Source organism: Aquarana catesbeiana, linkage group LG06 (assembly GCF_042186555.1).
Source record: "Aquarana catesbeiana isolate 2022-GZ linkage group LG06, ASM4218655v1, whole genome shotgun sequence".
Lineage (NCBI taxonomy): Eukaryota > Metazoa > Chordata > Amphibia > Anura > Ranidae > Aquarana > Aquarana catesbeiana.
This window is the reverse complement of record NC_133329.1, coordinates 51726176-51870354: the sequence shown is the minus strand read 5'-3', so window position 1 is coordinate 51870354 and position 144179 is coordinate 51726176. Positions and strand designations below refer to the sequence as shown.

Genomic DNA, 144179 nt, shown 5'->3' with positions numbered 1-144179 from the left:
GTGTAAAAATAAAAAAGGCAGAAGTGAACGCATATGTGAGTAGCGCCCGCATATGAAGACTGTGTTCAAACCACACATGTGAGGTATCGCCGCGATTTATAGAGCAAGAGCAATAATTCTAGTCCTAGACCTCCTCTGTAACTCAAAACTAGTAACCTGTAGAATTTTTTAAACATCGCCTATGGAGATTTTTAAGGGTAAAAGTTTGTCGCCATTCCACGAGCGGGCGCAATTTTGAAGTGTGACATGTTGGGTATCAATTTACTCAGCGTGACATTAGCTTTTACAATATAAAAAAAATTTGGGCTAACTTTACTGTTGTCTTGATTTTTAATTCAAAAAAGTGTTTTTTTTTTCAAAAAAAGTGCGCTTGTAAGATGGCTGCGCAAATACGGTGTGACAGAAAGTATTGCAATGACCACCATTTTATTCTCTAGGGTGTTAGAAAAAAATATATATATAATGTTTGGGGGTTCCAAGTCATTTTCTAGCAAAAAAATGTTGTAAAAAAACTTGTAAACACCAAATCTCAGAAAGAGGCTCGGGGCTGAAGTGGTTAAAAGAATCTATATATAATGTTTATGGGTTCTAAGTAATTTTCTAGCAAAAAACATGGATTAAAACAAAAAGTGCTAGAAAAAGCTGGCAAGTGTTTTCCTCCTAATAGAGGACTATGATGATTGTTGGGTACATGACTCTCTATGGCGGCTTTGTTGGTTCTTTCTGTTTGGTGTTTCAGGTGACAGGCTGCCTGCTGTTGCTAGGAAGATTTACCTCAGCTGCTGAGCACTGGATTGGTGATAAATCTTTTGGCGGGAAGCATCTAGCCAATGAGTGTAACCTTTTACTTATATCCTCTCCTGTCGCTGGGCGGAGTCAGCATTTACCTCAGGTCTGTCAGCTGGACTCCCCTGTGGATTCTCCTCGGCCTTCCTTCTTTGTGATCTCCTCCCAGCAAAGAATGGAGAATCTTCATCATGGACAATGTCAGAGGACTAATTCCCCCGGAGGAAGGATGGGCTCAGTCATTTTATTATTCATTTTATTTCCCCCCTCAGTCTTCACTGGTGACATCATTTATAATCTGTGGGTCTTGTGCCTGTATTTTGCCTCTCATTGGTGAAGTTCCGGGGATACCCGGTATATGGGTGGTATTAGATTACCGGAGGTCAGCCGGGGAACTTTTCCTTTACCTGAAGACAGACCAGGACCTGCGGAGCAGTATTAGGACCGTCATCTGTGTCCAGGGAGGACGGAGGCATTGTGGTGTGTGTGGTCAGGACGTCTATCGCTCATCGTCCTCCAGAGGACCGCCAGGAAGATGAAGAAGATGGTGAGGCTGGAGCAGAAGTTCTTCACCGCTGGGACCGGGGGGCCATGAAGAGCGGGCCGAAAAGGGAGGAGTTACTATGCAAGCATGCGCAGGCCATCAGACGTTCACATCTCCAGGGTTCCTCCCATTGTGACCAAGGTAAGGAGCGGGTCTGGAGCTGATACCATGACCCGCCAGCCTGACTTCTCCAACAAGACCCCCATCATCATCAATCATCATCATCCTCCTCCTCCTCCTCCTCCTCCTCCTCCTGGGGGTGAGTAGAGGCTCCGAGGGTCGGGAATGTACATAGACTTCACTGTGTCCTGTCTTCTGTAGTGTCTTCTTCAGTCTCTTCAGTGTCAGGACTAATTCACATTATATACACTGACAGACATTACACTGCATTGTACAATATCTATCACCACTAGGGTTGCCACCTGTCCAGGATTCACCCGGACAGTCTGGGTTTTGAATCATGTGTCCGGGTGTCAGACCATCTGAAACCCGGACACAATATTCAGACTGGAATGTGGCTCAGAACAGGGCCTGATAGGAGGGGGAGGGGCACTATGCACGCCGCATTACTATTCTCTTTGGAGCACCCAAAGGTGTCCCAGGTCTGTTACAATAATATAGTTTATGCTTAAAATTTTTTTTTTTTGCTGTGCGCCGCTAAAGTGTTCGTGTTTGGCTTGAAGAAAAAGTGGCGACCCCAATCACCGCCGGGACACACAGCAAACAATCGTATCCTATGTGTCCCATTCATACTGCAACGCAGCCTAGTGCTGTGCTACAATGCAGACAATGCTGAGTGTTATCACCGCACACTGTGCCCAATCACACCGCAACGTCAGGAAGTACAGCCCATTGCACTGCCCTACATTGCAGGGAATGAAGTGTATATTTTGTACACTTCACATAAAGTTTATTCAAAACAAAATAAAAAAGGAGCTGTGTGATGCGCTGAACCGAGCACCACGCTGCCCCCTACTGCAACCAGAAAAGCATTGCAGTGTGAATACAGCCTCAGTTTCTTCCCCTGCTACAGTGCCTTGAAAAAGTATTCACACCCCTTGAAATTTTCCACATTTTGTCATGTTACAACCAAAAGCGTAAATGTATTTTATTGGGATTTTATTTGATAGACCAACACAAAGTGGCACATAATTGTGAAGTGGAAGGAAAATGATAAATGGTTTTCAATATTTTTTTTTACAAATGTAGAACTAACTATCAGTGCTGGTTTAAAGCGGGCTGTTACCTTCACTCTCGATACCTCTGTTTCATCGGCATCGGGTCTAGGGTCCCGTTGAGTTTACCTCTGGACGATATAAGCACCAAACACTTTTTTTTTTTTTAAATAAGAGCGTGTTTATTGATTGTCAGAGAAAGAAAACAACAACAGTACATATACGGAATACATTTGTTCCAATGATACAAATAATCAAGTTACACTTGTACACACTGAGGAAGAAAAAAAAAAAGAAAAAAGATTTTGTTAGGTATGGTTTTCATTACATCAGAGGGTCATACTTGTGGTAATGTCCTTGGGTACATTGCGCTAAGTATCATTACATTCTCCCCTTATTTCCCCAGCCATATCTAAGTGTCTTAGTGGTATTTCAATTAACATTAAGGAATAAACAGCGCATTATAAGTATTGCTTGCATCAGGGAATCTCTCATTTATGTAGTTATTCAATACAGGTTTCACTGGAGTTGAGCCACCTATCCCAGATTCTGTTATACTTGGCCGGGCACCCTCTATGTCTATATAATACTTGCTTATACGGCAGTGTTTTGTTTACTTCAGCAATCCAGGCTCGAACTGTGGGAGGATTTACCCTCATCCAGTATCTGGCAATCACTTTCCTGGCACAGAACAAGGTTTCGTATAAGAAAGTTGCCAGATACTTTTCAGTATCAGCATCTGGCAATATACCTAGTAGGCATGTTTTGGGATCAAGTTGTAGGGGTGAGCCCATGTGGTCGTGTAAAAATTTGATAACCTGTGTCCAGTAGTGCTGAATGTTTGGACATTCCCATATTAAATGAACAAATGAACATGGGTTAGCTAAGCACCCTGGGCAGTTTGGGTCCTGGTCACGTGAGAATTTGACCAGCCGTGTGGGGGTAAGGTAGGCTTTGTGGATAATATATAATTGAGTCAAACGGTCTGATAGTGTCGGGGATGATTTCTTAACATTCTCCAATGCCTCCTCCCAGTCCGAGTCTTCTATTGGGCCTATGTCCTCTTCCCACCTATTTTTAGCTCTATCTATAATTCTGGCTACTGATCGCGCCCTTATGATGTTATAGAGGTTGGATATCAGTTTAGCTGGCTCTTCGCCTGTGATCACTTCAACTATTGGTAACGTTTGTGTGTTGGGGAATACATCTGTGAATTGGGCCCGTAGAGCATGTCTTAGTTGCATATAGTTAAACAGCATATGTGCGGGTAAATCAAATTCCTCTCTAAGTGCTTGGAAATGTCTCACCCCTAGAGGCGTAAGTACCTGAAATAGGTATGTGATTCCCTTAGTGGCCCACAGTGTAGCAGCTGGTATGTGCAATAGTTCTTGTAGTTGGCGTTAATGCCATAAGGGTGTATGCGAGTGGTAGAAATCAGCTCCAGTTAAATTAAGCGCAATCTCCCAAATTCTTTTATGTTGATGTAGCATGTGGTTCTGAGTCATTCCTCTACCCGTGCCTTCCTTGCCTCTAAATATTACTTGCAGAGGAGAATGTATATTCTTGTTTGGTTCTCTACATACTAAAGCTTGGTATGTATCTTTGTCAGTTTTATGTAGATGAAAAAGGTGTGAAATCTGTGCAGTGGTGGGGTTTTTTAGGGTATTCCAGGCTAGCTTGTGTCTGTTGGATCCCCATATGAAGGAGTTAACTATCTGGTCTAGGGCTTTGAAAATTTTTAGGGGGATAAGTACTGGGGAGTTCCACAGTATATAGTGAAATTTTGGGAGCAGAATCATTTTAAAAAGGTTGATTCTCCCCATCACTCCCAGTGGGAGTCTAGTCCAGGTTTGTGTACGGGATTTCAAGTATGTAAATAAGGGTTCTATATTGTTGACGATAAAATCCTTGGGATCTCTAGTAATTAATACACCTAAATATTTGAAAGATGCAACTCTTAGCAGTGGAAGGGAGGCTGATTGGCGCGTGGGTGGTGTTAGATCTAGGGGCATAATTTGCGACTTAGACCAGTTCATACTTAGTCCGGAGTGTTTCCCAAATTCCTCTATGGTCGTTAGGGCCACCTGGAGAGACGGGCCAGTATCTTCCAAGTATAAAAGCATATCGTCAGCGTATAGGCTCACCGTCTCTACCAGGTTGCCAACCCTGAGACCTTTAATGCCCGGGTGCATCCTGAGGGAAATGGCCAGGGGCTCGACTGCCAGGGCATACAAGAGTGGGGAAAGTGGGCAGGCCTGACGGGTACCCCGTTCCAGCGGGAAGGAATCTGATAGGGTTCCATTCACAAGAACACTAGCTTCTGGTGAGAAATATAATAGTTGTACCCACTTTATAAATCTGGGCCCGAATCCGAACCTCCTAAGGCACTCCCACAGATACTCCCACTCCACGGAGTCAAATGCCTTGGCGGCGTCCAGCGCCACCACTGCTCGGTCTCCTGTGTTCTCATGGGTCGCTTGGATATTCATGTAAAGACGTCGTAGATTCATGGCTGTGTTCTTTCCAGGCATGAATCCCGTTTGGTCAGGGTGGATAATGGAGAGAATAATTTGATTGAGTCGAATGGCCAAAACTTTTGCTAGAATTTTGATATCTGCTTGTAGCAGTGATATTGGGCGATATGATTCCGGATATTGGGGATTCTTACCTGGCTTTGGGATCACTATGATTACTGCCCGTCGGAGGGATTCAGGTAGGGAGCCAGATTCGAAGATATAATTGTATAATTTAAGCAGTTCAGGGATCAATACCTCGGAATATTCTGCATAAAAGTCTAGGGGTATGCCATCCTGGCCTGGGGCTTTCGCTGGGGCTAGGGATGAAATCGCAGCTGCGATCTCGTCTGCAGTAAGAGGGGCCTCCATGTCTGTCATCTGAGATTCTGAGATTTGGGGAAATGGTATATTGAGGAGAAATGTCTGTGTCTCTTGAGCAGTGACATTTACTTTAGAGGAGTAAAGGTCGGCATAATATGTGCGGAATGCTGTTGCTACCGATATAGGGTCTGTTAAGGGTACATTATGTGGGTCTGTCAAGGATACCACAACCGGTGGGTTAGTGTCTTGGTGGGCTAAATACGCCAGTAATTTACCCGCTCGTTCACCCATCTCGAATATCCATTGTTTTGAGAAGAAAAGTTTTTGTTTAGCTTTCTCAAAGTGTAATTGGTTTAGTGTACGGGTTTGCAGTTTAAGTACTGATACCGTGGCTGGATTGGGGTCTAGGTTAAATTCTTTAGTTGCTAGTTCTACTTTTTCAGAGGCAAGGTGTAGTGCAGCTTTAGAAGAGGCCTTTAATCTATTTATACGTGATGAAAGGATTGTACGGACATGTATTTTAAATGTCTCCCACACCATATTTGCCGGAGCGGTGTCCCTGTTACGGTTAAAAAAATATTGCCATTCCTCTTGGATATCCTCCTGGTCTTTTAAGGCAGAGAGCCAGAAGGGATGAAGGCGCCATGTATGGGATCCCGTGTTCGAGATTAGATGTAGGGTTGCCCAACAAGGAGCGTGATCTGAGAGGGATCTGGTGTGATACCCTGCGTCTGCTAACAGTGGGAGGAGTATTTCTGAGATTAGTATGAAATCTATGCGGGACATGGTGGAATGTGTTGCCGAAAAGCAAGAGAAGGTCTGGGTGTTTGGGTATTTAGATCTCCATGTGTCTACTAAGGAGAATTCAGACATCAATCGCCCAAATCTGGTACTGTCAGGGGTTTGGGCGCACTGAGGGGACTGTAGTCTATCTCTAGTAGGGTTTAGGACTGTGTTAAAATCCCCTAGCCAGATAGCCGGGATGGCAGGGTGTTGGGACATATATAGTAACCCTTCTGTGACTATAGCAGAGTTGTAAGGTGGGGGTATGTAAAAGGCAAGAATCAGATATTGTGAGCCACTAATAGTACAGTGTAGAAAGATGAACCTGCCCTGAGGATCCGTTCGCACTGAAATTATGCCAAATGGAGTAGTTTTAGCAATGAGTATAGAAACCCCTCGTGAGTAGGAAGAGTGTGTGGCGTGGTACGCCCACCCTATCCATGGGCGTTTCAGTGCAACCTGTAGCTGGCCTGTTATGTGCGTTTTGACTAGTACAATTATATCCGCACGATAGGACTTAAGGCAGCCAAAGATTGCCGTTCGCTTAATTTCATCCCGGATTCCCCGGACGTTCCATGTTAGGAATTTTACATTAATCATATGTGTCATATGGGTGTGTGTAGGGGTGCGGCTGGATAGGTGTTCCCAGGGCAGGCCCAGCCCCAACACGCACAATTTCCCATACAGTGATCCATCTTAGTGTCAAGTAATACCATACATATTCATTACAGGTGTATTCCATCATATCAGAACACATGCTCTTTAAACTTAAGTGAAACAATTCCCAATCCCCCCTCCCTGCTCTCAGCCACCCAAACTTGGCTGGAGCATCAAACCCGTAACCTGTGCTGCCACTAGTAGGTACCATGGCACTTGATAGTATACACTACCTATATTGACACCGGCTAAAGCTTATTTAACTGTGCCGGTGACAATATGTCACACTAGTGGTAGGGGCGAATAATTCGCTGGTTGGTAGTCCAGCAACGAGATTTTAGACAATGCGTCTGTGGAACACTTGGTAGTAATATATGTTCCATTCTTACGCCCAGTAGTGGTCTGTAGTAGTAAGTAACAGATTTTCCATAAAAAATATATTGTAAACCATAACTATTAATGCTGATCTGGTGACCCCGTGACCTCCTCCCTCATCCCTCTTGTTACAAACATGACTGTAACTATCTTTAGGAGTCTAAGGAACCAGGCAGAAAAGGTCCATAGGGAGAGAACAGTCTCTTCTCTCGATGGGGTAAAGTCATTGTAGGAGATACAGGGGTGTGTGTACCCCAGATCGGGGTGGATCAAAATCTTGCACTGAAGCTCAGGGGATGTGCCCCGATCAGAGACTACATGGGCAATTCACTGCAGCCTTATAGGTACTGGGCATATTGTGTGTTCTACTCCGAAGTGAACCCTATATGGGTTCTGTCACTGCAGTGTGTTTGTCAGATAATGTTTTGCAGCTCCTAATAGAGCCAGTGTCTCCGATCAGGGTACAGTATGTGTAGTAAATGTTTATGGATTGCATGGGGGTCTGGGGTCTCACCTAGTCCACTGCGTATGGAGGCATCATCTTTAGGCAGGTCTGTTTCTCTCTGCATCCCGTCGATCGATCCACTCTGAGGCAAGTGTTGGATCATCAAAGAAGTATGCTCGATCTTCCCCCACAACACGCAGGCGAGCAGGAAACAGCATGGCGTACTTGATGTGTTGCGCTCGGAGACGTCGCTTGACCTCTGTGAATCTGGAGCGTTGTTTCTGCACCTCCGCAGAAAAGTCGGGGAATGCCAAGACAAATCCTGACTGGAACGGAATGTTGCCCTTAATTCTAGCCATGCGGAGAACTGCATCGCGGTCTCTGAAGTTCAACATCTTCACGATAAAAGTGCATGGAGGAGCTCCTTCAGGTGGTCGGTGGGCAGGCATGCGGTGTGCGCGTTCCACCACGAACGTGGTGGAGAAGGCCTCTCTGCCATAGGTTGAGAAGAGGAGTTTTTCCAGAAAGGTAGCTGGGTCAGTACCTTCTGAACCTTCAGGCAGGCCAATAAAGCGCAGGTTGGATCTGCGAGCGCGGTTCTCCAGGTCGTCATGTTTCTGCGCCAACATCTGAACTTGTCGCTTCAGATCATCCTGGGAGTGCTGCAGGGGGTATAAGGTGTCCTCAGCCCGACTAATTCTGGCCTCCGTTTCAGTTACCCTTTCCCTGAGTTTAGTCATGTCCTGTCTTATCAGGGATATGTCTACCTTTACCTCCTCCAGCTTGGTAGTGAGGGTGGATTGGCATAGGGAGATCGCCTCTAGGACGCGCGCTGTATCAGCTCCCTCATGCTCCGTATGGGGAGCAGAGTGTGCTGTGGAGGAGGCGCCATCTTGCCCCTCGCCGTCCCGCTCCGTCCTCCGGTATCTGTCTAGGGATGATGAGGCTACAGTGCTCCGTTTCGGGGGAGACATGGCTCGGCGGGTGCAGCGGGTCCTTCTGGCACAGATGTGGGGCACAAAGTACTGTTTGGGGTCACAGGATGCTGGTTGCAGGATCTACCACGGATGGAGCGCTGGTTACACACGTCCTATCCCATTGCCGTCCAGGCCACGCCCAGCACCAAACACTTTAGTATGTTTTCCAATGCTTTAATGAACAAGTCATAAAGGAAGTAGCAGGAAATAGGCAGAAGGAAAAGTTGCAGGGAAGCTCAAATGCCTTTCGTTAGTATTCTTTAGAATATTCTTTGGAATTGAACACTTGTAGTTGAATGCGCTCCTCTTGTGGGATTCAATCTTTGCCCGCCTGGATAGGCCTCTCTCACTTGCCTAGCAGCCAGTACGCAGCATGAGCAAAAGTCTCTGCCACAGACTTGTTTGAAATAAAACCCGTACGATTCTCTGCCACAGGATGTATTGGTTTGCGATGAATGTCAGACACAGTACTTGAACCTTTAAGCCAACCCGTCAGCACTATGCAGTAAGATTACTTCAGGATGCGTCCTCCAACCGAGTCACCAGGCCCCTCTCCAGACCAGCACTCTGCATGGTCCTTCCATGATGGGTCCTCCCCTGGGATCTTCTCGGTTTTCCAGCTTCTTCACTCAGGATAGACAGCTCAGGACCATTCCTCTGCTGCTGTGGTAGGCCCCAGACAGGCTTCTGGGCCCACCCACACGCCGCAGCGACGTGGGCCTCCAGAACGGAGGACCACGAGGTGGTACTCTTAACGCATACCTGTCGGCCAGGAGGGCCAGCAGGTGGCTGAAAATGAACCCCTAAACGTGGCATCTGTCCCATAAATACCCTCTCCCAGAATGCAACTCGGAGGACCACCTCCACCGAGTTGTCTCCGGGACAGAGGAGCACTCATACTCTTCAACACGTTGCCTTTCCAACACCAGCCCATGGTGACAACGACCCCCACCGGCACAGTGTGGAACTACACGCAACTCAGCCAAGCTGGAACAGAGGCAAATCTAACTTCCTCTAACAAGTAACCCACAAGACTTACCTATCAGCGGTAGATTAAAAATCTACCAGCGCTACATACTCCCCCCACTACAATAGACGTTGTCCCCAACGTCTGTCAAAAAATAATAATAACTCCCAAGCCTAAAAGCAGGTATTTGAGCTTAAAACTTGGATTTAGGTAAAGAAGAAGGAAAGACAGTAGAAAGACATTATAAGATTAACATTTGTAAAACAATATGTTCACGTCCGCAAACAAAACCATCCTATGACTGTACATAACCCCACTATCTATCTAGCTGAAAAGCCTAACAGCTTGATAGGAGATCAAATGGTTCCTGAAAAGGAAAACATATTAAACACACATGCGACCTATACAATTTCAGGAGCAAAGTCTCATTTGAAAAAAATGAAACTCTCTTCCCATTATCTACACCAGAATAATCTTTAGGAGTCCATCCCTATATATACATTTTTTTTTTTAAATTAAAGAAATCCGGCTAGCAAAAAGAAATCCTTGGATTTGAAACACTGAGATGAGTATTCAGATCTTGACCACGAAGATCTCTATATACTGACTCTAACTAACTAACTACCCCAAAGTTCTTTTTGTCCATAATTACCAATAAAACCGGGGATCTGGCAATGTCAGTGTTTTTCCCAGTTTATCCACTGTAGTGATAAAATATACAACGTCATCTTGTTCGGGCCTGCAAATGACCACTCGGTCAGCATAGATGTGCCGACCGAAATTCCAGTGCATAAAACATCCACTGAGACGTTCATCCATTTTAACAGAACATCCAGTCTTTCGGAAAGGCTTAGGCACAGACAAATAGTCCCAAACAGCTTCACTGTACCAAAGCTCCTGTTTAGCTTCAATCACTTGCATTATGTCCTGAGGGACATAAGCGAACTCCAAACCACATTCCGTAGCTACACGCTTGTTCAACATTCTCTGCAAACGTGCAAGTTTCGGTAAGGATCTATTTTTTCCCATACCGGGAGGCACACATGAATTCAATGACTTGCTCACCATAGACTCAGCCGGTGTCTGAAGTGAACTAGCAACTTTTGACAATGTCTCATTTACAGTGCTGTGTGGCTCCACACAAGGTGACGTCTTCCCAGAACTCAGGGCTGTCCATTCAGGGAAAGTCATAGCAGAGGCGAAATCTTCGGCTTGGGCCCATAACAGCTCTTGTGACATCATCACCGGAGAGATCCGACATGGATTCTATCTCCGAATCTCCCAGCTCTTCTGCTGGCAGATATTTATTTACAGTCCCAGATACATTCCCCATTAATTGTCGTGGACAAGTTCCTGTTGTGGACTTTGTTGGATCCAGTTCGGGTAGTCTCTGGGGTAGGCCTCGGCCACAGCCGCGGGAAGCCGCGGGAAGCCTTCACATATCCCACGTTCCTCTGGACAGGTACAACAGGGATAGGTGTGGAGGACGTAGAAATTAAGGTAATGTCCGCAGATGAGACGGCAACAGCAGTGTCTCTCTCCGGAACATTCCCGGCAACAACAGGCAAAGTCACGGCCTGCCATTCTCTTTCCGCAGCAGTAGCAGCTTCTACTGTGGTGATACCTGTAGCCCAATCCATTCGATAAGCACGGGGCGACATTGTGGGTTGCTCCACCATAAACAGATATTCTCCACATTGCGGGCAGCGACCAAATGGATGGAGATGTACGGCCAGTCCTTCACATTTGTGGCAAATCATGCCCAGCCCTTCGATATCTCCGGCGGTATAGAGAACAAAACTCCCCTGTGGCTTCAGACGAATACCGGTATCTGTAAGCAGGGTTCCGGTCAGCACAGTACTCGACACGGTGCTCGCAGGGAACATTCTTGGTCCCATAATTGGCTGCATCGCTGAAAAAGACATGGCCACACTCTGATCTTCTCAGCACGATCACGAGGCCTCTCTTCTTCTCTGGTGCCAAACACATACACGCGTCCCACGCGGTATCAAGTAGGGTATGCTCCTCCCACTTGTTCTTCTGATTACGTAGTTCCCGGGCTTTTACTGGCGCCTGCCGCCTACGCAGTCAGAAATAAAGTCCTGCAACTTTTAACCTCTTCTTCTCCTGAGAAATTGACAAAGTCCAGCTCTCACCATAAACTCCCGGTGAAACACCTCTCCAGGTTGCAAGAACTGATGGCCAACAAATCCCGGACGACGCCCCCACATGTAGCACTAACTCACGGTGGAGCTGCTGGTTTAAAGCGGGCTGTTACCTTCACTCTCGATACCTCTGTTTCACCGGCACCGGGTCTAGGGTCCCGTTGAGTTTACCTCAGGACGATATAAGCACCAAACACTTGAGTATGTTTTCCAATGCTTTAATTAACAAGTAAAAAAGGAAGTAGCAGGAAAGAGGCAGAAGGATAAGTTGCAGGGAAGCTCAAATACCTTTCCTTAGTATTCTTTAGAACATGCTTTGGAATTGAACACTTGTAGTTGAATGCGCTCCCCTTGTGGGATTCAATCTTTGCCCGCCTGGATAGGCCTCTCTCACTTGCCTAGCAGCCAGTACGCAGCACGAACAAAAGTCTCTGCCACAGACTTGTTTGAAATAAAACCCGTACCATCCTCTGCCACAGGCCTACAATATAAAACGCCAAATTTCCATGCAAAATAATTGTACCGCTTTCAGCACCTAAAATCCGAAATAATCATACCGCCAGGGAGGTTAAGCCAACCTTGAGCACTATGCAGTAAGATTACTTCAGGATGCGTCCTCCAACCGGGTCACCAGGCCCCTCTCCAGACCAGCACTCTGCATGATCCTTCCATGATGGGTCCTCCCCTGGGATCCTCTCGGTTGTCCAGCTTCTTCACTCAGGATAGACAGCTCAGGACCGTTCCTCTGCTGCTGTGGTAGGCCCCAGACAGGCTTCTGGGCCCACCCACATGCCGCAGCGCCGTGGGCCTCCGGAACGGTGGACCACGAGGTGGTACTCTTAACGCATACCTGTCGGCCAGGAGGGCCAGCAGGTGGCTGAAAACGAACCCCTAAACATGGCGTCTGTCCCATAAATACCCTCTCCCAGAATGCAACTTGGAGGACCACCTCCACCGAGTTATCTCCGGGACAGAGGAGCACTCATACGCTTCAACGCGTTGCCTTTCCAACACCAGCCCATGGTGACAACGACATCCACCGGCATAGTGTGGAACTACACGCAACTCAGCCAAGCTGGAACAGAGGCAAATCTAACTTCCTCTAACAAGTAACCCACAAGATTTACCTATCAGCGGTAGATTAAAAATCTACCAGTGCTACACAAATAAATATGTGAAAAGTGTGACGTACATTTGTATTCAGCCCCCTTTACTCTGATACCCCTAACTAAAATCTAGTGGAACCAATTGTCTTCCGAAGTCACCACATTAGTAAATAGAGTCCACCTGTGTGTTATTTAATCTCAGTATACATGCAGCTGTTCTGTGAAGCCCTCAGAGGTTTGTTAGAGAACCTTAGTGAACAAACATCATGAAGGCCAAGGAACACACGTAAGTGTGAGGTCTGTGTGGCAGCTTTTATCCCCCCTCCTGGTCACTCTCAGGTCTCTCAGTACTTCCATTTATATTTTGCTTTTCACACTTCTGACCTGTAAAATGTCTTTATTGTGTTTTCATTTGCTGCAGGTATAGCAGGCACTTTGGTAGCATGGTTAGTGTTCCTGTCCGGTACACGGCATGTCATGTCAGGGATTCAAAGCTGTCATTGTCATTTACAGAAATGATTGTTAGGAGACCCTGTGTGGTCATTCTCCTCTTCCTTCATCTCAAATCTATTTTCTTGTTAAGCAGAGGGAGTGGTAAATCACAGTGCTGTAGAAATCTGCTCTGCAAAACACCGGGGTTAATTTACTAGACTGTGCCCTGGTAAGTGCTGTTGCTCCAGAGCTTAGTAAATGAGGTAAAGCTTCACTTTGCAAAGAGTACCCAATCACATGTAAGGAAATGAAACAAAACAACATTTTTGTTTGCACATGATTGGATGATGGAAGTCAGCAGAGCTTCCCCATCATTTACTAAGCTCTGGAGGAACTGCACTTTGCAAAGTGCACAGTACATTTGCCTTTAGCAAGGTTTGGTTCACACCTTTGTAGTTTGCTTTTGATCCGTTTCTGCAGTGCTTTTTTCAGTGCATTCGGTGTTTTTGCACATGTTTTTTTCTCACTTTTTTTGATGTGTTTTGCATTTTTTATGCTTTTGTTTTTTTTTTTTTGGCCAGTTTGTTGTTGGGCAGATTAAAAAATGCAAATTGCTTAAAAAAATGCATGGCATGCTTTTCTGCAGCTCCTCTATTAAAGTCTATTGAACCAAAAATGCACCAATTTGCATTTGACCCTAGGTTCACATCTATGCGGCTGTATTTAAGGCATTTTTCAGAGTTTTGCATTTTTAATGCACTTTTGCAGGCAGTTTTCATGCGTTTTGCATTTTTTATTTTTTTGCTCCTCTTTAACAAACTGTGAATAGCTGGTTGTTAAGGAGTGGCCCGGGAAGCCAGCAGATGGGTCCTTAACAACCAATGAGTCATCAGCTGTCAGGGGGATTCCCCCCCTGACAGCTGAATGTAAAAAAAAAAAAAGAATTGCAGGCAAAAATTGGGAAAAAACGGCGTGAGCCCCCCCCCATTCATACCAGGCTCATACCCCATTCATACCAGGCCCCCCCCATTCATAATGGCATGGGGTCCCCCCAAAATCCATACCAGACCCTTTCCAAACATGCAGATCAGGAAAGGAAGGGAACGAATGAGCGCCCCCCCCCCGAACCATGTCAGGCCACATATCCTCAACATGCTTTGGGGACAAGGGCATCTTCCCCACAACCTGGGCTGGTGATTGTGGGGATCTGCAGGCAGGGAGCTTATCGGAATCTGGAGACCCCTTTTAACAAGGGGGCCCCCAGATCCCCCCCTCCCCCTATGAGAAGGAGTATTGGGTACATAGTACCCCTCCCCATTCACCAAAAAAGTGTAAAAAGGGAATAAAGACACAATGCGAGTTTTTGAAAAGTCCTTTTTGAAAAAAATAAAAAACAATGTCCCCTGATGTAGATCCATCGTCATTCATGATGTCCACTGCACCGCTGACCCCCCCAAAAAAAAGCTCTGAAAGCTTCTGCTTTTTTCTTCTTTCGGGTCGGTAGTGGCAGCAGGTGGTCGTGATTTACAACCCTCTTGATTGATCTGTTATGAGGGACAAGCGCTTGCTCATTCCTCCCCCCTTTCCTGGGCTGCCAGGCTGCATGCTGGGATAAGGGTCTGGTATGTATTTTGGGGGGACCCCCAGGCCATTTTTTTATTTTGGCATGGGATTCCCCTTAAAATCCATACCAGACCTGAAGGGCCTGGAATAAAAAGGTTTTTCAGTTAGAAAATGGATATATCCATTAAATGTGACCAATGTTCCTAGTTTGAATGAAGCCATAAACGTTGCTTGCTTCTTGGACTAAAGGTTATATATATATATATATATATATATATATATATATATATATATATATATATATATATATATATATATATATATATATATATATACATATATATATATATATATATATATATATATATATATATATATATATATATATATATTAGGGGCGCACTGAATGGAAATTTTGGTACCGAAAATGAAGGATGCACTAGGCCGAAAACTGAAACCGATAACGCAAATGACAATTTTTAAAATATATTTATATTATTTTTACATATAAATGTATTATATTCAACTTTTTAATTAATATCATCAATTTAAATTTATATGAATTTATTGTTGGCCATTATTGGCACCTTTTAGTGCAAGAAATAGGCAGTCTGCAGTCTCTAACCATCTCTTGTATCATGTCTGCAATATCTTACTTAAACTTAAACACTTTTCTAATAGTATTAGCAAAATTTCCATTAGATGCACCTCTAGCAGATATGATACAGAAGATGGGCAGAGACTGCAGACATGATACAAGAGATCAATGCAGCCTCACCAGTGCCCGTCATATGCAGCCTGTCTGTGCCCAGATCAGATTGGCCATCTCCGTGTGTCACGGAGCAGGGTTTGAATTGCTCGGGCTGCAGTAACTTTGTCCCGCCTCCTGTGATCACGTCACACTGATTCAATGTCCCGCCATTGGATCAGTGTGCCGCCTATCACAGGAGGCGGGACGTTGTTACTACGGCCCGGACAATTCAGCTCCGTGACATGCGGAGACCGAGAGGAGAGGGAGGGAGTGGAGGACTGGGCGCGCCAGGGTGACACTCCCACAATAGGCGGCAGACCCGCCCCTCTCGGTATGGGCTGTTTTTTGCTATCGGCCAAAAGAAAAAACACAGTTTCATTTTCAGCAGCCGAAATTTCAGCACACCTCTAATATATATGGTATTTGGGATACTTGGTTCTGCTTAATATAATGATAATGTCATGTTTTAAAATATGAGATATTTTTATGTGTTCTCTCCTGAGCTTCTCATCTCTTTCTCCCTTTTCTCTGTGACCATATACTGTAATATACTGTATGCTTATATCTTTTTTTTAATGTTTGTAGATTAAAAAGGGAATTTATAATGTATATGTTGGATTAGATTTGATCTGGCTTTGTATACACATATGCATGATAAATTCTTATCACTCACTGTGATACCTATGAGCCAGCAGCCTATATTATATTCAATTATGAATTCACCCTTTGTGGTGAATCCATGTCTTCTGCAGTCACTTGAGAGGTATTGTGAGATCTTGGCATAACATGTATGCTTGTGCCTATGCCAGTGGCGGCTGGTGCTCAAAATTTTTGGGGGTGTGCAAACAAGTTCTGAAAAAACCCCCATCAATCGCAGCTACTGTGCCCATCAAACACAGCCACTGTGCCTATCAAATACAGCTACTGTGCCCATCTTATGCAGCCACTGTGCCCCATCAAATGCAGCCTCACTGTCCCATCAAATGCAACCTCACTGTCCCATGAAATGCAGCCCGTGCCCCATTAAATGTAGCATGTGTCCCATCAAACCCCCCTCCCCCCTTCTCCGCGGGAGGTCCGGACCGGCAACGCCTGTGCACCCCCTATGGACAGGCCCCACTGCTAGGGGGTGAGTTTCCTAGGCCCGTGTCCCCACCCTAACAAGTGACACTTGTTTAGACAACAACTCCTTGGATTTTGTGAGTAGGGTCATTGCCTAATGCCGCGTACACACGGTTGGACTTTTCGACCGGACTTGTCTGACGGACGCCGACGGACCAAATCCGGCGGACAATCCGATCGTGCGTGGGCTTCACCGGACCTTCAGCGGACTTTTCCAGTCGCAAATCTGATTGACTTTAGATTTGGAACATGCTTCAAATCTTTACGTCGTAACTCCACCAGACCCAGAAATCTGCTCGTCTGTATGCTAGTCCGACGGACAAAAACCGACGCTAGGGCAGCTATTGGCTACTGGCTATGAACTTCCTTATTTTAGTCTGGTCATACGCCATCACGTACGAATCCGTCGGACTTTGGTGTGATTGTGTGTAGGCAAGTCCGGTCGTTAGAAAGTCTGTTGAAAGTCCACCAAAAGTCCGTCGAAAGTCTGTCGGACGGGCTGCCGGACCTTTGTAGTTAAAAAGTCTGACCGTGTGTACGCGCCATAAGACTTCAGGTGTGCATGTGCTGTGGGAGATAAGGACAGAAGTTGCTGAAAGAACTGGAACTGCTCATATAGCACTCTCAGATTAGCTGGCTATCACCTCTACCTCCAACAAAGGCTGCTGCCACAATAGCAAACCCAAAGCATTGGTGATAGTCACTATAATAATACCCTCCAATATTGAGTATAGTGACCACAATAATAACCCCCAGCATTGCCGTCAGTGACTATAATATTAACACCCAGCATTGAGTCAGTGAATGCAATAATTGTCCCCTGTGTGTGACTGCAGCAATAGTCCTCAGCGTTGGTATCAGTGACCACAATATCAATGCCCAGCAATGGTGTCAGTGGATGAAATGATAACTTCCAGCATTAATGCCAATATTTGCAACAATAATCCCCATCATTGGTGTCAGTGGTCACAATAAAAACCTCCAGCAATGTTGTCAGTGGTCGCAATAATAACCTCCAGCACTGGTGTCATTGACTGCAATAATAACCTCCAGCACAGGTATTAGTATCTGCAATAACAACCCCCAGCATTGGTGTCAGTGACCGCAGTGACAAATGTGAATGGGCCCTTTAATAGAATAGATAATTGACCAGCTGATCAGAGAACAATGTAGCTTGCAGTTCACTAAACAGGGGCACAGTTAGAATCAATAAGGCAAAACAGAATGGCAAACATCATGCATACACTGTAGAATAAACGCAAAACAGGTTATGAAAGCCACAAACACATGAATGATGGAACGCATGTGCATCAGCAAGGTGAGTTCACAATCCACATCGCACTTGTGCAAGTAACAAGCACCGCCGCGCGTTGCGGTAACACACACGTTGCACAATGAAATGGTGTGAACCGAGCCAAAATATTTCTACTACTACTGTTGGGTTGACCAATCAGGCTGGACTCACCTCTTTGCATTTTTTGCTTGATGTGCTTTCTGTTAACAGCAAACTGCATCCCAATGCATGTGTGAAGATGCATATTAATGTCGATGTGTCATATCCCATGTAGATTCATCATGACGTGCGTCAACGCACGCTGACATGTGTTATGATATGACACCCAATACAATGTGCATTGCAACACGATGGCGGCTCATTGATGAGCTTACATTGATTTCAATGAAAAACCCATTAGGAGGAAAAAACACACAGACTTCCATCCAGCCTAATGCCTCGTACACACGATCAGATTCTCGGCAGGGAATTGTGTGATGACAGGCTGTTGGTGGAAAATCCGACCGTTAGTACGCTCCATCAGACAATTGTTGTCCAATTTTCGGCCAACAAATGTTGGATGGCAGGCTAGTAAATTTTCGGCGGACAACGTTCTGTCAGATTTTCGTATCGTCTGTACACAAATCCGTCACACAAAAGTCCAAAGTACAAACACACATGCTCGGAATCAATGCTCACCAAACACGACATTATCAGAAGGTGCCCAAAGGGTGGCGCTCAAGAGCTGAAATTCCACGTAGTACGTCACTACGTTCGTGTTTGTTGGCCGACATCTGTGTGCTGATAGTATGCAAGACAAGATCCAGGCACACGCCCTTCGGACAAAAGGCTGACGCTCTGTTGGCCAACAATCCGATCGTGTGTAGGAGGCTTATGGCTCCGTGCACACTACAAGCTAAAAAATGCAAGGAAAAAAAAAAGGATGAAAAACGCTTATAATAGCATTTTTGTGGCAGCCTTTAGCAGCAGTGAGGAGCTTTCAGATTTTTTTTCAGCTTACAAATTGCTCCCTAAAACGCCAAAAAAAAAGCCACTTGTGTCACTTCAGGTTTTGTATTCTTCGGTCTGTAGAACGCAGGGTGTCCTGGACAGGCAGATTTTTAAAGCTCCATTACATGTTTATTTAAGTGAAATTTTCACTGTTTATATCTAATACATTTATGGTTTAAGACTATGGAGGCTCGCCCTTGTCCATTCACATTAAATAGTCCCATTGTATGAGGAAAGAGGAAGAAGTTATAAAGGGAACCTGGAGAATCCGGCAACTTCTCCTCCAGCCTGGCTGCTGTGTGACCGGGAGCAGATCTGTGTAATCCCCACCCCTGCCCTCTCCTCCCTCCCGCAGTGCAGATCCAATCCAATCAGAGGGCAGAGGAAAGAGAGCCAATGGAAGCATCAGAAAGAACTTGCTGGGCAGAAGCTGTAGATAATGGCCGCTGTATTTTCACATAGATACATTACACCCCCAACATAGTACATGACTGTTACATAAAAAGGCTCGATATGCAGAGTTTGTCACACAAAGTTCTTGTTTTGTGTGACAAACCGCATCTCAAGCCTTTTTACGCAAACATTTTTTTTCATTTATTATTTATTCTAATGCAGGGAATGCATTAAGATAAAAAAAAAAAAAATGTTTGACTTTAGAACCACTTTAACCACTTGACTTCCGGAACATTTAACCCCCTTCATGGCCAGACCATTTTTTGCTATTTAGCACTGCGTTATTTTAACTGAAAATTGCGCGGTCGTGCGACGCTGTACCCAAATAAAAGTTATGTCCTTTTTTTTCTACCAATAGAGCTTTCTTTTAGTGGTATTTGATCACATCTGCCTTTTCTATTTTTTGCGCTATAAACAAAAAAATTACCGACAATTTTGAAAAAAAAATAATTTTTTTTTCTGCTATAAAACATACCCAATAAAAAAACTGAAAAAAAAATCTACTTTCTTCATCAGTTTAGACCAATATGTATTCTGCTACATATTTTTGGTAAAAAAAAATCCCAATAAGCGTATATTGATTGGTTTGCGCAAAAGTTATAGAGTTCTACAAACTATGGGATAGATTTATGGAATTTTTATTTATTTTCACTAGTAATGGCGGTGATTAGTGTATTATAGTGGGACTGCGACATTGCGGCAGACGAATCTGACACTTTTGACACTTTTTTGGGGACAAGTGACACTAATACAGTGATCGGTGCTAAAAATATGCACTATCACTGTACTTATGACGCTGGCTGGGAAGGGGTTAACATCAGGGGCGATCAAAGGGTTTAATGTGTGCCTACCCTGCGTTTTCTAACTGTGGGGGAGGTGCTTTTACTAGGGAAAGGCATGGATCCATGCCCCTGCTTTGCAGGAACACCGGATCCATGCCTTCCTCTCTGACAGAACGGTAATCTTCCTTGTTTACATAGACAGACTTCCGTTCTGCCTCTGTACAGAATGATCATCGAGTGCCGGCGGACATCGGGTCCGTGAGACCTGCTGATCAACTCCCGCTGTGTACAATCACAGTGGGAACAAGCTGCCGGCGGCACGCAGTCACGCCCGCTACCCGGAAGGGAAGAGTCACGTATATATAGTGTATGTGATCCTGCACAACGTAAAACTGCTATAGGGCAGTCAGCAACTGGTTAAGGGGGACATATACAGACACACTCAGCTGTCGGGGAAAACTGTTAAAAATGTGACCATGGATGAGTCATCTGTGGCATTTTCTGTGAATGGTGAACTTTTGATGGGGTGACATGTGAACAACACCAGGATGAGGCAACACAAAATTAGACAAGTATGTATGGGGGTGGTGAATATTGCTGGCAAAGTTACACGTGTGTAGAGTACAATATGACTATATAGGATTTATTTTGGGCCAACATTTTGTGCAGCACTTGCTAAAATGCATAAATATATATATATATATATATATATATATATATATATATATATATATATATATATATATACACACTGTATACACAAACACACAATCCATGCTGTATTTACATGAACATGTACAAATGCAGGAAGTCTAATTTGCATAGAAACAGGAAGTGACGTGTTCCCAAACCCTGCGAACACTAAAGCCGCGTACACACGAGCGGAATGTCCAACAGAAAAAGTCAGACGGAAGCTTTTCATTGTCTATTCCGATCGTGTGTGGGCCTCATCGGACCTTTCTTTTTTCGAAAATTCTGACGAACCTAGAAATGGAACATGTTCTAAATATTTCCGACGGAACCGATTCCTATCGGGAAAACCGCTCGTCTGTATGCTGTTCCGACGGACCAAAAAACTATGCATGTTCTGAAGCAAGTTTGGGACGGAAGCTATTGGCTATTGGCTATTGAACTTCCTTTTTCTAGTCCCATCGTACGTGTTGTATGTCACCGCGTTCTGGACGGTCGGACTTTGGTGTGACCGTGTGTATGCAAGACTGCTTGAGCAGAATTCCGTCGGAGTTCCATCTGAGAAACCCTTGGAGTTTATACCGATGGCAAAACCGGTCGTGTGTATGTGGCATAAGACATATCCCACACTTATCTTGCAAATGGCTTCTGGCTTTGGAAATGACACATTTCCGGCCCGGCAGACCGTTTGTGTTCCATTGCATAGAGATACGTGCGACTGCGGCTAAATCCACGGTCACAAACTTATTTTCGAAAGTTGTCAATATGCTTATTTCGCGAATTGACTTTTTCAAAAATGGTGTTTATGGGGTGGCAACTGGTGATTAGAGAAAATAAAGACTTAGTTTGACATCTTCAATAGTTTACCTAGGCCATAGAAGAAATCACTGGCACCTGAAATTCAAGTGAAGGTAAAAAAAACCTTCCGTAGTATGTGCTGGAACACCCACAGCACCCCCTAATACTTACCAGAGCCCCCTTTCAATCCAGCGATGTCCACAAGAGCCTTGCCTCTACGAGGACTCACACTCCTGATTGGCTATTGGCAGCAGCGGGAACCATTGGCTCCCGCTGCTGTCAATCACAGCCAGTGAGCCAATCAGGAGACGAAGGGTACGGGGCCGAACCGTGGTTCAGTGTGTGAATGGACACACAGAGCAGCGACTCAGGTCAGGTGGCCCCATAGCAAGCTGCATGCTGTGGGGGCACCTGTCAGGAGGGAGGATCCAGGAGTGCCAGCGTGGGACCCGAGAAGAGGAGGATCCAGGTCACTCTGTGCCAATCCACTGCACACAGCGGGTTAGTATAACATGTTTATTATTTTAATGAAAAACTAAATTAAAGCTTTACAATCGCTTTCAGTATTGGAGCTGTTAAAAGCTTGCTTTTTTAGTTTTGGATTTACACTTTCTTCTCTACTTTATTCAACCATCTCAATACAGGGCACTTTCACCCCCTTCCTGCCCAAGCCATTTTTCAGTTTTCAGCGCTGTCGCACTTTGAATGACAATTGCGCGGTCATGCAACACTGTACGCAAATGAAATTTTTATCATTTTTTCCCCACAAATAGAGCTTTCTTTTGGTGGTATTTGATCACATCTGCGGTTTTTATTTATTGTGCTATAAACAAAAGAAGAGGGACAAGTTTGAAAAAAAACACAATACTTTTTACTTTTTGCTATAATAAATATCCAATTTTTTTTTTTTTTTTAAACAAATTTTTTCCTCAGTTTAGGCTGATATGTATTTTTCTACATATTCTTGGTAAAAAAAATCGCAATAAGCGTATATTGATTGGTTTGCGCAAAAGTTATAGCGTCTACAAAATAGGGGATAGATTTAGAGCATTTTTATTTATTTATTTATTTATTTTACTAGTCATGGCGGCGATCTGCGATTTTTATTGTGACTGTGATATTGCGGCAGACATATCGTACACTTTTGACACATTTTTGGGACCATTCACATTTATACAGTGATCCGTGCTATAAAAATGCATTGATTACTGTGTAAATGTGACTGGTAGGGAAGGGGGGTGATCGAGGGGTTAATGTATGACCTAGGGAGGTGATTCTAACTGTGGGGGAGGGGACTGACTGGGGGAGGTGACCGATCGGTGTCCCTATGTACAAGGGACACACGATCGATCTCCTCTCCTCTGACAGGACTGCTCTGTTACCTGGCAATCGCGGGTGCCCGACGGACATCGCGGCCACCGGGCACGCGCATCGGGTCCCGAGCGACGCGGCCCTAGTGGCTCGGGAGGGCGATCACGTCATATGACGTCCGCCCAGAACAACAGCTGCCTCGTCCCGCAGTCATATGACAGTGGGCGGGCAGCTAGTGGTTAAAGAGAAACTGCAGGCTGCTCACATAATTTGTAATAAAAACATCTTTGCCATTCTGAAGCTTCCCTCCAACCACTTTGCATATTATTTTATATATACTGTGATTCTGTACTTGCCAAATATGCTGCAGAAATCTCCCTCCACTGAGTCTAGCTGCAACCATTTTAACTGTGGGCAGCTGAATCTGCTGCCTGTTCACTTCCTGGATTTACACAGACACACAGAGGCACACCTCCAGCTCTGCAGCTCTCATTGGCCCTCATGGCAAACGAGAGAGAGAGAGAGCGAGAGAGAGAGAGAGAACGCTGTGCATGATGTAATAAGCCTAGGCTAATGACCAGACAAGAAACAGGAAGTGGGCTGTATAAAGTATTTACTGGCAGAAAAAAAAAAGTCTTTCTATCCAAAGTTAAAGCAACAATGGAAAAAGCAGCGCTGTATCCTGACAACGCCCAAGCCTAGGGCAGAACTTTGCAGGGGGGCAGCATGGAAAGAGTCCCCGCCGGCTTGCTCTGTTAGTTTCTCGATGTAACCCCATATTTTATGTTTTACTTAAAAAGTCAGATTTTTAACATGTGTGAAAAATTTTAAAATTACCCTGGATGAGAAGTGTTTAAAAGATAAAAATAAAATAAAAATCATACTATAGTCTTTAAATGTCTTTTTTTTCCAATCATCTAATTAGCACTAAGGGGAAGGTTATACTTTTGTTAAAGTTTAGTGTTTTTCAGAATCCGAAAATGTTGGAAAGGGTCTATCATATCATTGGAAAACATAGAATGATAAAAGTCAGCACTCTCGGATTTTGACTCCTGCATGACCATCAACGCATCCGTCATGTGGCACACATTCTCTATATGCTGCTTCTTTATGGACATCTCATTATACATAATTTCCAGCTGTTGGACCTGGCTAGATATACATTGTAAGTCCAGTTTCAGAAGAGTGGAGCCACCATTGGGAGGACCATGCTGAAAAGCCCCGTTACGGTTACCAGTTAGATGGAGGTACAGCTGAGTCTCACAAAACTCTTCCAACTCCCTTCTGCAGTCCTTCAAATCCTGGACATTGGCATTGAGAACTCGCAAATGTAGGACTAGTTTTTCCTGAAATTTCCTCAGTTTTTCTTTCTTTTTCACAACAGCTTCCATTAACGGTTCCACATGATGGCCTCTGTGTTCTCCAATGATGCAGCAGGATGCACAGAGGCACTTGGAATCTTCATTGCAGTAATAGTCCAGAATTTTATGGTGGATGGAACATTTTCTGTTTTCCAAAGAAACCATAGGTTCCAATAAGACCAGTGCTCCGCAGTGCACATTCAAGTGGTCATTACATAAAAAAGATTCACATGTGAGGCAGGCTCCGACCGCAGGTACTGTGTTGTGGGTACAGTATGTACAGCCATGGCTAGTGGCTCCGCAGTCAGGTTGGCTTGACTGGTAGCACTCGACTATCTGAGAAAGAGTCAGACTCCTTTTTAGATCAGGTTTTTTCTTGAATCTCTGTCTACATTGAGGGCAGGAGGATTCTCCATCAAACTGCTCCTTCCAAGTTTTGGTGATGCAGCCCAGGCAGAAGCTGTGACCACATGCCAGTGTTACAGGATCGGCGAAGATGTCCATGCAAACTGAGCAGGTTACGGCAAGTTTCATGTACACCCTAGAAGTAAAGAAAAAAGTACAAATGAATTTAGAGTCTAACAAAACTAATCTTGTGTGGAGAAAAATAAACACAAGCATGTAATAGACTAATTATAATTCAAAGTGGACGTTCAGTAACTACAATTCTGCATAAGTATACTTCTGACATGTCATAATAGAGAGTATTTTTGTAAAGATCCACCTTTTAGCATTCAAAATCCATCCATGATTTCCAGTCTAGTGACTTTGCCTAGGCTGAAATGATAACCCTACTCAGGATGTGGGAACCATCTGCGGACTCAGTGCGGCCACCTGCTTGAGCAGTATCACCGCTCAGCTGCCACACATCAGCACCCTGCTACATGCAGACTCCCCTAAATAATCCCCACATTATCACACCCACTGCCCTCAGTTTCCTGTGCCGATGCCATCTCAGCCTCCCCAAGGTTCTCAAATGATCCAGGAAGTGCTGAAAGCCACCAGTACCGCAGACTGCTCAATTCTACTGAGGGACCCAGCGAGCCATGACCGACCGGCTACAGCAGTTTCAACTTCCTATGATGAGCCTTTTTAACTCAGTTACAAAAGGGACTTTAAGGGCAAACTTTTAGAAAAAATGCAAATATTTAGGAAAATAGAAAATGCATTGAGTAAAAAACCCTGTCATAAACAAACATGACAGTGATGCACAGAGTAATATACAATATTCATGTGTAGCATGTGAGTAAAAACAACGCTTCTCCTGTAGCCCGACACATTTCGGGATATTCAAGATAAATCCTTTCTTCAGGGACATGAAGGAGACAATAATTGGAGATGCTCTGAAACAGAAAAACAAAACAAAGTCTAGACTTACAGAAAAAGGACAATGTCGAACATGGAAAACATCATGGCTATAAGGAATGTGTTGTTTCATGAAATACAATATAAAACTTAGATGGTTAAAGATAGTACCAACTGAGTGTAGAGACACATATCCAGGCAGGGAAGATGGTTGCCCAAACAAAAAACATGAGTCCTTACGACCTGAGAGATCCCACAAAAGGGTCCCCACAAACAAAGTGAGTCCTCTTAACAAACAAGAGGTGTAAACTAATATGTAGTCACACTTGTTGAGAGGAATCAGTCCTACAGAACAAATAATAAAAGATGAATGAATATACTTTTCAAAGGAAAAAGGCAAAGCAAGAGCATTTAGCATAATACATACACTGAGAATTTTCTCTATTTAAAGTGGAGGGCCACCCTGGAAAAAAAAATTCCACCAAAAATCCTAAAATAAAATAAAAAAAACATTTGGAAAAAAAAAAAATGTTATACTTACCTGAACCCTTGTTGCTAGCCAGTCTTCCTAATCTGCCTGCCTCTTCTTATTCCGTGGTGTGTTCTTCTCCTCAGTGAGCGGCCCCATTGTCTTCTGGTCTACTGTGTGTGTTCCCAGAACACCATGGGGCCATTCACAGATCGCCGCGCCGCTTGCGCGTGCGCAGTAGGAAACTGGCAGTGAAGCCGCAAGGCTCCACTGCCTGTTTCCCTTACCTAGGATGGCAGTGCCGGGACCTGAGAGCTGAGGGACGGGTCAGCCTCGGGCGGCCGACATCGCGGGCACCCAGGACAGGTAAGTCTACTTATTTAAAGTCAGCAGCTACAGTGTTTACAGTGTTTAATTTTTTTTTTTAGCTGGCCGAAATCCCACTTTAAATAATGATTGAAATTACTAAAGAGACAGATTAGAATAAATCTCCTTGTTAATTATAACAAAAGAAGAATAGGGACAAGTTGTATAGTGATTATAGTTTTATAAATGTATAAATAGAGGACTGTACCTTAGTGGAGAAATGGCGGTGTTTGTCTCACACAAAATCCTGGTAGGTAGCAACCGCATGGAGCAGATATCCCATCCGGGATTATATAGGGACGCCGGCACATGCGCAGTTCGAAAAGCAAAAACGTACCGCGTCATCGCGGCAGTCACATGACGAGCGTGATGACGGCACGTCACGCACACTGCCGCGATCACATGACAAAAACAAAAGCAAAGTATCTGGATGTTAATGCGAGGAAGCTGGAATGGCCCTAATTAGATTGGGAAACAGAAATAATACAAGAAGGTTGACAGAGCAACCAAACCATCTATTCTCTCTTCTTTGGGAGCGTTTATCAAAAGACTCAGGGTCAAACTCCTCTTTAAATTCTTCTGTTTCTTCTTCCTTCTTCCTTCTTCCTCCCAGAGCAGGCATAGAAATCGGAAGCCTCAGAAAACCAAACGCTCACCATCGGGCGATGACTCTTCAACGCACAAGAAATCTTCTATTGATTATACTCAAACACAACAACAATCTATTCTCTCTTCTTTGGGAGCCGTAGGTAAAGGTAATTCAGGTGGTGTTAATTCTATTCGTTCTCTTGGGGCTTCAGGTGGCAGCTCTACTATGCCCACACTTTCAGGTGACACTACTTCAAAAACATGTGCAAATATTGATAACGATTTTTTATTACACGAGACGAAAGTCCTCACAACACATAGATACATCACTTCTTTCAACAGCTGATACTGTATCTTTCCAACTACACACTTACCCCCACTGAAGAAAGTTTATTGGTAAGGGGCCCTAACTTCTGCCCAGGTACCAACATAAATATTTTTGAGATAATTAAAGATCTAAATCTGTTTGCGAAAAAACTGCACTTTAAGAGTTTTTTTTTTATAATTGTAGTTTTTATTAAGAGTTTTTCAGAGGATATACAAATTGTACAAGTAACTGTATACAAGCAAGGTTTAAAAAGAAATTACAAACAACAAATGTCCATGTTTACAGAGCACAAAGGTATTCTGTAGATCATATCAAAAAGGCAAGAGCGACTCAAAGAATGTAACAATAGGTGTCTCGAGGTCAGGCGGAGGAACAAAGAAATTCTTTGAAAAGTATTTATCTATACACAAAGAATAGGCCAAGGATATTTTTCTTCATGATTTACTGGGTAGCGGAGGTGTATCAAATTTGGATCGATCCCAGAGTTTCCAGATTTTGTTAAACTGGGGGATACTATCATGCACAGAGGCTGTCAAATACTCCATCCCTCGAATCTCAGCCATTAATTGTAAAAACCTAGACCAAGGGGGAGGTGAGTTGGAAAGCCAATACAGTGGAATGGGCCTTTTGGCTGCTAAGAGGATGTATGCAATCAGCCTGTTACCTTTTTTGTAATACTAGGGAAGGGAGGTCCTAGAAAATAATTTAAGGGATCAAGGGGAAGGGACACCTCCACCACCTTTTGTATCAGCAACATTACCTCGCGCCAAAAAGGCTGTATCATGGAACATTGCCAAAAGATATGGAATACAGATCCAATTTCAGATCCACAGCGCCAGCAATTTGCCGAGGATGAGGGATCAAATTTGTGAATACCTTCGGGAGTTTTGTACCAAAACATGAGTACCTTAATGGACGTTTCCCTATGTACGACACATCTTGAGGACTTGAAAGTGGAAGACCAGATTCTATCCCACATTTGGGAACTAATAGGTCTGCCTATTGAATGAGACCATCTACTCATGTATCGATGAGTGTTCTCAGTGAGAGGTGTTGACTCATGGAGGATATGGTTTATAGAGGATATTGGATGTAATTGTTGGGGACCTTGTGCACATAGATAGTCAAAGGGGGTGGGTTTATCTAGGGTTAAGAGCGGAGACTGAGAATGGAAAAAATGTCTAATCTGTAGGTAAAAATGGAAAAGGCGTGCTGGGATACCAAATTTCTCACATGGAATATCGAAACTGTGTAACCAACGGGAGATTGGATGTACCAAGTTCCGTAGCTGGAACGAGGCCTCCATCCACGGGAGTACTCTACCCAGGGACAGACTATCGGAATGGAGGGATTAAAGAGCACATTCGTTAGGGGAGAGCAGGGTGAGATAAGTGGAAACATTTTTAGACATTTGCGCCAAATACTCAAAGTAAAGTTCATTGGAGCAGTACTTTGACGTCTATATATGGGATCCAGAGAGGGAGCAAGAAACCAAATCAGAGAGCAAGGATGTACCGGGTACAATACTCCCCTCTCTATAGTGGTCCAATGGTTATGGACATGAAGAGAGGACCATGATGCAATGACTCTCAAATGTGAAGCATAGTAATATTTAATAATATCCGGTGCTCCCAATCCCCTCCTAGACCCCTTTGTGAAAACCACCAAGCTTGCTATACGGTGTGCCCTATTATTCCAAATGAAGTTGAGAATGCTCCTCTGTAGCGCTTTAAGTTGGGGGGTTGGGATTGCAACAGCCAATGTCTCAAAATGATATAATAATCTGGGCAAAATAGACATTTTTAAAACGTTAATCCTGCCCAGTAATGATAAAGGGAGTTTTGCCCAGGTTTGTAGAGATTTGTTTATCTCAAGGATCAGAGAGGGGTAATTTGCAGAGTAAAGTGCAGAGTGGGATGGAGTAAGTAGAACCCCTAGGTATTTGAGGGAGTCAGTGCACCACCTATAAGGATATGCAGCTTTAAGTTGGGATAATAAAGGTGGGGATATGGATCGGAAGGGCCTCAGTTTTAGAGGTGTTTACCTTATAGCCTGAGATGTCACTAAATAGGGATAGCAATTTGTGTAGCGATGGAAGCGATAACAGTGGATTTGTGATAGTCAGTAGTATATCGTCAGCAAAAAGTGACAATTTGTATTCTCCCTGTCTCATCACTACCCCACAAATGTCAGGATGAATATGAACGAACTCGGCCGGGGGCTCTAGGCACAAAATAAAAAGTAGCGGCAACAAAGGGCATCCCTGCCGAGTTCCGTTTGTCATGGGGAAGCCAGGCGACAGGAGAGAAGACATCTGAACCTGAGCAGTGACTTTCGAATAAAGAGCCTCTAAGGCTTTTAGAAAAGGGCCTCTGAAACCATAAACCCATAAGGTGGCAAACATATAAGGCCAACTCATCCTGTCAAAGGCTTTTTGTCCATCAAGACTTAAAACAATAGCCTGTCGTGACGCCCTATCAAGGGGATCAATCAGGTCTATCGTGCGGCAGGTGTTGTCCCCAGCATGTCTGCCGGGGACAAAACCAACTTGATCCGTGTTAATTAATTTTGGGATAATTCTGGACAATCTAGATGCAAGGATTTTCGTAAAGATTTTATAGTCCGAATTTAAAAGGGCTATGGGCCTGTAATTGTCTGGAAATTAAGGATCCTTACCAGGTTTTGGGATAACAGTAATGTAAGAATGGGAAAATTGGGAATTAGGAGGTTTGCCTTTAAGTAAGGAATCATAAAGGGTCAGCATATGAGGTGACAGTATGTGTATAAAAGTCTTATAGTAAAAATATGATAACCCGTCTGGGCCTGCTGATTTGTTTAACGGGAGATCTTTGACTATACCGAGGAGTTCTTCCACTGTTATAGCTGTGTTTAAACTAGCCAGGTCAGGTGTAGACAGTTTTGGAAGCTTTAGGTCATAGAAGAACTCCTCAAATTTCTCTTGAGTAAAGTTAAAATTGTTTGCAGGGGTCAAACAGTTATACAGCTTATGATAAAATTTACCAAAAATTTTTGACATCTCTTCAGGACAATGGGTTCTGGATCCATCTGTTTGGAGAAGGAAGTCTGGGAAGGAGTTAAAAGGACGTGAGCATAGTTTATTGACTAGAATCTTATGAGGTTTATTAGAGAGCTCATAAAACTTTTGTTTTGACCAAAGAAGGGATTTAGCTGCCTTTTCTAGTTGTGTAGATTTAATTTGTTCTCTGAGGGTGGTGACCCTACGAAGCTTCAACACTGTGGGACTGCCCAGAAACTGCCGTTCAGCCTTCGCCAAGGCTGTAGTAAGGGTCTGCAAAAGACTGTTTCTGTCCTTTTTTAGACATGAACCTTCTGCTCTACATTCACCACAAAAGACAGCCTTGTGGGCCTCCCACAATATAGAAAACTCAGATACCAAGCCTATATTAAGTTGGACAAATTCTTTTAGACCCATTGCCAGCTTATTCCGTGAGACCTCAGATTGTAAGAGGTGTTCATTGAGGCGCCAATGGCATGATTTAGCGTGGGTCTGAGAAAGCATAAGGTCTAATGTGATGGGCGCATGGTCAGACCACGTGATAGGGGATATATCAGAGTCAATGACATAAGGAATGAGTGGAGCCGAAACGAAAAAGTGGTCTAGATGGGAATACATTTTATGGGCCATTGAGTAAAATGTTTATTGCTTAGCAGAGGGATGCTTGATCCTCCATGAGTCAAAGAGTTGATGGGACTTGATACATTTACGGAATGATCTAACTTGGGATGTAATCTTTGCCGAGGGGGCAGCATTAAACAAAGTTTGTCTGTCTCTAGTGGGGGACATGACCAAATTGAAATCCCCCCAACAATCATAAATGGTTGAGAACGGTACTGAGGGGCATCAAAAAGTTTATTAAGGAAATCAATCTGCCCAGTATTAGGGGCATATAGATTGAACAGGGTGAGGGATGCGTTCAGGTAGTCACAATCTAGAATGAGAAATCGTCCATGAGGGTCTACATGAGTGCTCTTCACCTTTATAGGACAAGATTTCCTGATCAGGATAGCTACTCCCGCCTTGCCAGTGGAGTCAGAGGCAAGAAAGGAGGTAGGGATTGACTTTGAGGCAAATTTTAGCGAGCCATCAATCTAAAAGTGTATCTCTTGAATCATTATCACATCCGCACCTGATGATCTGAACTCCTTCAGAGCTAACCAATGCTTCCAAATGTAGCCCAGGCCCTTCACATAAGACATGACCCTCAAAGCCATTTATGAAACACTTTAAAAAATGTATTTGTTAGTGTACCAACCCTAGGAGAAAACACTTTAAACAATACGTTTATACAAGTATGAGAATGAGTAAAAACACTTGTAGGTAAGATAACTGCTTGACACCCATGCATTAGCAAAAACAACAGGTGAGTAGGAAACAATTGTAAAGATATGAAAAAAAGAAAAACCTGCAACCTCATCTTACCAAGTTGGCTTTGAAGCATGGACATGGTGAAAGAAAAAAAAAACATAAGAACTTGAGCACATAGCTGCCCTTGAGACAGCATAAAAAAGAAAAAAGAAAAAAAAAGAAAATAAATGAAAAAACCTGTGTGCGAGAACCCAAGATATAGCCATGTCTTGGGGGGCCCAAAAATTTTCAGAGGCCAAGTAGGGACACATATGAGACTTCATCTGGGGTCCCCTACCGTCTCAGGGATGCCTCTGAACCGTAGGTTCTGTCTCCTCTCTCTATTCTGCAAATCCTCCTGCTGTAATTGCAGCTGAGAGACTGAATGTCTAAGTGTGTGATTTTCCTCCTCGATCACTTGTACATAGTTCACCATTTCATCCATCTTGTATTCAAGTGTATCCATGCGTTCCCCTATTTGATTTATCTCCTCTCTTAATTCTGTTGCCAGCTTACTCACCTCAGACGCAATTGTTTGAGTAATCTGCTGGAGAAGAATCTGCAGCTTAGCATCCAATTTAGCGTCTAAAATAGCTGGGGTGAGCACCTCTTGGGAGTGAGGAGAGGTGGTGGGAGTGACCGTGTGGTTGTCTGCCTCCTCCAACCCCAGAAGCGGGTCCATTGTGGTGAACGGGTCTATGGGCAAAATCGAGGCTGCGGATTGCGGCCTAGTAAGGAAGCGATCCATGTGTGATTCTCCACGAGCCCGAGCATGGGTTTATAGTGCTGCTGCGGCTGACCAATTTTTCCCATGAGATGCTCTGTCAGGGCGGCAGGTGTTCAGGCTTACCCCTGGCGCTAGATGTGGCTATTGAAGTTTCTCAGGGGTCTCGGAGATTCGGCGGAGTCCGGAGCTCACCTAAAGAGCGTCCACCATGTCGGAAGCCACGCATGGGCCCCCACACTTTAAGAGTTTATACTCTAAGGAAGCAGAACACATTAAACAAGATCCAAAAAAATCTGATGAGGCTCTCGATGACTTGCTAACTTTGTTGGAGGAACAAGACCCCAGTGATCTTATTGATACTATTGACATTGAAACCTTACTAAATGAGCATATTGATAAAACTACTTCGATACAGCAAATATCTAAATTTGAAAGGAAATCAGATAAATTTTCTTCCTTTTTAGGCAACCCTAATCTAGCAGCCTTTGTGGCATCCACCACAGCAGAAATACGTAAACTAAAGATACATTCCTCCATGAATAATCTTTCCAACAGTGAATGAAGCGCTCTACAGTCGCTAAAAAGTGAGCATTCATTGACTATTAAATCCTCTGATAAAGGGGGGAATGTTGTCATCATGACTAACGAACAATATAAATATCTTTTATGTGTAAAAAGATTATTTCCAACAAATCTTGGTATGAACCTGTTTCTAAAAGTACCATTGAGAAATTCAATGATATGTTTTATGGTGTCATAGATGGGGCTTTCTCTCAGGGGGCGATTGATAAGAACATATGGGAATATACAAGAACACGCTTCCCTCGCATTCCCACTTTTTATTGCCTTACTAAGGTACATAAGGGTTTGAAAAATCCCCCTGGTCACCCAATTATCTCAGGCAACGGCGCAATCACTGAAAACCGAAGTAAGTTTATTGATGACCACCTAAGACCATTTGTCACCAATCTTCCCTCCTATATCAAAGACACAATTCACCTTTTACACATTTTGGATGGACTATGTCTTCCACCTGGCTCCCTTCTAGTGGCAATAGATGTAGAAGCCTTGTATCGCTCCATCCCTCATAATCTTGGTCTCTCTGCTGTTAAATAGGGATGAGCTTCGACTCGAACATCGGCTGTTCGCCAGTTCGCCGAACAGTAAACAATTTGGGGTGTTCGCGGCAAATTCGAAAGCTGCGGAACACCCTTTAAAAGTCTATGGGAGAAATCAAAAGTGCTAATTTTAAAGGACATGTATCAATGCAAAAAAAAGTTTTAAAAACGGCTGTTTTTTCGTTAAAGTCTATGGGACTCGAACATGAATAATCAAAAGTGCTAACTTTAAAGGCTTATATGCAAGTTATTGTCATAAAAAAAGTGTTTGGGGACCTGGGTCCTGCCCCAGGGGACATGAATCAATGAAAAAAGAGTTTTAAAAACGGACGTTTTTTCGGGACCAGTGATTTTAATAATGCTTAAAGTGTAACAATAAAAGTGTAATATTCCTTTAAATTTCGTACCTGGGGGTGTCTATAGTATACCTGTAAAGGGGCGCATGTTTCCCGTGTTTAGAACAGTCTGACAGCAAAATGACAAAGGAAAAAAGTCATTTAAAATTACTCGCGACTATTAATGAATTGTCGGTCCGACAATACACATAAAAGTTAATTGATAAAAACGGCATGGGATTTCCCCACAGGGGAACCCTGAACCAAAATTTTTTAAAAAATGGCGTGGGGGTCCCCCTAAATGGCTGTCCCCATGATGTCAGTCGGTTACGTGACGGGTGACCCTGCCCCCCTCTGACCTCACGGGGAATGCCACAGGGAAGCAAGGGAATGTTAGAGGGGGTGGGGTCACGGGGTGGCCCCGCCCTCCATTATTTAAGAAGTGTCAGAAGACGAGAAGCATCACACAGCGGGAGCCTCCCATCATGGATGCGGAGTGGCCAAAGAACGAAGCGGGGAAGAAGACGCCGCAGAGGAAGATGCCGGACGAGAACACCGAAGCAAGAAGCAGAGGATCAGGGGAAGAACCAGAGGAAGAAGAAGATGGAGGAAGAAACCGAAGGAAGAAGGAAGAAGACCCGAAGAAGATGGAAAGAAGAAGCATTTAAATAAAGGAATTGTCAAAAACTGTTTCTTGTCATTTTTAACATTTTTGACACTTTTTTTGTGAAATGGTAGGGGTACTTTTGTACCCCATTACCACTTCACAGGGGGGGATCTGAGGTCCCCTTGTTAAAGGGGGCTTCCAGATTCCGATAAGTCCCCTGCCCGCAGACCCCCACAACCACCGGCCAAGGGTTGTGGGGATGAGGCCCTTGTCCTCATCAACATGGGAACAAGGTGCTTTGGGGGGGCCGCTACCCCAAAGCACCCTCCCAATGTTGAGGGCATGTGGCCTGGTACAGTTCAGAAGGGGGGGCTGCTCTCTCGTCCCCCCTCTTTTCCTGCAGCCTGCCAGGTTGCGTGCTCGGATAAGGGTCTGGTATGGATTTTGAGGGGGACCCCCACGCCATTTAAAAAAAAAAAAAATTTGCCGGGGTTCCACTTAATATCCATACCAGACCTGAAGGGCCATTTTTTAAAAAATTTTGGTTCGGGGTTCCCCTGTGGGGAAATCCCATGCTGTTTTTATCAATGAACTTTTATGTGTATTGTCGGACCGGCAATTCATTAATAGCCGCGAGTAGTTTTAAATGACTTTTTTTCCTTTGAAATTTAATTTTGCTGTCAGACTGTTCTAAACACGGGAAACATGCGCCCCTTTACAGGCATACTATAGACACCCCCCAGGTATGAAATTTAAAGGAATATTACACTTTCATTGTTTCACTTTAAGCATTAATAAAATCACTGCTCCCGAAAAAACTGACGTTTTTAAAACTTTTTTTGCATTGATACATGTCTCCTGGGGCAGGACCTGGGTCCCAAAAACCCTTTTTAGGACAATACCATGCATTAGCCTTTAAAATTAGCACTTTTAAATTCGAACGTCTTCAATGGGGTTCTAACGTTCGTGCAAAGTTTTGGTCCGTTCGCAAGTTCTGGTGCGAACCGAACCAGGGGGTGTTCGGCTCATCCCTACTGTTAAACATTTCATTTCTCAATCTCATAAAGATGATCGTAAATTGAATGCATTTTTGAAAGATGCATTAGAGTATATTTTAACACATAATGTTTTTTTCTTTTGATGGTTCCCACTACCTCCAGGTACAGGGTGTGGCGATGGGGACATGCTGTGCCCCATCGTACGTCAATCTATGCCTGGGGGAGTGGGAATGTTCGCTTTTACTCTGCGATGACCTGAGCCCTTTCACCAAACATGTGGTGTCATGGTTCAGATACATCGATGACATTTTGATGATAAGGGATGGTACACCTGAGACTTTGCACACCTTTGTTCGTATCATGAATGACAATACTTCCAACCTTCACTTTACCATGAATTTTAGTGATAGGTCCATCACTTTTCTTGATATCCCCATTTCCAAACTGCAGGACGGTTCTCTTTCCACCGGCTTGTATCGCATGCCGACCACTGGAAATACCATTCTGCATGCGTCAAGCTCACATCCGCAGCCATTGATAATGTCAATTCCCTATAGCCAGTATTTGCGGCTAAGAAGGAATTGTTACACTAATGAGGAATTCTGTCATGAGGCAAACTCACTTAGAAACAGACTGTTGGAGCGAGGTTACTCTCCAACATGTTTGAAAATGGCATTCTGCCGGGCTCTTGGCCACTCATGCCAGGATCTAAAAAAAGCGTAAAACAGCTACACCAATTATCCGCCTAATTACTACATATAACAAACAACACAAGGCAATAAGAAAAATAATTGAGAAACATTGGCATTTGTTACAGATTGACCCTTTTTTAAATTCACATATACCTAACAGTCCAGCCATTACATATAGATGAACCCGTTGTTTAAAAAGGCCAACTTGCCAAGAGTGAATATGTAGGTAATTTTAGGTCTGATCCTTGTAAAAGACTGGGCACCTTCACCTGTGGAGGTTGCTCATTCTGCAGATACATGAATACACAAACTAATATCCTTTTACCCAATGCAAAACCTTATAAACCAAAACATTTAGCAAATTGCAAAACTGCAGGGGTTATTTATTTAACATGCCAATGCCAAAGTTTTTATGTAGGGAAAACCAAACTCGAATTTTGGAGAAGGGCTGCTAGACATATAAACAGTATGTCTAGTGCCAACCCTGACCTCCCTTTGGGACGTCATGTTAGAGATTGCCATCAAGGCCAACCTCTCTGTATACCTTTTACTATCCTAGATCGGGTACACCCTGATAATAGAGGTGGTGATTGGAACAAGCTCCTACTCCAACGCAAAGTACGTTGGCTTGTTGAGCTAAATGCCACCCTTTCTGTGGGGTATAGCAGATGATTTGGGATCGGTCCCAGCTTTTTTGGTGCCTTCCCACTTCTTTATGTTTTTTACCCCCCCCCCCATTTTTTTATGCCGGTGAGCTTGTTTTGCATGACGCCTCCCCAGCCCCCCCGCCTGTTAGTCGGGTGTCCTGGGTTTGCACCGTGCAGACCTCGCTCTGATGTCCCCCCTGTTTGTCCTCTATGAATTTTCTATAATCCTTTGGCAATAGTCTCCGACATTTTCTTTCTCAAATAACATGAATATAAATAGGTATGGTTTGGTTGCTTTGTCAACCTGCTTGTATTATTCCTGTTTCCCAATCTAATTAGGGCTGTTCCGGCTTCCTCTCATTAACATCCAGATACTTTGTTTTTGTTTTTGTCATGTGTCACACTGCGATGACGCGGTACGTTTTTGCTTTTCGAACTGCGCATGCATCGGCGTCCCTATATTATCCCGGATGGCGCATCTGCTCCATGCGGTTGCTACCTACTGGGATTTTGTGTGAGACAAATGCCACCATTTCTCCACTAAGGTACAGTCCTATATTTATGAATTTATAAAACTATAATCACTATATAATTTGTCCCTAATCTTCTTTTGTTCTAATTAACAAGGAGATTTATTCTAATCTGTCTCTTTAGTAATTCCAATCATTATTTAAATAGAGGCAATGCTCGATGTATGTATTATGCTACATGCTCTTGCTTTGCCTTTTTCCTTTGGAAATTATAAAGTATATTCATTCATCTTTTATTATTTGTTCTGTAGGACTGATTCCCCTCAACAAGTGTGACTACATATTAGTTTACACGTCTTGTTTGCTAAGAGGACTGACTTTGTTTTCGGGGACCCTTGTGTGGGGTCTCTCAGGTCGTGAGGACTCATGTTTTTTGTTTGGGCAACCATCTTCTAGGGCTGGGGAAAAAATCGATTTAAATCTTGAATCGAGTTGAGAGGTCAAATTGATTCAAAATTTAAGCAAATCGATTTTTTTAGATTTTTTTTTTTCACCGTGCTGGTCCTGAGGCGCTGCGGGCATGAGTTTTTAGGCGAGGCCGTGGCTTCAGCCTAGTCCGCGGCTTCGGCCGGACGCCGCGGACTAGGCCGAAGCCACGGCCTCACCTAAAGGCTCCTGCCCGCAGCTCCTCAGGACCGGTGCGGTGTCCAAAAAAAAAAAAAAAACTCGATTTGAATCGTGAATCTATTTTTTTTTAAGAAAATCTACCAGCCCTACCATCTTCCCTGCCTGGATATGTGTCTCTACACTCAGTTGGTACCATCTTTAACCATCTAAGTTTTATATTGTATTTCGTGAAACAACACCGGTATGTACATTCCTTATAGCCATGATGTTTTCCATATTCGACATTGTCCTTTTTCTGTAAGTCTAGACCTTTTTTGTTTTTCTGTTTCAGAGCATCTCCAATTATTGTCTCCTTCATGACCCTGAAGAAGGGATTTATCTTGAATATCCTGAAACGCGTCGGGCTACAGGAGAAGTGCTGTGGTGTTTTTGCTCACATGCTACACATGAATATTGTATATTACTCTGTGCATCACTGTCATGTTTGTTTATGACAGGGTTTTTTACTCAATAAATTTTCTATTTTTCTAAATATTTGAATTTTTTCTACAAGTTCGCCCTAAAGTCCCTTTTTTACCGGGGGTACTTACCTTTATATATAATATAGTGGGACGGTGGCAACAACAAATGGAGTTTTGTCTCCACAATGGTTCTTCCCTAAGAATTTTTAACTCTGTTGATCCTGTAAGTTGCCAATTTGTTGTCTTTGAATAAACAACCCTAAACACTCCGAAGGCGCCGCTTTCTCTCCTTCCTTAGCCTACAGAGTACTTTCTAGCTCCACATCAGTGGCAGCCATGGAATCAAACATTTTTGTCCCATTGGACACCAAGACTTTATCTATGCGCCCCTAACACCATTTATACTGTGGACTATATATGTTTTTCTTCATGTGCGCCAGATTATCCTTCTCCTAGGTCAGATTTAAAGTGGTTGTAAACCTCAGTCATGAAATATGAACAAAGCGTGTCCCTCTATAGTGTGTACTTGTCTCTATCCAAAGCACCAGGTGTCATTTCTCTCTGCCATTTTGTTCCTATGCTATATGCATGAATCACTTCTGACAACTTTTCCTGACACCAAGAGAAAAAAGTTGACAGGGGAGGGAGCTCCAGCACACAGCATGTGATTGACAGCCTTAGCTCTGTTCCTGTTTTCTGTGTGAAGGTGTTTGTGTCCCTATACTCCAATCAGCTCTCAGGGCTCTCCTCACTGAGCTCTCCATTCCCTGTTTTCTGAACTCTCAGACAAGCTTTATAATTTCTTCACTTTGAACTGATGTAGAGAAGAGAAGACTGTAGAAAAACAGGTACAACTTATGTAGGAGGATTTTTTTCATCTCTGTGTGTCACCTATATGTAAGGGTTTTACAAACACTTTAACCACTTCAGCCATGGAAGGATTTGCCCTCTTCCTGACCAGGCCATTTTTTGCGATACGGCACTGCGTCGCTTTAACTGACAATTGCGCAGTCATGCAACATTTTACCCAAACAAAATTGATGTCCTTTTTTCCCTACAAATATAGCTTTCTTTTGGTGGTATTTGATCACCTCTGCGGTTTTTATTTTTTGTGATATAAACAAAAAAAGAGCAAAATTTTGAAAAAAAAACCCACAATATTTTGTGCTTTTTGCTATAATAATGATCCTAATTAAAAAACAAAAAAAATGTTTTCCTCAGTTTAGGCCGATATGTGTTCTTCTACATATTTTTGGTAAAAAATCGCAATAAGCATATATTGATTGGTTTCCGCAAAAGTTATAGCGTCTACAAAATAGGGCATAGATTTATGGCATTTTTTTTTTTTACTTGTAATGGCAGTAATCAGCTAAAAATAGCCACTGATTACTGTATAAATGTCATTGGCAGGGAAGGGGTTAACAATAGGGGGCAATCAAGAGGTTAACTGTGTTCCCTAGGTGTGTTCTAACTGTGGGGGGGATGTGGCTGACTAGGGGAGGAGACCGATCAGTGTTCCTACTTAGTAGGAGCACACGATCTGTCTCCTCTCCCCTGAAAGAACTGGGATTTGTGTGTTTACACACACAGATCCCGGTTTTCGCTCTGTCACGAGTGATCGCGGGTGCCCAGCGGTCATCGTGCCTGCCGGCCACGCACATCAGCTCTAGAAACACGCTGCGGGTGCACACGCCTGCTAAAGCATCTTAAAGAGCCAACGTACAGCTACGGCGGCTCGCGCAGGGGTACCAACCTGCTGCAGTATGACTGCGGTGGCTGGTCTGGAAGCAGTTAAGTATTGTTCCTGGCTGAGGTGACTTGAGTGTTCATTGACTGGAGAAATTTATTTTCTGAGTTCCTTACTGCCCTGGATACTGCAGAAAGAGATCAGGAAACCATGTGGCCTTTCTTGTTTTCGCTAACTTTTTCCAACGTATGTTCTTACCACTCTTTATCTTTGCCCTCTGCCTGAGAGCTGGATGTTGCCTTGGGAGTTTCAAAATATTCTAAAAGAAACAGATTATAAAAAATATGAATAAATGCAAAAATCGTGCTCACCTATCAAATGAAAGTGCAACTATAACAAACACCCAAAAATGGCTGCAGCAAATAAAGTTTTAAACTTTACAGAAGGAAAAGACTGTTACTTGTACCATGCACAAAATTATAAATGAAAATAATATGTGGCAATGTGTTAATTTTATGAGTATAAACAAAAAATAATGTTTTGAAAATCATATATGAATCAAATACATAACGTGCCAATGTATATAACATATCTTCAAAGTAAATAATAACGTTTCGAAATAAATTCTGTTATTGTGTCCTTTTTGTTATCCAACAAAAACACACATCCACCGTGCAAAGATATAAAAAGTCCCAATAGTAGTTGTAACGAAACATCCCACATTCCGCATGAGTGCTTTCGTCATATACCGCTTCCTTCCAGTCTGAATATAGATATTAGATATTCCAACCGCTTGCAACCAAGTACTAGGCAGTACTCATTTTGGCTGCTAAACATGAACTGTTTATTGAAACACAGGTACAGAGGTAACACTTGGGACAATCCCCCCTCCCTTTGCATTCAGGGCAGGGTAGACTGTTCAATCAGCAGGGAGAGCTGTTGGAGGAATTCCCCCCTCCCTCCTCACAGCAAACTCACATACACATCCTATAATACTTTTCTCCCAAGTCAGACAGACACAATAGAACAATGCAATATAGCCAAACCCCAAACGACCCAGAAAAGAGTCCACAACAGTATGAAACAATATACAGTATCTCACAAAAGTGAGTACACCCCTCACATTTTTGTAAATATTTTATTCTACCTTTTCATGTGACAACACTTAAGAAATGACACTTTACTACAATGTAAAGTAGTGAGTGTACAGCTTGTATAACAGTGTAAATTTGCTGTCCCCTCAACACACAGCCATTAAAGTCTAAACTGCTGGCAACAAAAGTGAGTACACCCTTAAGTGAAAATGTCCAAATTGGGCCCAAATAGCCATTTTCTCTCCCCGGTGGCATGTGACTCATTAGTGTTACAAGATCTCAGGTGTGAATGGGGAGCAGGGGTGTTAAATTTGGTGTTATCACTCTCACTCTCTCATACTGGTCACTGGAAGTGCAACATGGCACCTCATGGCAAAGAACTCTCTGAGGATCTGAAAAAAAGAATTGTTGCTCTACATAAAGATGGCCTAGGCTATAGGAAGATTGCTAAGACCCTGAAACTGAGCTGCAGCACGGTGGGCAAGACCATACAGGTTTTATCACAGCAAATTTACACTGTTATACAAGCTGTACACTCACTGCTTTACATTGTAGCAAAGTGTCATTTCTTCAGTGTTGTCACATGAAAAGTTAAAATATTTACAAAAATGTGAGGGGTGTATTCACTTTTGTCAGATACTGTATGTGTATATATATATATATATATATACACAACATTCCAGTGTGGTTGTACAGCGAGTCTGATTAGTACAGAACAGACTGGGATTCTCGGTCACCCTGTGCCCCTGATAGACACAGGGCAACTTAGACATAGGAGGTGCATAGGAAGCTGAAACAAGGCTTTCCCAACCTCTCCAAGAACAAGAACAAAACTTGTTGGGGTAGAGAGATGGGGTGAAAATATGGCACATGTATGTTGGGGTCTGTGATATTAGAGCATAAAATGTTGGGGTGAAGGGTACTGTGATATAAGGAGACAAAATTGTGGGGAACAGCAGTGAAGTCATCTGAGGGTAAAAAATGGGGTGAGATGATATAAGGGCACAGAATGTTGGGATGGAGAGTTGGCTTGATATTATGGCACAAGATGTTGGGGTGAAAGGTGCTGGATAGTAGGGCAACAATGTTGGAGTGGGGTGATATAAGAGCACAGAATGTTGTGGTGGATGAGTGGGGTGATATTAGTCCAAAGACTGCTTGGGTGGAGGATTGGAGTGATATGGTATACGAAATGTTGGGGAATAGAGGTGGGTTTCTTAGGGCCCTTGGCATGGCAATTCTGGCACTAAATCTTTGACAGATGGTTTAGAGGTGAACAGTGATGATTGGAAAGTTAAAAAAAGACTTACCACTGGAATGTTTGTTCACTTTTTTGTCATTATTTTCCAGTTCCTTGATAATGAAGTAGTTGTGTTTTCTCAGCGATAAATATAACTTGTCTTTATCAGCCTCTGGCCAAGAAGTGACAACATTGTGAAATTCAGTCATTTTTTCTTCAAACGTTTCCTGGGTGTGCAAATTGACACATTGTTCCCGAGTGATAAGGTTTTGTGCCTTGAGATCATCTAGAACTGGATCCAATGTACTTAGTCTTCTCTTCAGTTGGGACCAATGGTGGACCACAAAATGCTCTCTAGCTGAAATAGCAAAGAAGGACAAACTTAATAATGCTGCTAGTAAATGATATACAGTAATAGGACCTAAGCTATCAACAAACACCAGGAAACTTATTTTACTCATGTTTTATTAGTAAAATGTTAACAAGGTTAACGTTGATGAAGTTGAGAGAGATATTGATTTTTCCATATCAAAAGGATGATAGTTTGGTGGTTGCAAATATATGGGTGTATGTGAGTGTGTGCTCACAACAAAGACAATTTTTGAGGTTTGTATAGAAGAGCTTCTCATTTGTCCTTAGGGAGGATAGCCCAGTTAAATTGGTTTGATCATAGTAAAGACCTGTATCCGTAAACAGAGAGTGAGTGGCCTCACAGGATAATATAAAATGTGTTCAAATCTATAAAATGTACCATCATCCAAGTTAATTGAGAGAAAATGTTTGGGAGTGTGGGCCCCACCCCAGACTCGCCAAGAAAGAGAAGGCAAGTGGACTATCTGGGTACATGTGAAGAAAATATACGTTGGTAGTACAAAACACTTATAAAAATTCACAAAATTTATTGATACAAAATAACAAGAACAACAAAAATTACTAAAAAAGACACAGATGACATGGTATTTCAACTAGTTTCACGGGTTTACCGCTTCATCAGGAAATACATCTGCGGATGAAATAAAGATACAATAATATATAGAAATTCCATGTGAGGGGGTATTTACAGAATCATAAAAATGGGGAAAAGGGTGAGAAGATAATGGTTATATAGGGCTGCTTACCCATGCTTCAGTAAGTGCAAAGAACCAAGAAACCCGGCAAGATCTCCAGCGGCGATCTTGTGCAGGTGTGGACGGGGATGCAAACCACAGTGAAAAATTGAGTGATAAAAAGAGAGGGAGGAAAAGGCAAGAGATAAAGAGGGAAGGAAAAATAGTCAGAAAAGAGGGAAGAGAAAGATGGAGAAAACAGGGGTGAAAAAGATGTGAATAGTTGTATCAGGAAAAGAGCCAAATATAAGCCAAGTGTGTGCATAGTGGGGCTTTATGTGAAAGCAAAACGTGAGGGATGTGAACGTGAGGCACATGCAATGCAGGTGAAAAAGGGTGTGCAACAAAACGTGCCTGAAGATATAGACAGAAGAGGTGCAGTAATGACATGGCTTAATATTTATTTACCTTGGTCATAAGAATATTAATGTGAGGGATCCAGAGATAGATTCCCATTTAGATCGATACAGGTATGTATAGATCAGGGGGCAGAGTGAGCCTGGAGCTACTTGTATAAAACATGCACAGTATGAGATATCATAATGTTTGGAAGCAAAGTCCAGTATCTATAAAAATAGTGATAAGGTACAGCATTAAATTTAATATGGTGGTAATGTCTGTATCCGTCAGCATCAAACCTTGGGGCGTGTCCACCATATATGCATCATATGCAGTGGCATAACATCCTTACAAGATGCCTACAACTTATAAGCCAACCTCAATGCACTGTTTAATTGGGCAAATATGTGGCATATGAGGTTTAACCACTTCAATACAGGACACTTATACACCTTCCTGCCCAGACCAATTTTCAGCTTTCAGCGCTGTCGCAATTTGAATGACAATTGCGCGCTCGTGCTACACTGTACCCAAACTAAATTTGTATCATGTTGTTCCCACAAATAGAGCTTTCTTTTGGTGGTATTTGATCACCTCTGGGATTTTTAATTTCTGCTAAACAAATAAAGAACAAAAAAACAAGGTTTTTTTTTGTTTCAGTTACAAAACTTTGTAAATAAGTATGTTTTCTCCTTCACTGACGGGCACTGATAAGGCGGTATTGATGGGCACCAATGAGGTGGCACCAGTGAGGTGGCACTGATGAGATGGCATAAGGTGGCATTGATGGGCACTGTTGATGGGCACTAATATGCGGCACTGATAGGCGGCACTCATGGGCACTGATAGGTGGCACGAATGGGCATTGATAGGTGGCACGGATGAGCACGGATAGGCAGCACGGATGGGCACTGATAGGCAGCACGAATGGGCACTGATAGGCGGCACGGATGGGCGCTGATAGGTGGCACGGATGGGCATGGATGGGCACTGATAGGTGGCACTGATGTACTGTTATGTATGGTACTGATGGATGTCAATCAGTGCCAAACAATAATGCCTGCCAATCAGTGATGCCCATTGTAGACACTGATTGGCATCCATTGTGGACCCTGGTGGTCTAGGGTGGCATACCTTGTGGTGACATCCCTGGTGGTCCTAGTGGCATCCCTGGTGGTCCAGTGTGGGTATCAGCACAGGCCCCCCCTGTCAGAGAAGCACCCGATCAGCTCTCCTCTACTCGCGTCTGACAGACACGAGTGAGGAAAAGCCGATCACCGGCTCCTTCTGTTTTCATCGCGATCACCCGTGATTGGACGCGGCTGATCACGTAGTAAAGAGTCTCCGTCAGAGACTCTTTACCTAGATCAGTGTTGCGGTGTGTCAGACTGACACACCGCAACAACGATCGCCGCGATGGCATGCAGCGGCTAAATATCCTGAAGATGTCATATGACGTCCGGTCAGGATATTGAAACCACTTTGCCGCCATCATTTTGTTATATGGCGGGCGGCAAGTGGTTAATGTTGATAAATGTAAAGTTATGCACTTGGGTACTAAGAATATGCATGCATCATACATACTGGGGGGGTACAACTGGGGCGAATCAATAATGGAGAAAGATTTAGGGGTTTAGGTAGATCATAAGCTTAATAATAGCATGAAATGCCAAGCTGCTATTTCCAAAGCGAGTAAAATACATTCTTGTATCAAGAGAGGGATGGACTCCAGAGAGAGAGAGATATCATTTTGCCCCCCTGTACAAATCATTAGTAGACCTCATCTGGAATATGCAGTTCAGTTTTGGGCACCAGTTCTCAAAAAGGATATCGGGGAACTGGAGAAAGTGCAGAGAAGAGCAACCAAACTGATGAGGCATGGAGGAGCTAGGAGGAAAGATTGGAGGAACTGAATTTATATTCTCTTAAGAGGAGATTAAGGGGGGATGTGATCAACATGTATAAATGCATAAGTGGGCCCTATAGTAAACTTGGTGTTGAGTTATTCACTTTCAGATCATCACAGAGGTTAAAGGGGCACTCTTTACATCTGGAGGAAAAGAGATTTAATCTCCAAATATGGATCTCCTATATGAAAGGATTCTTCACAGTAAGAGCTGTGAAAATGTGGAATAGATTCCCTCCAGAGGTGGTTCTGGCCAGCTCAGTAGACTGCTTTAAAAAGGACTGGATTCTTTCCTAAATGTTCATAATATACCTGTAAATGGATACTAACATTTATAGATAAAGTTTATTCAGGGAATATCTAATTGCCTCTCGGGGGATCAGAAAGGAATGTTTTCCCCTGCTAGAGCAAATTAGATCATGCTTTGCTTTTTTTTGCCTTCCTCTGGATCAACTGTGGGTATAGAATTTTGTATATGGGATTGTATGATATTTTTTTTTCTTCCCTTTTTATAGGTTGAACTAGATGGACTTGTGTCTTTTTTTCAACCTGAACAAATATGTATATTCCCAGATTCTGAGCATCTGTAGCTAGATACGATGGCATACACCTCGTAATTCTTGTTGGTGTACTGTAAAGTGTGACAGCACTTTGTAAGAATTTTCTTATACTTTTTGAGATCTTTTAAAGGGAAGTGATCTATTGAGGTCTGCTTCCCATTGAGATCTGCTTCCCATCTAGACCAACAGAGAGGGTTTTGGTTGTAAAACTTTTTAAAAATGGCTGAATATAGCAGGGAGACTATGTCCCACGTTCAAAATATCCACTCCGCTTATCATCAGACTAATGTGAAATCTGGCTACGTCAAGATATTTGCCACAAATTTATGTTGGTCAGCTGTCACTGCCAGACCCTTCTGTGAGTTGCCCCTTGGGGCATCAGCAGAGCAGCCTACATACCCTGTGGTTGTGCTCCAGATGCAGTTTGGCACTGTACACATGGATGGTTCACTAATGGTGACAACTGAAGAGCTGACATTTATACGTTAACCGTTTAGTACTTACTAGACAGGCTGGTTGCTCGTTTTTCCTCCAAAATTTCCAACGGTCTGATGGAATGGTAGTTGTGTTGTCTCAGAGCAAGATAGACTTTGTCCTTTTGTGTATGTTTCCACTTGTTAATCGTTTCTGACAATTTCACCATCTTTCTTTGAGATGTTGTCATCTTCATTATTTTATTGAATTGATCTTGAGTCAGCAGCTTCTCATCCAGAAGATCGTCCAAAACTGGATCCACCATGAGTATTACTTTAATCAGATCCCAGTAGTGTCTGTCTATAAAGTGGCCCCGACCTTTAAAACAGTAAAAGGAGACTGTGAACCAATACCAAAATTGTGGGTGACACTCAAAGCTCTGATAGGTTTTCTTCTGTAACCAACCGCTTGGTGTGCAGACAAGGACGGCACTTGTGCCAGCTCCAAATAAGTCCTGTAAGCTGCACATCACTGCAAGACCCTGTGTGTAAGTATGTAACAGCCTCAGCCAGGGCTCCAACGAGATCATGCCCCTACATGTTTAGCTCTGCCCCGGAGCTTAGTCACGGGGAGACCTTATAATAGAGTATAAAAGTATCTCTATGCTGTTCATTTGGTATGTATTAGTGTTATGAAGAGTATTACTTATTGTTATTATTACAATATTCTGTCAGCAGGCAAACACCTCTGTGCATATAAGCATTGACCTTGACCTTTCTTATCACAACCTTCACTGCATAGGCGTGCGCAGGGGGTGTGTCGGGTGTGCATGAGCAGACCCAATTCCACCCATGTGGCTCAGATTCCTCCTGCTAATATTCCACCAAAGCCCCCAGTGGGGATCCTACATTTTTTTTTCAAATATTATGAAAATAAAATAATAAAAAATGACTGACACCAACCTTTGCCCTACTAACACTTTCCATGTGTTAATACATTTTAAAATGTTTTTTACATTTATTTATGAATATGCATGTGTACATTACACACACATACATACACGCACACACACACACGCATGTTTTAGCTTTGGGGTGCACACCCTAATACAATAGGCTGTGCACACCTATGCTTCACTGATAACATTGTATAACAGTATACAGTGCCTTGAAAAAAGTATTCATACCCCTTGCAATTTTCCACATTTTGTCATGTTACAACCAAAAACATAAATGTATTTTATTGGGAAAGACCAACACAAAGTGGCACATAATTGTAAAGTGGAAAGAAAATGATAAATGGTTTTCAAAATATTTTACAAGTAAATATGTGAAAAGTGTGGGGGGGGGGGCATTTGTAGTCAACCCCTCTGAGTCAATACTTTGTAGAACCCCCTTTCACTGCAATTACAGCTGCAAGTCTTTTTGGGGATGTCTCTACCAGCTTTGCACATCTAGAGAGTAAAATTTTTGCCCATTCTTATTTGCAAAATAGCTCAAGCTCTGTCAGATTGGATGGAGAACGTCTATGAACAGCATTTTTAAAGACTTGCCACAGATTCCCAATTGGATTTAGGTCTGGACTTTGACTCGGCTTTTCGAACACATAAATATACTTTGATCTAAACCACTCCATTGTAGCTCTGGGTGTATGTTTAGGGTCCTTGTCCTGCTGGAAGGTGAATTTCCGCCCCAGTCTCAAGTCTTTTGCAGACTCTAACAGGTTTTCTTCTAAGATTGCCCTGCATTTGGCTCCATCCATCTTTCCATCAACTCTGACCAGCTTCCCTGTCCCTGCTGAAGAAAAGCATCCCCACAACTTGATGCTGCTACCACCATGTTTCTCGGTGGGGAAGGTGTATTCAGGGTGATGTGCAGTGTTAGTTTTCCACCACCCTTAGCTTTTTTTTTAGGCCAAAAAGTTCAAGAGCACCTTCTTTCACGTTTGTTGTGACCCCAACATGGCTTCTCACAAACTGCAAATTAGACTTCTTATGGCTTTCTTTCAACAATGACAATGGCTTTCTTGTCACTCTTCCATAAAGACCAGATTTGTGGAGAGCACGACCAATAGTTGTCCTGTGGATAGTTTCCTCCACCTGAGCTGTGGATCTCTGCAGTTCCTCCAGAGTTACCATGGGCCTCTTGGCTGCTTCTCTGATTAATGCTCCCCTTGCCTGGCCTGTCAGTTTAGGGGGATGGCCATGTCTTGGTAGGATTTCAGTTGTGCTATACTCTTTCCATTTTCGGATGATATATTGAACAGTAGACATGTGCAATTCATTTAGTTTTTTAACAAATTTAGACAAATTCGTACATTCGCAAATATCTGAATTTCCGAATTTTTCTGAATATTCGGACATTCGGAATTCTAAAATTTGGAAATTCGAAAATTCGGAAATTTGAAATTCGAAATTTTGGAAATTTGAAATTCAAAATTTTGGAAATTGAAAATTCGAAAATTGAAAATTCGGAAATTCGGAAATCCAAAATATCCAGAATATGAATTTATCTGAAGTTACGACTTATCCGTAATAATGAATGCCGTATCTAAACAAATGGAATGTAACAAATTAATAATAATAAATAACAATAATAATAATAATAAAAACGTATTATTATTTATTATTATTTCGTTCCATTCCATTTGTTTAGATGCGGCTTTCTTTATTTCGGATAAATTTGTATTCGTTACGTTCACTAACAGCCAAATTTGAAAGGAAATTCCAATGCCTATAATTTAATAGTTAGTTATTGTAATTTAGTTAGTTATTATTTAGAATTTTTGGATTTTCTGATTTTTGTTCTTTCAAATTTTTCTCTTGTTTTCGGATTTTCAAAATTTTGGATTTTCGAATTTTCGAATTTCCAAATTTCAGAATTTTAGAATTTCTGAGTTATTCGATTTTCCGAATTCCGAATTTTCAAATTCCAAAATTCTCAAATTTGCGAATTTTTTAATTTACGAATTTTCAAAAAAACAAAACAAAAATTGAACTATATTGAACAGTCTATTGAACAGTGCTCTGTGAGATGTGCAAAGCTTGGAATATTTTTTATAACCTAATCCTGCTTTAAACTTCTCCACAACTTTATCCCTGACCTGTCTGGTGTGTTCCTTGGCCTTCATGATGCTGTTTGTTCACTGAGGTTCTCTAACAAACCTCTGAGGGCTTCACAGAACAGCTGTATTAATACTAAGATTAAATTACACACAGGTGGACTCTATTTACTAATTAGGTGACTTCTGAAGGCAATTGGTTCCACTGGATTTTAGTTAGGGGTATCAGAGTAAAGGGGGCTGAATACAAATGCACGTCACAGATATTTATTTGTAAAACATTTTGAAAACCATCATTATCATTTTCCTTACACTTTACAATCATGAGCCATTTTGTGTGTATCACATAAAATACATTTACGTTTTTGGTTGTAACATGACAAAATGTGGAAAATTTCAAGGGGTATGAATACTTTTTTCAAGGCACTGTATATACTGTATGCATCCCCTAAAAACTCTCAGCTTTCAGGGATGTTGACACCTGCCATAAAGTATGGGTATAAGGGCTCATTCATACACGCAGCAGCCCTTGTTGCCCATGTAAAAAGTGATCCATGGTTGATTGCATTTAAGAGGATTATTGGCAGGCAGCTTGAAGACAATATGTTGCCTCCTCACTGCCTGTTTTAACCATAAAAAGGCTGAACCACAGTGCCATAGGGCATAATGCAACAGGTGTTTCATTATTGCTATGCATTGTGGGTTTGATATATGTATAGCCCCGAATGACTGCATGAACTTGCATTGGTGGGTGATTGGGAGAGGGTGGTATTAAAACTACAGCTCAACCACCTGCTTTTACTGCTTCCTAGCTGCACATCTGAACAAGCCCCTAGTATAATGCTACATTATATAGTCTACATCTCTTGTGTCCTTGGAGGTGTATATGAGTATTTACCCACAAATTAATACAACACCCACCTTTCTAGTTGACTATTATGGTAAAAATAGGTGAATCTTTAGTGAAAATTGAGAGTAAATATTACAAGACCCCAAATTACCTTCCCTCGTCCCATCTGCACAAGGGAGATTGTGTTTTAGGGGGGAAGCCGAGGTAGTACTCATATGTATGTAAGCCCTAAAATTAAACTTATTTTTAGAGAAAGGCGCTAAATTCTCTCTTGTACCATTTTGATTGGAAGGCGTTTACCCGAATGAGAGATACTGGTTGAATAGGTACAGATAAAGCACCAATTTTCATAATAAATAAACAACACTATGACAGCTAAGTGCCTACAATGGTTTTAAAAAATATTAAAATACAGTATATAGGCTAAAATTTGATTTACTTTTATAAAAACCCTTGGCTCAGGTTTAACGATTGTGGCTTAATATAATTTGAAAGTGTTGCAGCGCTCCCAGCATACACAGTTGGCAGAAACCAGCAAGGTTTGCCGGGACCAGGTTCTTGTGTGTGAGGGTGGGGGCATAATCAGGGCCGGGACAAGAAGTGGGCAGGAGGGGCGGCTTCCCTGGGTGCAATGGTTTATTGCAGGGATGAGGGTGCCCTAACCCTAAGGGAAGAGGGGGGCGTAGTTTGGCATCTTTGCCCTGGGCGCTGGATAACCTTGTCCCAGCACCGGGCACAATCATTAAGATCCTATTACAAGACAGATATCCCATCCACTGTGCATTCGTACCAGAATCCGCACTCAGAGAATGTGAGAGTTCTGAATTTGTCCCTGAAACAGAAATGGAAGACATTAGTATTATTTGTATATAAAGACTTTTCCCAGACATGTTAAATAGTTTCAACATAAAATACAGTATATGATCGTTGTAAGTATAAATGTTTTTATACAATAGGGACATAAGGGATGGACCCTTATCAAGTGAATCCTTTTCTTGAGAGCCGTGTCTTATGCATAATGTGTAAACCGTCAAAGAAAATTTGAATGGGATCATAGTTCATTGTTTAATACAAATATATATATTGATTTATTTATCTTGTGATTTGGGGGATTTCATCAGAGTTAGTTCTTTCTTTACTTTGAACTAGTCATGAAGATGTGAATCAAGGTCCTGGACAACCTGATATTATTAGTCAGGGGTGCTATCCTATGTACAGTGCCTTGAAAAAGTATTCATACGCCTTGAGAATTCTCTACATTTTGTCATGTTACAAAACAAAAACATAAATGTATTTTATTGGGATTTTATGTGATAGACCAACACAAAGTGGCACCTAATTGTGAAGTGGAAGGAAAATGATGAATGGTTTTCAAAATATTGTACAAATAAATATGTGAAAAGTGTGGGGTATATTTGTATTCAGCCCCTCTGAGTCAATACTTTGTAGAACCCCCTTTCACTGCAATTACAGATGCAAGTCTTTTTGGGGATGTCTCTACCAGCTTTGCACATCTAGAGAGTGATATTTTTGCCCATTCTTCTTTGCAAAATAGCTCAAGCTCTGTCAGATTGGATGGAGAGCATCTGCGAACAGCAATTTTCAAGTCTTGCCACAGATTCTCAATTGGATTTAGGTCTGGACTTTGACTGGGCCATTCTAACACATGAATATGCTTTGATCTAAACCATTCCATTGTAGCTCTGGCTGTATGTTTAGGGTCGTTGTCCTGCTGGAAGGTGAACCTCCTCCCAAATCTCATGTCTTTTGCAGACTCTAACAGGTTTTTTTCTAAGATTGTCCTGTATTTAGCTCCGTCCATCTTCCCATCAACTCTGACCAGCTTCCCTGTCCTTGCTGAAGAAAAGCATCTCCACAACATGGTGCTGCCACCACCATGTTTCACAGTGGGGCTGGTGTGTTCAGTGTGACGTGCAGTGTTAGTTTTCTGCCACACATAGCATTTTGCTTTTAGTTAAAAAAAGTTCAATTTTGGTCTCCTCTGACCAGAGCACCTTCTTTCTAATGTTTGCTGTGTCCCCCACATGGCTTCTCACAAACTGCAAAGGGACTTCTTTTGGCTTTCTTTCAACAATGGCTTTCTTCCTGCCACTCTTCCATAAATGCCAGATTTGTGGAGAGCACGACTAATAGTTGTCCTTTGGACAGATTCTCCCACCTGAGATGTGGATCTCTGCAGCTCCTCCAGAGTTGGCATGGGCCTCTTTTCATGACAAAATGTAGAAAATTTCAAGGGGTATGAATACTTTTAAAGGCACTGTATCTATTGTGACAGTGCGAGGCTCTGCCGCTATGTGAATTTAGGTATTGGTTGGAAAAATTACACAGGATTCACATTAAAGCTTAATGTGAAGCTTCAGAGTATTTGTTCTGAGTGGAGAAAGCTATGCTTTAAGCTTTCTCTGGGTTTGGTAATCTCGAGTCCAAAGAGTCTTGGGTGGGACAAAACCTTCAATCCTGTGTCCAGGTTTTTCTGAAGTTCTGCAGATTGTCTATCCAGGTGCACAAATTATTTGTAAGCCTGACCTGAGGATAGCTCAGGGAAATTGCTGCTTCTTGGAGACATAGCCCTGTAAGGAGAGCTGGGTGTTCCTGCTGGAGACTGCATCCATGGTGAGGGGGACTTCTTGCCCTAGGGACTAGGAAAGTCGGCACAGTTACGCAGGTCTGGGAGACCAAGAGAGGCTCTAGGAGGCCAAGAAAGCTAGCAGGTCCTTTGGACTGGAGGAAATCTGGAAGTCTCTTGAAGAGTGAGCAAACAGGAGGACTGGAGAACCCTATTTTGAAGCCAGTTGACCCATGCAGTGAGGTACTGCAACCAAGGCTGAGTGAACCTTAAGAGCCAGTGGTCTAGGAGACCAGTGTACATAGCAGAGGTGCTGCTATTGTGAATCCAGGTTGCCTGGTATTTTTCTTTATTTGTATGTGCTGGAGAATAATCCCTGCGTGGGCAACCATTTTGTAAAGACTGTGTTTTCCTTTTTGAATAAAAGTCGGCTGCCGTGCCCTTAATAATAATTCTGACTGATGTGGACTCACATTAAAAATGCTCACCACCTCTGAGCTAACCAACCCCTAAATCACACTATATACATCTAGAGGAAAATGGGTTAGCATTGCAGTACATACAACATAAAACTCTCTTCATCTGAAACTGAATTTTAGTATTGGTTTCAGTTCTTCTATTAATGTTGGCTGTATGAAGGTCTCTGTGGACTGGACTTTTGTTAGTCTTAAATTGTATATTAAATTCTGGTTGTCATTTTTTCTGCAGTTGTTTAGCCACAATCCTTATTAGTGTTCAATGGTTCCTGTTATTCAGTTTGTCAGTAAAGTCTTGCTTTTGCCATGCTTTGTGTATACAGTCCTAACCATAGATTCTGATGGTCTTGAAACACCAAATATTTTGGCTGTTATGGTCACAGAAGCTACAGCTAAATGGACACCATAGCTCCCAACTGTCCCTGATTTGGAGGGACTGTCCCTGATTTGGAGGGACTGTCCCTGATTTGGAGCAATGTCCCTCTGTCCCTCTTCATGTGTCCCTCATTTTGGTCTGATCTATATAGTTGTATATAAAATACCCTTTTTATCTTTCAAATAGTGTTTCCCGGTGCTAAACCTTTCATCCAATTTCTAAATTGCTGCACTTGTACATTTTAAAGCCAATATAAAAGAATAGTAGTGGTTAAAAAAAAGTCCTTATGGGTTTAATTAACTTTTTTTTGATTAATTCTCACAAAAGATAAATGCTGCTTCTGGTATTTAAATTAAGCCATATAATACCAGTTTTCACATTATTGTGCCTACAGCTTTCTTTTGCCCTGCTTATTTTCTGAAACTAAGGAAAAGGCTGGAAGGTGTCCAGTGCTCCCAGCATACACCAATGGCAGGAGGCAGCAAACTTTTGATCTCCCCATTTGCCTGATATAAAAGGTGAACAGGGATGCAAATTTTTATAGCCATACCCCCTTTCTTCACGTTCTGTCAGTGGAGATGGCAACCATCATACACCATATCAGGATGCAGTGAAGGCTAGATCTTCCCATTTTCCCTGATATAGAAGGTAAACAGGGATACTGATTGTATAGTAATTTCTCCCCTCTTCTCATCCGGGAAGTGAAGAGCTCCCAGAATACACCAATGGCAGGAGGCAGTGAAGGCTAGATTTCCACATTTTCCTGATATACAAGGTGATCAGAGATACTTATTCTGTAGCCTTATCTCCCCTCTTCACATTCTGTCAGTGGAGAGCTTCCAGAATACAACAATGGCAGGCAGCAGCAAACTGTTTATCTCCCCATTAGCCTGAAATAGAAAGTGAACAGAGATGCTAATTATATAGCCTTATCTCCCTTTCTCACTTTCTGCCAGTGGAGAGATCTCCCAGCATATAGGAATGGCAGGAGACAGCAACAGAGTATGAGCCAATGGTGGGACCAGGTTGGAAAGAGAAGGGTTGAAGTGTGTGTGTGTTTGAGGGGGAATAGGAGGCACAGTAATAATGTGTGACCAAAAGCCTTTATTGCAGCCAATGTGGATTCATACCAAGTTCCATAGTTTTAGGACGTGGAGCTTTTAGCCGTGATCCTAAAACAGAAAAAAAAGCCTTGTTTTAAAAAATGCAATTCTCTTCCAGAGGACAGATTTGCATATAGGTAAAGATAATTGAGACATTGTATATTTATGAATATATAATATTTATGTTTAGGGTTCAAGATTTCTTTTGTTCTTGAAATGGTTTTAAAGTAACATTAAAGGTTCCTTTTTTCTCATTTAAACTAACAAACAAAAATTATACTCACCTGCTCTGTGCAATTGGCAATCCAATCCTCTTCTTTGGGGGCCCCGCATGCACTCCTGGGATTACATTAGCATAACATTAAAGGTTCCTTTTTTTCTCATTTAAACTAACAAACAAAAATTATACTCACCTGCTCTGTGCAATTGGCAATCCAATCCTCTTCTTTGGGGGCCCCGCATGCACTCCTGGGAGTTTCCTTCGGGAGCACCGAGCCGCCTTGCCAGCGTCCATTGACACAGAGAGGGTGGCTTGGTTCCACACCCTGCTCCCTCATCACAGAATTTGATTGACATCAGCAGGAGCCAATGGCTCCTGCTGCTATCCATCTGTGCAGTGAGGAGGGACAGAGCTGGGGAGCCGCTTCTCCCATGCACATCGCTGGTTCGGGCTCGGGCTCAGGTAAGTATAAGGGGGTGAGAGATTTCTGTATGTAATCCAACATGTGCTGACAGACCCTTGTGCGAAACCGCCACCTAGGATGACTGGAGGCTTACCAGAAAGTTGGGACCCACCTAGCATACGCTATATGGGTCAAACAGGCTTGGATTGCTCACTGGCAATGAAGGTAGGGAACCAAGGGCTGGTGAATGGTGAAGTTGTAACGTTGCTATCCCAAAGAGGTCTTCTTCATATGGAAGCTCGGACACCAACGGACATTACCCACATGTAATGAAGAAGGGGCTCATAGCGTAATTCCGTAAACCATAAAAAATTTATTAAAAGGAAAAACACTTACATTTCAGAATAAAAAGCGCTTGCAAGTAAAATGGCGGCAGTGGAGTCCTCCCGACGCGTTTCGTCATACAAGACTTCGTCTGTATGACGAAACGCGTCGGAAGGACTCCACTGCCGCCATTTTACTCGCAAGCGCTTTTTATTCTGAAATGTAAGTGTTTTTCCTTTTAATCAATTTTTTATGGTTTACGGAATTACGCTATGAGCCCCTTCTTCATTACATGTGGGTAATGTCCGTTGGTGTCCGAGCTTCCATATGAAGAAGACCTCTTTGGGATAGCAACGTTACAACTTCACCATTCACCAGCCCTTGGTTCCCTACCTTCATTGCCAGTGAGCAATCCAAGCCTGTTTGACCTATATAGCGTATGCTAGGTGGGTCCCAACTTTCTGGTAAGCCTCCAGTCATCCTAGGTGGCGGTTTCGCACAAGGATCTGTCAGCACATGTTGGATTACATACAGAAATCTCTCACGAGTATATGTTTTGGAATTTATCACCATTGCAAAATTTATGTTCACTGTATCTGCACATTCAGTTTTGGACTTTATTGCCATTTTTACATCCTGTTATCACTTTTGGTGACCCTAAGGCTTTATAACATAAGTGTTCTATATGTATGAATGTTCACAAAGTATACAAAACACTATCTTTTCACAATTCATTTTGCTATTATATGTGGTATAGCAATATTTTCTTTCTCATTTTTTAGCGCTACACTTGGTTATATATGATTTATTACAAATTTTCTATTTGTTGTGTTAGCTGCTTACATCTATGACTTTATTGGAGTAAGCGCATGGTTTATAGGTTTTTTAAGTATAAGGGGGTGAAGGGGGGACATGAGCAGCACAGAAGCTTTTTACCTTAATGCATAGAATGCATTAAGGTAAAACTCTTAAGGCTTTACAACCACTTTATACATGCTACACATTCCCAATAATTTTGGGTAAAAATTTGATTATTTGATTAAACCAACTGAATACCCTAGCCCCACCTTTCTCAACTTTTGTACCCCAGAGGAGCCCTTGAAATAATTTTTAGCTCTCAGGGAACCCTTGGTAAAACCAATTAATTGGGGTTCAAATGGGATAATGCCCTTCTTACAGTGGCGGTCAGAATGCCACTCTTACAGCTAAAAAGATCATTGGTGTCCTGAAGCTGGCTTTGCCAAGTGGCGTTGACCTCCTAAACTATGCAAACACTGTCAATCTGGAGATCAATAACCAATAAAGGAGAGGTCAATCAATCAGCTCAACAAACCCCTTGCAACCACTGGAGAAACCCTAAGGTTCTACGTAACTCTGGTTAAAGCAGAGTTTCACCCAAAAGTGGAAGTTCCACTTTAAAGTGGAATTCCACTTTTCAGAATCCTCCCCCCCTCCGGTGTCACATTTGACACCTTTCAGGAGGGAGGGGGGAGCAGATACCTGTCTAATACAGGTATTTTGCTCCCACTTCTGGGCATAGATACCCGAGCCACCCGTGGGTATCTACACCACTTCCAATCCCCCCCGCTGTCTTCTGGGAGACATACAGGTCCCAGAAGGTAGGAGGGACCAGTGGGATAGCGCAGCGTGAGTTGCGCATGCGCAGTAGGGAACCAGGAAGTGAAGCTGCAAGGCTTCACTTCCTGATTCCCTCACCGAAGATGGCGGCTGCAGCACCCGAGAGCCGAGGGAGAGATCGGCTACGGGTGCCTACATTGTGGGCGCCCTGGACAGGTAGGTGTGCTTATTTTAAAAATCAGCAGCTGCAGTATTTGTAGCTAGTGACTTTAAAAAAAAATTTGGCGGAACTCCGCTTTAAGGACTCTTCACTCCCTTACATGCCACATTTGGCATATCATTTTTTTGTGGGGGAGTGGGTACCTAGTTTTGACAGGTACCCAGCTCCCACTCGGGCCATCTAGGCAGCTCAAGCGGAAGTTCTCCTCTCCCCCTCCCTCTCATCTTCTGGGACACATCACAGGTCCCAGAAGATTGCCCAGCCATTGAGGAGGCACAGCGCGAGTTGCGCATGTGCAGTACACACGGGGCTGTGAAGGAGCAAGCTGTAACAGCTTGGTGTCCACACTTGTGCCGGGGGAGGCAAGGAAGAGAACTGAGGGTTCGGGCAGCCACATCGCTGGATCGTGGGACGGGTGGGACTACACTTTTTGTAGCTGCTGACTTTAATAAACACAAGAACAAATGGATGCTCTAGACCAGGGGTTTCTAAACTTTCTAAACAAAGGGTCAGTTTACTGTTCTACAGACTTTAGGGGGGCTGGACTGTGGCCATTGGGAGTAGAAATTGTCATGGAGTCGGTTGGAGTAAAAAATACAACGTTGGTATTAGGTGTAGGAATAGTGTCCCATCGCTAGTGCCGGTGGGAGGAAGAGTGCCCCATCATTGGTGTCAGTTTGAGGAATAATGCTCCATAGTTGGCAAGAATAGGAGAAATAGTGCCCCATTGTTGATGTTAGTAGCAGGAATATTGCCCCATTGTTGATGTCAGTGGTAGGAATAGTGCCTCAAGGACTGGATAAAGGAAAGCAAAGGGCTGCATCCTGCCCCTGGGCCACAGTTTGGAAACCACTGCTTTAGATAATTTCTAAGGGGTTTGGGGCTTTCCATCTTTTTAGGTGCTCTAAAATCTCCTACTTCAATGTTCAGATATAGTATGCAGTTAGGCAGATTCAAAAATAGCACAGCCAATAATTAGAGATAATTGTTCGCAGGCTTTAAATTAGACTATACCCAGGACTGAAGTTTTCATGGTCAAGCACCAATATTAAAAGGGTCTTATGCCGCGTACACACGAGCGGACTTTACGGCGGACTTTGCCCGGCGGACTGGATTTCGTCGGACAATTCGATGTGTGTGGGCTCCAGCGGACTTTGTTTTCTCAAAAGTTGGACGGACTTAGATTTTAAACTTGTTTAAAATTTATCCGTTGAAATCGAGTCCGGTCGAAAAGTCCGCCGTCTGTATGCTAGTTCGACGGACAAAAAGCCACGCTAGGGCAGCTATTGGCTACTGGCTATGAACTTCCTTGTTTTAGTCCGGTCGTACGTCATCACGTACGAATTCGACGGACTTTGGTGGATTGTGTGTAGGCAAGTCCGTTCATTCAGAAAGTCCGTCGGAAAGTACGTTGAAAAGTCCGCCGGGCAAAGTCCGCCGTAATGTCCGCTCGTGTGTACGCGGCATTAGACTCTTTGGTCTGACACTCACAGCAGGCTCCTTACATATGGATTACAACCTCTGGGTCTCCTAAGTATTGGCATCTTGTTTTTGTTAAGAGTGGTCTCACCATAGCTACTGATATGGTTAGGGAAATTGTAAGGTAAAATTTTGAGGGAAAAAAACTGACAGGGTTCTTAATCATTCCTCATCCTATCTAAAACAAAAAGTTACACAGTACAGCAAAAGGAGAAGGCTCTACTCCAATCTAGAAGAGCAAAGCCTTATAGGAATGCTCTATTGGTCCATTCATTGTTTATTCATACCAGGTTGTAGGGACGATTTATGTCTTCCTGAAATAGAAACAAAAGTCACCAATTAGAGATAATATTTTCATAAAGTAGATGCAAATACTATTGGAATGCAATTTAGAGGTCTATTTTTTTTTTTTTTATACCATGTTGCACAACCTATTGCCACACCTGACAGGACACATAATCATGGGTGGGGATAGCAATATCTTGCTGGATCAGATTTTGGACAAAACAAGTCCCCATAAAACAGTCTTGAAACATCCACCGAAACAGAGCCTCAAAACAGCTAAACTGTTCCACCACAATGACTAGATTGACATTAGGAGAGAGCGTAACCCCATGAGCCTATACACACTACTCCTATTTACATGGGACATTCTCTCAAATACACCATCTTTTCAAATTCTTTCCATTACTTCTATTTGTCACTGTGGCTGAGATCTTAAACGCTGCCATGGTTGGATCATTCTCCAGTATAGATGTCGGTCTCAGATTTGTGGTCGATTCAAAACCCTAAGCCAACACATGGCGCCTTAACACCTCCTTAATAAATTACCCTATTATTTACAAGCAAATAGAATCGGACATCCACCTCTTCTTTCTAATAATCAGTTTGACACTTCCCCCCCTGTTAACTGGTCGGCAAATAAAGCCATTATTAGGGGTAAGTTAATCCAGATAGCCTCAGTATGAAATAAAAAGGGTCTCCAAAATCAACGAACAGGTAAACTGCTCTGTACCAACTATACCTTTGTACAGGAACAAAAAAAGTTTCCCTGTCAGGACTTGCGTAAGCAAATAGAAGAATCTTGTATGGCCTTACACATGACCCTTTTTACTAAAGCCGAATAGGCCATTAGATGGGGCAGGCATAAATTCGACACACTAGGCGATTAAACCCAGCTCATTATTAGTTCAAAACTATCACCAAATCAAACATTTTGCATTGTCCCTTCCTAAACTGCATCTTAGAACAGGAACTCTTGCTCAAAACCCTCATTTGATAACGAGAGAATTTTTACGCTAAATTTTACGCATCTCCTGAACCTTTTGTTAAAAGTAAAGCTGAAAGTTTGTTTTTACGCTATGATGAGTCAGATCAGTAAGAGATATACAGTATTTAGGGCTTGAGATTTAGTTAGGAGGGAGAATTGTCACAAAAGGGTAAATAAGTTTGGGATGGTAATGATTGGGGAAGAGATCAGCATAAGGATATCATCTGCGAACAGAGCGCAATTGTGTTCACGCCCCCCAAATGGAATCCCTCTGATGTTGCCTAATTTTGATGGCCAGGGACTCTAGAGCTAATATAAATAGCAAGGGGGAAAGAGGGCAGCCCTGGTGAATGCTGCAGTTAATTTGGAGTCTTTGGGATTGATAACTTTTATTCGATAAAGTGGCCATTTGGTCTTTATATAAACTATGTAATATGGTTAAAAAATTGGGTCTGAACCCATATTTCTCCAATGTATAAAACAGATAATCTTATGAAAGGGAGTCAAAGGCCTTCTGAATATTAAGTGACAATAACATTACCTAACCCATCCCAGTTGGCCTGTATGGTACATATAATGTCAATTAATCTTGTCTGATCCAGAGCCTTGTGCAAAGGATGAACACAACCTGGTCCGGATGGATATAGCAAGACAGAAATTACTTAATGCTGGTGGGAAGGATTTTTGTCAGAATTTTCAAGTCTACACTGATCATTAAGATCGGGCGACAGTTGTCACACTCTGATCTTTTCTTGGCTTTGGAATGACTTTAAAAAAAGCTGCATTCTCATGTGGAGGTATTAGGGGAGACAATAGCTCTGTGTACTTTTTATAATAGTGACCCCTAAATCCAGCCAGACCAGGTGCTTTTGAAGGGTTTATGTTTAATTGCCATCTGCACTTCCCCCCACTGTAAATTCTGCCTCCATAAGTTCCTGATGATTTCTCATCAGAGTTGGAAGGGAAGACCCTGACAAAAACTCATCAGCTTAAATGGGCTGATGGAGCCTCCCTTACATGGGCGTTAACATAACGCTCTCACTCCACACTTTGAATCGGCACAATTATCCTTCCCTGTATAAAAAGCTAATTGGAAAAAAAAAAATTGGAAAGTGGGCTTCAGAGCTAGGGTGAACAAGTGAATGTTGTTCACCCCTAGACAGAAGGGAGGATTGGAGTCCCAAATTTGCAGAAATATTTTCAGGCTACACAATTGGCACCCCTGCTAAAATCCTACTCCAAACACCCTCATCTCGCTTGGATACAAATTGAATCCTCCTCTTGTCGCCCCAGCCAGTAGACCATCTCCTCTGATTACAGACTAGAGAGAGACCAACAATCATGTGCACATCCTTATCCTTTGCTTTAAATTTATGGAACCTCTTGGGGTCTACTCACGGATTCAAATCTCCCCACAGTCCATTAGCTCCAATCCTTAACAACTCTGCTTTCACCCCAGGTCTCTCCCTGCAATATTTTCAGTGGTGGACTAATAAAGGCCTGCTCCATATAACAGATCTCTGCAATGCCCAAAGTATCTTATTGAGACAAACTCTCCAAGATGAATATCATATGCTGTCCTCAGAACTCTTTCGCTATAGTAAGATCTCCCATTTTTTAAAATCGCTAGAACGACATACCGATCTAACTACAATGACGGCAATGGAGCACTTACAGTGGGGACGGAAATTATTCAGACCTCCTTAAATTTTTCACTCTTTGTTATATTGCAGCCATTTGCTAAAATCATTTAAGTTCATTTTTTTCCTGATTAATGTACATACAGCACCCCATATTGACAGAAAAACACAGAATTGTTGACATTTTTGCAGATTTATTAAAAAAAAAAACTGAAATATCACATGGTCCTAAGTATTCAGACCCTTTGCTGTGACACTCATATATTTAACTCAGGTGCTGTCCATTTCTTCTGATCATCCTTGAGATGGTTCTACACCTTCATTTGAGTCCAGCTGTGTTTGATTATACAGATTGGCCTTGATTAGGAAAGCCACACACCTGTCTATATAAGACCTTACAGCTCACAGTGCATGTCAGAGCAAATGAGAATCATGAGGTCAAAGGAACTGCCTGAAGAGCTCAGAGACAGAATTGTGGCAAGACACAGATCTGGCCAAGGTTACAAAAAAATTTCTGTTGCACTTAAGGTTCTAAGAGCACAGTGGCCTCCATAATCCTTGAATGGAAGATGTTTGGTTTGATCAGAACCCTTTCTAGAGCTGGCCGTCTGGCCAAACTGAGCTATCGGGGGAGAAGAGCCTTGGTGAGAGAGTTAAAGAAGAACTCAAAGATCACTGTGACTGAGCGCCAGAGATGCAGTCGGGAGATGGGAGAAAGTTGTAGAAAGTCAACCATCACTGCAGCCCTCCACAAGGGCTTTATGGCAGAGTGGCCAGACGGAAGCTTCTCCTCAGTGCAAGACACATAAAAGCCCGCATGGAGTTTGCTAAAAAAACACCTGAAGGACTCCAAGATGGTGAGAAATAAGATTCTCTGGTCTGATGACCAGGCCTTAATTCTAAGTGGTATGTGTGGAGAAAACCAGGCACTGCTCATCCCCTGTCTAATACAGTCCCAACAGTGAAGCATGATGGTGGCAACATCATGCTGTGGGGGTGTTTTTCAGCTGCAGGGACAGGACAACTGGTTGCAATCAAGGGAAAGATGAATGCGGCCAAGTACAGGGATATCCTGGACGAGAACCTTCTCCAGTGTGCTCAGGACCTCAGACTGGGCCAAAGGTTTACCTTCCAACAAGACAATGACCCTAAGCACACAGCTAAAATAACGAAGGAGTGGCTTCACAACAACTCTGTGACTGTTCTTGAATGGCCCAGCCAGAGCCCTGACTTAAACCCAATTGAGCATCTCTGGAGAGATTTAAAAATGGCTGTCCAACAATGTTTACCATCCAACCTGACAGAACTGGAGAGGATCTGCAAGGAGGAATGGCAGAGGATCCCCAAATCCAGGTGTGAAAAACTTATTCCCAGAAAGACTGATGGCTGTATTAGATCAAAAGGGTGCTTCTACTAAATACCGAGCAAAGGGTCTGAATACTTAGGACCATGTGATATTTCAGTTTTTCTTTTTTAATAAATCTGCAAAAATGTCAACAATTCTGTGTTTTTCTGTCAATATGGGGTGCTGTGTGTACATTAATGAGGAAAAAAAATGAACTTAAATGATTTTAGCAAATGGCTGCAATATAACAAAGAGTGAAAAATTTAAGGGGGTCTGAATACTTTCTGTCCCCACTGTATGTACAAATCAAAAAAGACCCCAGAACACATTTCAGCTATATATAGTCTCCTGACTTCCACCTTCTAAGTTACCATATATGTATAAATGGGAACGAGACTTAACTGAGGATCTAGATCTAGCTCAATGGCATAAACTGGCTCTCCTGGCCTCTAAGTCCTTCATGAATACTAGAGGCAAATTATAAAGTATTACTATGCTGGTACATGGTACACATGGGAGTAGCCTCATATGACTCAGGGGCCTCCCCCAATTGTTTTAGAGAGTGCGGACAAGAAGGGAACGCATAACAATTGATAGAAGCATCTGAAAGTCAATAAAGTATACAATTTAATTTATTCTGTGACAGGAACCAACCTTACTAAGTCTCCTTGGCATGCCCTTCTTAGTAGACCAGTTGAGGAGACATACTAAAATGTTGATCTCATTTATTTTCTTAGCAGCCAGGAAAGCTATAGCCAGATCTTGGAAATCGCCGTTATCCCATTCGATTGGGTCAAAGAAAAAGAGTGAAAGAGAAACTAACAGCAGTTTTACATGACAAAAAAGATTTATCTGAAAAAATATGGGATCCATGATACAATTTATATTTGGAGACTAGAGGGAGATCTGCCATGTTGGGGAGCAGTGCACCTCTAATCTTTGACTTTCCCCCGCTTTCTCAACTTTCTTCTCATACTACTCTTTTCTTTCTCCTATTCCTCTTCTAGTTTTCTTTTTGGATTTGATAGTTCCCTCCTAATCCTAATCCATGGTTTAACGTGTTTTGATTTCCAAGTTATTTTACCTTGCAATATGCACCATGGAGCCCCTTGTCTTCTAAATGACACATGGATATGTATTCATGTCTATCTGTACAATTGCCATCTTTTGTACTTTTGTACTTTGCATAAGAAATACCCAATAAAAATTATTGGAAAAAAAACAAATCTTGCTCTGCAAATGTCTCAGCATCTGTGAAAAAAATTATGAATATTTGTAATGTTTGTAATATGTGTATAATGTCAGTTTCTATGTGTTGCCTTTCGCTGGGTGAATGTTATATTCCCTAATGCCCCGTACACACGAGCGGATTTTCCGTCGGAAAAATCTTGGTTGATTTTTCCGACGGAATTCCGCTCAAGCTTGGCTTGCATATACACGGTCACACAAAAAGTTTGCTGAACTTTCAACCATCAAGAACGCAGTGACATACAACACTACGACAAGCCGAGAAAATGAAGTTCAATACTTCCGTGCATGCGTCAAATTGTTTCCGAGCATGCGTAGGAATTCTGCGTGTTGGAATTGGTACAGACGATCGGAATTTCCGATCGAAACTTTTTCCAACCGAAAAAATTGAAAATCTGCTCTCAATCTTTTGCTGGCGGGAATTTGGCCAGCAAAAGTCCAACGGAGCATACACACAGCATTTTCTGACCAAAAACTCTCATCGATCTTTTGCTGGCCGAATTTCCGATCGTGTGTATGGGGCATTACATTTGATCCAAAGCTAAAATAGCCTTGAGAACATTTGATCCTAAAAATTGAAGAACATTCCCCTTATGGTCAAATGTCCTTCAGTTTATTTTCTCTATTGGTCAAATGTTTTTGAACTCTTTTGGTCCAATGTTCTTATGGCTGTTTTCTCTTAGGATCCAATGTTAGGGAATGTTAGGGAATGTTGGTCACTGTTAGGGAAAGGCAACAAATAGAAACCGACATTACGGGAATTTGTGAGATTTGCATGAATGCTGAGACATTTGCAAAGCAACATTTTTACACACAAAATCCTTAGTCATGGCCAGTGCAGAGACAAGATCATTCAGAGCCCAGGGCTAAAAGGACAAATTGTGCCACCATTTTATTATGCGCAAGCTTATGAGGAGGGGGGGGGAGCGCAGCCGCCACCTCCTCTCCTTGCCGCTTCCAGCGATGGGCTGACAGAAGTAGTGATGCCACTGTCACTACTCCTGTCAGCCTTATTGTAGAAAGAACTAGTGGCGTCCCCATACCTATAATATGCGCTACGCCCAGGGTGCCCCTTCTGCCCTCCCCTTGTCCCAGCCCTGGTCATGGCAAACCTGATTCTCATCCCTACTACATGCATAGAAAATGGATATATGTCACATTCATTTCAGAATAAAACTTTCTGATAGCATACACTCACACTCTTCTAAACCACCACTCCTTGTGAAAGCTACATCAAAAGTGCACAAAAAAAAATGAATAAGTGCGTTTCTATAAAAACAAATTCTTTCTCTACCAATTTATATTTTCTGGGGGAAGTAAGAGAAAAGGAGGGGGGAGTAGTGGCCAGAACTCAATGGAATAGGTACTCAATGCCAAGGGCCTTGCTAAGATAGCTTTGATAGTAAAAAGGGTATGGTCATAGTCTACAGGTAAGTGGTGTGTAATCCAGGGCTCCTGTATTTTGTGAAATTTGGATAGCATATCATCAAATATGGCTGCCATTTTCTCATATGTCATACACAGGTGAATGCAAGATTTAAGCCCCGCAAAGGGGATTTTTGGCTTTCTCCAGGACCTAGCTATGGTCTGTTTTTTATTTAAAAGTGCCTTTATTGGGTTTTTCTGTAGAAATTTTGTTTTTTTTAATGTCAGTAAAAAGTACTTTACCATCAACCCTGTCTTTCCTGCCCTCTGGCAACTACTAAGTCAAAATTTGGCCACTGTGGCCACAGTGTGGTAAAGCCATGTCTACAAGTGCATTACAAAATTTCAGGATTTTTCTTCTGGCAGCATTTTTTATTGGATGGTAGGGTGTAATTTACTCCTTCAGCTGTTTTAAGAAATGTTGAGGTGATTTTGAACAGACATAATGTATCTCAAATCTTTAAATGTACTGAGAACTTTTGTACTAATGTTTGTTGAAAAATCTACTTGGCCAACTTAGGACTAAGATATCTGGAAGGTGCCCAGCTCTCTAGTGTCTGGAGCCATTTAGTGAAGATGGGACACTTCCTGAAGAAGCGCCTTGAGAAGAAATTATTGATAAGCGAATAAGCGCGCCCAATAGTAATTAATGTCCCATTGTAATTATGTCATGTCCCACCCTTTAGGTATTCATACCAAGCTTCTTCTGTTGAAAAGGCTTCACTGGTGTCTGCGTTTTTTCTGAAACAGAAATGAAAGTCCACCGTTATGATAAAGGTTATTTTCCTTAGAACAAGATCAACGTTTGTACAATTGAATGTATTATTTATATGTTGGATTGATTATTTAGTCTTTTTGTAAGTTGTCTAAAGATCCTCCCCACCACATGATAAAAGCAGAGAGACAAGAACATGTTACTGGGTCTGTAATGGTGTGAGGGTTGGAGGATAGAACCACAGCACACGGCAGGGGACATCAGACACATACAAAACTGATGGAGGTTGCAGCGCTGGAATAGAGAGAAGGTAGAAGACATGGGCTTTTTTTTTAACTTTTGAAGCACGCCACTTTTTAGGATTTTACAGGGTTGCTTATGAATGCTGAACAATGTGGTGATAGATACATATATTTGCCACACTAGATATTGCAGTCTCTTCTAGGAATGTGACATGGAGGCAGCCACTCTGCCCCATTGGAAGAAGGCACATGACATTACCAATACTTTTATATGCCCAGTATCAGTGTGAGCCCAGATTCTTGTTTGCTAAAAGAACACTAAAGGATGTATATATAAATCACTTGCTGTCCAAATGTCTTAAAGTAGAACTAAATGGCAAACTTTTTTTTTTCATATTGGATAGAGCAAGGGAAGGTTATAACCCCTGTCAGTTTTTTTTTTCACTGTCTGTGTCTCGTTGCGGCTATGGCTATGGGACACTTCTTGTGTCAGGAAGTCAGGAAGTGAGAGGAAATCCCTGGAAATTAAATGAATACCTTGGGGACCCCCAGGTCACTAGAACTAGTGTCCCCATTGGAAGATTTCCCCTCTATTACTTTTCTGGGGACAACCCAAAATTTGGAATTTTGTCTGCCAAATTGTTTGTAAAAATGAGTGTCACCTTCATCTAGTTGTCATAATGTGGTAGTATATTAATTTTTTTATTTTTTTTTTTAAAAGCCAGTGGCCTGTGAAGCACCCAAAAACTCCACCCGGTGCCAATAAAAGTGCACACACATACAGAGTGACACAAAACATGCAACGGGTGTACTATGGTCCTCCCTAGGAAGGACCTTACCCTGATCCCCCAGGGCGTTAGGCTCCAGACGGGGACTGAGGTACTCACTATGACCCGTCTGTCCAAAACCAGACGGACCCCGTTCTCTGGAGGGTCTGCCGAAACAGACCGACCCAAGTACTTGGTGGGGCTCCCCCGAAGGGAAACCCCATGAGAGAGGGCAAACCAAGCCAGAAGGCCATGTCCACCCCCTCTCAAGACTTTCAGGGTAGGCCCGAGGACCTACACCCTACCAGTCACACAGTGACAAACGTGTACACCATCAACAAAACAGTACAAAAAAGTGACAAACACTGGGGTAAATAAATAAAAGAAAGTGGGGAGAAGGAAGTAAGAAGAGGAAGTGAAAGTGGCCATTGTGCAGTACAATGGCCAGCCCTTCGGCCAGGAATCAAAAATTCCTCTGGTCCCAGCCAAAAGGCTCGGCCCTACAGGCAGGTGCGAAAAAAGTGTGTAAGTGTAGTGACCATGGTGCCAACAAAACACACAGTGCCCCTCAACACAGTGAGAATTAAGGCACCCCTGGACTGCCATTCCAGGGGCACATACACTATTGGCTTTTATCCAACCATGGCCCACAGCCAGACCGGTGCAGCCCCATCCCTACCAGGAAGGCCTGGAACTTGGAGAGCCCCTAACACTAAGGCTCCACCACCACTCCCCTCGTTCCTACCTAATTACATTCAGGAAATACTAACTGCCCCCCCGGTGGGAAAGGGGAGCAAGTTTTCTTTCCTGAAAAACTGACAGGAAAAAGGACCGCACAAATCTAGGCCAGAAGGCCAGGGACCTGACCCTTCGGCCAGGCCCAATGGTTCTCCATCCCCAACAGGAGGTTTCCCTTCCGGCTTTCTCTAAAGGACACCTATTAACGGCCCTCAGTTACGTCAAGCAGTCCGCTTTCTGCTCTCCCTGATACTAACCGTCCAGACTACCATTACGCCAAGTGGATTTGCATAGCCACCGCCACCCATAATCCACCACCATGGATCAGGGATGGTTAGCACAGCGCCACCACCTGACAACTGATAAGAACAGATACTACACTTGATCTTAGCCAAAAGGCTTAGAAACGGTATTATTTTTAAATACCTTATTAAAAAAAATACTGCATTATGGCCAGTAGATTGAGCTGATGATCATGAGAGAAAAACACATTAAAAACAATAGAGAAGACATTTGTGGTAACAAATGCTTTGTGCAAATACTTAAAGTAGAACTAAAGGAAAAACTTGTTTTTTCCATTTTGGAGAGAGTAAGGGGGGGGGGGGGGTTATAACCCCTGTCAGTTTATGTTGCCATCTGTATCCCACTAGGCAGATTTCCCTTCACTGCCTGTTTCATAGTCAAAATAGGAAGTGAGAGGAAATTCCTTTAAAAATCTGAAAAATCTCAAAAATCCTGATTGTCACCAGAGTGAGCAGAACTAGTGTGCCTATTGGAAGATTTCCCTTCTATTACTGTTCTGGTCACAACCCAAGACATGGAATTTTATTTTATTTTTTTTATTTGATATCTTTTTATTAATTTTCCAATATAAATTTATAATCTAAATTTACTTTATAATGCTTTGACTGCAGTAGAGACAAGTATGCTCAAAATCTGGATGCCCTGCCCTAAAATGCATTAGAAAACTTGCAAAACATTCAGAATTTTTTGGAAGTCAGGAAAATATAACTGCAAATTTTGCTGTTTGCCTGCACTTGAACTTTAAAGAAGTTTCCTCCAATATCTGTGGACACTTACCCCCTGCTGCTGGTTTTGATCCTGGTTTTGCATTCTTCTTATTGAACCTTTCCAAATCTGTAACAACTGAACTATTGTGTTTGCGAAGTGCCTGGTACAACAGATATTTGGCATAGTCACCCCAATCTCTAGCGATATCCATGAGCTCCCTCATTTTCTCTTTGGGTGAATGGTATGATTTTATATCGTCATACTGCTTCTTCTGTAGCACATCTTGGTCCAAGAGGTCATCGAGAACTGGATCTACCAAGATTACCATTTCTATCAGCTGTTGCCGCTTATTCTTTAGAAATGTTTCTGTGGCTGTAATGAAAAGCAATACTCTAGTATTTCATTGTAAATGAATAAATGATTTTTGGTAATTTACAATTAACAGCTTCAAAAAAGCATTAATCTATATCAGGAGTCTCTACACTAAAGGCCACATCCAGGGCCAATGGCATATACCTTAGACTAAGTGCACAGACTGAGGATTCAGATCAGCTGGTCTGTGCTTCTGATGGGGACCCTAATTTAAATGGGAATCTGATATGCAAGAAGGGGATCTCTGATGTCAAACAGGGCTCTCATTTGAAGGGGGGGGGGGGCTCTGATGTGATGGGAATGCATCTGATGTGAAGTGAGGACTTCTGATGTGACAAGGGGCTTTCAAGGTGAAGGGGGGCTTCTAATGTAATGGAGAGGCTTCTGATGTAATGGGGGACTTTTGATGTGAAGAGAGGACACCTGATGTAATGGGGAGGTTTCTGATGTGAAAGGAGGCTCTGATGTGATGAGGAGGCTTTTGAACAATAAGCGAGTGCTGATACCCTAGGATAGGGGTCTCAAAATCTTCTAAGCAAAGGGCAAGTATACTGCCCTTTAGACTTTGGGGGGGCTGGACCAAGGCCAGTGGGAGTAGGAAATGTCCTGGTGTCACACTCTTCTGCATGTTGTGGCTCAATAACATTTCCAGCTCCAGGAAAAAAAGACAAGCGTGCCCCACGGCCACGTGCTGAGGATGCACCATGTCCATGACCAGCACTGTCGACTGTAGACACAGAGCCTGCTTGCACTCTTTTAGTGGCATGTGAGCGTCTGCCTCTCCTTGGTGGCCTTCCAGACATGCTGTAAATTTTGTTTTGCAACAAAACACTACACTGTATTGTGTACTGTGTACACCACCAGGAAAGTAGTAGCAACTGCACGAGAGGTGCACGGTACTGTGTACACCAACAGAAGTGTAATAACAACTATGGGTGTACTGTATGTATTGTGTACTGTGTACACCACCAGAAAAGTAGTAGCACTAGCAATTGCGCTACAGGTGCACGGTACTGTGTACACCAACAGAAGTTTAATAACAACTATGGGTGCCACTGTATGTATTGTGTACACCACCAGGAAAGTAGTAGCAACTGCACTATGGGTGCACGGTACTGTGTAAACCATGGGTCTTCAAACTATGGCCCTCCAGTTGTTCAGGAACTACAATTCCCATAATGCCTAGTCATGTCTGTGAATGTGAATGAGTTTTACAATGCCTCATGGGATGTGTAGTTCTGCAACAGCTGGAGGGCCATAGCTTGAAGATCCCTGGTGTACACCAACAGAAGTTTAATAACAACTATGGGTACACTGTATGTATTGTGTACACCACCAGGAAAGTAGTAGCAACTGCCCTAGGGGTGCACGGTACTGTGTACACCAACAGAAGTGTAATAACAACTATGGGTGCACTATGAAACTATGGGTACACTATGGGAACGGCCCAGGAACGGCCTGCAGTGAGATCTAGCTAAACTGGATACAGTGGATATAGATATATATATATATATATATATATATATATATATATATATATATATATATATATTAAATACACTGCAGCTAACTGAATAATCTGCCTGCCTGCTCAATCTAAATGACACTCTCTCTCCGTCCACGCCAACAACACACTACACGAGGCCAACCCTGCCTTTGGCCAATTATGGCTCTCTTAGCTGAGGGCGCTGTGATTGGCCAAAGCATGAAGGTCATGGTGCATGCTCTGGCCAATCATCATACAGCAATGCACTGCGCTCCCGCAGTGCATTATGGCCCGTTACGCGCCGCTCGAATTTGGCGCGAACAGCCCATAATGTTCGGTTTTCGATGAACGGGAGAACAACCAATGTTTGAGTCAAACTCATGATCGACACGAACAGAAAGCTCATCCCTAATAAAGACATGGGGTAGAGAAACTTTACTGGCCTGCACAGAGTCCTGATCTCAACCCAATAGAACACCTTTGGGATGAATTAGAGTGGAGACTTTGTGCCAGGCCTTCTCATCCAACATCAGTGCCTGACCTCACAAATGAGCTTCTGGAAGAATGATCAAACATTCCCATAGACACACTCCTAAACCTTGTGCAAAGCCTTCCCAGAAGAGTTGAAGCTGTTATAGCTGCAAAGGGTGGGCCAACTCAATATTGAACCCTACAGACTAATGCCCTGTACACACGGTCGGACTTTCTGACAGAAAATATGCGATCGGAGCTTGTTGTCGGAAATTCTGACCGTGTGTGGGCTCCATCGGACTTTTTCCATCGGAATTTCCAACACACAAAGTTTGAGAGCTGGCTTTAAAATTTTCCAACAACAAAATCCGTTTGCGAAAATTCCGACCGTGTATAGACAATTCCGATGCACAAAGTGCCAGGCATGCTCAGAAAAAATTCCGAGACGCAACTGCTTGGTCTGGTAAAATTAGCGTTCGTAATGGATATAGCACTTTCGTCACGCTGCAATGTTTTAAATTGTTTAATGCAGCGCACTCTCTTCTTCTTTATTAAGCTAGAAGAATGAAGTTGTTTTGCTGCTCATATTCACACAGACTTCTCACAAACGTATTTTTTGATTATTTCTCGTGATTTCATGAATATAATATTTTTATTTGTCATATCTACCGAAAAATTATTTTGGTTTTATGTTTTTATATTTTGTATTATTTGTTGTTTGTTTTTTTAATCAAGATCTCCTGTTTATTTATTTATTTATTTATTTTGATGATCTCCATAATTGTTTTGGGTGTGTTTTGTGTGTCAAGTTACCACAACACCATTATTATCTTGTCTTTTTTAATCTCAAGGAGATTGGTTGGTGTTGGTGTCCCTTGTTAATTTCACATTGTATTTTGGAAATGTACCTGCCTACTCACAAACATACTATCCTTTTTGAAGGAAAACACACATAGGCAAGTGTTTGTTAAAAAAAAAAGTTTATTAAGGGGTCATAACCAAATAAAGAGGAAGGCAACGCTGGAGAAACTGCTGAAATTGGCGAAGCCTTTGTACCCCATGGCAGACATCAGCTATTTTATGGCAAAATTGGTGGCCTGAGGAGTCCTTATATAAGGGAGTACAATCTGGTCCAGAAGTCCATAAGATCATGAACACCAGCAGATGACATACATGTCCCAGGCTGTGGTCATACAAGAGCCTGCATCTTTTGTCAGACCAGACTGAACCCAGACCATCACCTTCTTGTCTTCCTTCCACTCTTCCTTCCAGGCTGTGGCTGTGGTGTTGGAGGTGTGGCAGGAGGAGGAGGAGGCGGATTCAACTCACACAGGTGGGTATTGGGTGTGATTTCACCCCTCAACCCCTTATTTAATATTTTATAAATGATTTCCTCACACATGAGGCGTTGGCCCTCCTGCATATACTGCAGTTTGGTGGTAGCCATGGAGGCAAAGGCCTCTTCACGAGTGGGGGTGGCTCTGAGGGCCGCAGAAGCCTCCTGAATCAGCCTGAGCGATGACTCCTCCACGTTCCTCCCCTTCCTGGGTCTTTTGGTTGGAAGGTGGAGGGGAGGAACCTGCAATTCTGTGAGGCTCCTACTGGGCCCTGCCACCTCCTGGCTGACACTAACCCCTGCCTCCTCCTGGCTGCAACTAACCCCCGCCTCCTCCTGGCTGCCTCATTCCACAGCCTCCTCCTGTGTGCCACATTCCACAGCCTCCTCCTGGCTGAGGTTTTCCTGTGTATGAAAAAGAGAAATAGTTTTAGTTTTTTCTTCATCAATCACACACAATTTTCATCTCATGACTGTTGCAAATTGAATATTAATAAATAGAAAAGACTATCATTCTGAGCCCAGCATTTTTCATTCTTGTCCCAATTATTTTTGGCCACTATTGTCTATTGATATGTAAAGGCCTTTCTTAAATCAGCAATTAATGATCAATGACAACATCTTCTAAACATCATTTATTTTTGGACCAGAAATCTGTAGAACAATACTATACCTGGCTCAAGCTGGGCTCCTCCACTTCTTCCTGGCTGGAAGTCCCAGGTTGGACATCGGAAGCCTCAGCTGAGGTGGAAGGAAGAGTGGAAGGTAAGGTTGAGTGGGATTCCCTGACTTCAGTCTGGTCTGACAGAAAACTAAGTCTCTCATAGTACCACAGCCTGGGTACATAAACGGCATCTGCTGCAGCTCCTGATCTCTGGGAATCCTGGACCTTCTTGCGCTCCCTAAGATAAGTGCTCCTCAGGCCACCGATAGGGGATGGTTGCCGTGGGGACCACCGGCTTCACCAACTCCAGCAGTTTCTCCAGCGCTGCCTGCCTCTTTTGTTTATGATCATAATGCAGGTGTTTGACCTGCCACAGATAGGGCAACACCCTGTATTTGTCTAGGAACAGGGGGAGGAAGTTGTGATCATTGCAGCCATCCATACACACAAGACAAACCCTAATGTCAGGCTAAACTCTCCTAATCTTGTCCCAATATAGGCCTCAATCTATAAACAGTATAGGCCTAAGTTAAAATTGTACCTTCGTTATCACAATCGGCGCTTCCAATACTCCTTCCTCCGCTCACAGATCGTACGTACGACGCATGCGTGTTACGCTTTATATACACTGCGCATGCGTGAAACTCCGCCCGCCCCTGACGTTCTATCTAGTCTATTCCCCGCCCCTTCTCTTTCGGCACAGTGGGGGAGAGAACATGGCGGAGACAGAGCAGGTGCATGATAATAGCAGCAACGAGGAGGAGGAAAGCTCAGAGCCAGAAACGCCACGATCCCGGAGGAGAAGAATTAAGGCCTCAAATATGGCCTTTGTAGAGATGGTGGACATATTAAAAAGGGCCGACTATGATGGAGAGTATGGACCGTACACCAACCCAAATGTGAGAAAGGCCAAGATCATGGCTAAAGTTGTGAAGAGTCTGCACAGGAATTTTGGGGTACGACGATCCAAGGATCAACTGAGGAAATGGTGGTCGGACCTCAAATTAAGGGAGCACGATCAGTATAGAAGGATCAGGAGAGTGCTGCAAAAAAGTAAGTAGTTGTCTTGTGTTCCTATTCTTTCTTTTTATTACATTCATGCTGCTCCATGTGCTTTTCTTTACTGTTGTACAGTTTAAAATGGCAACTTTCATGATCATGGGCACATTGATCATTCGTAGGAAACCTTGTTAGTTTGGCCACTAAAATACGATGTTTTGGCCAGATGCAGTTCAATACATTTTTTCTGGCCTACTTCTATTAAAAAAAGTTTGTTGTCTAGATGGGTTTGTAACTAGAATGAAATGCAAACTAGATTCTGTGTAAGGAGAGGACACTCAGCAGCTGTTTACACATCTGGACGCAGAAGTACTAGTGTGAGACACCAGAACAAACTTTTTATTGGGGGGTCCCACACAGATGCTCCAGTGGATACTATAGGGGTGTCTCCATCTGTGAAGCTTGCACAAAACAGGTAAGTATTCCAGCTTTACAAAGGTAAAAATAAAAATTCTTCAGCTTGGAACTCTGCCAAAACAGACAATTGTACCCCACTTCCAAGCAATGTTTCATATTCCTATTTCTGCCCTCAAATATCTGTGTGCTAAGTATACCTTTTTTTTTCACATAGGGGAGAAAAGACTTGGAGGACACCACTCATCAGAGGAGACCAGGGACTCCCCACCTCAGGAAGAAGGGGAAATCCCCCAAACCCAACCAGAGGAGGAGGAGGGAGACGTTGTTGTAATTGGCGAAATTGTCACCACAACAGGTGAGTGTCTGCGACCACAGCTTCAGGTAAGAGATGGATGCTGCATATTTATTTATATATATATATTTTTTTTTTTAGGTGATGGGGATGTTGTGGAAGAAGGTCATTTCACCAGTGAAAGTGCCCAGATCCTCATCAAGGAGATAATGGGGTGCAATAGGGATTTAGAAAACCTAAAGCAAAACATCAATGATGTTCAAAACATGAAGAAGATCACTGATGTTTTAGGGAGAAATTAAAACACCCAGAAATCCTTAACTTTTTTTCTCGTATCTTTATTTTTTAGGACTAATTTTTTACATATTTGAAAAGCCAAATTTTGAACTCACACAGCAAGCACCCGTCTTCGTGCAGCAGCTGCCAATCCTGGTTCTGCTAATGCCAATGTGCATGCACGGAATGCAAGTACGCAGGTACGCTGGCGCGAATCCTGGCACACAGCTCCCTATATAAACAGAGAGTCTTCCTAGCATCAGTGCTGGATTGTCTTCAGCTTATTCCTGTGTTCCTGTTGTTACTTTGCCTGATTGACCTTGTTCCTGAAAACCCGGCTATCTTCTGACCATTCTCTTGGATCTCCCCTGCCTGCTGAACCTGCCTCTACCTGCAATACTGCCCTTGGCTTGAACTTATGATTACGACTCTGCCTCCTGATTCTGTACCCTGCTGCCCATCTGTTGCCAACCTCTGACGGTTTCTGACTACGGTTTTGCCTTCTGACTTGGTACCGCGCTACCAGCCTGTTGCCAACTCCTGTCTGTTCCTGATTCTGCAGTTGATCTTGATCTGGCTCCCGCTGAACAAGTTTGGTGATCAGTTTCCACATCTCCTCAGCAGAGGTTCCTGTATCTCCAAGTTCCAGCCTCCTGCCTGCAGGCACCTTCACCCTTTCGTTGCCCTCGCACTCCCTGTATCCACCACCAGGGGTGCTTGGACCGGAACCGTGCAAAAGGCCACCCTCATCATTTTGGGCTCCGCTGTAAGGTACGTGACAGCACAATCCAGCCACATGGAGCCCGAAAGGGGGGCCTCACCCATGGAAGCACTGTGCCAACAGATTGCAGCCCTTACCCAGGCAGTCCAGGGCCTACAAGATGGCTATCGTCAACTTGAACAAAGAGTAGAGTCGCTATCTCCAGGCACCTCAGCACATCTGACAGTCACGGCAAGATCAGCATCGGTCCCCACAGTAGTGGTGCCACCTCCAGAACCTCGGGTCCCTACTCCTGAGAGATTCTCGGGAGATCGCAGCAAGTTCCGTGCCTTCAAGAATGCGTGCCAGTTATACTACTTACAACCACGCACCTTCTCTTTGGAAAGCACTAAAGTGGGGTTCATCGTCTCACTACTCCAGGGTGAACCCCAAACGTGGGCTCACCGCTTGATGGAACAAGCCAGCCCTCTTTTGAATTCCATGGACTTTTTCCTGGATGAAATGGCTAAGTTGTATGATGACCCCCAGCGTACCACAAAGGCGGAAGCCAGCCTTCACGCCCTCCAGCAGGGGTGCAGGCCGGTAGAGGACTATGTAACTGACTTTAAGCGGTGGAGTTCTGATATACAATGGAATGATGCCGCTCTCCGCTACCAGTTCCGTCTAGGACTCTCTGAAGCACTTAAGGATGAGCTGGTTCGAGTTGGGGTCCCCAGTGCTTTGGAAGATTTGATCCAATTATCCATCCAGATCCATTGTCGCTTAAGGGAACGAAGATCTGAGAGGACCAGCCAATTTTGTCCCATGTGGATGCTGCCCAAAGTACCTAGCAGCCCATCTGTTCCTGCTTCCTCACTACATTCCGCCACTACTGAAGCCCCAGAGCCAATGCAGATAGGCCTGCTTCGCTCACCGCTGTCACCAGAGGAGAAGCAGCGTTGTCGTCAGAATAACCTCTGTCTGTATTGTGGGGGAGCTGGCCACTATACAAGCATGTGCCCCAACAAGACCCGTAAGTGTGACTCCCCTCCTTACGATTCTTGTGTATTGACTTTGACCAGATCTGCTCACGTTGCTGAAATATTTTTCTTAGAGAAAAAAGACCATTCCCTTCGCCCATGCGTAGACTACAGGGAATTGAATAGAATAACAGTCAAAAATCAGTATCCTCTTCCTTTACAAAACTAGACTTACGAGGTGCCTACAACTTAATCAGAATCCGTGAGGGGGATGAATGCAAGACGGCTTTTCGGACACGTTTTGGTCACTTTGAATATCTTGTTATGCCATTCAGACTTTGTAATGCAATAGCCACTTTTCAGCATTTTGTTAATAACATCTTCAGGGACTTCCTAGACTTATTCATGATTGTTTATCTGGATGACATTCTGATATTTTCAATTTCCCTAGAATTACACGTGCAAGTTCCCCTGACTGAGACAGAACGGATTGTACGCTACAGCTGAGAAATGTGAATTTGAATGTCAGACCATTCACTTTCTTGGCTTGGTAATATCAACTGGGGGTGTGGCAATGGACCCTCAGAAAGTCTCGGCTATAATGCCCTGGCCACCTCCAACCGACAAGAAAGGGGTACAACGTTTTATTGGGTTTTCCAATTTCTACAGAAAATTTATCAAAAATGTTGATGTTGGCACCTATTTACACAACTCACAAAGAAACAAAACCATTTCCAATGGACTGAGGCAGCACAAGCTGCTTTCGACAAGCTAAAAGGACTATTTACCTCCGCTCCAGTATTAAAGCATCCTGATCCTGCTTTGCCGTACATCCTGGAAGTGGATGCTTCTGAGAGTGCTGTAGGGGCAATCCTGTCCCAGCGTCAAGGACCTTAGTCTTTAATGCATCCCGTGGCTTTCTTCTCCAAGAAACTAGGGTTATCAGAGAGGTATTATGATGTGGGGGACCGAGAACTGTTGGCAATAAAATCAGCCTTGGAGGAGTGGCGGTACCTCTTGGAGGGAGCAGCACACCCAATATTGATCTTCACAGATCATAAAAATTTAGAATATCTCAGAACTGCCAAACGCCTCAGACCCAGACAAGCGAGATGGGCTCTTTTTTTTTCCACGCTTTAACTTCCATATCACTTACCGGCCAGGGTCCAAAAATGTCAAACCCGATGCATTATCCCACATGTTCACAGAGACCGAAGTTTCATCAGCTCCAGATACTATCCTGCAAGCCGGAAATTTTCTGTTAACCCAATATGATTTTGTATCGCAGCTCCGCCAGGCATCCCTGAGAACTTCCTTACCTCCAGGCAGGAACCTGCAAGAAAGAGATGGGCTTTACTGGCAGGGAAATAAAATATTTGTACCACAGGACCTGCGCACTACCATCCTACAGGCCTGCCATGACTATCCTTTGGCGGGTCATTTTAAGGGACACAAGACTATGGACTTGGGGTACAGTTCACTTCAAAGTTTTGGAAAGCATTGTGTGAAGCCCTGGGTATCAAACTCAGTTTCTCCTCAGCCTACCACCCCCAGACCAACGGGCAGACTGAACATACCAACCAAACGATGGAGCAATATCTACGTTGTTTTTCCTCCTTCCCCCAGGAAGATTGGGCCTCACTACTGCCCCTGGCAGATATTGCATTCAATAATTCCACCCACTCTACCACAGACCAGTCACCCTTCTTCTCCAATTATGGGTTCCTCCCCTCTTTTTTGCCAACACTAGTGCCGGACTCTCCTTTGCCAGCTGTCCAGGATAGACTAAACTTCCTTGTTACCAACAATCAGGTGTTGAGAGAAACCATCTCCAAGGCACAGAAACATAGTAAAAGATTCTTTGATAAAAGAAGGGGGGAACTGGACTTGAAAACTGGTGACCGTGTGTGACTTTCAACAGCAAACCTGAAACTGGCATGCCCCTCCAGGAAACTGGGAACCAGATACTTGGGACCCTTCCCAGTTAAGAGGAAGATTAATCCGGTAGCATTTGAACTCGAACTTCCTGACTCATTTAGGATCCACCCTGTGTTTCATGCTTCGCTACTGAAGCCTGACGTAGCGAATCCCTTTCCGGATCATGAAGTGGGACCCCCACAAGCTATAATGGTGGGTGGAGAAGAAGAGTTTGAGATTGAAGCCATCTTGGATTGTAGGAAACGACAGGGGCAGAACCAATACCTGATCAAGTGGAAAGGTTTTGGACCAGAGGAAAATTCCTGGGAACCTGAGACCAATCTCCATGCTCAGAGACTGATACAGGCCTTTCACCGTTCTCACCCAGAGAAGGTGGCTCAAATGGGCATCCGGAGGCTGCCCCCAAGGAGGGGCAATGTCAGAGAACTCACACAGCAAGCACCCGTCTCCGTGCAGCAGCGGCCAATCCTCGTTCTGCTAATGCCAATGTGCATGCACGGAACCGTAGCCAGAGACAAATGAGATCCAGGGTGGGCATGCACAATGGCACCTCTATGAGAACGCGCCCGCGAATGCCAAAGCGCTAATGTGCTAACGCGCATCAGCTAATGTGCTAATGCACATGCGCCAATGTGCTAAGGTGCTAATGTGCATGCGCGCACGCAGGTACGCTGGCGCGAATCCTGGCACACAGCACCCTATATAAACAGAGAGTCTGCCTAGCATCAGTGCTGGATTGTCTTCAGCTTGTTCCTGTTGTTACTCTGCCTGATTGACCTTGTTCCTGAAAACCCGGCTATCTTCTGACCATTCTCTTGGATCTCCCCTGCCTGCTGAACCTGCCTCTACCTGCAATACTGACCTTGGCTTGAACTTATGATTACGGCTCTGCCTTATGATTCTGTACCCTGCTGCCCGTCTGTTGCCAACCTCTGACTGTTTCTGACTACGGTTTTGCCTTCTGATTTGGTACCCTGCTGCCAGCCTGTTGCCGACTCCTGCCTGTTCCTGATTCTGCAGTTGATCCTGATCTGGCTTCCGCTGAACAAGTTTGGTGATCTATTTCCACATCTCCTCAGCAGAGGTTCCTGTATCGCAAAGTTCCAGACTCCTGCCTGCAGGCACTTGCAACCTTTTGTTGCCCTCGCACTCCCTGTACCCACCACCAGGGGGGCTTAGACGGGAACCGTGCAAGAGAACAACCTCATCATTTCAGGCTCCGCTGTAAGGTACGTGACAGTTGCACACAGTGTGTCAACATGTGCTATCTGCCATCACAGGAGATCAATGTACGCGTTTTGTGGGTGCAACCCCTTCCTCGATAATAAAGTAGGTAGGAGGAAGGGGTTGCATCCCCAAAACACGTCCATTGATCCCCCATGATGGGACCTAGCACATGTTGACATTAGCCATGGGATCAGGAGGGAAATCTCCATTTTGAATCCCAATTTGTGTGCATCTTCAAAATTTGGCTTTTACAGGGGTGATGAAGGCAATATCAAACACAGTTTGTACATACTCATGTCTGATATTGCCTTCACTTTATCAAAGTTGAACTTTGTAAGTTCCAGAGTTGTGTACTGTTTGATGATTTTAAACATGCCTGTTTTACCTATAAAAGGCAATTTCTACTTAATGTGACCTAAAAAATTGTTATACAACAAACATGTTGGTTTGTTCAAAAACCCTTTTATAAACGCACATGTGATTGTTCTTTAAGTAAAAAAGTTTGATAATCAACAATGTGTGGCTTCTTCTTCCAATGCTCAAAAGCAGTTTTTGGAGTAAAGTTGTTTTTTTCCGTGGCAATGGGTGTTATTTACTAAAGGCAAATCCACTTTGCGCTACAAGTGCAGTTTCAGTGCAGTCTCAAGTGCACTTGTAGTGCAAAGTAAATTTGCCTTTAGCAAAAACACCCAACAGTGCTTTATAAATTTACACAATCACGCTATTTTCGGGACTCCCCAACAAAAACAAGGTGTATGTGTAGCAAACCCACAACATAATAATAATAGTTAGCCGAAGAAGAGATTGTCACCTCATGTCTCAAAGAAATTTGGTTTGCACTGTTGAAGAAAAAGGCAAAAAAAATACCATTAAAAGATAACCGAGGAGACAGCTAAAATAAAGCCAAGCAGGAAATCAAAGCAAATATTTGTTCAGTTTCAAATATATTTTTATTTAAAAAATGTCTCAGACATTGTCTAGCATATCAATGGCCCCCCTACCCGCAAAGTATTCCAGGTATCTTAAACGGACCTTGCGGGCACTCTGGGGGGGCAAGCCAGGACGGCCAGTTTCCAGCGCCGTCAGGGTTGGTTCATTCAAAATTCCGGCCTGAGGCAGCATAGTTCACAGAATTTCTCCTTAAAAAGTTGTGGAGAACACAGCAAGACAGGATGATGTGATTGAGTTTATATTCTGCCATGTGTATCGATGTAAGAAATAGGCAGAACTGGATGGTCATTATTCCAAACGTGTTCTCCACCACTCTTCTGGCTCTGGCCAGCCGGTAATTAAAAACCCTCTGGTCCGGGGTGAGGGTCCTCATAGGGAATGGCCGCATAAGATGGTCCCCCAGCGCAAACGCTTCATCCACAACGAAGACGAATGGGAATCCTTCCGCATTGTCTTCTGGAGGTGGCAAGCCCAAGTTGCCATTCTGGAAACGCCTGTAGAACTCGGTCTGGGCGATGACTCCACCATCCGACATCCGACCATTCTTCCCCACGTCCACATACAGGAACTCGTAAGTAGCCGACACCACCGCCAACATCACAATACTATTGAACCCCTTCTGATTGTAATAGTATGACCCCGAGTTGGGGGGTGGGATGATGTGGACGTGTTTCCCATCAATTGCCCCTCCGCATTTGGGAAAGTCCCACCGCTGGGCAAAGTGGGGGGCCACAGTCTGCTATTCCTGTGGCTTGGAAGGAAACTGTGAAGTCAAACAAGAAAAATGTTTTTAGTAATTTTGCACAGAAACATTGAAAGCAGATTAGACACAAATATTCTTGGCCAAAATCACTATAACATTTATTTTAGGGAGTATTTAAAGACAAAAGTATAAGGTCCACCTATCAGATACCTCACCCCCTCTCACCCCCCTCACCCCCGGTCCATTGAAAAAATTTTAGGGGGGTATATTTTGGACAGGTAACCCTCTCCACTTATATAGAAAAAAGAAAATGACTCCTGCGCACAAGTGGTCAACCAAATATATGGAAAAAGATCAATCACAGGCCTTGCTGCCCTCAAGGATGGGGAATCCTAGCAAACAAAGACATTAAAAGAGAGAGGGGTGCACCGGCCATGTGCATTATCTTTTGTAAAACATTTATTGAATAAAATAATAAAAGAAATTACTCACAAGCAGTAGTACAATCAGGTGCCATAAAACTCGAGCAGCAACAAGCAGCAAGTAGTTATAGTGATGAGCGAAGCTTTCCAAAGGTCTTAGAGGAACATACAGGCATCACTACTAGCTAACGCATTTCGAAGGGCACGTCCCTTCTTCATCAGAGCTCAGCAGTGAACCCTCCTTCAGTGGTCCCTGTATATATAATGAATGTGCCAAAAGATCACAGCCAATGGAGTATGGAGAGCACACGGGGCCCCTCCCCCCCTCCCCGTGGATCCCTCCCTCATAGGCTTCTCACTTGTGCAAGTGGATAGATGATAATAAGTTGATATAATAAAATGATATAGATGAATAAAAAAAAAAAAAAAAAAAATTTATATGCCAAAATGTATAAAATCTAAATGAGTATCACTGTGGTTGAGTACTACCAAAAAGCCAAAGCCAAGGCTGACCGTAGGTGTACACAACACACAGTGACAAGGGCAAAATGTGATAGATCACAGAGGGATGCAGAGTGGCACAGGCTAAAGAAAAATTTGTTAATAGGGGGAGGAGCCATGTGCTAGGCAGGCTAGCGTATGTGAATGGACACTGTACCTTCAGTGTCCGGTCCTGCTCTCTGTGTGAACCGCTCTGCATATACGAGCGGCTCGCCGATCGTTTCCGCATATTGTACCTGTACTGGAACGCACGCCAGTGCGTTTGCGTTCCAGACAGGAGGAAGAGGCGGTGCGCATCATTTCCTCTGTGCCTGCTGTCGCCATGTTACTGGAGGCAGACCATCAAAGGGACATGGCCGGCACAGGCGCAGAATCTACCTGACGCCGGCCTGATCATGGGTCTGCCCCACTGACCGCGGCTGCTCCAGCCACAATGCCAGAATCGCAGCACTCAAGTTGTAGACATATTCTAAAAGTACCACATGAAGTAAAAGGGGCACCCGCACCACAAGAGATATTATGTATATTTCATTCTCCTGTATGGTGCTAAATGTGCACCTGAGGGGAAGTAGGACCAGGTGTATAAATAATAGATTATGTATACACAATTATATTGTAATAATATATGTCATATGGCATTGAGACCATTGTCAATGGTACACATATATATATATATATATATACACACATATAATCGCACATGTATACATACACACATAACATAAACTTATGCATATTTGTGTGTAAAGAAGTCTAACATTAGTGTAAAATGCGCATCCCGAATGCCAATCTGCACATCACGTGAATGCCCATATCACTGACATCTCATGAACCAAACTAGGGTATATGAGGAGATTGTGTAAATGAACGGACAACCCAAGCAAAAAAAAAAAAAAAAAATTAAAAAATATATTTTTTAAAAATAAAAAATAAAAAATTAATTAATAAATTATTAATTAATTATAATACACAGGGATGATACTGAAGGAGTGGACACCTGTAGCACAAACAGTAACTAGCATAATGACTGCTTAGTGATATTATGCAAATAAAATTCATCGTGTACCCCACAAAAAAGAACCAAGTGGTCCCTTCCTCGTTACTGTGTGCAACATATGTGAAGTGACAAGCTTGTCACTAGCCAAAGAATACCTATATCATATGAATGCTAAACATATCGCTGATGGTAACACAATAATACTGTTATTAAAATTATAATTATAATTGGAGTCAATAAAATGCACTAATTGAAATACACTGATTATAGATCACTAGAGGATGTGAAATATAATACACCAATTAAAAACCTAATAAATTGCAACGAACAAAGCCGACCTGATATCAGAAGCAGAAGGGGCAAGAAAGGGTGTGTGTGTGTGTGTGGAAAAAGTGGCAATGCCACATGAGAGCACTAAGGGTGGGCACTGCAGAGTCACGTGATTTTGTGAACCTCAGGGTCCTCATTCAAGCCTCCGGGGGTCATACTCCCGAGGGTGAAGATCCAATAGGCTTCGCGTTTGCAGAGCCTTTGGTGTCTTCTGCCCCTATCAAGGCCGCCTCCAATAGACTCGATCCCGAATACTTTCATGCCTGATGGATCACCGTGATGGACTTCCTGAAAATGTCGAGGGACCGGATATTTGACCCGTGTATTCGTGATGTCGCATTTGTGTTCGCCAATACGTACTCTCATGGGACGGGAGGTGCGGCCCACATAGAGGCGTCTGCATGGGCAAAGAATGCCGTAGACCACATAGTCCGTCCCACAGTTGATGAACTGCTTCAGATGGTGGACCCTACCGTCACTGTCAGTAACTGTCTTTTTTCTGTGCCACATATATTGACATGTGCCACAGTTCCTGACACTACATTTGTAACTACCTTTTTGGTCAAAGATGGTTGACCATGCGTTTATGGACCTATTTAGGGGTTCCCTCACCATACTGGGGGCTATAAGGCCTCTCAGGTCTCGTGGTTTTCTATACACTATATTTGGTCCGTCAGAGAGGTACTCACTTAACACTAGATTGCGCTTCAAAATACTCCAGTTTTTCCGTAGAACGCTTTGTATTTCAAAGGCTTTGTTAGTATATTGTGTGGAAAACTGGGTTTGTATGGTGTCCTGGTTGATGATGGGAACGGATGGTGGATCACATATCGGAGTTTCATCATACAAGAGGGCATATTTATTGAAGGCAGACTCAATAAGGGTGGGATCATATCCCTTGTCCAAAAACTTATTACGAAGGACCTTGCTCTGTTCCAGGTAGTCACTTTTTTTGGTGCAAGTACGCTTCAGACGGCAGAACTGTCCAAACGGGACATTTCTGATCCATCTAGGATGGTGATTGCTATCAGCATGCAAGAAGGAGTTGCCACCGCTGGGTTTAAAATGTGTTCTAGAAAGGATATTACCATCAAGGTCACTCCTAAGTTCAAGATCCAAGAAGACAAGACTCTCACTACTGATGACAAAAGTGAAACTAATCCCAAAGGGGTTCTCTCTGCAGTGGTCAAGGAAGAGATGCAATTCCTGGTCAGTCCCATCCCAGATGATAAGAATGTCGTCAATATATCTGGCATAGAGGACCAGTTTTGCTCCATACGGGTTGTTGTTCCAAATAGACTGTTCTTCCCTGTATCCCATGAAAATGTTGGCATAGCTTGGGGCGAACCTGGCCCCCATAGCCGTGCCCTTCTTCTGCAGATAGTGTTCTCCAAGAAAAGAAAAGTGGTTGTGTGTGAGGGAGTATTCAACACAGTCAAGTACAAATTTAGCCTGCACTGAATTGAGTGCGCCCCCTTTAGACAGATAGTAATTGGCCGCCCTTAGGCCATAAATATGGTCAATTGATGTATAGAGCGAGGCTACATCTAGGGAAAGCCATTTGTACCTCGGCTGCCAAACATAATGGGACAATATTTCCAACATGTGGCTTGAGTCCCTGACAAAAGATGGAAGGCTGGTCACTATTCCCTGCAAGAAGTAATCAATATAACAGCCCACATTGCTTGTAATACTATCAATACCTGCAATAATAGGCCTACCCGGAGGATTAACCTCACTCTTATGCACCTTCGGTATATGATAAAAATGTGGGGTTAAAGCATGTCTGTTGTAGAGAAAGTGGTATTCGCTTTTAGTGAGGACCCCATCCAGTAGGGCTTTATCTAGGAGTAGTTTCAAATCTTTTGTGTATTCTATAATGGGATCTCTGTTGAGTCTGACATAGGTATCTGTGTCCCCCAGTAGTCTCATTGCTTCAGCAATGTAGTCCTCTCTATTTTGGATGACCAAACTACCTCCCTTATCGGCTTTCCGAATGATGACGTCCTGATTCTGCTTGAGACTATTGACAGATAGCCCCAGCGGATCGAGATGTTTGTTGAATTTGTTACCTTTAGTATTGGTGTGATGGAATCTCGTTTTAAAGGATTCAAAGACCACATCGTAAAAAGTCGATATATATTTGCCTTTGGCCCAATGTGGAAAGAACGAAGATTTAGGTGCAAAGGAAGTGTGGACTATGGCACTATCGCTAGGATACTCATAGAGGGATGATGATGGTAGCTCATTATGCTCAGCCTCTGCATATAATTCCTCTAAAATATTTAGAGCAGAGTCATCTTCTGTGTTCCTGTTTGCAGGAGAACAGGGTGATGGCTCAATGATATTATTAATTGCAGAGGTCTTGCCATTGTCCTTCAATAAGTAGTATCGTTGGAGGGTAAGTTTACGTATGTACTTATTGAGATCGACAAATAGTTCAAACAAATTGGGAGCGCTAGGAGGGGCATAATTGAGACCTTTTCTAAGCAGATCTAGCTCAGCATCAGTGAACACAGAACTAGACAAATTATAGATTTTAATAGTGGCATGAGTGCGATTTACACTCTGCCTCTTTTTGTGCCCCTTTCCTCCTCTTCTACCTCTTCTCGTTCCTCCTCCCGTTTCCTTGACGTTTTTGTTGTTGACAGAATATGTGGCGGAGGGTACAAGGTCCCGTTCTCCGTTGCAGGCCCCTCCATTCTTGCAACTTCCATTTCTAAAAAAGTCAATGGGGGTGTGACATTTGCTAAACTACCATTGCTGAGATCAGATTCTAGATTTTCTAGAATAGTAAAGGGATTATGAGTAGTTAGGGACGGATCAAACACTATCCCACAATCGATAGCTAAAGGGGTGACCCCAGGCCTAATAGTAGAAGACGGTGGTGCAACTGCACAAGTGGCAGGATACTCTTTCCCAAGAAGTAAGGGACTAGTGGGTCTAGTGTCTGGACCCTCCGCCGTCGAAGGGCCAGCTATATTAGAAGATGAAGCTGAATTGGAGTCTCTATTCCCATTCATGCAATCCCTAGTGTTGTAATATGTTCACCGATTTATGTGGGACATTGTTGTGTGTATGTACACATGCAGTCAATGTTGACCGAATGGTTGATTTGTCCAATTGAATTTTAACAGCTGAAGACTCTTTGATGTGTTAATCTTATGCAAGTCTATTTGAACATTCCAAAGGGTATTCAGGTGGTATGTTAATCTAATCTAATTACATATATCTAAAGGGGACTTGTTGATGTTGATATGCGGGAGTGCAAATTGGGGTGGTTTATGACTACAGCTGTTCACGGCTGGGGGTTGTTGTCTGTTTGATAGACTAAAGCTAATCAAAGTCCTAAATTGGAACGGCCAATCAAATTGCTCAGCCATTCAATATTTAGTGAATATAACACGGCATTCAGTATATAGGTTTGGGGGAGTGAGGCTCGTCTGTGTATGAGTGAGGCTTGTCTGTGTATGAGGGAGGCTTGTCTGTGCATGGCTGGGAAGACTGAATTATATGGGAAGACTGAATAATATGGGTCTCTGAATTATATTTCCTCTGTCGGATTTCTTTGTCATCTGTGGACTTTGGACTTTGTTCTGTGTTGGAAGTCAATAAAGTGCATCTCTCTGGAAGAATTGGGTTGCTGCGGAAGAGTACTTACATCATCATTATATAATAACCTAAATATTAATTATCATACCCACTCTACATCTATACACCCAATACATACATATTAATGTACTCGATCACTACATTTGGTGAAGAGCATTTTCGGACTTAGTAACAGAAGTCGGTGGTGACAACAATCCTGTGAGTTGGACAGAAGTCTGATGAAGAACCAAGAGCTGTGCTGTGACTCTAATGTCTGGTTGTGACATAAAAGAGTCTGATCTACAAAATTTAACAAGTTGGGAACCCCAGAATTATCCTCTGGAGACTGGAAACAACAACAACAACAAAAAAGGACTGTGTCGTGTACCAGAAGACCTGAACTGGAAGTTGAAGGAGTAACTAATGCGGTGAGTAAAATATTTCCTTTTTTTAATTATTAGTAATATAGTCAAAATGCTTACTCAGTGTGAAGCCAGTGTCAGTTCTGATAAAGTTAACAGATGGGTATTAAAATGTATTAAGCGCCATGGCGGTCCTTATGAAATTCCAGAAAAATGTAAGCAGACGTGGACGATGATGAAGGAATTTTTAGAGAAAAATGTTTTTGATAGCAAAATTTCAGAAAGTAAAAGAAAAGGTTGCATTATACAGGGCTTGTTATCTTGCTGTTTAACAATGGAAAGTTCTTTGAATGGTAAGATTGAGGAAATTACCCAGTTACAGAATGCAGTTGATAATAGCAACAATGTTTGTGAGAGGTTACAAAACCAATCAGACACTGAGACAGTAAATTTAAAGTTGAATGCGGTTACTATTGGAGAAGCTTTACTTGAGAAATCTAAACGTTGTGATGACTTATCAGAGGAAAATGAGAGATTAAAATTAAGAATTATGGAATTAGAGAAGAGATCTCAGGAATGCAGATATGCATCAAATCTTGGATTCAGCAATCTGCAGCAAACAGAACCTCATATTAAATCTGATAATTCATTACCAGCTGCCCCCACTGTGACTACCACAGTTTATAACAATAATAATAATACAGGTGAAGTTCAGCTTGTAATGAAGCCATTGAAACCAAAATTATTAGACGCAATTCTTAAAGAAATAGGAATGGTTCCATACCATGATTTAAACAGATTTTTAAAACGGTTTTGTGACGTGCAGCAAGTCAGAGATATGTACAATCTCAACCCATCTGACTTAGAAAGAGTTTTGCAACATTCTTTAGGAAGTGGTCTTTGGATGAGAATTAAACAGATCTGTATTCAGCCTCTGAGGACAAGGGACATATTACTGGAATTATTATGTGTTTTGTATGGTGTACGTTCTGATGTTACTATTCATGGGAAGATCCAGCAAATGCAAAATTAATCTCCCTATGAATTGTCACACAGGATAGCAACTATTATGGAATTATTGGTCAGTAATAATCTTGCATTTGAGCGTGGTGGCTTGATACATATGAGTATGTTTCTAGATGCGTTGCATGAAGATATCAAACAAAATATTTTATTAGTTACCCCAAATCCTCATGATTTAAAAGACATATTGTTAAGAGCAGACCATTTATGGAGAAAGTCAAATGAGCAGGCTGTCAAAATTGATTTAGCCACATTGTTTAGGACAAATACTGAACATAAAGATCAGAAGATAATATCCTATGATAACACCCAGAGAGGACAAACCGGGTCAAACATAGGTGATATTAATATGAAAAACAGAGCTGAACAAAATAATAAGAAGAAAAGGTCCAAGACTTGGATACCGTTTTCTCAGTTAAAACAGAAATATGACCACCTGAAAATTGAGTATGACAAGATGAGAGGGGAACGTGATAAATTATTACAGCAGTTGAAGGGGGGACAGGGTGTCATGAATGTACAAGATGTACATTCTCCAGATCTGTCTTTGAATGCAGATGACACTTCTCTAGCAGTGGGGGTGAATTAGCTCCAAACTGTAAACGTGTAAATAGTGTTTTGTTTTAACTTCAAACAATGTTTAAGGACCTTGCTAATTAGTTTTGTTGGAGAGTTTTTTTGTCTTTCAGATATTGAAATTTAAATGACGGTGAATAGCAGAAGCACAGTCTGAAATTGCTGGCTAGTGGGGGAGAAACGCTGAATAAACAAATATATCACTATACAAGGAATTATAAAAAATTCATGGACTCTCAATATTCATCAAGCAATGGACCTTTTTTTTTTTTTTCTTTTTTCTTCAACGCCCTAATTTTTAATTTTTCTCCCTTTTCCTGATATATTTTGCTTTTCATTTTTTATTTTCTTTATGTTTTATTTCTTGAACTTTTATCTTAAAACCAAAGAGAAGCATTTTAACCTAAAATAATTTTCATAACATCTGTACATATTACATAATGCGTATTGATCAATATATTTGACATCTAAGGTGAGATGCTGCACAATGGCTTGGCATAGCATAAATTTTAGTATGTTGGGTGGTTTTCCTAAATTTATAAGAGGGGTGAGTGAAATTCATCACTCTAGTCATGATTTGAAACTTTGTTGACGCAGTTGTTTATAATATGCTAAAGGCTATGACATATATGGATGAAAAAGACCTTTCTACCTTTAATGGTGAAGATACTAGCAAGAATTTCCACTGCCGCTTTGTCTGCATAGAAGATCTGATAAACACTGATGTCAAGCTGATTCTATCTGAACCATCGTGTGGGGGTATATGTATATGTTGGTATACCATTCAAGTGTAATTGTGGACTGAATGATCCAAGTAACTGCTCTATTGAAGGCAATGAGGGGTCGGCCTACAGCAAATTACAAAAGCAAATTTTGACTGGCAATCAACAAAGATGGACTCATGAATGTCAAGTGCAAGGAAATAGTTTTACTGCCATATCCAAACCTTTTTGACCTTGAAAGTGAGTGCTGGTACATTGATGGTTCTTCTTACTATAAAGATGAAAGTAGAGTGTTTGCATAAAAGCATCTTTAAAAATGAAAAGCTTGAGCCTGGAGATGAGAGAATCCTGGACTTGTGGATTGGAGTTCCCAGAGCAGAGCATACCAAGTTTACTTTCAGTGAGATGGTGAGAGATGTGATGAAGTCAGACCAAAGGATGGACTGTGACATCAGCTCGTCTTTGCGCAATATTCAAGATCTTGATGTGATATAATAAGGCCTAACAGCTATATGGGCCACTGATGTTTACCAAATCCTTTTCTAGTCATGGTCTAAAAGTTATATTATCTAATAACTGTTTCATGGGGATATTTTAGAGGCTGGCGAAGAGAGATGTAACCAGTTTCAACTTCATATTTTATATGAGCCATTGTAAAGCATCCAGTACCTTAAATCATATTGATATTTTTTGTTGTTTGATTTATGGGTCAGTTCTAGTAGTTAGAACCGACCCAAGTGGGGGTATATGTTGTAATATGTTCACCGATTTATGTGGGACATTGTTGTGTGTATGTACACATGCAGTCAATGTTGACCGAATGGTTGATTTGTCCAACTGAATTTTAACAGCTGAAGACTCTTTGATGTGTTAATCTTATGCAAGTCTATTTGAACATTCCAAAGGGTATTCAGGTGGTATGTTAATCTAATCTAATTACATATATCTAAAGGGGACTTGTTGATGTTGATATGCGGGAGTGCAAATTGGGGTGGTTTATGACTACAGCTGTTCACGGCTGGGGGTTGTTGTCTGTTTGATAGACTAAAGCTAATCAAAGTCCTAAATTGGAACGGCCAATCAAATTGCTCAGCCATTCAATATTTAGTGAATATAACACGGCATTCAGTATATAGGTTTGGGGGAGTGAGGCTCGTCTGTGTATGAGTGAGGCTTGTCTGTGTATGAGGGAGGCTTGTCTGTGCATGGCTGGGAAGACTGAATTATATGGGAAGACTGAATAATATGGGTCTCTGAATTATATTTCCTCTGTCGGATTTCTTTGTCATCTGTGGACTTTGGACTTTGTTCTGTGTTGGAAGTCAATAAAGTGCATCTCTCTGGAAGAATTGGGTTGCTGCGGAAGAGTACTTACATCATCATCATTATAATAATACCTAAATATTAATTATCATACCCACTCTACATCATATCACCCAATATACATTAATATATTCGATCACTACACCTAGTAGACGGTCGACGTCTGTTGTGCGCATTTAGGTTGCTCTTTTGGAGCGAATGTTTAATATTCTTACTGTGTGATTTACCATTCTTGGTGTGACTAGGGTCATCAGTGTACCTAGTACGCTGAGGCTGAGATGGATGTACAGCCTGAGATGAAATGGTGGGATGTATGGGCCCATTAGTGATGTAATTATTCCTATCGATTTTATATTTTTTATTTTTATTATTATTTTTATTTTTATTTTTGTTATTATTAGTATTGTTACTATTAAAGGGCATGTTCTTGGAGTTTGTTAGACCTTTGACCTTATCAGCAGGAAGCCTGGGTTTCTTCCAGTTGAACTCCCTATTGTTGAGGTAGTCCAACCTGTCTCGCTCAAACTTCCCTGACTTTTTGCTGATAAGGTTAGTTTCATAGGCCATCATCTGTTCATTGATTTTGAGATCCCAACTCTCAAAAGTGGTCACATCCAAAAATGTAGACAGGTTCTCTTGCAAAGTGTTGATATCAGCACGAATTTTAGCTAAATTACGTTCCCTCTGAACAATAATATATTGCAACCATAATTGATTGCAATCACGCAAGCAAGAGATCCATTTGACTTTGAGATCATCATCAAGAAAAGAACACAGTTTAGTAATTCTTAAGCCCCTAGGGACTCGTTTAAATTCTACATATTTCTGTAGAAGCAGAATGTCCCACCATTGTAACATCTCCTTCTCCAATAGATCTTTTAGCTCATAAAATAAAGATATCATTTTGTCCTCTCTCAATGGGGTCGGCTCATCAGCGGCACATATTACATTTCCTTCATTGTTAGGGTTCTCAACTTCAAATGAGTCAATACTTGTGGTGAAACCTTTAGCCAATGAAGATCTTCTTAGCTGCCTTTCGTCGATTGATTTAACCATTGTCAGTGAGTCAGAGTCTAAAGGATTGGTTAAGAACCACTCTGCAGCTGGAGGCCCCAACACAGTCAACTGATATAGAAAAAAGAAAATGACTCCTGCGCACAAGTGGTCAACCAAATATATGGAAAAAGATCAATCACAGGCCTTGCTGCCCTCAAGGATGGGGAATCCTAGCAAACAAAGACATAAAAAGAGAGAGGGGCGCACCGGCCATGTGCATTATCTTTTGTAAAACATTTATTGAATAAAATAATAAAAGAAATTACTCACAAGCAGTAGTACAATAAGGTGCCATAAAACTCGAGCAGCGACAAGCAGCAAGTAGTTATAGTGATGAGCGAAGCTTTCCAAAGGTCTTAGAGGAACATACAGGCATCACTACTAGCTGTTTACACTACATGTCAATATATGTGGCACAGAAAAAAGACAGTTACTGGCAGTGACGGTAGGGTCCACCATCTGAAGCAGTTCATCAACTGTGGGACGGACTATGTGGTCTACGGCATTCTTTGCCCATGCGGACGCCTCTATGTGGGCCGCACCTCTCGTCCCATGAGAGTACGTATTGGCGAACACAAATGCGACATCACGAATACACGGGTCAAATATCCGGTCCCTCGACATTTTCAGGAAGTCCATCACGGTGATCCATCAGGCATGAAAGTATTCGGGATCGAGTCTATTGGAGGCGGCCTCGATAGGGGCAGAAGACACCAAAGGCTCTGCAAACACGAAGCCTATTGGATCTTCACCCTCGGGAGTATGACCCCCGGAGGCTTGAATGAGGACCCTGAGGTTCACAAAATCACGTGACTCTGCAGTGCCCACCCTTAGTGCTCTCATGTGGCATTGCCACTTTTTCCATACACACACACACACCCTTTCTTGCCCCTTCTGCTTCTGATATCAGGTCGGCTTTGTTCGTTGCAATTTATTAGGTTTTTAATTGGTGTATTATATTTCACATCCTCTAGTGATCTATAATCAGTGTATTTCAATTAGTGCATTTTATTGACTCCAATTATAATTATAATTTTAATAACAGTATTATTGTGTTACCATCAGCGATATGTTTAGCATTCATATGATATAGGTATTCTTTGGCTAGTGACAAGCTTGTCACTTCACATATGTTGCACACAGTAACGAGGAAGGGACCACTTGGTTCTTTTTTGTGGGGTACACGATGAATTTTATTTGCATAATATCACTAAGCAGTCATTATGCTAGTTACTGTTTGTGCTACAGGTGTCCACTCCTTCAGTATCATCCCTGTGTATTATAATTAATTAATAATTTATTAATTAATTTTTTATTTTTAAAAAATATATTTTTTAATTTTTTTTTTTTTTTTGCCTGGGTTGTCCGTTCATTTACACAATCTCCTCATATACCCTAGTTTGGTTCATGAAATGTCAGTGATATGGGCATTCACGTGATGTGCAGATTGGCATTCGGGATGCGCATTTTACACTAATGTTAGACTTCTTTGCACACAAATATGCATAAGTTTATGTTATGTGTGTATGTATACATGTGCGATTATATGTGTGTATATATATATATATATATATATGTGTACCATTGACAATGGTCTCAATGCCATATGACATATATTATTACAATATAATTGTGTATACATAATCTATTATTTATACACCTGGTCCTACTTCCCCTCAGGTGCACATTTAGCACCATACAGGAGAATGAAATATACATAATATCTCTTGTGGTGCGGGGGCCCCTTTTACTTGATGTGCTACTTTTAGAATATGTCTACAACTTGAGTGCCGCGATTCTGGCATTGTGGCTGGAGCAGCCGCGGTCAGTGGGGCAGACCCATGATCAGGCCGGCGTCAGGTAGATTCTGCGCCTGTGCCGGCCATGTCCCTTTGATGGTCTGCCTCCAGTAACATGGCCCCGAGCGTTCTAATGCCGCTCACGTCACTGGGAGGCGACAGCAGGCGCAGAGGAAATGATGCGCACCGCCTCTTCCTCCTGTCTGGAACGCAAACGCACTGGCGTGCGTTCCAGTACAGGTACAATATGCGGAAACGATCGGCGAGCCACTCGTATATGCAGAGCGGCTCACACAGAGAGCAGGACCGGACACTGAAGGTACCGTGTCCATTCACATATGCTAGCCTGCCTAGCACATGGCTCCTCCCCCTATTAACAAATTTTTCTTTAGCCTGTGCCACTCTGCATCCCTCTGTGATCTATCACATTTTGCCCTTGTCACTGTGTGTTGTGTACACCTACGGTCAGCCTTGGCTTTGGCTTTGGCTTTTTGGTAGTACTCAACCACAGTGATACTCATTTAGATTTTATACATTTTGGCATATAAATTTTTTTTTTTTTTTTTTTATTCATCTATATCATTTTATTATATCAACTTATTATCATCTATCCACTTGCACAAGTGAGAAGCCTATGAGGGAGGGATCCACGGGGAGGGGGGGAGGGGCCCCGTGTGCTCTCCATACTCCATTGGCTGTGCTCTTTTGGCACATTCATTATATATACAGGGACCACTGAAGGAGGGTTCACTGCTGAGCTCTGATGAAGAAGGGACGTGCCCTTCGAAACGCGTTAGCTAGTAGTGATGCCTGTATGTTCTTCTAAGACCTTTGGAAAGCTTCGCTCATCACTATAACTACTTGCTGCTTGTTGCTGCTCGAGTTTTATGGCACCTGATTGTACTACTGCTTGTGAGTAATTTCTTTTATTATTTTATTCAATAAATGTTTTACAAAAGATAATGCACATGGCCGGTGCGCCCCTCTCTCTTTTTAAACCCTCTCCACTTCTTTGAGAGATGAATGCATACACAATAATGTGTGTTACTTTGGACAGCCCCTCCTTACTTGCACTATTGGCAGCCCACTGGACAGGTAAGATATGCCATAATACAAAAATATGAATACACACTGTACAAATTGAAGCACATTTTTATATTCTGCTATTACCTATCAAGATAATAATAGGATACAAAAACTTTAAACAGTACCATTTGAAAGTATTCAGGCAGGCCCTTGCACTACATGCTTTGGGGAATTCATCTATAAATATGACCACAAAAGAGGTAGGTATAGTGTGTATGGGTTTGGCAAAGTCAGCAGATAGAGGATTGGTATCAGCTGAGTTAGCGGTTGGGGGGAGGGAGGGTTCCAAATGATTTTGGGACCCCAAAAAAAGCCTCTGGCACTCTGCCAGAATTTAAGGACACAAATAACATTTGTACACATTTTAGGGGGTGTTTAGGGTAAAGCACTACTATGGAGCTGAGAAAATACATTGTTAAGTGACTAGACTAGGTGTGTATGGGCCCAGCATAGCATGCTGGTGAGGTTAGTGAAGGCAAATATGCATGAATGACAAAAAACAAACTTTAAAAAAATTCCAGCATGCATGAGGACAAAGGGGACATTCACAGCATATTACAATCATGGTAATTAGGGAATGATGAAAAAAATACAATACATTAGCAAACATTAAATACAATAAAATGTGATGTTAAAGGATACAAATCTTACCTTAATATAGTCCTTCTGCAGGACCTGGATGATGGCAGAACAGGTCTCTGGGATAATGATCCCCAGAGCCTGGGGGGAGATGCCTGTCGAGAACTTGAGGTCCTGCAGGCTTCTTCCTGTCGCCAAGTACCGCAAGGTGGCGACTACCCTCTGCTCCAGAGTGATGGCTTGCCTCATGCAGGTATCTTGCCTGCTGATATAGGGGGGTCAGCAAAGCCAACAAACGGTGAAAAACAGGGTCCGTCATCCTGAGAAAGTTCCTGAAATCGTCAGGATTATTCTCACGGTCTCATGGAGCAAAGGCATGTGACAGAATTGGTCAAGCTGGAGCAACCAATTCTTCGTTCATGAACTCCTCCTCGCCCTGTTCATGGACTGGGCTTGTGTTAAAGTAAGAACCTGTGATGGAAATATTGGATATCATATTTATATCAATGAGATTCAAGTGGACCATTGCAAGGACTCCCAATTTAAACTGCCTTGCCTCATAGGATGTGTATATATATATATATATATATATATATATATATATATATATATATATATATGTATATATATCTACGTGTATATGTGGGTATCTATGTGTGGGTATATATATATGTTTCATATATGGGAATATGTTTCTTAATATCATGATAGAACAAAGCTCACCTTAAGAAATGTAGTTACCTTGGTGTGAACCCGAGAAGCCCTAGAGGTGTTGATTAGATCAAAGGTTATTGGCAGACCTTAAGGCATTCATTCTTCAGGGGGCCATTAACATGCTTCCAATACACTGATGGGAATCAGGAAAGGTCCCCTAGGTGGTAATCAACTCACCAGGGGCCATTAACATACTACTGTCGGGACTGTTTGGGCTGGGAGATCAAAGGAGATTGTTCATTAATTCATAGACTGGTAGGCACCGAGGGGGTCGCACTGTAACAGCAATGTCCGAGCATGAATTTTGAGACATCTCTTTCATTTGTGGCATCTTCTGATTGGTGGAGAATGCATATAAAAGGAAGTGGGCTAAATGGTTACAGGCAGTCCAGCCCGAGAACATCTGAGGGATATGCTGTCCGTGTAAAGTATATATTAAAATCTATATCTATCTTTCTTTCTAACCTTTTTTGAATCCTAGCATTTATCTTATTACTTTGTATATCTTGTATATGTCCATTGCATACATTTATGAGTTTATGCCTAAATTGACTTTGCAGCCTAGAGCCAACACTATAGAGATATATGATAAATTCTAATCATTCTAACCTTCTTTTTCTGTGTAAATAAATGTAATTGTTTATCTTTTTTCCCTGTTATCGCTCGTTTTTATTTTTATATAGACAAAGGTTTAATCACTTATATTTGTATCGTTAATCGTTTAAGTGAGGTATAAATATTTCCGAAACAAATGGTGCCCGTCGTGTGAGGAAGCTTCACGTTTGAGTGATTTTGCGGGTGGAGGACAAGTCTAACTCCAGAAACGGTAAGCATTTTTATGTCTTTGTTTGTATGTCTGTCTCCCCTGTATGAACACCCAAACTAGCAAGCTTCTTTGAACATTGTTTATATAGATAACCTTTTGTCTGTACTAATACTTTGATGAGACTGATATGAACAGTATAAGTGAAATAAAATTGTACTGAGAGTGTATGAGAAGGCATCCTGCTCGGTTGGGCCAAAACTGCAGCAGGGTGTCTGCGTGAATGATAAGGGGCTCTGATTGGACGCTTGAAGGCAGTGGAAAGAAGTAGGATCTGGGCCTTTCTGCCAACAAGCGCTTCTAGTTGACCCTTGCATGAGTCTAGGTCAAGACGCTTCCCGGTCTTTGAGATCGAATTGCACCTGTGGGCCTAGTACACACTGAATGATCTTCGATGTATGTATCTATCTTTCTGTGTAAACTACTAACTGGGGATCGTAAACTTTGTGATTAAATCTGTAATGTTGTAACTCCTACAAATCGTATTGCAGTTAGGTGTGCATCAGTTAACTACCTCCTGTACTACAAGCACGCATAGGGTCCTAATTATCCAAGTTCATGCTAATAATTCTTGATATAACAGAAGTGAAAGCCTTTTGTTAAGCATTTCTTTTAGAGTACTTCAGAAAAGTCCACGGGGGGATTAAACTATTATGTAGTTTGGGAAATCTCCAGGCTAATTTTTGAAGGACTATAGCCAGGACAGGGAATTGGCCTGACAAGTAGTGAAAAAAATTGGCAAGGGTGACAGGGGCGGTACCTGTCAACCCAATTCTTGGTCAGAGAGTAGCTACCTCTGAAGTAAAGGCAACCTGCAAAAAGGTTGGGGGAATCAGTTCAAGGTCCGGAGTCCGTAAAGGATGGGTAATCTAATCGCTTCAAAGAGGGCGTCTAACCATGGGGAACCCTACCACTTGACCCCGAGGGAAGAGATAATAGATAAATATGGACCTTGGGTTGTGAAATATTTGCAAGATTGGGATCGTTGGACTGGGAAGAAGTATTTTAAAAGAGGTACTTTTAAGCGAAAAGCTTGGGAAGATCTGTATCGTGCTCATCACAGTAAGATGACACGACCATATGAAAAAGATACTTTATTTATATGGATGCTGGAGTCAGCGAATAAAACAGAGGAAGTGAATGTTATTACTATGGGATTTAAGGAGAAATCATTCCAAACAATGATTGAACGTAGGGACAAGCGTAAACCATCACAACCCCCAACAAGGGGTGACAGTGATTGTCAGGGAGACAAGGAGCAGTTGTCAGGACCTGGGCCTTATGCAGTTGCCCAGTCTTTGTCAGCTGAATGCTCAGGGGCTGACATGAATTGTCACCTTTCAGTGGTGGACAAAAAGGTAGAGCCACAACACAAGTCTGATACCTCAGTAAAATGTGGATTACAGGGGGATGGGGAGGTACAGGAAGAAGAAGGCAGAGTAGCAAGACAAGGAGACGAAATGGCCATGCTGGCATTAAGGGAGGAAGGTCTCCAGGCAGAAGGGACACTTTCTGTCCCGCTGACGGGAGAGGATGTGAAATTAAATCTCACTGAAAGAAGCTGTAATAAGCGCACAGGAAAACCGCCGCTAATCTTTGCGGCCAGGTGGTTAGCAAAACAGTATGAGCATTTGAAAGTGCAAAACACATCCCTAAAAGAAGAGCTAGAAATCACCAAAGGCAACATCAGTACTTTAGAAGCTTCCATGTCAAATTCAGAGGCTATCCACCAGCAATTAGTACTAGAAAACAAAAGATTACAGGAGGATATTCTCCAGTTGGGAAAGAGACTGAAGGATGCAGAAGGTGGGGCGAAACCATTATCTGTCAGCTTCCAGGAGCCGTTGGATCAGTTTTCAGATAGAGAAGATAACAAGGTAACTGATTTGGGTAGGTCTGAATTCAGGGGGACATCCTCCACACCTAAGGTATGTATCAACAAGAATAAATCCCAGGAAGGTAAGAGCTCTTTAAAAATTGCCCCTATATTTTGTAAGCCGCAGGTAAAAACTACTAATCCAGAAGAGGCCATCCCATATTCACAGTCATCTAAAACAAAGCCCTTTGTTAAGAGGTGTTGTACCACTTTAAATAAGATAAAATGCCACTTATGCGGATTACTGGGTCACATTGCGAGATTCTGTCTATCCAGTTCCAGTCAAAAAGTCGGGAAGCATAATCCATATAGGACCGCAAGACGTGATTTTGAAGTGTACTCTGCACGCTTCGCCACATGGCCTAGAGGTAGGAAGTATGGACCACCTGGGTCAGGGGTCCCATTCCAAACTCCTGAGAAGGGGCTAATGAAATGGGATGGATCTCTGAAAGAATTTCAACCTTACCAAACAGATGTTATGGGTTTAAGAAGAAGTACAGGGTATTATAGAAAACATGCTAATATGTGTGATGTCTAGAGTTCATCTATAACCTAGCCATTTGTGTGTGTGTGTGGAATATGCAATATATGTCGTGTTGTGTGACGTTTGTTCTCAGCTGCTGACAGCCCACCCAAATGACCCCCCTTCTTTCTCACCAGGTCTGTGAAAAGGTACAGCGAACTGTATTGACATGCAAATGACCTGAGCCAAGATAATTATCTGTACTAGTGAATTGAAAGATACATGTACTAACATGACTTTGTTTTTCAGGAAAACTGTACTGGAGAGGGTCTTTGTGGTGAGGTATTATGATCTGTTGACAAATGGTACTGCTAAAAGGTTTTTTACGGATTGCTAATTTTTTTCAACCATGGTGAATCATTTTTTTGGGGGAATTATTGGTATACCATAAAACAAAAAAATCCACGTGGTATTAATGTGTATTAAGTAATACATATTAATGATAAGTTGAGCTCAACAATTTTTTTGGTATCTTAAAAAAAAAAAGTGCACTGTTTATGTAATGTAATGTATATTTGTGTTTCATATGCTAATGTCTTGTTACAGGTATATAACCATTGGATTATTTTGTTTCTAGGAGGAAAATGGAATATTTATTACTAAATTTTATTGGTGTTTTATTTCTCAGATTCGATAATTGGGTTTCCTGGCTTTAAAGGGTTGGCTCGTGTACCCACTACTGTTCAGTGATCCCGGCGCCTCAGTGCTGCAAGGGGTTTTTCTTTGCCCTTTGGCCAGTTGTGTTTGGTAGCAGAAGTTCCTCGAGTTGGATACACATTATGCAATTCCAATTTCCTTGAGATTTACCTTCAGATGTGTAGTATGAGGGCCTGCCTGATGGCATACAAGTTGAGAGTGTATAGTTTTGGGAGCGCCTGGAGAAGAGTTGTGCAGGAAGATTGTGTAAGATATTGCACTCTGTGTTCTGGATGGAGAGGTCATTGCTGGGAAGGAAGCACCTGGGTATTATTTGGGACATAGACGAGTTTGTTTCTGTGTCCTAAGGAATACCGATGTAACGTTAGACAGGGAACTAGAGGGTTCTTTGAACCTAACCATAGGTAGAGGTGCATTGTATACCCTGGGCATGGTCTCTGAAATCCAGGCACAGGGATGGAGTTGTGTGGGCAGGCTGTATTCTCCTCAGTGGATACCCATAGGTGTCCTTCATGTCCTAGACTCCTTGCGTACCTTAACTAGTGGTCTGTGTCCTGCATGACAGGAAGACCAGTGCCCCATAAGGTGTGCAACCTCTATGAAGAGACAAGTGTACCTGGTGGCAGGTGGTTTTCAATCTGGGTATTCTGACTATTTCCCATCCTTAGGAAAGAGAGGCTTAAATGAGACTGTCTTTGGAGCTGGAGGTGGGGCACTGGGTACCTTAAAACACTATGGAGCTGGAGATATTCAGGATCACATTGGGGGGGTCTTGTGCTACATATCAGGGAAGGGGTTAGGAAAGCCAACTTGCTCTGTCCAGCATCACTTGGCAAGGACAGACAGGGGGGGGGGGTAGTATCCAGGTTGCCTATGAGTCGTAATAGATTGGCGGATGACTCAGTTCCAGGATCGTCAAAAATCTTACTTGCACTGTTCTCATCCCTAATGGCAGGGATGGAACATTGTGCAGATATCACGGTCAATCTGGGTACTATCCTATCAGACTCTACTGGATTACACCCTGGAGTCCATCTTGTTCTGATGGTTTGAGTCTGGACAGCCTCAGATGACTGGTACTGATGAGTGCTAGAGGAAGGTAAGGGTTGTGCTATGGGAAAAGGCAATAATGCTGGCACGGGGGGGGTCATGTCTAATGGATGCCGGGGTAGTGTCCCAACTGGTCCTAAACAAAGTTAAAACTACTTGAGACTGGAGACCAGGGTACTGGTGCTAGTATCACATGTACATGTATCACATGATGCACTGTTTTCAGCATCAGGTTAAATGGTACTCAGCAGGGTACACTACCTCGGGGAGTCTATAGTACACCTCCTCTGGCCCGTGGCATGGATATAGCAGGAACACCGGGTTGTACCCCGATCACCCCTGAAGAAAGGTTTTATAGCAAACCTGACATCCCCTTACACCTACAGAAACTTCCTCTGGGATTTGGGGCTGAGTTAAAAGCTTGGCTGATGGATTTCGGACAACAGGATGAAATATTAAATGTACTAAGAGATGCTGAAAAACAAGCCACCATACGACTCACCCATGATCAAAATAGACTGATCCAAGTATCCCACGCTTTAGACGCAGACGCTAAGATTTCCTGGTGGGAACGTTTATTTGGGTATAGTCCGAACGCTACAGCTTTCTTAAACATTTTGCTCCACCCTGTTGTTGTCCTAACCTGTGCAGCCTTATTGCTTTTCCTGATGCAGGTAATAATGTGCGTTACTATCAGGAGAATGAATGCCAAAGCTATGAGAATGTGTACCTCAACAAGGTATCTTCTCTCAAGGAACAGAAAGGCCACTAACTCAGAAACAAATCTCTGAGGAAGCCATATCCAATCCAGACCAGTACACAGAAGTTGCGCATTTAAGAGAGGACCCTAGAACTATATTTTTCTTGTTCCAGGGATAAGCCTCTTCAATTTTTAGTAACAAAGTGCAGTCAGGTTTACCTAAATTCCAAAAGTTTTAATCATTTTTTAATTATTTTTAGTTTTATTTTTTTTTATTTTTTTCTCTCCCTTTTGTTGTTAATATCTGTGTACCTGACCTGCAAAAATACTGTTAATGGGAGAGGAGGGTTTTTCTTTAAGAAAAACATTTGTTTTGTTTTTTTGTTTTTTATTTTTTTTTATTATGTTTTTTTGACCAATGTATTCATTTTTTTTATATACAGATTCAAGGCTCTTTAACAGACTTGGTTGGAGCAGCGTTCGATCTGTAGTTTTTTTTCGCTTTTTTGTTCTTTTTTTTATTTCCACTATTTTTCCTGTTCATTTTCATTACTCACCTCTCTTCCATTCCTTTTTCTTCTTTAATATTATGCTCTCTGAGTTTTTTTCCTTTAATTTCTATCATCTATCTTCTCAAGATAATGTAACTAAGACATCAGTCATATCATTTTTGTTTAAAAAAGACTTATTTATTAAAAAAGACCATATTTTAACTAAAGTATCCCTGGACATCCAGTTTTATGTCTTAATGTAATTTCACCTCCCCTAGTCTACCTACTACTTTAACCGGAGCCCCGTGAGCAGGTGTGGTGAACCCAGGGACCTGGCAATAACAGACAGTATTGTCTATCCCTACCATCAAGGGCCATGGATGATACTGGCTGTTGCTCAGACTCTGTACCCTGTGGGGAACCCACTCTACTCGTCCACATTACACCCTTTATGAGTATTTAGTCTTAATGGCCAACACTCTGCTCCTGTCCAGCATTTCTCCAATATATGTACACTAACGTTCTCCTCTCTCTTTTTGTATTCATGCACGACTGTCTGGAGACCCGCCCGACCCCACCTGAAGAAGCGGCGACCACCAAGTTATTTCTTGAGATAAATGTGTCACGAATAAGACTTTCCTGGACTTTCCTTCACCATGCTGAAAAGTGCTGTCTCGCGGTCCGATCCAATCGATGCAACCATTACATGGTCTTACAAAGATACAGGACTAGATATGCCAGGATTCCGCCATCAATGTTGGAGTTCCGCTCCTCCAAGGCAGAGGAGTGATGAAACATTGCAATACAGACACTCATGGTTTGGATGTGAAGTCTCCAAAGGACCAGGATTTCTTTGCTATCTTAAGCCTACTTTGAAGAGTTCCGGCGTGTTCAAGAAAGGAAGAGGAGGCCGCAGTGGTGGTGGGGAAGGGTCGGGGCTTCTGGGCTGTTGTGGGTGGGTGCAAGATCATTGAAGGAGGACATAAGTTCAAGAATGAACTTCAGGGGGAAATGTGATGGAAATATTGGATATCATATTTATATCAATGAGATTCAAGTGGACCATTGCAAGGACTCCCAATTTAAACTGCCTTGCCTCATAGGATGTGTATATATATATATATATATATATATATATATATATATATATGTATATATATCTACGTGTATATGTGGGTATCTATGTGTGGGTATATATATATGTTTCATATATGGGAATATGTTTCTTAATATCATGATAGAACAAAGCTCACCTTAAGAAATGTAGTTACCTTGGTGTGAACCCGAGAAGCCCTAGAGGTGTTGATTAGATCAAAGGTTATTGGCAGACCTTAAGGCATTCATTCTTCAGGGGGCCATTAACATGCTTCCAATACACTGATGGGAATCAGGAAAGGTCCCCTAGGTGGTAATCAACTCACCAGGGGCCATTAACATACTACTGTCGGGACTGTTTGGGCTGGGAGATCAAAGGAGATTGTTCATTAATTCATAGACTGGTAGGCACCGAGGGGGTCGCACTGTAACAGCAATGTCCGAGCATGAATTTTGAGACATCTCTTTCATTTGTGGCATCTTCTGATTGGTGGAGAATGCATATAAAAGGAAGTGGGCTAAATGGTTACAGGCAGTCCAGCCTGAGAACATCTGAGGGATATGCTGTCCGTGTAAAGTATATATTGAAATCTATATCTATCTTTCTTTCTAACCTTTTTTGAATCCTAGGATTTATCTTATTACTTTGTATATCTTGTATATGTCCATTGCATACATTTATGAGTTTATGCCTAAATTGACTTTGCAGCCTAGAGCCAACACTATAGAGATATATGATAAATTCTAATCATTCTAACCTTCTTTTTCTGTGTAAATAAATGTAATTGTTTATCTTTTTTCCCTGTTATCGCTCGTTTTTATTTTTATATAGACAAAGGTTTAATCACTTATATTTGTATCGTTAATCGTTTAAGTGAGGTATAAATATTTCCGAAACAAACCCCAACACCAAGCCCTCAAACAGCACGAACTCTACGATGAGTACGTACACGCAACATTGCTTCAAAACGGTCGGCTGGTCAGAACAAAGTAACAGAATGCACTAAAGAACAGCAAGAGCGACTTGAAAATCAGCAACGAGCGGACAAGAACACAATGATAAATGAATGCAAACTCACTACACGCACTGAAGACCAGATACAAACCCACAAGCACAAACTGAACAGCAGAAAAACGATCTGAAAACCACGAGTCTGAAAAGCATGAATCGTCTCTCACCAAACTTTTACTAACACGAGATTAGCAAAAGGAGCCCAAAGGGTGGCGCGCTTGGTATTGAACTGCCCTTTTATAGTCCCGTCGTACGTGGTGTATGTCACCGCGTTCTTGACGCTCGGAAATTCCGACAACTTTGTGTGACCGTGTGTATGCAAGACAAGTTTGAGCCAACATCCGTTGGAAAAAATCCAATGGATTTTGTTGTCGGAATGTCCGATCCTGTGTACAGGGCATAAGACTGGGATGCCATTAAAATTCATGTGCGTTTAAAGGCAGATGTCCCAATACTTTTAACAATATGGTGTATATCAGTTAATTTTACTTTAACTCCATGACTAATTTGCACACCTAAATAATCTTTACATTGCTTCTTAAGGACATAAAAGGCTTTTATTTTGTATACTAAAGTAAAATTGAAGTTAATAAAAAAACATTTTGTAATTTTTTTTTCTCCACTTTTAGACCAGTCACAATCATGCTAGGCTTGATAACTATCATGAAAACTATTTTTATGATGGCCAGGGAAAAAGAAAACATGCAGAATTGTACATGCTTTTATAACTTGTGTAAAAAATTTAAATTATGGTGAACAATGGTTAAAATGTTTAGTTTTACCCACTAATAAGTACGTCCCCCGCCCCAGTTATTTCATCCTTCACATGGTGGGTAGTATTATTCTTCCTTGGGCAATGTGTTCAGAAAATATTGCTTGGCATTGCACAGGATGTGGCATCTGTGGTATGCGATACAATTCCGGAGGCGTAACTTCCATCCGAGCCCGGAGCTTCCAATTTTCGGAGGGCGTCCATTGACATCCTCCCAGAACCCTGCCTCCCACATGTCCCCTGGGACATGCATCCAGCGCAATCACAATGGCGCTTTACCATGTGATCAGCTGATCACATGTAAACAGACTTCTGGTTATCCTCAGTCCTTTCCTCCCACTCTGTGTCTGTGTGAGGAAAGGAGAGGCAACAATGTCAGTAAATTGTTTATACTGATAATTAGTGCCCTGATCATCAGTGCAGCCTATCAGTGCCACCTACCAGTGCTCATCAATGCTGCCTACCAGTGCTCATCAATGCCACCCATCAGTGCCCATCAATTCCGCCTATCAGTGCCACCTATCATCGCTCATCCATCCTGCCTATCAGTGCCCATCAATGCTGCCTATCAGTGCCCATCGGTGCTACCTCAATGGTGTCTATCAGTGCCACTTATCAGTGCTGCCTATCAGTGTTCAATGCCCATCAGCATCGCCTATCAGTGTTCATCATTGCCACCCATCAGTACCTCCTATTAGTGCTCATCAATGCTGCCTATCAGTGCTCATCAATGCCGCCTATCAGTGCCTATCAGTGCAGCCTATGAGTGCTGCCCATCAGTGCTCATCAATGCCGCCTACCAGTGCAGCCTATGAGTGCTGCCTATCAGTGCTCATCAATGCCGCCTATCATTGCTCATCAGTGCCACCTACCAGTGCAGCTTATCAGTGCTGCCTATCAGTGCTCATCAATGCTGCCTATCAGTGCTCATTGCCCATCAGTGCCGCCTATCAATGTTCATTAATGCCACCTATCAGTGCCCATCAGTCCCACCTATCAGTGCTCATCAATCCCATCTATCAGTGTCCATCAGTGCTGCCTATTAGTGCCCATCAGTGCCACCTATCAGTGCTCATCAATCTCACCTATCAGTGTCCATCAGTGCTGCCTATTAGTGCCCATCAGTGCCACCTATCTATGCTCAACAATCCCACCTATCAGTGCCCATCGATGCCACCTATCAGTGCCCATTAGTGCATCCTATTAGTGCTCATCAATCCCACCCATCAGTGCTCATGAATGCCGTCTGTCTCCTTAGGGCAGCTCTGAGCTGAGATCATGTCTCTCATACAGCTCAGAGCCGCTGTTCTATGGAATACTGTCTCCCTTTCTCCCTTCGTCCTCTCTCGCACAGGATGAGAGAGGAGACAGCCGGTCTGCTCATTCTCCCCCCACCGCTCTCCTCCTGTGTGCTCTGCTGGAAGTGTGAACTCGTTAGCTTCACACTTGACTTCCCACAGAGCACACACAGAAGGAGAGCGGTGGGGGGGAGAAAGAGCAGACTGGATGTCTCCTCTTTCATCCTGTGCAAGAGAGGACGGAGGGGGGAGGGAAGATGGGAGGCAGTATTCCATAGAACACTGGCTCTGAGCTGTATGAAAGACACGCTCTCAGCTCAACCCTGGACCCAGATGTCTGATAAAACAGAAGTCACTATTTTGTGCCGTGCGACTAGCAACCCTGCTGGGGCCCCCGGACAGTGTCAGAATGCCAGGGCCTGGTCGCAAGTCACAAGTGTGACTGTTGCGACCCTGGTAGTTCCACCACTGTTACATTCCATTTTTTCACAGAGTGGACCATAGGGGGTTGGCTGCTGCAAATTATGATCTGAGCCTTTCAAAGTTATTATCTATAACCAGTGAAGTGAACAGCCTCAGATGATACAAATCTCTCTACATAAGTTGTATATCTTCTATCTTTCCCATTCTACACTCTTTAGAAAGTGTACATCATGTTTTAAATCTTTCTTCATCATTCAGCACTGGGAGGGAAGTCTGAGAGCTGATTGGAGGAAAGGCACATACCTCCACTTCACATAGGCAGAGGAACAAAGAAACTTGCAGAGCTGTACTGTGAATAGAAAAGCTCTCTGCTTATCTATCTCTAAGTTCCCTCCCTGACACAAATTTCCAGCTGCTTTTATCTCGCATGTCGGAAAACTTGTCAGATGTTATCATGCTGGGGTTTACAACCACTTTAATCTTTAACCACTTGCCAATCAGTGGGGCTGGTGGACCCGATGTCTGCCGGCCGCCCACGATCGTTCCCCGCAGTGACAGAATGGGGATCTGCCATAGTAAACAAGGCAGATCGCCATTCTGACAGGGGATCAAACATAGATCCTATCTTTCTGCTATTCAGGAAGACGGATCTGTGTGTTGTCCCAGGCAGCCCAACCCCCCCACAGTTAGAAACACACTGAGGGAACACATTTAACCCTTTAATCGCCCCTGATGTTAACACCTTCCCTGCCAGTGTCAATAGTACAATGTTAGTGCATATTTTTAGCACTGATCACTGTAATAATGTCACAAGTGTCCGATCTGTTCGCTGCAATGTTGCAGTCCCGCTAAAAATTGCTGATCACCGCCATTACTAGTAAAAAAAAAAGAAAAAACAAATGCTATAAACCTATTCCTATTTTGGAGACGCTATAACTTTTGCGCAAACCAATCAACATACACTTATTGGGGTTTCTTTTACCAAAAATATGTAGTAGAATACATATTGGTCTAAATTTTTGAAGAAATTAGATTTTTAAATTTTTTTATTGGATATGTTTTATAGCAGAAAGTAAAAAAATTGGATTTTTTTTGTCATACTTACCTGTAAAATCCTTTTCTTTGAGTACATCATGGGACACAGAGTCAGGCTAATATTCATTAACTGCTGGGTTATACTACATCTCCAGGTGAATGAACACTGGTAGACAAAAGGTCTTTAAACAGGAAGTGATCCCCTATATAACCCCTCCCACACTGGAAGCACATCAGTTTTGTAGCAAGCACTGAATTCTCAAAAAAGAGGGGAGGGATCTCTGTGTCCCATGATATACTCAAAGAAAAGGATTTTACAGGTAAGTATGACGAAAAAATCCTATTTTCTTTTTCATACACCATGGGACACAGAGTCAGGCTAATATTCATTACCTACTGGGACATCCCAGAGCAATAGCTTTGAGGGGAAGGAGACACCCTGCCAAACATAAGCCATCAGAACTTATACTGCACCCGCAGTACACCGTGGCTGAAAGCCGAATCCTCGGCTGCTCGAACATCCACTTGATAAAATCTTGTGAACGTGTTCACTGAAGACCAGGTAGCAGTCTTACAAATCTGAGCCACAGATACCTGAAGGCAAAAAGCCCAGGAGGTTCCTACACCCCTGGTAGAATGAGGGGTGTTTCAGACCCTTGGCCTGAATGATCAATTGACGGACCCAATTGGCAATGGAAGCCTTGGAAGCTGCCTTCCCCTTCTTGGGTCCTTTAGGTAAAACAAAAAAGCAGTCTGATCCTCGGATCTAGACAAATAAACCTTGACTGCCCAGGCAATGTCCAATGAATGTAGTCGTCTCTCTTCTCCCGAGCGAGGCTGAGAGAAAAAAAAAGGCAAAATAATGTCCTGATTTAAATGAAAGGCCGACACTACTTTTGGCAAAAGGATGGAACAGGTCGTAACACATGATTCCCTGCACAAAAGGGCCGCCAACTCTGACACTCTTCTAGCTGAGGTGATGGCCATCAGGAAGGCTAGCTTGCATGACAACAAGTCTAATGGAATTTCCTTGATAGATTCAAATGGTACTAATAGGTCAGAAACTTGACCTCTGATTGTACTCAAAGCCAATTTAATTTCCACAGCTGACTGTAGAAAAGAGAGAATTCTCCCAATCACATATTTCCAGGATGCCATTTTTTGGCTTCACACCAAGCAATATGTTTTCCAGACCATATGATAGATCTTTCTAGTGACAGCTTTTCTAGCATTCGCTAGGTTAGACACCACTGGTCCAAGATGCCATGGTCCTTTAACACCCTGGCTTCAATAGCCATGCCGTTAAAGAGACTGTATATTTGGGTGGGATATAGGACCTTGAGACAGTAGATCGGGGCGAAGTGGAAGCGTCCATGGCCCGTCTATTGTCAGTCTCACAATCTCTGGGAACCAGGGCCTTCTGGGCCAGCGTGGTGCTACCAGAATGACTGGAACCCCCTCTCTCCCAATCCTGCGCAACAAATGTGGAAGGAGAGGGATCGGAGGGAAAGTATAAAGCAGGGAGTTCTGGCTCCATGGAACTACCAGAGCATCTGCTCCAATTGCCAGAGGATCTTTTGTTCAGGACACAAACTGCTGTAGTTTGTTATTGAACCTGGATGCCAGTAGGGCGACCTCTGGCCATCCCCAACGTTGGAAAATTTCCTGGAACACCTCTGGGTGTAGGGACCATTCCCCCAGGCAGATCTGCTGGCGGCTGAGATAATCTGCCTTCCAGTTCTCTACTCCCGGGATAGAATCGGCACATGTTCCTCTGCCCAGACTAGTATGTGGTTCACCTCCTTCAGAGCTGAACGACTCCTGGTACCGCCTTGGTGGTTTATATTGGCCACTGCAGTGGCATTGTTGGACTGAACCCCGATAAGGCAGTCCTAAAGCTCCACCGTGCAGGACCGTAGGGCCAGATGTACTGCCCATAATTCCAGGACGTTGATGGGCAGGATCTGTTCTGTCCCTGACCATTTCCCCTGAGCTGTGAGCCCTTCTAAGGTCACTCCCCAGCCAGAGAGACTGGCATATGTAGTCAGTACTCTCCAAGTTACCGGGAGAAAGGATTTTCCCTTTCACAGGTTCTGATCCTGCAACCACCATTTTAGGCTTAAGTGTGCCCAAGGAGATAAGCACATTGGATAATCCAGGGCTTGTACTCTTCTGTTCCAAGCCAACAAGATGTTTTGTTGTAAAGGCCTGGAATGGAACTGGGCATAGGGCACTGCCTCGAAGGAGGATACCATCCTCCCTAGAAGACTCACACAGAGCCGAATGGAGGGTTGTCTGGTGCCCCTTATCTGAAGCACCTAAACCTTCAGGGCACAGATCCTTACAGTTGGCAAGAATTCTCTTGCTTGAACCGTATCTAGGATCAGACCTAGATACTTTAGACTTTGAGCTGGTTTCAAGGCTGACTTTTCGGTATTTATGATCCAGCCTAAGCTTTTCAAATACCACACTGTGCATATTATGCTCTGCTCTAGAGCCTGTAATGAGTGATCTCTGAGCAAGGGGTCGTCCAGATACCCAAGCACCAGGATCCCTTGGGCCCTTAAAAGACCAAGTACTGGTGCTAGGACCTTTGTGAACACCCAGGAGGCTTTAGCAAGCCCAAAGGGTAGAGCCACAAACTGAAAATGATGTTCCTCTACTGCAAAAAGTAGGAACCTCTGATGAGGCTGAAAGATAGGTATGTGTAAATACGTGTCCTTTATATCAATAGAGGCTAGAAAGTCTCCCCTCTGGAGAGAGGCTACTACTGAGTGGGCAGACTCCATCTGAATGGACTGTATCAGTAGATACTTGTTCAGGGATCTTAGGTCCAAAATGGGCCTTGTGTCCCTGTTTGGTATTTGAACCATAAACAGGTTTGAGTAAAACCCTGTGCCCCTTTTTTGGATACAGGAACCTCTACAATCACTCCTTGATGCACTAGATGATGTAGTGCCTGAAGCAATAAGTTTCTTTTTGGAGGATCCGGGAACGCTGGATCTTAAAAAGCTCTGAGGGGGAACCCCCCGCAACTCCAGTTTGTAACCGCAAGATATAATTGAGTGAATGGGTCCCACTCGTCCTGAATTATTGTTCTCCAAATGTCCGCAAAGTGCAGCAGCCTTCCCCCCACACGATGGAGTGGGGGCATCCCCTCAAAAGGAGGGCTTGGTGCTGGGTTTAGAAGAGCTTTGGACACAGGGCTTCTGGCCCTTCAGCTTGCCCCTGGCCCTAGCGCCCTGTTGGCGGTGGAACCGCCTTGACGCTGAGACATTTGGGGAAGCAGTCCCTGAGGTTTTAAACAAGGGATGTCTGGTGCTTTTATTCACAAGAAGTAGAGAACTCTTCCCTCCGGAAATCTTTTGGATATATTTGTCCAAATGATCACCAAATAAATGTTCCCCATGAAAAAGGGAAACCTGCCAATTACTTTTTACAAGGAAGCGCAGCTGACCAGTTATTTATTTTTTTTCTCTTTATTAATTTTCTTTATATCATATAAAATTAAAAAAGTCAAGACACACTTCTCGACATTACATCATGTTTTACAAATACCTTTTTCCCCATCCCACCCCCCCCCCCCTCGCTGGGCTTAGTGCCTACATTCATGCCCCTGACTTTACCTTATCTCTTTTCCTCTCCCCTTCATTATGCTCCCTTCTTTTCCGCAAAACTTATTGTGTGCTTAAACTTAATCCATTCACTCCACTTCACTTCGAACCCTCCCCATCCCTCCTCCTCACTAAATCTTAGGTACTCCAAGTTGGTAAATTTGTTTACTTTATTACCCCAACTCCTCATTGTAGGGCTTTCTGGATCCTGCCAATGTCTAGGGATTAAACTTTTAGCTAGAAATAAAGAAAAAGTCTCAGTGCAACGGACTAGGTGTTAAATGAAGAGTTGGAGGGGGTTAGAACTGCTGCCTCTACCAATTACTACCACTAGGTGGAGCAATTACACATAAAAAGAAAACTAAGTAGATATGGCGCTGTTCTACTGCTAACACATAGTGGTATAAAAATACATAGGGTGCTTCCTTTGGAAAATCCTAGAGACTAAGAAGATATTACACCGTGTATTGATAAGTATTATCAAAGTGTATCAATTGTGTATTGTCAAATAAACCAAACCAAAATTTACTTGTACACTGTGATTTTACATTAAACCTAAACTCAAACAAAGTGAGTGATTCCTGGTGCAAAAAAGTCAGTATATCAGTTGATAAAGGATAAAACACTAAACAAAATAGTGATACATACTGAGACAATCTAAGGTGCAATTGCAATTAATATGCTTACATGAAACTTTCCAAAGTGCTAATTATTAAAAACCACCAAACAAGCAGATTTCCTAGGTCTGCATTTCTATAGTGTCCATTATAAATAAAACAAGGAGAAAAATCATCAAAAAACCAAAATTACTGGATAATGGAAAATTAAAAATGAAAAAAATGAAAAAATGAATGAATGAAAATAAAAGAAAAGAAAAGAAAAAAAGAAAATATAAATAATAATGATAATGATGTTGAATAGAAAAATTATAAAGTGCTCTTGTGCCCGTGAAGAAAATCCTCTTTCTAGTCAGATGGACTTTTCAGTGAGTGAACACACCGTGCATATCTTAATTCGTGTTCCTATTGCAGCTGCACTCACCAGATTCTTCTCCCCCTCCTGAGGTTAAAAACATCCACAGTATGTGCCACTGTGTAGCAATAATGAAAGATGACCATCCTTAGTGCTGGCTATGAGGAGATTCCATTATATGTTGTACGCCATGGAAGAGAGAGAGGGAGCCCAAATAGCGTGATACTGTTTCAAACTATTTTATTAACAAACGCATGGAAAAGTACTCACATACGGTAGCATAACAAAGGCATTTGTTGCAGACACCAATGCTTGTGACAGGAAAGGGAGCCTGAGGAAGAAGCATGCATATTTCCATCGTGTGCACCCTCCCGCTGAACTTTAATCTGGAAGTGACGACATCGCAGCAGGACGTTCCGGTTTTCACTGATCCCTTCCCCTGGATACTGAAGGCATTGGACTACACCACTGAGTTCGCTACTGAGGACGGCTTCTCGGTACACACCGGTCCCAGCCCTGCATCCTCTGGATAAGTGCGGATGACACCCATTATACATGCCTGTCTCTCTCATCTGTTTGTGAGTGTATTCGCTATTTTTTTACATTGAATCCATTAAATTTTTAATATACTACGCTTAGAAGGCGCCGCTTTCTTTCCCTCATTATAGTAATTGCTGCCTCTAGGGCCTCCTTCCGCATCTCCCATTTAGTTCCTGTCCCATTCATATATGAGCACGGCTGACCAGTTCTTAAGCCACAAAAGTCTGTGCAGACAAGAGAGCCAAACAAGAAACCTGCTGTATTGAATCCTTTAAGGCATCAACAGCAAAATACAGCGCTCAAGGAATATCTGTCTTATTTTCAGGCAGATCATCCTCCTGGTTAGGCCTATCAGGCCGTTTGACCTGATCATTTGCGGACTGGCAGATACCAATTGCTGCAACAGCTGGCTGAATAGCTGAACTGGCCAAAGAAAAGGAAGTCTTTAATAATGACTCCAATTCTTGTCAACGGGGTCTTTCAAGCCCTGTGCGTTATCTATCGGACAAGTTAAGTTTTTGTTTAAGGAAGACACTGCTGAAGCTATGGCTGACATGCTCCATTTTTTAACAAACTTTTCATCCATGGGATATAAAAGGGAAAACCTCTTGGGAGGAACAAAAATCCTGTCAGGATGTTCCCAATCAGCATTCACCTGTTCCAACAGGGGTTGTAGGGGGAAAGCCTGTGCGGTCTGAAGAGGTCTCAGGGATCCCAAAGAGGACCAGGGGGCTCAGTCACCTCTGCAAGAGGCAACTTAAAGGTAGAACGAACCATTTCAGTCAGTCAGGTTCAAAAGCCTCTGAGACTGAGAGGCAGACATTGACTGCATATCTCCTTGTCCAGATTGCTCGGAAGCAGACTCATCTGCCGGGCCCTCCACAGAATTCATCCCCATCCTCAACCCTTTCCTGCTCCAGACTAGGAGACTCCGAGAGGGGGATCTGTCACACTTCTTGCCACCCTGCGGGATGGAGGAAATCATGCCAGCAATCCGGGGCTCTTACCCGGCTAGGGCCGAGGACAGTTCATCCTTGGTGATAAAGGGTGAAGTAGCAGCGTTGACTGTAGGCACAATACCAATTAGGCGCAGCGGCTCAGATTGCCAGGAAGCCTCGGGTCCTTCAGGGGATACAACACTAGGGATATGACTAGGTTCATCATGAACTACTGCCGACATAGTGTTCCCTGTAGTGTTAGTCCCGCTCCTCTTTTTTGAAGACATTTACCAGCCCCAAAAAGAGAGTACTTGGGTGTAGTATTAAAACACCTCAGAAGGGAGACCCTTTAATAGGGCTCACCAAGCCCCTATTTAACAATCCTGCTAAGCACCTTTAACCTGCCAAGCAACACTTGGTGACTCACGTGACCCGGGTAAGGAAAAATGAACCGCTGCAAGTGTCTGCTCTGTGTCCCACAACTGCCTTCTGGAAGCACTGCATGCTTGGCCTACACAGCTTAAATAAGCTTGGCGTGTGCTGGAATGTTATGTGCGTGCGTGCGCACGCATGTGCGATGTCCCGGCGAATGGGCGTGGCTGTATTCGCATATGACGCGAAACTTCATGCACCCAATAAAGGCTACTGCGCATGTGCGGCAAAGCCGTGTGCGCCATGGCCACCAAACAAACTGTTAAGTCCAGCGGTGCTTTTGCGAATGCAGGTGTGTCATGGCCGCCAAACAACAATTGCTGAGCACAGCGGCACTCTTGTGAACGCACGTGCGCCATGTTGTACCAAGGCTAAAATGCTGCACCGTTGTGCGTCATCATACAGGTAAAAAACAGCCAGACACAAGCAAAGGAACACTTTGCAAACACCCACAGCTAGCCCAAAACTCCTCCGTATGGTCACCGCACACAGGTATCCAGCCTCTAGCTAGCTTGATTGATTGTTACAATCATTGGGACATCCCACAATAATAATAAGAAAAAGGGTTTTATTTACCTGTCCAGGTGCAGGGCAGCTTAGAAACTAAGAGCCCAAACTTCACCCATCATGGCGGGTTCCTGTCACTTGAGGACCTTCAAGGACTGGGTACCCTTTTCATGTTTAGGGTCCACTCCCTTGGACCTGTACAGCACCCTGCAGGAATGTCTTAGCGCTGTGGTGTCCAGGATTCCACTTTGCAGGGTCCAGGCCCCGGAGGCCGCATTACAGGCAAAACCTTGCAGGATCTTGAGTCTTCTTTGCGAGGCTCGGTTACCATTTTTCTAAGTATATAAAGCCTGTGTCAAATGTATCCAATCAGTCAATCCCTTAATTCATTTTAAGAACCGTTTGAGGAACTAGAGACCTGGAGCGCAGAGAGCTCAAACAAACCATGCCATCCACCTTGTAGACACTGGTAAAAAACTGAAGTGCTTCCTGTGTGGGAGGGGTTATATAGGGGATCACTTCCTGTCTAAAGACCTTTATTCTACCAGTGTCCATTCACCTAGAGATGGAGTATAATCCATCAGGTAATGAATATTAGCCTGACTCTGTGCCCCATGATGTATGAAAAAGAAATATTGTTTTTTTTTTTAAATTTACGTTTTTTTTTTTGTTTATAGTGAAAAAAAAACGCAGAGGTGATCAAATACCACCAAAAGAAAGCTTTATTTGTGGGAAAAAAAGGACATACATTTTATATGGGTACAGCAACGCACGACTGCGCAATTGTCAGTTCAAATAACACAGTGCCGTATCGCAAAAAATGGCCTGGTCAGGAAGTGGGTAAAATCTCCTGGGGCTGAAGTGGTTAAGATCTAACATAAATACATGCTTGGGACAAACGTAGATATATACTCTATACAAAAAAAGATTAAAAATAAATACATAAGTAAAATAATAAAATTATATATGTAAATAAGAAAATGGGGAAGACTTGATGGACCATTTGGTCTTTTTTCTGTCGTCACTGATCTATGTTTCCAAAACAGACTGAAAAAGATGTTAAAAATGATTTAATGTCAAGTAATACCCTAAATCTTTCTACTGTGACAAATTTTATTTCCTAAAACCGTGTGTCATTTATGGAAGGGCAGTGTAGAATATAGTCTTAAATATGTTGTACCCTAGTGAGGAAGTGAAATTACCAGTGTACAAATACTTTACCATTCCATCATAGAGGTTACGATTAGCAGAGGAAAAGGGAAAATATACTTCTTAGTATTCTGAAATTATTGTGTATGTCAGCTATCAAAACAAGATTCCTGTTCATACGTGAAGTCTTTCAAAACACAAATTTGTATTCCCAATAACTGAAAGGCTGTTGATTATTGTGACGTTCCTCACTCACTAACACCCAAGCTACATTTAAGAAGGACAAGTACACCTGATGGCATTTCCAAGACCTTCTAAGACTTTCCAAGAATTCATCACTCCTACAAAGTATTCTCTACCTTAGGAACCATTTAAAGTGATTGTAAAGGCTCCCTTTTTATTATTTTTTAAATAACAAACATATCATACTTACCTCCACTGTGCAGCTCATTTTGCACAGAGTGGCCCCGATCCTCGATTTCTGGGGTCCCTTGGCGGCTCTCGTGGCTCCTCCCACATCAGATAACCCTCTAGGAGAATCGCTCTCCCAGGAGGGGTTACCTTGCGGGCACGCTCCCGAGTCCAGCATTTGTATCCATACACACGAATGCCAGGCTCGGCCCCACCCACTGCATCATTGGATTTCTTTGACAGCAGCGGGAACCAATGGCTGCGCTGCTATCAATTTATCCAATCAAGAGCTGGGACCCCGTGGAGAGAGGGACAGTGCGTCCTCGCCGAGGGAAATATGGGGCTCAGGTAAGTAAAACAGGGGGGCTAGGAGGCCGGTCACTGCTAGGTGTTTTTTCACCTTAATGCATAGGTAGCATTAAGGCGAAAAAACACGAGGATTCACAACCCCTTTAAATAAAAATAAAAATCCTCTGCATATGAACATGGACCATAACTCCAGCCTCCACCCTACACATCTACCTACATTATATATTCAAGTAAATGGGGCCACCCTCCAGCAATGAGCCAAACTATTGGCTTGTGGTTACATGACAGTATTCCCTTTCAAAATCTCTGTGCGCTGGAAAAAAAAACAGGTATATGGGGGATGGACCTTAGTGTCAGTCAGGAAGCTAGTTCAGCTAATGCTAATTTTCATACAGCTAATGCTGATGCAGCTAATGCTCATTCTCCTGCAACTAATGCACATGCACCAGCACGCAGATGAGCTCAGGCTAATGTCCAGCATGCACTGACACGTGGGCGCATTTCTGTGCACCGGCCAAGGAGACCCTGCTGGATGCTAACTGCTGGATTTTCTTCAGCTTCCCCTGATCTGTGTTCCTGTGTTCCTACTTGTGCTGACTGATCTTCCATTGCTGACCCAGCTTTCTGGCCTATTCCTGGCCTTGTTCTGTGGATTGTAGATTCCAAACCCGGCTTGCCTCTGACTATTTTCTGCCTGATTCCCTGGTGGTGACCTTAGCTTGTTACTGGACCTTGTTCTGCCTGCTTCGCTAGTACCATCCCCGGCCTGCCTCCTGACCACGCTGCTGTCTCACGGTGTATGACCTTAGCTACGTCCCAGACAGTGACTTTCATCTGCTATCAAGCTCCCGGCACCCATGCTTTTTTGAGCATTGTGACTCTGTCACCACATTCAGGGGTGCTCAGACCAGAGCCGCAAGGAAAGCCCTCTTGTCAACTCGACCTCCAACCAAGGTACGTGACAGTTTGTATCTACTACTGAATGCCTGCTAAACCACTCTCTGAAAAAACAAGCTTCTCAGAAACCAATGCAAGTGTTAATAAAAAACATTTTACATTTAGTTTTGAAAAGAGTAGGGAATGGTTATGACTCTTAGCTTTTTTTGCTCTCTGTGTCCCTTTTTGGAAATTTCCCATCACATTCTGTCTCAGAGACAACGCACAAAGTAAGAGAAGATCTCTCCAAGACAAGAGGACATCCCCTCTTAGACAATTGTCATTGGAATGTTCTAAAAAGCTTGGATTTCCCATAACTTTCTGTATTGGAGACAATGGCCACCATGACCAACAGATGGGTGAGTGTCCCAAGTGGTGGCACAGAGGTTCTCTTAACCCAGTGGTTCTCAACTCCTGTCCTCAGTACCCACTAATAGGGTTTTTAAAGTGATTGTAAAGGTTAATTTAAAAAAATATATCAAATATATTATACTTACCTCCTCTGTGCAACAGTTTTGCACAGGGCGGCCCTGATCCTCCTTTTCTGTGATCCCCCGGCGGCGCTCCTGGCTCCTCCTTTTCAGTGCCCCCACGGAGAGCCATTTTCCATGCACGTGCACTCATGCAGGGGCGCTCCCGAGTCCTGCTGCTGCATCCATTGACACTGGTGGCAGGACTCAGCACTCCCTCCCGACACCCGCGTCATTGGATTTGAATGACAGCAGTGGGAGCCGATGGCTCCTGCTGCTATCAATCAATCCAATGAGGACCTGAGACAGCAGCTGGAGCTGCTGTGCTCGTCCCCGTCACTGGAACAATCAGGCTCAGGTAAGAAAAAGAGGGGCTCTGGGGGGGCAGCTGCAGCACAGGAGGTTTTTCACCTTAATGCATAGAATGCATTAAAGTGAAAAACCTTGAGGGTACAACTCCTTTAAGGCTGGATTCACACCTATGCAGTTTTAGTGCTTTTTGCAATTTGCAGATTTGCACTACTGTCCATTTAACAGGGTTTCCTATGGAACACGTTCTGTAGTGCATATCTACAAAATGCAAAAAACACTAAATATGCATAAACTAACAGAAATTAAACCTATAACCATGCACATAAAGAAATAGGCAAAATTAGTGGCGCTAGTGAAATGTAATAACAATGATAGTGAATAAATGGTTATATAATGTGAATATGACATATATCACCCAGGGACATGTGACAAAAAATAGTCCATAAATAAACAAATGTTGGATGAAAAAAAGTCCAGTCTTCTTAAAACTTTAAATCTTCCACCACACCAACGTGCTTGTGACACCTCTCCCTCTGAAAAACGCACTCACCAGCTAGTATTGCCTCCCACCCTCGTCTTTGGCTAAAGAGTAGTTTAAACCACACCTGGGTTAAAAACGACCATCCACTGTATAGTCGTGATGCAAATCAAGATTTCTCCATATGTGAAAAATGAGAAAAGTGTTCCAAATAGCGTGATAAAGTTTCAACCAGTTTATTAAAAATCACACCAACACTTCAATGTTTGCACTCACATTTCAAACAACTAAATTCTGCGTCATATCAATAACCACAGCAAACAGAAAAGGATGGATCAGCGGTGCACTACGGCCACAGCAGACCTGAAGTGTGCGCTTGTAGTGTATCTCTCACCCACTCCAAAGCCTCTGCTCTCGATGTTAGTGTATTGTTCTCAGCAAGCGCTGTCTCACGTCAGTAAGATTGATTGCCGTGTAGCCACGCCCCCGACATGTTTAGTCACTAAGACTTCTTCATGGGATTGGCTGCACGGTCAATCCATCATTCCTTTTATATCATCTCCTCTGTAGATCACGCCAGTCCCGATATTGCGCATGCACACACATCATGTCCCCATGACCGCAAAGCACCGATGATCATGGATTCAAAAGTGTCTGACTGGGAGGTATATAATATAAAAAAAAAAAATCACATCTGGTCATGGTGTATAATATGAATAATCTAATATAGATAGTGCCCCAGCCTCTATACCACTACTCGTTAAAGCGGTGGCGTGTGATATATAAAATTGAACATTTTAGATAAGGAAATACAACATATACTAATTACTAAAAATACTGATCTGTTAAATCTGACAGTGGATAATCTGTCCATTAAAACAAAAGATAAAACGTCTACACCAATATGATTATTGTGTAGATCTAAAGTGTATGCATACTAATTAAAAACCCATCTGCTGTCTGTAATGACAGAGACATCCGATGGGTTGATGTACAAACGCACTTAAATGATCAAATTCAGAAAAAAACTACTTTTTCTCCAAACTGAGATGACTTACACCACATTAATAACGGTAAGGATCCACTGGTGAGGTCCACCCGTGTGGAGGAAATCATCTCACACCCATCTCATAATCTTATTAACAGTGATATAAGTGCAGGTGCAGAAACCAAATCTAGGTCTGTGCAGACCAATTACAACTTTTTCATGTCTAATGATGCATAAAGATGCAAAAGTGAAGGACTAAATCGCCAAAGTCGCAAGCATCCACACATTAATCAATTATTAAAAATTACCAAAAACTGACAACATGAATATATTAGAGACTGAATATGGCTAATATTGAGTATCTAACTGCTATCAAGCAATTTATACCTAATATCTAAAAAATAAATAAAACTATACAATGATTTAATCAGAAATTATTGATAAAACAATTGAGGTCTAGCTCAATGTTTAACCCTCTAGAAGCAAGGCACTTCATTAAAAAAATCCAGCGGGTTTCCCTTTGGGAAAGGTCCCTTACCCTATTAGAGCACCTCCAAGATGGATGAACGGTATCTATCCCACATAATTGTAGCAGAGAGGGGTCCTGATTATGTTTTTCTTTAAAGTGTAGCAATACACTTTAATAATGGAAGACTTTCCTTATATTTGCCAGGTGTTCTGCTATACAGATTTTTAAAATTCTTTTTGTTCTTCCCACATATATATAGCCCACATGGACACTACATTAGGTATACCACATGTGAGGAGTTGCAGGTAATGAACTCCTCGATGTCGAAGGATTCACCGTCTTCACTGGCAGTGAAAATTAGATATAAAACCCAGTTGGTGTTGGCTATTTGGCATCTGGACCTCAGATTTCTTCTTTAGGCAACGTTCTCTTGGGATCTCGAATACTTCTTGGATGGTTTTATTCAAAGACTCCTCTGTATATCCCTTCTGTAAAAATTTAATCTTAAGCAATTGTGTTTGTTGATGATAATCAGCCACTTTAGTACAGTTCCGTTGAATCCTTAGCATTTGCCCCCTAGGTATATTTCTAATTCATGAAGGGTGATGACCACTTCTAATTGACAGAAAACTGTTGCGGTCTGTTGGTTTGAAGTATACTTTGGTGTTTAGTTTGTTGTTATCTTTTTCAATAATTACATCCAAGAAGTTAATACTATTCTCGCATATTTCTTTATTATTTTTGTTAGTTTACACATTTTTTCTTAAGTGGCAGCTTTTTCTATATATATTTTGTTTCATTGGCGCAGTGGTGGTATAGGATATGAGGGGCGGTCATATTTCTAATACCAGCAGTTCATTGTCACTAAATATGCATAGGTGTGAATCCAGCCTAAGTATTACCTTGGGGAGATGCAGACTAGAATACTGCAATCACTGAGCAGCAAATGACATCACCAGTGATGTATTTCAGTTATCTTGCAAACATGGCCTGTTAGTGGGTCCTGAGGACAGGAGTTGAGAACCACTGTCCTAACCCTTCCACATACTATCCAAACCACAAAAAATAAAAATAATTCTGTGCATTATGAGCAATGTAATAACATGACTTACCAGGACTGAGAGGCCTAAATCCACATGTCAGTCTCCTTTTAGCCATTTCCATGTCTCTGATGATAATAAAGTGCTGCTGTCTTAAAACCTTGTAGAATTTGTCTTGCTCTTTCGTCTTCCAGAGTCTGACATGTTGGTAGAGCTCCTTCATCTTCTGATGGTCAGATGACTTGTTAAGGATATAGTCATGTTGGTCCTTTGTAATCAGGTCCTGCTGCAGAAGACTATGAAGAATGGGATCTACATCTGTTATCTTCTTCTCCAGATATTTGTGGTGCTTGATAACCGGATGCTGATGAAAACCTGCACAGATTACATTGCACCCATCATTTCTTTACAGAATCAAAGTAAACTGATGCCCACTCATGCCTATGTCCAGCTTCAGGAAGAACTCAGACACACCTTTGTGTCATGTGATTATCTTATTGGAGTAATTGGGATTGGTTTACTAAAGGCAAATAGGCTGTTAACTTTGCAAAGGAAATTATTTAGCTTATTGAATGTGGTGAAGCTCTGCTGGCTTCCATCATCCAATCATGTGCAAGCAAAATTGCTGTTTTCTAATTTTCCTTGAACACAATTCTTTATAAAGGGAAATTCCACATTCACTAAGATCTAAAATGCCCTTGCAAAGTGAACAGCCTATTTAATCTACACCCTTCACAAAAGCATTTTTTCTAAGCTATAGAGTAGACCATCAATCGTCAACCAAGAAACCATAGCTATGGTGAGTCTTCTGACTCTTCACTACTCTTCACATTTTTCACTTTTAGGCCATTTGATGAATTTAGACACAATGGTCCAGTCCTGAGTTTGCCAAAAGAGGAAAACAAAATCAGAAATAAGTTTTCACAGTTTGTAAATGCTGAGGCTGGGTGATACCCTAGGTATTGGCCTACATGTGCCTTATGGTAAGCACAACCCTTTTGTTTAAGTTCCAAGATCCACTCTCTCTTCCTCCCCAAACCTCACCTCCTTGCAACATGGTTTTGAATGTCTATCTTATGTAGCAGAGTCCCGGGCTCCTACAGGCCTAATGGTGACCTCCAGAGTTAGGGGCAGCTGACATCCTTCAGTGTAGAGTGGGTTACAAGGCATGGTTGGTGTACTTCAAGATGAAATGGTGGGCGCCAGACACTTTTTGAATGCAAAGAGATTTATTGTCTCTTGAACAGAGCTGTGGGAGAGAGGGTTAGGGCCAGGACACCCTTAAGTAGATGCAATGAAAATTGGCAGACTCTGAGACTTCTATAGGTAGACAGCTATATAGGTGAAGGCCTCCAGCCGGACACCACTTATGTATAGGTGGGACCACTGTCTCCTTTGGCAACAGTCTTGTAGAAGTTACTAACAGTAGTTGTATTCAACTATCGGAAACACAAAGAGTTCTCTGCTTACTCCACACTCGCTCACTGTGGGCCTTCACTTAACAAACTCAGTCTTTCACTAGACTTCAGATCAAATCACCACTGGACCCCTTGAGCTCTTCCACTTCTAGCTCTCAGTATCTTCCTCAAGCGTCCCCCCTGCTTCCCTGCTGGGTCCCTGGCTTGGCACTCACAGATACTCTTCAAGCATCACCCCCGCTGACCCGCTAGGTCCCTGGCTTGGGACTCATTGATGTTCCACAAGTGTAACCTCTGCTGTCCCACTGGGTCCCTGGCTCGGCACTCGCTGAAGTTTTCCCACTTCTTCAGCGTCCCCAGCTGGTGGGAAGACTGTTCTGGTACTGGCTGCTACTCACTGTGGTCTCCGGTATCAAAGTGGACGGTCCCTTAGTGGCGACAGCTTCCCCTTCCACCTCCGACCGTAGCTGGTTCCCCATCCGGCTGACCCGCTATTTCTGGTTGGACTACTAGCCAGCAGTCCCAACCCTACGCTGCTCTCCCGCACCTGGAAAGGCCCTGAGGCAGCCTAGCAGCTAGATGTCTCAGGCTTCTGGCCTAGCAGCCCGGGCCAGCACAATACACGTCCACCCAGACAGCCGTCCAGGTGGCGCAGAACACCAATCACCTGACTCCACCCAAATAAATAGGCACTCCCAGCAGGCCAAGGGACCAAAGAAAATCCCTGCCCATTGGCTGAGACACCCCATCTATTCATGTCTGAGCTTGCAAAGCACATGTCTTATCTAATGTCACCAGCATAGTGCCACCTAGTGACAGAAGAAAAAAGGAACAACACGTCCAGATTTAGTCCAAGACAACTATCGCCTGGCAAATAAATTTGATAGCAACCCTGCCTAAACATCAGGGTGCTACATCTAGATGGTCAGATAATTGTTTTTGTTTTGTTTTTATAAAATCCCTGTGATGTCATCTCATTGCAACTGGTTTCCTGCAATCTTCGCCACCAGGAAGAGGGTTCACCAGAGCGATTGATCGAACAGATTTAACTGATCAAAACAGTGTTGCTGTAAGCATGTCAGTTCTGCCCTGTAAGAACTACAAGTGTTTGGTAACAAAACTGGTTGGCCTGCATAGGGAGATGGGACAGGGGTGACTGATCTTCACTAACAGAAACCACTGGCCCTGCAGAATTGTTTTACTGTAGTTCAGCTATAATAATGCCTAATGTTCCCAATTAACCACCTGAAAATTGCTATGTACTCTAATACAATTCTATTATATTTTCTTTATAACCAGTCATTTGTGTTGCATATTTAGCAATATGAGCTGGTCAACTGTAGCAGAGTGATCTGTGGCCTGAAAAATGCATACAGATGAATGTTCTCCACTGTTTTAATTCATTTGTTATTGTTATTACTTTAATACTGTAATCTGATAACTACAATATTAACCATTTTAATACCGGACATTTTCACCCCCTTCCTACCCAGGCCAATTTTCCACTTTTAGCACTGTCACAATTTCAATGACCATTGCACGGTCATGCAACACTGTACCTGTTGGAATTCAACATGATTTAATGTCATATTTCTGGAGGTTTACTTCCTGGTTGATACAGCCAGGTGGCCTAAGTTGGAATGTAACCAGTTACACATCAAAGCTTTGTAGGATATCAGAATACCAAGGGCTTGGCTCAAGCCCACCTGCTGTGATATGTGTGGCTAAAAGCTTCAAAGAGAGCCACTGCTGCCAAGATGACTGATGATTGGAGCTACAGAAGATCAAAGGCCAAGATGTCTATGAAGTTTTGACCCAGGTCGGACAGTGGCGATTCATGGACAAATGCTGCCCCTATAGGCCAAAGTACAGCAAGACAGACAGTAATATAATCTGTTGAGAAGGACTGCCCCATAAATACTGTGATTCATCAAAGGTCTAGATGGGATGGCAATGGGGTTGGGTTTGAATGGTGTATGATCAAAGTATAAAAGACTGAGCAAGGAAGAGAAATAGTCCCTTTCCCTTAGGATCATGACTTGGGCCTAAGCCTCATGGCTCTGGCCCTCTCTTGGTCATCTGAGCATAGCTGGAAGAAACAAGCCTTGTGGAGGGCCTTGTGATAAGTATCTTTGATGTTCTTGTATTATATGTTCTGATTGTAAGCTTTGTAATATTGTAATATCTTTCTCTAGTATTTCATGTTAGCTTTCTTATTTCCTTGGGAAATAAATAAGACTTATTACTTATAAACTGTGTGTTTGGTTTCATAGCTAACCTTGTATTATTGTGATATCGACAGTAACATGTGCTCAGATTTTCTATAGACTAGCTAATTATAGGAATAGACAAAATTAATGTATAAATATATATATATATATATATATATATATATATATATATATATATATATATGTACAATCAGGCCCCAAGGCTGGGTCCTTCAATGCCGCCCCCCCCCCACCCCCCCACACACACCACCATTCGGGGAGTGGTTTATGTAAAACAGTGGGTGTGGCTTATATGGGCGTGGTTCCAGTGGGGGTGTGGTTAGAGTCTGAGATGAACATGAGATGGAGAAAGAAAGCGGAAAAGAGGGAGGGAGAGAGAAAGAAGGAAAGAAGGAGGTAAGGAGAGAAGGAAGGAAAGAATGGAGGGACAGCAGACCCAGATCCTACACCACAATAGAAATGTGTATTCCAGAGTTTAAAAAATCAGCAGATAAAGATACTCCAAACACCTGGGGTTAGCGCTTCAATCATCCCAGCACCATGGTTGTTGTGGTGTAAGGATGATTCAAGCGCATTATTTCTATTATTACATTGTAATATAGAATGAAATCATTTAACTCACCATAATCCAGAATCAGTGGGACCCCTGAGCGTGTCACCTGCCACGTCGCCTGCCACCAGGTGGAGAAGCCCCCCTTACATCAGGTGTCCCTAGTAGAGAAGCCTCCATCAGGTGTCCCCAGTGGAGAAGCCTCCCCTTACATCCAGTGTCCCCAGTGGAGAAGCCCCCCTTACATCAGGTGTCCCCAGTGGAGAAGCCCCCCTTACATCAGGTGTCCCCAGTGGAGAAGCCCCCATCAGGTGTCCCCAGTAGAGAAGCCCCCCTTACATCAGGTGTCCCTAGTAGAGAAGCCTCCATCAGGTGTCCCCAGTGGAGAAGCCTCCCCTTACATCCAGTGTCCCCAGTGGAGAAGCCCCCCTTACATCAGGTGTCCCCAGTGGAGAAGCCCCCCTTACATCAGGTGTCCCCAGTGGAGAAGCCCCCATCAGGTGTCCCCAGCGGAGAAACATCCTTTACATCAGGTGTCCCCAGTGGAGAAGCCCCCCCTTACATCCGGTGTCCCCAGTGAAAAAGCCCCCCTTACATCTGGTGTCCCCAGTGGAGAAGCCCCCATCAGGTGTACTCAGTGGAGAAGCCCCCCTTACATCAGGTGTTCCAAGTGGAGAAGCCCCCATCAGGTATCCCCAGTGGAGAAGCCCCCTTACATCAGGTGTCCCCAGTGGCGAAGCCCCCATCAGATGTCCCCAGTGGAGAAGCCCCCCTTACATCAGGTGTCCCCAGTGGAGAAGCCCCCCCTTACATCTGGTGTCCCCAGTGGAGAAGCCCCCCTTACATCAGGTGTCCCCAGTGGAGAAGCCCCCCCTTACATCAGGTGTCCCCAGTGGAGAAGCCCCCCTTACATCTGGTGCCCCCAATGGTGTAAGGATGATTCAAGCGCATTATTTCTATTATTACATTGTAATATAGAATGAAATCATTTAACTCACCATAATCCAGAATCAGTGGGACCCCTGAGCGTGTCACCTGCCACGTCGCCTGCCACCAGGTGGAGAAGCCCCCCTTACATCAGGTGTCCTCAGTGGAGAAGCCCTCATCAGGTGTCCCAAGTGGAGAAGCCCCCCTTACATCAGGTGTCCCCAGTGGAGAAGCCCCCATCAGGTGTCCCCAGTGGAGAAGCCCCCCTTACATCAGGTGTCCCTAGTAGAGAAGCCTCCATCAGGTGTCCCCAGTGGAGAAGCCTCCCCTTACATCCAGTGTCCCCAGTGGAGAAGCCCCCCTTACATCAGGTGTCCCCAGTGGAGAAGCCCCCATCAGGTGTCCCCAGTAGAGAAGCCCCCCTTACATCAGGTGTCCCTAGTAGAGAAGCCTCCATCAGGTGTCCCTAGTAGAGAAGCCTCCATCAGGTGTCCCCAGTGGAGAAGCCTCCCCTTACATCCAGTGTCCTCAGTGGAGAAGCCCCCCTTACATCAGGTGTCCCCAGTGGAGAAGCCCCCCTTACATCAGGTGTCCCCAGTGGAGAAGCCCCCATCAGGTGTCCCCAGCGGAGAAACCTCCTTTACATCAGGTGTCCCCAGTGGAGAAGCCCCCCCTTACATCCGGTGTCCCCAGTGAAAAAGCCCCCCTTACATCTGGTGTCCCCAGTGGAGAAGCCCCCATCAGGTGTACTCAGTGGAGAAGCCCCCCTTACATCAGGTGTTCCAAGTGGAGAAGCCCCCATCAGGTATCCCCAGTGGAGAAGCCCCCTTACATCAGGTGTCCCCAGTGGCGAAGCCCCCATCAGATGTCCCCAGTGGAGAAGCCCCCCTTACATCAGGTGTCCCCAGTGGAGAAGCCCCCCCTTACATCTGGTGTCCCCAGTGGAGAAGCCCCCCTTACATCAGGTGTCCCCAGTGGAGAAGCCCCCCCTTACATCAGGTGTCCCCAGTGGAGAAGCCCCCCTTACATCTGGTGCCCCCAATGGAGAAGCCCCCATCAGGTGTCCCCAGTGGAGAAGCCCCCCTTACATCAGGTGTCCAGAGTGGAGAAGCCCCCATCAGGTGTCCCCAGTGGAGAAGCCCCCCCTTACATCCGGTGTCCCCAGTGGAGAAGCCCCCCCTTACATCAGCTGTCCCCAGTGGAGAAGCCCCCATCAGGTGTCCCCAGTGGAGAAGCCCCCCTTACATCAGGTGTCCCCAGTGGAGAAGCCTCCCTTACATCAGGTGTCCCCAGTGGAGAAGCCCCCCCTCACATCCGGTGTCCCCAGTGGAGAAGCCTTCCTTACATCAGGTGTCCCCAGTGGAGAAGCCCCCCTTACATCAGGTGTCCCCAGTGGAGAAGCCCCTATTACATCAGGTGTCCCCAGTGGAGAAGCCCCCCTTACATCAGGTGTCCCCAGTAGAGAAGCCCCCCCTTATATCTGGTGTCCCCAGTGGAGAAGCCCCCCTTACATCAGGTGTCCCCAGTGGAGAAGCCCCCATCGGGTGTCCCCAGTGGAGAAGCCCCCCTTACATCAGGTGTCCCCAGTGGAGATGCCCCCTCACATCAGCTGTCCCCAGTGGAGAAGCCCCCTTTACATCAGGTGTCCCCAGTGGAGAAGCCCCCATCAGGTGTCCCCAGTGGAGAAGCCTCTCTTACATCAGGTGTCCCCAGTGGAGAAGCCCCCATCAGGTGTCCCCAGTGGAGAAGCCCCCCTTACATCAGGTGTCCCCAGTGGAGAAGCCTCCCTTACATCAGGTGTCCCCAGTGGAGAAGCCCCCCCTTACATCAGGTGTCCCCAGTGGAGAAGCCTCCCTTACATCAGGTGTCCCCAGTGGAGAAGCCTCCCTTACATCAGGTGTCCCCAGTGGAGAAGCCCCCCTTACATCAGGTGTCCCCAGTGGAGAAGCCCCCATCGGGTGTCCCCAGTGGAGAAGCCCCCCTTACATCAGGTGTCCCTAGTGGAGAAGCCCCCCTTACATCAGGTGTCCCCAGTGGAGAAGCCCCCCTTACATCCGGTTTCCCCAGTGGAGAAGCCCCCCTTACATCCGGTGTCCCCAGTGGAGAAGACCCCCTTACATCAGGTGTCCCCAGTGGAGAAGCCCCCTTACATCAGGTGTCCCCAGTGGAGAAGCCCCCCTTACATCAGCTGTCCCCAGTGGAGAAGCCCCCCTTACATCCGGTGTCCCCAGTGGAGAAGCCCCTCTTACATCAGGTATCTCCAGTGGAGAAGCCCCCCCTTAACATCTGGTGTCCCCAGTGGAGAAGCCCCTCTTACATCAGGTATCCCCAGTGGAGAAGCCCCCCCTTACATCTGGTGTCCAGAGTGGAGAAGCCCCTCTTACATCAGGTGTGTCCCCAGTGGAGAAGCTCCCCTCCCCCAGCAGCGGAGACTCACTCAGGCAGCATGGAACAATAGGCGGAGCCGGCCGATTGGCTGCCAATAGAAATTGAGCCGGCCAGGAGGCTGTCCACCCTCTGCCCCCCGCGGCCTTTCCCACAACATGTCACAGACTGTCAGACCAGCAGCGGGGCGGCCGGCACCACAACTCAATTTCAATTGGCAGCCACAGAGCGTTCTGGTCTTCTGCAAAATGGCGGCCGGTGGAGACATTGTCTCCACCGGCCGTGGACCTCTAACGGAAAAAACGGTAAAACAAGGGGGGGTGCCCGCGAAAGCCGAGAAGTCACCACTGAGGCCCCGAGGCCTGGCCTCTGTGGCCTTGTGGGAAATTCGGCCCTGGGTACAATAATATTTATTGTACCATTTTACTTCAGTACCCAAATGACATTTTTATATATTCATATATACATTTGATATATTTTTTCACACAAATAGAGCTTTCTTTTGATGGTATTTAATCACTTTAATCAGAATTTTTATTTTTTGCTAAACAAGCAAAAAAAGACCATAAATTTTGAAAAAATAAGTTTTTCTTAGTTTCTGTTATAAAATTTTGCAAATAATTAATTTTTCTTCATCACTGATGAGCACTTATGAGGCAGCACTGATGGGGTTGCACTGATAGGCGGCACTGATGAGGAGGCACTGATGGGCAGAACTGATGAGTACTGATAGGCTGCACTGATAGGCGGCACTGATGGGCAGCACTGATGAGTACTAATAGGCTGCACTGATGAGATGGCTCTAATGGGCAGTTATGAGGTGGCACTGATGGGCAGCACTGATAGGCTGTACTGATGGGAACTGATAGGCTGCACTGGTGGACACTGATTGGCACTACTGGGGCTGCACTGATAATTAGGGTACTGATGATCAGTGCCCTGATTATCAGTGTTAATGATGTGCTGACAGGCATTCCGATTAAAGTCTCTTCTTTCCTCCCACAGACACAGCATGGGAGTAAAGGACTGCCGATAACCATCAAGTCTGTTTGCATGTGATCAGCTGTGATTGGACACCGTTGATCACATGGTAAAGGGCAGTGGTGATTGGCCGCGAAGGACACAACAGTCACAAAGCCTGCCCGATGCGTGCCGCAAGAGATGCACATGGGGCGGGGTTCTATGGATGCTCTTCAAGAACTAGACAACTGCGCTGTACCCATCTTTTGGCTATAGCACAGTGGTGAATATATAGCATTGCAGAAAAATATTATGGCCTGAACGGGGTGTCCAATTTATTGTGATTGCCACCCTTCTCCTTCCCTTTACTTCCTCTTATTTGTACCTCCCAACTAATGATAAAGATGATTAAACCAACAAGTGCGATTTCACCAATTATTTTCTTCTGTTCCAGCGTTTAATAATAATAAATGCACAAATGTAAAGGGTTTAATGAAAGGGTCAGTGTATTATACAGTAGAAGAAAATATTACAGAGCACACATGCAAAAAAGACATTTACCTCCAGCAAGGCTAGTTTAAAAATACCTAAACATTTTCAAAAAAACATTATCAAAAAATATGGGGATTTGGTCACACCATATTGCTATATGGTGCTAAGCCCACTTACTGCGACAAAGTACCGCATAATTAGTGGGTCCTACACTATCCATAGACTGGGAGATCCAGTCTATGAGCACCCCACTCCATCACTAAGTACCTCTCATTAGTGTCCACTTGTGTCATGGGTGGAGACCTCAAGATTCTCCCATTTAGAAGAGTGTATTGCTCTCATGGTTCAGAGATGCAGGATCACCCAGTCTATGGATAGTGTAGGACCCACTAATTATGGGGTACTTTGTCGCAGTAAGTGGGCTTAGCACCATATAGCAATATGGTGTGACCAAATCCCTATATTTTTTGATAATGTTTTTTTGAAAATGTTTAGGTGTTTTTAAACTAGCCTTGCTGGAGGTAAATGTCTTTTTTGCATGTGTGCGCTGTAATATTTTCTTCTACTGTATGGTCTTATGGCTGCACCATCTTTAATGCATCTTTTAGGGTGTGCCCCCCAAATATCTTGTTAGTGTATTATACAGTAACACTTTTAATAAATAGTACATCTATATAGGGCTCTATACATCAGATGAAAAAGAGGAACAACTGATGGTCAGAGGGATTTGGTTCTAAAAGAAGGGACAGTCAAGTGCTTTGCTTACCTGTAAAATGAAATCTATCCATTTCGTTTTTCATACGGCTTTATGCTCCACAGAGCTGGGGCCTAAACAAAACAAGAGATAAAATATATTAACACCAACCAGTATAAAGATGTAGGGGACTTGTAAATGGCCAGATCATGGTGCCAGAATGTTCCATTCCTGCCCTGCATCTTCTTGAATAGAGCATCCACCTACCTGCTGCCTTTGTAGCCACCATCTTGGACACACTTATCCTGGCTCACTGATCCCCCCATCCTATTAAGAACCTGGAGGTGACATGTAAAATGTCACTTGCGGATCCAGCTGCTGTGGTCAAGGAAGAAGCTAATGGAACTCTGTCTGTGCTCCATTAGCTTCCATAGAGGGCAGATAAGACATTGGGAGTCTAAAATAGCACCCTCATTCATAGGTTCCCCTCTCCTGTACTCCTTAACCTTTTATTTGTTTATGTACCATATTGCTAAAATGTTTTATTATGGTACAAGCTCTGTAAGTACTAACTCTGGCACCGTTTCACGCCTTGTTTAATTTTCTTTTGCTTACATTCTTAATAGAAACTAAAGTTAAAAAAAACAAATTGGAAGTCTAAAAGACCCCAAATGTCTCATTAACTGCTTGCCGACCAGCCGCCGCATAAGGTTGGCACAGCTGCGCGAGCCGTCATAGCTGTACGTCGGCTCTTTAAGACTCTGTAGCAGGCGCGCGTCTGCAGTGTGTCCCCACAGCCGATGCGGTCATCTTGCCCGCCGTGCACCCGCGAACGCTCGTGACAGAGCAAGAAACGAGATCTGTGTGTGTAAACACACAAATCCTGGTTCTCTCAGGGGAGAGGAGACAAATCGTGTGTACCTACTAAGTAGGAACAACGATCTGTCTCCTCCTCTAGTCAGCCACATTCCCCCCCAGTTAGAACACATCTAGGGAACACAGTGAACCCCTTGATCGCCCCCTAGTGTTAACCCCTTCCCTGCCAGTGACATTTATACAGTATTCAGTGGCTGTTTTTAGCTAAAAACGCTGTATAAATGTCAATGGTCCCAAGAAAGTGTCCAATGTGTCTGCTGTAATGTTGCAGTCCTGATAAAAATCGATGATCACCGCCATTACTAGTAAAAAAAATAATAATAATAAAAATGCCATAAATCTATCTCCTATTTTGTAGACGCTATAACTTTTGGGCAAACCAATCAGTATACGCTTATTGCAATTTTTTTTACAAAAAATATATAGACAAATACATATCGGCCTAAACTGATGAAAACATTTTTATTTTTTATTTTTTGGGGGGATATTTATTATAGCAAAAAGTAAAAAATATTGTGTTTTTTTTTCAAAATTGTCACTCTTTTTTTGTTTATAGCGCAAAAAATAAAAACCACAAAGGTGATAAAATACCACCAAAAGAAAGCTCTATTTGTGGGGGAAAAAAGGACATTAATTTTATTTGGGTAGTAGCATGAAATCCTTTCATTTGCACAAATTTTGAAGACAGGAGGTTTCGACCACCATGAAGGAGGATCTTTCCCAGTGGAATCTATCGGTGTTGCTGGATTTCAAATCAGTTTGACCATTTGCTTCCAGAAAGACTAGACTTGTGTCCAGTAGATCATCTTGTATCAAGGGCAGTGACAGCCCTCCCTCTAAAAGTCATCTGGGCATTGCCTAACTTCCCAGAGGATCACTCAGGAGGGTCACACAAATTGGATGTGTACAGAACTTGAAGTCCCTATCCACAATTGCCCTTTTCAAATCATGTATAAAGCCTTTCATCTTTCCAGCTGCAATTCGTCAAGGAAAATAAGGTTTGATCGTGCATATAGGGCGAGGGGTCGTGAACCTCCTTCAGCAGTGGATACATACTCTCCCAGAGCAGTTTCGGTCTCATTGGCTGCCAATTCGAAGGCATCCATGGAATCCATCTGCAGGGAAGTATCATGGTCGCCCCAGGATACCTTTTCAAGCGGCATGGAGTAGATCCAGGGGTCTTGCCACGAATGGTCTATGGAGGAAGGACTGTTCTGTCTTCTGTCCCATTCTAATTAAAAATTGATTCGACAAGTAGAACCCACCCTGTCAGCTAGTTATTTATCACTAGTATGCTGCCATGGTAGCGTCAGGAAAATTGTATCAAATAATTACCGCCCGTAATTTTCCTTTCCTGATGCCAAACCATGGCAGCAAACAGACCCACCCTTGTACGTTTTGGTATGTAGCTAATTACAAAGAATGGGGTGGGGCCTAACTAGGCCTTTAATTTATGCTATTCACTGGTCCTGAGGGAGTGGAAGAGAGGCGGAGCCTATAACTAGTATGCTGCCATTATTTGGCGTCATGAAACGAAAATTATGGTAAGTATTTGATACAATTTTCCATTTTGAAAGGCATGAAATGCAGATTGAGTGAGACGTGGTCCAAGCAAGTAGCAAATATGGCCATCCAAGAGACCGTATAAATGCATCAGAATGTACCACTGAGATAATCATATTAGACAAAACAGAGATTTTTTTAGTGGCAGTTGTGTGAATGTTTGTCACATTTGTTTAGTGAATTTTTCCATATTTGCTACATGGAAACATTCCAAAAAAATTGCTTGCTATGAACAAAAACATAGACAACATTGTTAAATACGATGAAGCCATGTTGCTTTGAATTTCTGGCATTCTCAAAACATAGCAGCTGTACTAATTTATGTTTCCCTGAATCGCTCAATGGCCTTGTATTGCAAGTCAAAAAAGTGTAAAGCGCAGTTATACAGGAAACAAGTAATGATCGTTCTTACCAAATATCACAGACGCAGTGAAGTAACGGCGTCCTTTTCTGACTTCTGTTTCCTCCTCGGTCACCCTCCAGGTTTGTTTGGAGAAACAGACGTTACAGCTCTGAAGGTTCTTCTCACTTGAACCACCCAACTCTTCTGTTCACTACGGGGGGTTTTCCTAGCTTCATAGTGCAACCAGGAGATTATTGAGCACTGCTGACAGCTCCCATAATGCAATGCAGTTTCCCTATAATGAAATATCAAAAAGTACACCGCAACTAAAAAATACATAAATCCAGAAAAGTATAATATATATATATATATATATATATATATATATATATATATATATATATATATATATATATAGTGGGATGGAAAGTATTCAGACACCCTTAAATTTTTCACTCTTTGTTATATTGCAGCCATTTGCTAAAATCATTTAGGTTCATTTTTTTCCTCATTAATGTACACACAGCACCCCATATTGACAGAAAAACACAGAATTGTTGACATTTTTGCAGATTTATTAAAAAAGAAAAAGGGAAATATCACATGGTCCGAAGTATTCAGGTCCTTTGCTCAGTATTTATTAGAAGCACCTGTAGCGCTGGTAGATTTATGATCTACCATCTGATAGGTAAATTTAGTGAATTGCTCGTTAGAGGAAGTTAGATTTGCCTCTGTTCCAGCTTGGCTGACGTTGTGTGTGGTTCCACACTGAGCCGGTGGGTGTCGTTACCATTGGCTGGTGTTGGAAGAGCAACGTGTCGAACCGTATGGGTGCTCCTCTGTCCCGGAGACAACTCGGTGGAGGTGGTCCTCCGAGTTGCATTCTGGGAGAGGGTATTTATGGGACAGACGCCATGTTTAGGGGTTCGTTTTTAGCCACCTGCTGGCCCTCCTGGCCGACAGGTATGCGTCAAAGTACCACCTCGTGGTCCTCCGTTCCCAGAGGCCCGCGTCGCTGCGATGCGTGGGTGGGCCCAGAAGCCTGTCTGGGGCCTACCACAGCAGCAGAGGAATGGTCCTGAGCTGTCTATCCAGAGTGAAGAAGCTGGACAACTGAGGAGATCCCAGGGGAGGAACCGTCATGGAAGGATCATGCAGAGTGCTGGTCTGGAGAGGGGCCTAGTGACTTGGTTGGAGGACGTATCCTGAAGTAGTCTTACTACACAGTACTGCCGGGTTGGCTTAGAGGTCCAAGTGCTGTGTCTGACATTCACCGCAAACCAATACATCCTGTGGCAGAGGATCGTACGGGTTTATTCCAAGAAAGTCTGTGGCAGAGACTTTTGTTCGTGCTACGTACTGGCTGCTAGGCAAGTGAGAGAGGCCTATCCAGGCGAGCAAAGATCGTGTCCCACAAGGGGATCACATTTAATTACAGTATTCAACTTTAAAGGACGTTCTAAAGAATCCTAAAGAAAGGTATTTGAGCTTCCCTGCAGTTTTCCTCCTGCCTCTTTCCTGCTACTTCCTTCGTTACTTGGTTCAATAAAGCATTGAAAACGTACTCAAGTGTTGGTGCTTGTATCATCCAGAGGTAAACTCAACGGAACCCTAGACCCGGTGACGGTGAAACAGGGGTATTGAGAGTGAAGTTAACAAGCCCGCCTAAATCAGCAGCTCCACCAAGAGTTCGTGCTACACACCCTTTTGATCTAATACAGCCATGAGTCTTTTTGGGAAAGATGCAATAAGTTTTTCTCATCTGGATTTGGGGATCCTCTTCCATTCCTCCTTGCAGATCCTCTCCAATTCTGTCAGGTTGGATGGTAAACATTGGTGGACAGCCATTTTTAGGTCTCTCCAGCGATGCTCAATTGGGTTTAAGTCAGGGCTCTGGCTGGGCCATTCAAGAACAGTCATGGAGTTGTTGTGAAGCCACTACTTCATTATTTTAGCTGTGTGCTTAGGGTCATTGTCTTGTTGAAAGGTAAACCTTCGGCCCAGTCTGAGGTCCTGAGCACTCTGGAGAAGGTTTTAGTCCAGGATATCCCTGTACTTGGCCGCATTCATCTTTCCCTCGATTGCAACCAGTTGTTCTGTCCCTGCAGCTGAAAAACACCCCCACAGCATGGTGCTGCCACCACCATGCTTCACTGTTGGGACTGTATTGGACAGGTGATGAGCAGTGCCTGGTTTTCTCCACACATACCGCTTAGAATGAAGGCCAAAAAGTTCTATCTTGGTCTCATCAGACCAGAGAATCTTATTTCTCACCATCTTGGAGTCCTTCGGGTGTTTTTTTAGCAAACTCCAAGCGGCTTTCATGTGTCTTGCACTGAGGAGAGGCTTCCGTCGGGCCCCTCTGCCATAAAGCCCCGACTGGTGGAGGGCTGCAGTGATGGTTGACTTTCTACAACTTTCTCCCATCTCCCAACTGCATCTCTGGAGCTCAGCCACATTGATCTTTGGGTTCTTCTTTACCTCTCTCACCAAGGCTCTTCTCCCCCGATAGCTCAGTTTGGCCGGACGGCCAGCTCTAGGAAGGGTTCTGATTGTCCCAAACATCTTCCATTTAAGGATTATGGAGGCCACTGTGCTCTTAGGAACCTTAAGTGCAGCAGAAATTTTTTTGTAACTTTGGCCAGATCTGTGCCTTGCCACAATTCTGTCTCTGAGCTCTTCAGGCAGTTCCTTTGACCTCATGATTCACATTTGCTCTGACATGCACTGTGAGCTGTAAGGTCTTATATAGGCAGGTGTGTGGCTTTCCTAATCAAGTCCAGTATAAGTCAGTATATTTAAACACAGCTGGACTCAAATCAAGGTGTAGAACCATCTCAAGGATGATCAGAAGAAATGGACAGCACCTGAGTTATATATATGAGTGTCACAGCAAAGGGTCTGAATACTTAGGAACATGTGATATTTCAGTTTTTCTTTTTTAACAAATCTGCAAAAATGTCAACAATTCTTTGTTTTTCTGTCAATATGGCGTGCTGTGTGTACATTAATAAGGAAAAAAATGATCTTAAATGGTTTTAGCAAATGGCTGCAATATAACAAAGAGTGAAAAATGTAATACTTTCCGTCCCCACTGTATATATACAGTATCTCACAAAAGTGAGTACACCCCTCACATTTTTGTAAATATTTTATTATATCTTTTCATGTGACAACACGGAAGAAATGACACTTTGCTACAATGTAAAGTAGTGAGTGTACAGCTTGTATGACAGTGTAAATTTGCTGCCCCCTCAAAATAACTCAACACACAGCCATTAATGTCTAAACTGCTGGCAACAAAAGTGAGTACACCCCTAAGTGAAAATGTGCAAATTGGGCCCAAAGTGTCAATATTTTGTGTGGCCACCATTATTTTCCAGCACTGCCTTAACCCTCTTGGGCATGGAGTTCCCCTGAGCTTCACAGGCTGCCACTGGAGTCCTCTTCCACTGCTCCATGATGACATCACAGAGCTGGTGGATGTTAGAGACATTGCGCTCCTCCACCTTCCGTTTGAGGATGCCCCACAGATGCTCAATAGGGTTTAGGACTGAAGACATGCTTAGCCAGTCCATCACCTTTACCCTTAGCTTCTTTAGCAAGGCAGTGGTCGTCTTGGAGGTGTGTTTGTGGTCGTTATCATGTTGGAATACTGCCCTGCGGCCCAGTCTCCAAACGGAGGGGATCATGCTCTGCTTCAGTATGTCACAGTACATGTTGGTATTTATGTTTCCCTCAATGAACTGTAGCTTCCCAGTGCTGGCAGCACTCATGCAGCCCCAGACCATGACTGGAGTATCATGGCTGCTGAGACCAGACACTGTGGTCAGTTTACGTCCCTCCGTCAGCCTGCTATCTGCTCTCCTCTCTGCTCCTGTGTCCCGTCCCCCCCCCCCCTCTGCTCGTGACAGTGCTGCCCCTCCCTCCTCCTGCTGCTTGCATAACACTAACTCATATACACAATCAGCACTGCCTCCTATTGCAGTGTCCCCCTCTGTGTGTGGAAAAAAGAAACGGAAAAAAAACCGCGCTGTCTTAAAATGATAAATAATAGCTGCCAGCACAACAAAAATCTGTGGGTATGTGAACAAAGCTGCACTTTACCATTTTCCCATTTGTTCACATCCCCCTCTGTGTGTGACTTATAAATATAAATGATGCAAATACCTAATTTCACAGCCGAGATTGCGATCACATGACCAGCCAGCTCTCTGCCCCTCACCACCTCCCCTCCTCCTCCCCTCCAGACTGACATCAGCAGAGGAATCTCAGCCCCTCCTGCTGCTTCTCTCAGAGGAAGAAAGGAGAGAGCTAGCTGGTCATGTGATCGCAATCTCGGCTGTGAAATTAGGTATTTGCAGCATTTATATTTATAAATCACACGCAGAGGGGGACACTGCAATATGAGGCAGTGCTGATGGTTTATACAAGTTAGCGTGGCTTAACAACCACTTTAAGGATGAGTATCTATGGAGGGATGTCAAAGATGGCTGACCTTGGACTCCTGGGTGTGATTAAGTCATATGGCCCTGCCCCTAGGGGTGATGTGATCTAGAGCACTAGAAGCCAGAAAAAAATGCAGGGTGAGAGGAAGCCTTCACTGGCCAGCCAATGGGAATTGTCCACATCATGGAAGAAGCGACGCAGACACCCAGAAGAAGAACCAATCCAGGAAGTAAACAGAGGAGAAGGATCCGCTGGATGATTACATGACTGTGCCTTAAAGTAGGTTAAAACATGATTTTGTTAAATCTAGTGGGGTTTTTTGGTGCAATCTTATTTCATTAAGTTTTATAAAGCTATACAAAAAAATTGCAGAATAACCAAAACCCAATAAGTAGATTACCAAGTGTACAAAATTCAGAGAGAAAAATTGGGTGTACCCATTTCCTGAGATATTAAAGGAGAAGTTTGGGGTTCTAAAAAAACAAAAAAACAAACCTACATGCTTACCTCCATGCTGCAGGTGTCCCAAGCTAGCTCTAAGACTGAGAATTGAGCAACCACATAACTGCTAAACTCTCAGACCGTTCTCAGTCTGTTTTAACAGTCACCGCTTTATGGCCCCTCCAGCACTCACTGGAGTGCAGGCCAGGAGAGGGTGATTGTTTGTCAAGTCCTCCATGTTTTTCCATTAACTCGTTGGGTGTCAAATACTGGGTCACATGTGAGGACTGCCCCTTGTGGGTGCTTCTGAGCTACGTTAGGGTCACTTTACACACACACGGAGTATCTTTTGCTTTGTGTCGTTTTTTGATATCTTACAATAAGGCTGAGACTGCCGTGGGGGAATACTCAACCCTAAGTTGGGCCTCTACTCTTTAGATGAACGTGCACCATGTTCTCCTGTTAACTCAGTTTCTTTTGTCAATGCACACATTCACAGCACCTTGCATTTTGGAGGAACACTCTGAGCCAATGTTCACAATCACCTGTCCAGCGTTTTCTACTACTACTCCCCAGTAGCAGAGTGGGTCCCACTGTGCAATCCACACATGCACCTAACTTAAAGCAGAGCTCCGGGATTTTCAAAAATTCCCCATTAGTACACCCCCCACAAAAAACAGCTATTACATTTGTGAAATTTCTTACCGTTTAACGGATATGACTGATTTAATTTTATTAAGTCACCTCTGTGATTCAAAAAATGCTGCCTGTATTCTGGCAAGGAGAAGGTGTTAGAACAGTGATTGCATCATATCCTCTTCCCTCTCTCTAGAGCAGTGGTTCTCAACCTCTCTAGTGCAGTAGCCCCTTGATAAAATTTCCCAAGTTGTGGGGACCAATAACAGTAAAATTACCTTGCCTTGGGTTGTGAGCACCCAAGGCAAGACAAGTAATTAGCGCCCCTAACCCATGGACATTTAGTGCTACCTGAGTCCCTTCCACTCGTACAGTATTAAAACCCCTTATGGTACATTTTAGGATGTACCACTCCCTTTGTTCTCCTTTCTTTCCCTTTTATCTCTCTTTATCCTAATTTCTTGGGAATTTTTCCCCATCTCTCTCTCTAGCCGCCTTTCTTGTTCTTTCTCTTATTCTTTCTCTCCCTTTTTCTTTTCTCTCCCCTTTTCTTTTCTCAACCCTTTTCTTTATCTTTTTTCCTTCTCTTGGAGGGGGGGTGGGGGGAATGGGATGAGTGGCAGTGCTGGCGGGGGGTGGAATGAGTGGCAGTGCTGGGGGAAGTTCTGATCAGCCAACTTAGGTGCTCTTGATCAAGGTCGTCTGCTGATCTGAGAACTGTAGTGGGGCCTTTAATGGCAACTATAATCACAGGTAGTGTTACTCATTGTGTCTCCAGCTCTGTGGTATATCGCAGCAGTGACACCTATGCCGAAATCAGGAGATGGGGTCTCCTCCAGCCCCTCTCACTTCAAATTCCTCACCAGTCAGCTGACCTCTAGTCTCTGCCCCCTACCCATGCTGTGAACTGAATGGGCGGCTGCAAAGAGGCTGAGTGGGTGGCCGCGGGCTCCAGGAACAACCCTGCTGGACGGCCGCAAAAAAGCTGGGAGAGTGGTGCAGGCTTCAGGAACAGCACAGGATTTGGTGACCCCTAGCAAATCGTCATTCGACCCCTGAGGGGGTCCCGACCCCCAGGTTGAGAACCACTGCTCTAAACTGTAATCAGACCACATTTCCCATGAATCCTTGGGATGGGAGTGAATGTGGGAGGTACTCTAGGCTTATACATGTAAATGTGAACTCCCCCACTTCAACATAAATCACACCCCTCATTCTGCAGCCAGCAAGCCATACATAACACATGGTATGATAGGTTACAGCCTTATAAATGCAAACCAGTGCAGCTTATCAGTGTCCACCAGTGCCTCATGTCAGGGACCACCATGTCAGGGACCACCAGTGCCGAATGTCAGGGACCACCAGTGCCAAATGTCAAGGACCACCAGTGCCGAATGTCAGGGACCACCATGTCAGGGACCACCAGTGCTGAATGTTAGGGACCACCATGTCAGCTACCACCAGTGCCACATGTCAGGGACCACCAGTACCGAATGTCAGGGACCACCAGTGCTAAATGTCAGGGACCACCAGTGCCACTTGTCAGGGACCACCATGTCAGGGACCACCAGTGCCGAATGTCAGGGACCACCAGTGCTGAATGTCAAGGACCACCATGTCAGGAACCACAGGGACCACCAGTGCCAAATGTCAGGGACCACCAGTGCCAAATGTCAGGGACCACCATGTCAGGGACCACCAGTGCTGAATGTCAGGGACCACCATGTCAGCTACCACCAGTGCCACATGTCAGGGACCACCATGTCAGGGACCACCAGTACCGAATGTCAGGGACCACCAGTGCTAAATGTCAGGGACCACCAGTGCCACTTGTCAGGGACCACCATGTCAGGGACCACCAGTGCCGAATGTCAGGGACCACCAGTGCTGAATGTCAGGGACCACCAGTGCCGAATGTCAGGGAACACCAGTGTCGCATGTCAGGGACCACCATGTCAGGGACCACCAGTGCCGAATGTCAAGGACCACCAGTGCTGAATGTCAGGGACCACCAGTACCGAATGTCAGGGACCACCAGTCAGGGACCACCATGTCAGGGACCACCAGTGCCGCTTGTCAGGGACCACCAGTGCCAAATGTCAGGGATCTTCCAGTGCCGCATGTCAGGGACCACCAGTCAGGGACCACCATGTAAGGTACCACCAGTGCCGCATGTCAGGGACCACCAGTCAGAGACCACCATGTCAGGGACCACCAGTCAGGGACCACCAGTGCTGCATGTCAGGGACCACCAGTCAGGGACCACCATGTTCAGGGACCACCAGTGCCTCTTGTCAAGGACTATCATGTCAGGGACCACCAGTGTCCACCAGTGCCGAATGTCAGGGACCACCATGTCAGGGACCACCAGTGCTGCCTGTCAGTGACCATGTCAGGGACCACCAGTGCCCAATGTCAGGGACCACCAGTGCCGTTTGTCAGGGACCACCACATCAGGGACCGCCATGTCAGGGACCACCAGTGCTGCATGTAAGGGACCAGTCAAGGACCACCATGTCAAGAACCACCAGTGCCGCTTGTCAGGGACCACCATGTCAAGGACAACCAGTGCGAATTGTCAGGGACCACCAGTCAGGGACCACCATATCCGGGACCACTAGTGTAGAGCCGGGGTTATTATCAGAAATGACTTGTAGGACATAGTGGGGATTTCCCGCTGTGTCAGGTATTATATATGAGAACACCGTTCCCTGATGTCCCGCCTCAAGCCTGTATTGTGATTGACAGCGCACTGTTCTTATACAAGCAGGAGGCGGGACATCAGGGATCGGTGTTCTCACATACAATACCTGACACAGCGGGAAGTCCCCACTATGTCATACAAGTCATTTCTGATAATAATCCCGGCTCTGGACCACCAGTGCTGAATGTCAAGGACCACCATGTCAGGAACCACAGGGACCACAAGTGCCAAATGTCAGGGACCACCAGTGCCGAATGTCAGGGACCACCATGTCAGGGACCACCAGTGCTGAATGTCAGGGACCACCATGTCAGCTACCACCAGTGCCACATGTCAGGGACCACCATGTCAGGGACCACCAGTACCGAATGTCAGGGACCACCAG

General features: G+C 43.4%; 1 protein-coding gene and 1 pseudogene across 3 annotated transcripts; both read right to left on the bottom strand.

Annotated features, from left to right (window-relative positions):
- Nucleotides 1-23599: 23599 nt before the first annotated feature.
- LOC141148399 (uncharacterized) lies at nucleotides 23600-135844 on the bottom strand. Of its 3 annotated transcripts, none has more exons than XM_073635862.1 (12): nucleotides 135634-135844; nucleotides 132855-132916; nucleotides 123198-123500; nucleotides 69982-70284; nucleotides 67136-67180; nucleotides 59799-59825; nucleotides 55315-55356; nucleotides 51536-51577; nucleotides 46926-47213; nucleotides 42581-42868; nucleotides 40435-40495; nucleotides 23600-24905 (listed from the first exon to the last, which is right to left on the bottom strand). In XM_073635862.1, the coding sequence occupies exons 2-12, from the start codon at nucleotides 132886-132888 to the stop codon at nucleotides 23954-23956; spliced, it is 2385 nt and encodes a 794-aa protein (XP_073491963.1). In that variant the 5' UTR covers nucleotides 132889-132916; nucleotides 135634-135844; the 3' UTR covers nucleotides 23600-23953. The 3 variants fall into 3 exon arrangements, 2 of the variants coding, with proteins under 2 accessions (XP_073491963.1, XP_073491964.1); XR_012245202.1 differs by having other exon boundaries at nucleotides 24778-24905; nucleotides 40243-40495; XM_073635863.1 differs by lacking the exon at nucleotides 51536-51577.
- On the bottom strand, nucleotides 69181-69312 carry LOC141101865 (U2 spliceosomal RNA; annotated as a pseudogene).
- Nucleotides 135845-144179: the final 8335 nt, after the last annotated feature.

Excerpts from the sequence above, each read along its gene's own strand:
- LOC141148399 (XM_073635862.1), bottom strand. The coding sequence starts at position 132,888 with ATGAAAAACGAAATGGATAGATTTCATTTTACAG. Across the intron at positions 70,285-123,197 it reads ATTTAGGCCTCTCAGTCCTG|CCACAGAAACATTTCTAAAG; the intron begins GTAAGTCATGTT and ends TTTTCATTACAG. Across the intron at positions 67,181-69,981 it reads ATCAAAACCAGCAGCAGGGG|AAAAAACGCAGACACCAGTG; the intron begins GTAAGTGTCCAC and ends TTTCTGTTTCAG.